At 41.9% G+C, this 117,275-nt stretch overlaps 3 protein-coding genes across 5 annotated transcripts in view; 2 read left to right on the top strand and 1 right to left on the bottom strand.

Annotated features, from left to right (window-relative positions):
* The first annotated feature begins 4,365 nt into the window (after positions 1-4,365).
* SEC24D (SEC24 homolog D, COPII coat complex component) lies at positions 4,366-65,527 on the top strand. The gene is made up of 23 exons (XM_081924873.1): positions 4,366-4,549; positions 10,828-11,005; positions 11,677-11,803; positions 14,003-14,130; positions 15,985-16,245; positions 18,320-18,441; positions 19,760-19,871; positions 21,351-21,478; positions 33,777-33,915; positions 36,969-37,084; positions 40,193-40,317; positions 42,715-42,906; positions 43,818-43,911; positions 48,606-48,722; positions 49,961-50,131; positions 50,965-51,061; positions 52,019-52,164; positions 53,689-53,827; positions 54,430-54,548; positions 56,367-56,546; positions 61,433-61,624; positions 63,502-63,591; positions 63,784-65,527. The coding sequence occupies exons 2-23, from the start codon at positions 10,858-10,860 to the stop codon at positions 63,922-63,924; spliced, it is 3,084 nt and encodes a 1,027-aa protein (XP_081780999.1). The 5' UTR covers positions 4,366-4,549; positions 10,828-10,857; the 3' UTR covers positions 63,925-65,527.
* A 1,286-nt stretch (positions 65,528-66,813) lies between these two features.
* On the bottom strand, positions 66,814-81,876 carry METTL14 (methyltransferase 14, N6-adenosine-methyltransferase non-catalytic subunit). Of its 2 annotated transcripts, none has more exons than XM_081925135.1 (11): positions 81,712-81,876; positions 80,620-80,708; positions 79,905-79,998; positions 79,197-79,277; positions 78,548-78,635; positions 77,324-77,414; positions 75,894-76,035; positions 75,680-75,772; positions 73,329-73,445; positions 69,070-69,280; positions 66,814-67,474 (listed from the first exon to the last, which is right to left on the bottom strand). In XM_081925135.1, the coding sequence occupies exons 1-11, from the start codon at positions 81,775-81,777 to the stop codon at positions 67,170-67,172; spliced, it is 1,377 nt and encodes a 458-aa protein (XP_081781261.1). In that variant the 5' UTR covers positions 81,778-81,876; the 3' UTR covers positions 66,814-67,169. The 2 variants fall into 2 exon arrangements, with proteins under 2 accessions (XP_081781261.1, XP_081781262.1); XM_081925136.1 differs by having other exon boundaries at positions 79,911-79,998; positions 81,712-81,875.
* A 23,035-nt stretch (positions 81,877-104,911) lies between these two features.
* PRSS12 (serine protease 12) overlaps positions 104,912-117,275 on the top strand; it is a 48,303-nt gene continuing 35,939 nt past the window's right edge. Inside the window, exon 1 of one of the 2 annotated variants that reach the window (XM_081924926.1) lies at positions 104,912-104,954. In XM_081924926.1, the coding sequence (XP_081781052.1) occupies positions 104,927-104,954 (28 nt within the window). In that variant the 5' untranslated portion in view covers positions 104,912-104,926. Of the gene's footprint in view, positions 104,955-105,249; positions 105,710-117,275 lie in introns of those variants that run through there. The other variant, XM_081924925.1, reaches the window with a different exon arrangement.

Here is a 117,275-nt window from a genome sequence, read left to right as displayed (position 1 = left end):
CCATTCCTACCTGGCATGCAAAGACCCCAGAGGCTACCACTCCTTGTCCTGGAGTCCCATTATAGTCTGGTGACACTTTCTGATTGTGCAAAAGCAGAGGTCAATGCACACACAAACACAGTGTGTGTGTGTGTGTGTGTGTGGCTGCCATGTGAAGGAGGATGCATCACCACTGTGAGCAAGCAAACAGGAGATAGAGAAGCAGGTAAAGGCCCCCCAAGCCAAATCTGCTGTCCCTTCCAGAGTGCTGCTTGGTAGCTTTGGCTCTGGGCTGAGAGAAGTCGGGGGGTTGGGGGTTGGGGGGGGGAGTCATAAGTGGCAGAAGGTCTTGTGTCTGCTTCTTGCCAGCTTTTTCTCTGCTTAGTGTCACATATTTGTCTCTCACATGCACTTTATGGGCATTTGGTGGCACACTGTAAAAAGGTGGTTCTGCCACTGTTCATTCCCCACCACCATGGAAGTGCATCTGACACCTTCATTGTATAGTTTTTTGTCATGAGTTGTGGAATTCCCTCCCCATCTAGCTTTTAAATTATACCGCTTTTAGCAAATGTTGAAGACTCACTTCTTTACCCTGGCCATTGATACCTGAGATGTGTGTTTTGAGGACTTCCCCTATTTTTGTGATTGTAATCTGTTTTAACTGTTTTTAATTCTTAATTTGAAATGGTTATAAGCCACCCTGGGACCAGCTGGTGGAAGGCAAGTAATAAATGTAAATAATAATAGGTTGAAGATATGCCTCTTTCCATTCTTAAGGAAATGAGCCCTGAATGCTCACTGGAAGGACAGATCCTAAAGCTGAGGCTCCAATACTTTGGCCACCTCATGAGAAGAGAAGACTCCCTGGAAAAGACCCTAATGTTGGGAAAGATGGAGGGCACAAGGAGAAGGGGATGACAGAGGACGAGATGGCTGGACAGTGTTCTTGAAGCTACCAGCATGAGTTTGACCAAACTGCGGGAGGCAGTGGAAGACAGGAGTGCCTGGCATGCTCTGGTCCATGGGGTCATGAAGAGTTGGACACAACTCAATGACTAAACAACAACAATGCCTCTTTACCCTGACCTGGGATAGCTCAGTTGGTGGAGCAGGAAGCTCTTAATCTCAGGGGCCTGGGTTTGAGTCCCATGTTGGGCAAAAGATTCCTGCATTACAGGGGGTTGGACTAGAATCACCCTCGTGGTCTCTTCCAACTCTACAGTTCTATGATTCTCTCTCTCTCTCTCTCTCTCTCTCTCTCTCTCTCTCTCTCTCTCTCTCTCTCTCTCTCTCTGTCAGTTTTAAACTGGTTCTTCTGAAATTTAGCTCAGTTGCAGCATTAAGGGGCAGTCTTGCCCACATACCTGCATTTCAAATCACATGTGACTTTACCTCCTAAATCTGTGGATATTGTGGAGTATAAAACATAACCACAAAAATGCTCTTAAAATGAACTGCTTATATCAAAGAACAGGCCTTGAAACCTCGGTACGCATCTTTCCTTCCCTCACTAAAATCTCTCCCCCTTCCCCCCACAACATGAAACAACTCCCCTAATTCAACTTCACATGTGGAACACCTGTGGAACACACCTTTAATCCTTAGAGCAATTACTTAAATAGCTTGCATTCCTCTTCTGTGTTGTCAATTGGGAATAAGTGTAGGATAAAACCTTAACAGATGTGGTATTATCAGCAGACCGTGTCACTTTTCTTTTATGTTATCTCCCGTAAACTAGCATATCGGCTTGACAGTTGTGCTTAGCTACAAAAGAAGAAAAGAGTAAAATATGTAATCCGGAATAGCCAGAAGAGAATTTAAAACATTCTGTCTGTACAGATAGAAAGCTTTCCAAAGCAGACTATTGAACCTGTTGGAAATTGGTGCCTATTACATCACTGTTTACACGGCATAATTTTGTAATGGTTTTGCAAAGCAAGCGTTCAGCTTAACCTTCAAGGATCTTCAACATTTTTGTTAAATAACTTAATTACTGTGATTATAAATTTATATCATCAAATATATAGCACAATGGGAAAATTGTTTCCAGCTGCCCACTCCTTGCGTTTGGAAACCTTATAATGGGTGTGGGAACCTTTGGCCTTCCAGATGTTGATGAACTACAACTCCCATCAGGCTTGGCCAGGCTTACTAGGGCAGATGGGAGCCGTAGTTCAACAACTTCTGGAAGGTGAAAGGTTCCCCATAAGAAGATTCAGTAGGAGAGGGACTGTGAGTTACAGCATGACTTCAGCAGCTGCCTGAATGGCAAAGTGAAAGGGATAGTGATACTTTGTGGAAGCTGAGGCCTAGATACAGTATTTGATCAGACTAACTTGATTCTTGGCTAATTTGTAGCAAGCAAAGCAGCAGTAACAGAAACATCAAGGACAAAATATTTAAACTCAATTGTTTTGCTACTGCCTGGAGGCGTAATGTTGCTATATTTATAGTACTGAAAAGTTGTGGGGTGGGGATTGTTCGCTGTTACATTTGTTATATACTGTATTGCTGTTGTTATGAAATTACTCCTGTAATTGTTGATTTTGTGTGTTCTAATTGTTTGCTGCTTTGACGATATGTTGTCTGTGGACAAGCAGCGTGCAAATAATGGGGTGGTGAGGATGGTGATAATATATACTGCTACGATTAGAGAGAGAAATCCAAACATGATATCAGACAGAATGAAGGGGATATAGGCAGATCTCCACCTGAGCTGAAGTTCCCCATTCTGGCTCAGCCAGAGAGACATCAGTGTAAATCCTCCATCTCAAAAATGGCTCAACGAAGGCTGAGGTAAGTGTTTGCTTTTTTAAAAACAGTTTATAGGTTCTATTTACAATCAAGTAGTATGCAAAGTTTGTTAAGTAAAATAACTATGGATTGTCTACTTTCCCTTTAGCTCTCTTTCTCGCCTATGAAAGAACCTGTATGTTTTACTTCAGGATGCAGACACACCTGGTTAACAGTATTTCCAGAGATGAGGAATCAGCAACTGCATATTTATTTATTTAGCCAGTGCAGGAAAGGGGATGCATGACAAGATAGCCCAGCCTTCATGTGCCTGCTGCCCTCCAGATGTTTTGAACTAAAACTCCCATCAGCCCCATGATGGGAGGCTAACAAGCAGGATTTGAGGGGAAAGTACTCTCCCTCCTGTGGTTCCCAGCAACTGGTATTCAGTAGCATTGCTTCCTCCAACTATGGCTGGCAGAGCATAGCCATCAAGGCAAGCAGCCACCCATAGCTCTCTCCTCCATGAATTTGTCCAACCCTCTTTTGAAGCCATCCACTTGGTGGACATCACTGCCTCCTGTGGGAACAAGTTCCATAGTTCAAGCTATGTAAAAAAAGTACTTCCTCTTTCTGTGTTCTGAATCCTCCAAGAATTCACCTTCATTGGAAGCCCACAGGTACTAGCATTAGAGAGTGATCCCTATTCACTTTCTCCATGCATAATTTTATGAACTTCTGTCGTGCCACCTCTTCTCTGAACTAAAGTGTCCTGAACGCTGCAAACTTTCTCTATAGGTGGAGTGACAAATGCATGCAAAACAAGCACTGTTAAAAGTCACAACAGCAGACATTGGTGACAACAGTAATCTTTGAGAAGCCATGAGCTTCTATTATTTTTGGCTGAGGCAACCCAGCCACATGGGTGGAGAATAATAATAATAATAATAGTTGCATGTGGGTAGCCGTGTTGGTCTGCCGTAGTTGAAACAAAATAAAAAAAATTCCTTCCAGCAGCACCAACTAAGTTTGTAATTGGTATGAGCTTTCGTGTGCATGCATGCTATCTGAAGAAGTGTGCATGCACATGAAAGCTCATACCCAGAACAAACTTAGTTGGTCTCTAAGGTGCTACTGGAAGGAATTTTTTTTATTTTGTTTCAATAATAGCTGCTGCTGTGATACCCTTCAGACATGTATTGTCCCTCAAGGAAAGCTTTCTAATAAAGCTTACTGTGACAATAATCTGCTCTGCCTCTCCTTTTTTTCTGGTAAATGTTTTGTGCCACGGGGGAAGCAGTAACTCTGTACTGTTATGTTATGGATGTTTGTATGTGATGCCAATAAAAGGTTTGATGATGATGAATGAAGCTTATGCGATTCTTCCATTCCGTCCCCGCTTCCTTAAGAACCCCGATCCTCCCCTTTAGCAGTTCTGCCTTCCCCCCGTTCCTCAATTCTTCCTTCCTCTTTGGGAGCAACGACTGGAAGAGCGCGCCAGGGCAAAAGGCTTCGCCAGAGGCACCGCGCATGCTCGACTCTTCTCCCACTTTCGCCAATGATGCGCTGCTTCTCTGACGCTTGTCGGCGGCGGCGCGCGCTCTCCTCCGGGCCAGCTGGGGCCTCGCCGCGCGCTCCCGCGAGCACTGTTAGACGTGGCAGTTCACTGAGCGCTCCCGGGCGGGGAGAGCGAGCGAGAGAGGCGGGAGCCTGGAGCCGGCTGCCACGCTCTCCCTCCCTCTGACAAGCGCCTGCTGGACCCGCTTGGAACGGCGCGACCCGCGGAGCCTCCGCGCGGCGAGAAGGGCGGACGGGAGCGCGGGAGACTGGCCAGGTGAGGGGGCCACCTGTGCCCAGGTGGGGAGGGGGGGGGAGAGGCGAGCGTCATGCGATTGGGGGGGCGCATCCTGGATGTTTTGCTCAGTGCGTGGAGCTGCTGTCCTCCAGGGAGCAGGAGGGAGGGGAGCATCCCAAAAGAAGGAGCAGCACAACGGCTGGAAGGATCCCAGGATGAGCCACGAATTTTGTAGATTTGGCATAGGGGGAGTTCTATGGGGAGGAGGAGAGGGGTGTCCCAGCACGAGAGGGGACCGGGAAGAGTTTATCCTTCTCCCACAGCAAGTTGAGTGCAGTTGCGAGGGGTGGTCGCCAGACGCAGGATCTGAGCAGCACCAAGGAGGCACCTCCAGTCTTCTAGGGACTGGCATAAGTCGATGTAAATTGCAGGAGTGTTCAGCTCTTCTTTGAGATTTGGGAAGGTTTTGGTTTAGGGATTTGCTGTATCGTTACGGACAGTTTTAAATGTGTTTAATTTTTTTTTTTTTAGAAAGTTGCCTCCATTAGAACAATGCTAAGGTGCTTTAAAAATACACACACCACCACCTGTCTAACTAGCACCTAATATTGCAAGGCTTCTGTGGTTTTTCTAGAGTTGATTGTATAGGCATTGAATTTTGTCAGAATGCATCTGGGCTGTTTAGGTGGGCGTAGGATTTTCTGTGTGTGATGAGTCAAAAGTGTGATGTTGGCACCTTGGCATATTGGGATACTGTTCTTGCCATGCCCATCAGGGTTGGGCAAATCAGCCTAATCTCCATAAAAGTTGCATGCTTCTTCCCTTCCTTTTTTAAATCTTGGGTTGCCCACTGACACTCTTTATGATGGCTTGTGTAGTCTTTTGCTAAGCATCTTAAATACTGGGGGCGCTGGAAAGAGATTGCACAACTGCTTCACCTTCACCATGCGCCAATCATTGTAGAAGACAACACAACCACAAAACATCTCACTTGTTGATCATGGGAAACTGATGTTAATTTCAGAAACTGCCACTGTCCCCAACAATCTCCTTCTGATTTACTTCTAGTATAGCCTTTGAATTAATTCTTCTGGCATAAGAAGAGGAGGAGAATCATAGAGTTGGAAGGGACCACAAGGGTCATCTAGTCGAACGCCAGGCAATGCAAGAATCTTCTGCTCAACATGGGACTTGAACCCACAACCATGAGATAAAGAGTCTCATGCTCTACCTACGGAGCTATCCCAAACAGTTTATTATTATTCCTTATTACGTTTATTTGCCACATTAAGTGTTCGCCTCCTTTCCATTTCATCCTCACAACAACCCTGTGAGGTAGGCTAGACTAAGAGATGGTGACTGCCCCACGGTCACCCAGTGAGCTTCATGGCCAAGTGGTTTGTTGATTTAACCTGATTTAAAAATTTTTGTTGATTTTTAGATCTTCCTTCCTTCTTGCTCACCATTCCAGCCTATACAACATGTGTGATATGCTTATGAGTGAAGGCTCTTCCTAGTGTTTTTGTGGAAAATCATGACATGGGTCAAACACCACTGCTAAACCAAAGATCTGTCACCTGGGCCATGCCTTGGACTCACAAAGCCCCACTCTATCCTTCACTTCCTGGTTGGCAGTACTGTACTTACAGTTTGCTGTGATGTCCAAATCAGCCAAAGTAGTTACTGCAAGCTATAGTTTACCACAATACCAGAATTGCCACAAAACCATGGCTTGAACTGGGTTTCTAAAACAGTTTTGTGATCATCTGTTTTTGGCAGTAACCATATTTTACTTGATTTGGATGTAGAAGAAAATGAGTAGGTGAGGGAACTGGGGTGCACAAGGAGAGGAAGATGGAAGTATCCAAGCTCTAGGTATGGGCCAGATCACAAGGTGATTTAGCTGTGATATCTAAACCTGGCCTAAGCATGACTAGTTCTTTCTATGGTTTGCAGTCAATCACCTCTTTCAGTATGACTTTGGGAAGTCTACCTGAGTCCAATCATACGACCGCACTGGTAGGACTAGAATCCCTAATAACTTTAGACATATCCTGGAGGTAGATGAAATGGCAAAGAGTACTTTCGGTTGGCCCAACAAATTATATAGGTGTAGAAAGAGTTTGTGACACATGTTTTTGGACACCTTGGAATAGGGAACGTCTGTCTCTTTGGGGAAGGGCAGTAACTCGATGGTGGAGCATTTTCTTTGCATGCAGAAGGTCCCAAGTTCAATCACTGCCACCTCCAGTTAGGGTAGGGAATGTCCCCCGTCTGAAACCCTTAGAGAGCCGCTGCCGGTCAGTGTAGACATTACTAAGCCAATGGCCTACTCCACATAAGGCAGGTTCCTAGAGCCAGTGTGGTGTAGTGGTTAAGAGCGGTAGACTTGTAATCTGGTGAACCGGGTTCGCTTCCCCGCTCTTCGACATGCAGCTGCTGGGTGACCTTGGGCCAGTCACACTTCTCTGAAGTCTCTCAGCCCCACTCACCTCACAGAGTGTTTGTTGTGGGTGAGGAAGGAAAAGGAGAATGTTAGCCGCTTTGAGACTCCTTCGGGTAGTGATAAAGTGGGATATCAAATCCAAACTCCTTTTCTTCCTAAGGTTCCTATCTCGAGTGGCCAAAACCCAATATTTGGTTTTAGTACTGTTTTGTGTGTCCTTTCTGGTTATGAGGAATGGGTTAATTGTACTGAAATCTGATGTACTTTGCAAAATAGGGTTTTACTTGTACTTTGTATCGTATTTGTTTTGGGGGAAAGGGTGTGGTTTATTAAACCACCTATGTTATCTGTAATTTGTTTGGAAGTGAATATAGGCCACTAAGTCAGCAGTACTATGTTTGTATTTCTAAGAGTTTGGAGTCTATTTAGTTGTGCATAGGAAGTCTGACGTGGCACACTATCTTTCCCTCCTACTGAACTGTGCAGGAAGTTGTTTCCTTTAGATACTATCAAAGCTAAGAACATTACCAAGTCTTACAACAATTGCCCTGGACTTCATTCTTTATATTGACAATGAAAATGTAGTGTAGGTGCTTTAATGCTGGCTGCTAACTAAACTTGCTGAAGTGACCAGGGCTTAGACTGCCACGTTTCAGTCTAACCAGAAGGAGGGAAAACACCTTGGCACTGGGAGAAACCTGATGTGCCTATGTGCTTTCTTTCCTATTTCGTTTTCTAAATCTTGTAGTTTAAAAAGATTCCAAGAAAGGATTTGCAATTTTATATGCATGGAACTTGAGAGGCTTGGGAGTTTTTTAAACTGTAATTTGTTCAGTTAATAGAAACATTCAGTATAGACAAAACAAAACAAATATTTCAACCAGGGGGAAAAGAAGTGTACATTGCAGACCAGACCTCCACATTAGCATTCATAATCCAGAATGATAACACTGATAAATTAACACTCTTGTTGTGCATCCTATATTAATATTCAGTGAGCTATCTCCATTGAATTTGGTAAAGATTTGTTGATAACTTTCCTTATGCACACCTGAAAGTTAGCAGCATAAGCATATATACACACAAACTATCCACAGAAGAGTTTGTTTTTTTAAAAGCAGAGCAGATATAAAGCATTTTTTAATGTGGTTTCACCCTAACACTTTGTACTAGTGGTGTTTCTGCATATATATAATATAAGTAATATTTCTTCCAAAAAAGTTGATATACTCTTTCAGCACATTGAATTATTACAAGCTTTGTGCACCCCGAATACACCCATGTTGATTTCACACACTCAATCCCCCCAAATGGCAATTGAATATGGTAGCTAGGCCTGCGTGATCTTTGCTACCTTAATTTTTATCTTGGCTAATGTACAGATTAGTTGGAAGTAGATAATGGCTGTAGTTATAGGGACTGAAAGTGATAATTGCAACCCTGGCACAGTTTTTTCTAATGCCACGTCATCATACTTACTTTTTTATATGGAATTTCCCCTCTGTACTTCTAGTTTTGCTCTGAAGAGCTAAAACATAAGTAGGAGATGTTATTAGGCAGGAGATTTCTTTGGCTGCAGTTCTTCTGTACATGCTTTTCCGGCAGCTAGCCTCATTGAAATCTGTGGGACTTGCTTCTGAGTAAACTTGCATAGGCTTGAACCATTAGGTCACATTTGTCATCATTGCTGCCTTCCGTCACTGTAACCACCATTGTAATGTACTCTGTCATGTTTACTGAGTCACCCAGCATGACCCCATCTGCATTTACTGAATATGCTGTATACACACCATACCTTTAAAGCACCTTCTTTCCCTCAAATAATTGTTTGTTAGCATTGTTTGTTAGGGGTTGCCAGGAACTGTAGCTCTGTGAGGGATGAACTTCAGTGCCCAGAATCTTTTGAAGGAACGAATGTGCTTTGAATGTGCTTTAAAGGCACCGTGTACGCAGTCAAAAGTAAGGCTTGTCATGCTCAGTGGAGCTTAACTGAAAGCCAGTGTGAGTAGTGGTTAGAGTGCTGGACTAGGACTTGGGAGACCAGGGTTCAAATCCTCACTCAGACATGAAACCCACTTGGTGAATTTGGGCCAGTCACACACTCTCAGCCTAGCCTACCTCACAGGGTTGTTGAGAAGATAAATGGAGATGGGAAGTGTCTGTACGCCGCCTTGGGCTTGTGGGAGAAAAGGTCAGAAATAAATGCAATAAATAAAGTAAAGGGGCAAACCATTGCAGCCCTGAAGAAGAAGAGTTTGGATTTGATATCCCGCTTTATCACTACCCGAAGGTAGTGGCTAACATTCTCCTTTCCCTTCCTCCCCCACAACAAACACTCTGTGAGGTGAGTGGGGCTGAGAGAGTTCAAAGAAGTGTGACTAACCCAAGGTCACCCAGCAGCTGCATGTGGAGGAGCGGAGACACAAATCTGGTTCCCCAGATTAGGAGTCTACCTCTCTTAACCACTACACCACACTGGCCTGAATTATACAACTGGAAAAACATGTCTGGATTACACTTGCAGGACTATATAACTCCTGATATGGTTGAGTTTTTTGTGTTTTGACTGGAAGTTGGAGACTAGATTGTGGTATACTCAGTATACATAATAAGTATTGGCTGCCACAGTGCCCAGTTATGGGCCAGATCTCATGACTGTTGGTGTGTGGCTCTTGAACTCTGTCTCTCTGTGTGTGTTGGTTACCTACCGATGACCACTTAGTTGTGTGAAGCAACTGCCATGGATGGGATCGTGCCTTTTGCATCTTGCGGTGGCAACTGTTTGAAAAGACAGCTTTTGCAGCAGTGTGCAAATGAAGGTTCCATAGGCAGGAAAAATGACCTGAGTGAGGAATATCAGGGGCTACTGTGTGCTCAGTGACTATGGAAACTGGCCTCATTTTAGAGCACATACTTAGAAAAATCAGTGAGCACTGCAGTGTGTGCCCATGCACATGTGGTGCAAATTCCAACAAAATGTAAGCAGGGCTGGACCCACTTTATAAAGTGCTCCTGGCAAGGTCAATCACTAGATTTTGAATTCTGTCATTCCCTGGTATAATACAGGGGACAAGGATAGCTTCTGGTTCAGAATGTGCAATGGAAAGACCCAAAAGTGCAAAATAGGGGAAGCTTGGTGTTCCTACTGCGAGTAGAGGGTGGCCCATTAGTGTGGATGGGGCAATGCCCAACCAACCTGTCTTCTAACATGCAACCAGTCATGGGGAGTCTCCATCTGTCATTGGTTTTGGCTCCACCATCGCTTAGGCTCTCTTGTCTTTTGCCCTTTCAGCCCCAATGGGCATCTTCCACCACTGCTTACTGGCATCTGCTTTCCTGTTTGCATTTTCCATGGAGCTGGAAAGGCAATGGCCCCTTCTACCCAATGGTTGGATCTGCCTGGAAAGTCATCTGTATAATATTTTCAGGTGCTAAAGATAATATTATCATTTCAAATCCATATGGGTTGTCAAAATATGTTTGGAATCATCCATAGTCATACCTATTTTTTCCTACAAATCAGGAAATTGGGCCGTCCTACCAGACGACCACTGGGGGCAAAATCTGGTTGTTTTTGCAACAAGTAACAGTGGTTCAGTCTGTGATTAATGTTATCCACCTATTCTAGCTGATTTTTTTAAAAAAGTGTTTATATCAGTGCCTTTGCTACAACAGAACGTCTGTGCGTTTTGTCCAGATCAAATAAATAATCTGGTAGCCATTATGCAAGAGAACTAATAAGAAGGATGCTATCCTCTTGCCTTGTAACATTGCTTTTGGGTCATAAAGCTCATTCTGTGCTTTACCTGCACTATGTATCAGTGAAGTATTGCTGATTTTATTACTTGACTTATTCTAATTTCTACGACAGGTTTTCCATCAGAAATAAATCACTGCTAAAATGAATCAGCAAGGATATGTTGCAACACCTCCATATTCTCAGCCCCAGCCAGGAATGGGGGGATTCTCTGCTGGTTTGGGGCAACCTGCTTCTTCACATATGTACGGACACTATGGTGATGTAAACTCATCTTCTGCATCTCAATCAGGTAAAGTAACATCAAGGCATTGGCCATATAGAGGTTGATGTCTCCACTAGACTAGTGCATGTTATGTCATTATCCATATTATTACATTACTGTTCAGTGGTACCTTGGTTGTCTAACTTAATCCATTCCAGGAGTCCGTTCGATTCCTGGAACCATTCAAAAACCAAGGCACAGCTTCTGATTGGCTGCAGGAGCTTCCTGCACTCAATCAGAAGCAGCGGAAGCCGCGTCAGATGTTCAGCTTCCAAAAAACGTTCACAAACTGGAACACTCACTTTAAGGTTTGCAACGTTTGGGAGCTGATTTGTTTGGGAGCCAAGCCATTCAACAACCAAGGTACCACTGTACTTGTTTATATTTATTTTGCACTATTAGTGAAAAGAAAAGCTCCTGGTTTAATCAGGTATTACAATGAGAAGACCATGAGCAATGAAAGATGCTTGGTCTTGGTATTATGTAGACTGTGCATATTCTGTGAGTGATCTGCTATCTAGAATTTACAGTAAATACTAGAGCATAATATAACTTCCTGAGGAGTTTAGACTTCCTTTTTTTGAGGTCCATAAATGAATTCCATACTTATTTTGCTTTAGCTGTTGGTAATGTGTACCTCATTTATGCAGTGACTTTCTTTTGTTATCCACTATGTTCATGCCTGTGTTTTACTTTAGCTATGTTGAAACCTAATGTGCCTTTTGGGTCTGCTGCTCCCATTGGTTCACCATCTCCTAGTGCTCACCAGTTTAACCAAACCAATATCCAGAATGGGCCCAGCGCTACAGCACAACAATCACAGAGGTGATTTTTATTTTTTTTAAAGCAAAGCAATAAATGTATTTATGCTTAGAATTTCTGTTTATCTGCTCAAATATTTACTGCACATACCATTGAAAGCAGTTTTAAACTTGTCCACAGCTTTTTTGTCATATCACTAATCCATACCAAAAATGAGTAAAATAATATTCTGGGTCCATTAGCAGAACTCAGGTAGTGGCTAGCACTTATCTCAATTATTTCTTCCCATCAAATACAGTATATGGTGTACAGAATAGTCTCTGTCTCTATTTGGGCATCTTACGCCTGTAAGATGTGTGGAGAGAGCAATTAGACAGCTCTAGCTCCAGCTTTCATCTTCATTCTGATTGCTGTCCATGAGTTGGAGGGATAACTTCTGCATTGGGGAGTATTTCCTATTCACATAGGTTCCCTGTAACATGTAGGTTTTGCCATTGCATGTGGGAATGTACATGAGTAGAAAAGGCTCCCATTGCAGAAGCTGTTCCTCCAACAGATGGATGATAATGGTTATGGGTGATGTGGCAGTGGAGCTATCATGTGCATCATTGCTCTCCCTCTTCACATGAAACACAGAAGTAGGATGCCTGCACAGGGCTAGACTATAACCATATCCTACATTCCCAGATATATGCTGAAGGGGCACATGGCAAGCCAAAGCCAGTTTGGTGCAGTGGTTAGTGTCAGACTAGGATTAGGATCTGGGGTACCAGGATTCAAATCCACCCTCAGCCATGAAGCTCACTGGGTGACCCTGGGCCAGTCACTGCCTTTCAGCCTAACCTATCTCACAGGTTCTAGTTACAGGTAGGTAGCCGTGTTGGTCTGCCGTAGTCGAAACAAAATAAAAAAATTCCTTCCAGTGGCACCTTAGAGACCAACTAAGTTGGTTATTGGTATGAGCTTTCATGTGCATGCATGGAAGTGTGCATGCACACGAAAGCTCATACCAATAACAAACTTAGTTGGTCTCTAAGGTGCTACTGGAAGGAATATTTTTATTTTGTTTCGACTACCTCACAGGGTTGTTGTGGGGATTAAATGAGATGGGGGTGGGAAAGAACTATGTATGTCTCCTTGAGCTCCTTGGAGAAAATAAATAATAAATAATAACTATTTTACATTTCTGCTTGGAAGTGCCACTGAGTTCCATTAGATTTACTCCTAGATATGTGTGTGTGTGTGTGTGTGTGTGTGTGTGTAGCAAAAGCATCCCATCCCTGGAGCACTAAGGTCTATTGCCAGTTTGGTTTGTGCTGTTGATGAGGCCACAGTCCTTTGCACTCAAATCCTAACTTCATTACTGTGCATCCTGTAGAGTCCTCTCATTCCTTAAACATTTGTGTAGGTGACATACTCTGTGGATAGAACTTAGTGCTTCATTTCAAACAAATAAAGCACTACTTTTAAGTGCTGTTCACTGGAATGCTTATTAAGAAACGTCTGTATAAATCAGATTAATCAAGGGGGAAAGCCTGACTCTTTCTTCCTGGATCAAGCAATTATTTAGATTAGAGTCCAGAGCCTAATTTGATCCATATGTTTAGTGCAGTTACAATATGGAGTGTATTCTATGGGCAGAGAATAGCCTTTGACCTCCATGCCTGATTTTAAAAGATCAAAGCAGAAGGTCCATGAGCCATAATATGAGGTTTAGTCCTATTTCAGTTCTCTTTGTTTCTTCTACCCTACCCTCTGAATGTGCCGGGCAAGAATTAGTAATGCTACATTTTATCAAAATCACAGGTTATTAATGCATGCCCTAGTGCTTAGGTTTCTCTGATGTTAATCATTTTTGAGTTGGCGTTGTTTTCTATCTCTGAACAAATTCAAACGTGTGTGTGTGTGTGTGTGTGTGTGTGTGTGTGTAAGGTGATTGTGTGTAAGGTGATTGAATAATAATAATAATTACAAATGAAAATAAGCCATAATTAATTATACATTTTGTCTGGTCTGGAAAACACAAAACTGGATAGTGAAGGAGTGAAGTAAACATTTCTGAACTCCTTGTGGCTGCTCTGGAGAAGTACAGTAGAGGGAAAGGAGGAATATCCTGTGATCCTGAGGCTTGCCTGGGTTTACTTCCATAGGTTTACAAACCATGTTGTTTAGACTTTGAATTCTAGGAGTTGTTTGAGGAGTGGATATTACATTGTCAGCTGTTTGGTGTGTTTTTTGGTAACACTTCTTTTTTCTCTTCAGGTTTCCACCTTCTGCACCTTCCTTCCCCCCATACAGCCATCCATCTCCGTCCTCCTATCCAAACAGTCCACCCCCTTCTTCTGCACAGCTGGCCAATCAGCTTGGCAACATGCAAATAAATAATTATGGTAAGGACTACATAGTCTTCCATAAAAGCTTCTGAGAGATCACATGCATTTTTTTATTTTATTTTAGCTTGGGTTTGTTCCAGAGAAAACAAATGCTCACAAGTTCAATAGGTCTAAATCTACTGGAAGATTTTGATAAGAAAGATTGCATTCTAATGGGACTGTTCTAAATCTTGTTGGAGTTCTCCAGGTTTTAGTATGTTAATCATATTACTGGGATATAAAGGGATCATGGCCTTGAACATCATGTTTATGCTTTTAAACTGGCAGCTCTTTAAAAAATGGTTTTTTTAAAAAAAAAACTTTTGTAGATTGGCTGCTTTACTAAAATAAAAATAACTGGAGAGTTCAGCATTTGTAAACTTTCTGTATGTTTCAGCCGGAAAAGATGTTTCCTTTTTCAAGTATATTTTCCAACATAGTCTCTTGGAAGAGGGGTAGGGAACTTTTCCTGGCTAGTGGCCAGATCCTTATTTTCCCTGTCACCTGTCAGTCATTTGATGTCAGGTGATGCTGCACTTTGAAACCCTGACTGTTGGGTCTTCAAAATGCAGCACAAAGCAATAGGGACTTTCAAACAACCCTGCACTGCCCTTTGTCCCCAGCAATGGAGCATGGCCAAATTGAGCAGGAAGTGAACTGCCACACACAGGAAAACTTAGCAGGATATCAGCTGCTGAGTGGCAGTTAAATCCTGCATGGACTAGTTCCCAGCAGGGGAGCTGCCATACTCATATCCCGCCCCACCGATCAGCTGACATCGCCCCACATAGAAATGATGTGAGTTGATTTGCAGGTGGATGTGGTTTTAAAATAATGACCTCATGGGCCAAATTTGATGCCTTGGCAGGTCAAAGATTCATATAAATACACCTCAGACCAGAGGTTACCTAAAATATGGATTTCTTACAATATGTATTATAATGTTTATTGTGTGGCACCCATAACAGTGCCAGTTCCACAGACTGAAGTGTTCAGGTGGATATATATATATATATATATATATATATATATATATATATATATGCAGGTTTTGGTGTCCTCGGGTGTCTTCCCGTGTAAAAGTTGGGGTGTCTAGGCGACGTTTCGACGAGGTCTCACTCGTCATCTTCAGGCTGGTGCTTTCGGCTTCTTGTTACTGGAACAGAGCAGGATCTCAGTGTTTGAGTTCCTATAAATACTTGTTCCAGTAACAAGAAGCCGAAAGCACCAGCCTGAAGATGACGAGTGAGACCTCGTCGAAACGTCGCCTAGACACCCCAACTTTTACACGGGAAGACACCCGAGGACACCAAAACCTGCATTCCTGTACCCGTGAAAATCTACGAAAGCAAATATATATATATATATATATATATATGAATGACATATATAGGATCCAGCAAATAAATTGGTCCCAATAATAAACTGTTCCTGTTTTAAAGGGGGGGGGAAACTCCTCCTTAAACTGTTTTAACAAAATGCAAAACAGTTTACAATATACTTTGTACTGGCAGTAAAATAGATGCTTGATACGTTTGCAGCCTTCACAATCCATTGTTCTCGTAAGATTTAAGCACCCAAATGAAGACTTGTTTTTAGTGTAGAACAGATTCAGTTGTGAAAGTATTACAGTGAATATTTAAAGTTAATATTCCTAATATTCAAAGTTATTTCTATAATTATGTTTCAATTTTAAGATTTTAGAGAAGAGCAATTGGTTTGATATGAATATCATTTATATTATTTAATTCCTTTTAAAATGAATGTAAAGATCTACAACAGCAGGTGTCTTAAGACATACCTGCATTCCACTGTGATTATTATTCTAAAGGGTTTTTCAAATGAATTCATAATGGTGATACTCTTGTTCAGGTCCTGGTAACGCCCCAAACACACCTCCTTGCATGCCTTCTGGCCTCCCACCACCTTTGCAAGCTCCGCCACCTCGACCACATCAAATGGCCTTGTCGTCTGGTCCTCAGATTTCTTCACCAGCAAATAATTTGACCAGTCACTGCGCTCCACCTTCAATGGCCAGACAGGAGGGGATCCCTGGCTCAAACCCACCGAACACCAATTTGCCACCACAACTCACAAGCCAACCCACAGGCCCTGGGTTTCCTCCCCAGTATGGTAAGTGCAGCTACCTAGTTTACATAAGACTGCCAGGTTGCAACATCTGCTTTGAATCCAGAGGGGTGGGAGTGGAGAGAGAAGGAACTAGAAGCATGATTTGCCACTATTTTCAGGTGGGATTCAATTGCATACTGGCAAATTCAGGTTGCACGGTTGCAGTTCTTGTGCAAAAAACCCAATTCTTCAGAAGATCAGACTTTTGCAAGAAAGAAAGAGATGGGGGCAAAACAGTGGAAAGTGTGAGACTGTGCTTGCTTTGATGTAGTGTCGTCTAACCTCCCTGCAAGCAAATCAGAATGAATGCTCAGCAATCAGGGTATCTGGAAGTGCCCAAAGTGTTGCTTCAGTTGGATTAGGAACTGAAGAAAGGATGAGCGGTGAGCACCTGGAAGTGCCCTAAGTACAGTTTTCCTGCACTTCAACATGAAGTTCCAAACTTCACCTTCTGACGGCAGCTTTTTTGACCACACATGTCTGTGGAGCAAATTGGAGAGGGACATTTTTGAGAGGAAATTTGCAAGCAGGAACGCACTTTAAGTAGTCCCTCCCTCTCTGTTCTTCCTCCACTCCTAATTCTATTCTCCAGTGATGGCTTTTTCCCCCTTTCCTTTTAAGATAGAAAAGTTAGGGTCAGATTTCATGGAACTGTGTGTAACATGTAGGTTGCCCCTGTGGCTTGTGAGGTTGCTATGGCCATGTCCTACCTTGAACCACTTTGGAACATTGCAGGAATTCTAGACCAAAATCGCTTGCCAAGTTTTCAAAGCTCTCTGTGTATTGCTAGTTCTATTTCTTGATCTTTGTGCAAGAACAAGGCATCCCTGTATAGGGAGATTTTTCTCTGCCTCGTAAACGTGTCCTTGATTGTTTGTTCTTTTGTGTCTTGGGGTTTATTCCAATAGTTAACCAAGGAAGGTTTGAAGACGAAGCTAAAAGCTGATAGCACACAACTGCTTGGGCAGAAATAGCAAATGAATCCAATACGAACATATGAACCTTTTTCTTTCTTCCTTTAGAACATAATGCCTAGAAAGAAACAGGAAGTAGTGTGAAGAGAATGCTAGGCTCTGACCAGCCAAAATGCTCCTGCTTGGGACATAATATTGCTCAAGACTAATAGGCTGCATATGTTATGCTAAATAGTACACACAAAGAATCCAGCATCCACAATATCAAAATAGGAATGAGAGCCAATGTAGTAGCTGAGTGTCAGACTGAGACCAAGGTGACCTCAGGTTCAAATCCTTCCTCAGCTCTAATTTTGCAGCCAAACCCTACCTCAGAGGGTTATTGGGAAGAGTCTTGGGTGGTGGTGAACCATTTGGGCCACCTTGAGTTCCTTGTAGGAATGATAATGTGAAAATGTAATACAGCACAATAGAGTTGTGTATTTATAGGTTGGAATTAAGTTTGTCCTTTAAAAAAATCCAGAGCAGCGTGTCCAGTTTGACATCCAACTGTACAGTGGTACCTCGGGTTACAGACGCTTCAGGTTACAGACTCTGCTAACCCAGAAATAGTACCTCGGGTTAAGAACTTTGTTTCAGGATGAGAACAGAAATCGTGCTCTGGCGGCGCTGCGGCAGCGGGAGGCCCCATTAGCTAAAGTGGTGCTTCAGGTTAAGAACAGTTTCAGGTTAAGAACAGACCCCTGGAACGAATTAAGAACTTAACCCAAGGTACCACTGTAATCTCACTGCTGCAACAACAATTGCCTGTGAGCTTAAACAAAGTCTGTTAGCTAGTATTCTCAACACAGCAATGGTGGAAAGTGTTAGATCTGAAAGTCAAAGCAGCGTCTCCTCTCTCTTTTACATCTAGCCCACTGAAACTCTCCTGCTGGACCCCTGTTCATATGTGTACTCCATTTAGATAAAGAAGACAATGCACAGGCCTTGGTTGGAGTAGAAATTTCAAACTGGCAGTGTGGAACTGGCCAGTAAAAGACTCCTTCAATAAAAAGAACTTGGACAGGTATCGCTTAGGAAGCAAGACGTCTGACAGGATATATTAAACAACACCCTCCCCCAAAAACTTTAATTTGGTTTATTTTATTTTATTACTTTCCCAGGAAATTGTGGTCCTCCAATGGGAGGTGCACAGTTGTCTTATCCAGGGGGGCTCCCATCAGGTCCTGCACAACTGGCTGGACCACAGCAGAAGAAACTAGATCCTGATTCCATTCCAAGCCCGGTGAGTAAGAGCTTCTTGTAGGAAATGTGGCTAAAACAACAGCATGAGAGGGGAAATGGGGAGCTTTCAAGCAATTCCACATTATAGTAAGGCATAACAGAATATTGGGTGGTATCCAATGAAGTGCTTCTGCTAGCTCTAGGACTTTGGGCTGTGAAATGAAGTTTCCCTCCCTCTCCTCTGCCCATGCGCCCTTGAAATTGGTTCTGGGATTCCTACAACCTTCTGGAGTTTGAGGGGAGTGGGAATGGGCAGAGGGAGAGGAGAGGGAAGAGAAGTTCCATTGCACAAGCATCCTTCCAACAAAATGGAAGCATTTTGTTGGATACTTTCCACTGTGGTTAATCTAGCACTTAAAGATGTAACTCTGAAATGTGAAACTTTTCGTGGCTCGGCCAGTTCCTCAGGCTAAGGTTCAAGTTCAAGCTGTATGTTTTTCAAGGGATTTTAGCAGTATAAAGCAACCAAATGTCCATAAATAATTTATATTTTACCTTTGTAAATGAAAAGGGCTCAGTAAAAACCCAAAAATGTAGGTTCCTCCAAAGTATTTAGACACTTTAACAAATAACAAAATTGTTGCAGATCAAAGTCTGTTTCAGAAAGGATCTAAATGAGACAGTTTATAATCTACAATCTGGTGCATATCCCCCATCCCATTTTTTTAATTTGCAAACGGTGTGATGAAATGATGAAATAGTGTAACCGAGACCATAGCACATTTTCTCAAATAGGAGTAAAACAAAACAATAGTTATTTTAGTTTACCCATTCAGTTTCCTCCTGGAAAAATTCTGAGGCACTCCTCTGGAATACAGCTGAATCCTTTCGCTCCAAGTTTTGATCCAGAAATATTTCCAGAAGAACCAAACTGCAAAATCTGAGGGAGAATCCAGTTAAGGCACATTCTGTTACCATTCCGAACAAGTTTAATTGTGTATAGTTTTTCAGTTTTGGTCCACGCACAGAGTTCCGGTTCATCCTCAAATCTCCTCAAAGTGTGGAGTTCTGAGCAAACCACCCCCAATATATTCAAGTAGACAAGGGTTTGGCTCCTGGGATTCCTATCTCTTATATCAGAAGCAGGGAACTGCTTACCCTCCAGATGTTTCTGAACTACATCTCCTATCAATCTTAGCAAGCATGACCAATAGCCAGAGATTATGGGAGTTAGTTCAGCAACAGCTGGAGGGCCAAAGGTTCCTCATCTATGTCCATAAATGCTGGACATAGAAATTGTCCTGTATGCATAAAAGCCCTTATTCTTGAACCACTATAAAGCTCACATTTCTTACAATTTTAAACATTTTATCCATAAGATCCAGGTTATCGAAAATGACAAAGTGTCCCGGGGAGGTCAAATCTATGCTACCAACATCAGGGGTCAAGTTCCTCCTCTAGTTACTACAGATTGTGTGATCCAAGATCAAGGTAAATAAGAAACCTTCTTTGGCTTCATTTCCTATGTGAAGCTGAAATTCCTCTCTCTCTCTCTCTTTCTCTTTTGACAGGAATGTTCATGTTTAATTTCTATGATGCCTTTTTAAATTGGCCAGGAATATATTTTGGCGGGTTGCCTCTGTTTGTCAAGTGGACAGGGCAACAATATATAGAAATGGGTTCTTGGTGAATGGTCACAATTGTGGAATTCATTTTCCTTGGCAAGGCTGACTTTAAGCATCGTCTGACTACAGGCAGCCCCCCACTTATGTGAAGGTTACGTTCCAGGCCCCTCTATGCATAAGTGACATATTGTAAAGTGGGGAGCACCCCACTTTAATACAGAGGGTGTGTGGAAGGAATGGGGGAGGGGCTTACCCTGGAAATCACTCAGGGCCACTGCCTGGCCTATTTTGAGCCTGCCTGCCTGCAGCAAATACATGGCTGAAGTGGCTGGCCACAGAGGGCAAGGGGTGAGAAGGGTGCCCAGCAATACTAGCATCAGGATGGGGGTGAAAAGATGTGGTGGAGGGGGGGGAGAAGGTGCCTCCTGCCCCATGCCACTGGTTGATTGAAGGCTGCACTCCCTTGTTTGGGCAGCAGCCCCGAGCAAGGGGAGGCCAATCTATTTATGTATTTAATATGTGGAAAGGCGGTCATGCATGAGTGGGGTGCATTTAAGGGAGGGTGCTGTATAAACCTTTTTGCTTGAAATTACTTTTAGTGACTAGGTTTGTGTTGGTTCTTTGTTTAGGATTGACTGGGATTTTAAAGTATTACTGGATTTTGATGATACTGTTGTGTTTACTGTTTGATCATTAAACTGACAATGCTTTGAGCTGTTAAATCATAAGCAATCCTGATTTTCTTTTTCATAGAACGTAATAAAAATCAAAAGGTGTATAAGAAATTACTAAGGAGTTCAGTGGAAGAAGCAAGATGTTGTATTTAAGGAGTGCTAAGCCTCAATCTCTATACTTATTGTGAGATGTGAAGTTCTGAAGGTTATTGATGGAAAACTGTGGCACAAACTTGCCAGCATCCGTGACTGCACACCTTTTTTGATCCACAAGTTTTCCAGAGAGAGCAGCATGCATTGCCCCCTCTCTGATTTGGCTTCCTGACAACACAAAGTGATGATGTGGCTTTGGCTTGAAGCCAAGGCCAAGTGACCATAATGCTTCCTGCTCTCACTCTGGAAACTTGTGGATTTAAAACATCAGCCAGAGAGCATGAAGTGCAGTTATTACAGCACAGACCACAAAACAAGTGGCGTTGGTGGAAAAAGTTGAGGAAGCAGTTTTGAGAAACTTTCCCACCCTGCAACTTCTCCTTTTCCTGCTCAAAAATGTTATGTGATGAACTTCTGTCTCATTATAAGAATTATAAGTTGCTTTTAATTAGCCCTAAGCATGCTTATTTTTATTTTTTTTACTTCATCAAATCTTGCCATTGTTTTGAATGTCCTAGGTAATGCCAGCCCTCGCTTCATTCGGTGTACCACATACTGCTTTCCCTCATCTTCAGATCTGGCGAAACAGGCTCAAATTCCGTTAGCTGCTATCATCAAACCGTTTGCCAATGTTCCATCAAATGAGGTAAAAGAATAAAACTGAAGCTCTGAGAGGAAATGTTTTTGTTCACAAGTTAAGGTTTTCAGTGGCTTTGAATTCAGCTGGGATTGACCCTTGGTCTGGGGGAATGATCATCCTTTGACAGGAAAGACCAATCTGTGTGGAAAAAGTATCTATGAAACTGGGCCTCTTGTTTTACAAATTGTAAGTTCATGGTATCATCAAGGAGGATCTGTTGAATTCTCGTAACCTATTATCACAATAAATGTCTTGAGATGCAATTGTCAAGGAGAGCCATCTTTGAACTTTAACATGCAAGCACAGAGTGTTCAGAATCTTATTTATTTATACTTATTCAGAGATATAAAAAAATGCATACCCATTACAATGTATCTTTTTATAATATACTAAGATGAAACAACTACTTAGTCTATAAGAGAACAAAGTCAGAATGATGAAAAGATGAGGAAAGTAGAAAACTAAAGATTGATTCTATGGCCTTAAAGTTTAGATATAATAGGGAGAATACTTTCTAATTGCATGAACGAAGCTACATGGACAGTTTTATCCTGACTTGTTCTTGCTAAACCATAGTTTTTATCTCTAACCACTGGTCATGTTGACTGTAGCTTATGATGGTTGAAGTCCAACAACATCTGGAGGGCACCATGTTGGGGAAACCTGATTTGAATAAACCTCAGTTTCCTAAGTTTGGACTTCTTGATGAAATTATGGTTTCCTGCTACGTGAATGAGCCTTGGGTTCCCTTCTCTTCTCATTTACAAACCACAAGAGAAGATTAAAAGCATCTACTTCTGATCTTTAACCTGAGGGGTTTGGCAAGTGTGAAGAGCTGTTTCAGATGCTATCAGTCTTCTATATAGCCCATGTACATGAAGTTTCCACATGTGAACCATTAAGAGACTTTGATCTGTAATTCCTTGGCTCTTCACACACAAATTCTAAAAGTATTTTTTTTAATTGAATGATGTATTGATGAATATTTAGATAAAGATGTCCACACAGAACACTTGTGGATCCAGGCTGTTCTGTTCATTTCAAATAAAGCGATTTGGTGTTCAACTGAAATAAACATTACAGCTCTCCATGTTTATGAGAACTCCATACAAAAAACAACAGCATTGGATTGTGGCAACCATCTTATGGATCCAATTTTGGGTGTACAAGGATGTGCTGGGTGTGAAGAATTCTTTGAAGAAATAATTTCTACTCAAACACTTATAACTATATTGCTGTCTGTAGTTCTGTATTTCAGAACCTTGTCTATACAGATTCCTTCTATATTCATCAACAGAATTTCTTTTTGTTTTCCTCGATCCAATAGGGATGACCTATCAGGGGTATTTATAGGGTATTTCTTTGAGAATACGATATCATTGTTTGACAGAATATATTTTTAGCCAACCACTGCTTTAGCAACAGACTATAAAAATAAAAGCCAACAGCTATCATGCTAGGCCAGGCGTTCTGCAAGTTTGTTTTGGAGATGTATGACTATTTGCCAAGCCTGGATAAACCAGATGATCTTTGTTTAACATTTTATGTTACTTGCCACTAATATTATCTTGGCTAGAGGTAACATTCTACAAATTCAAAAATCTTATTCCAATTCCAGATAATATATGTATGTTTGTTTAAAATGTCTAAAAAGAGCTTGGATTGCTAGCAAATGATCCCCCTCCCTTGTGATCTTATTACAAATGGTAAAATGCACTTTGGCAGGAGATACGGTAAGTTGAAAGTTAAGCGGGTATTGTTATTGGTTTTCATGTTTATTATGTGTACCACCTGGGACATTTAGGGTGTGGATTACATATAAGTAACATAAATATATTCCTATAGATTAGATTTCATTATTTGTGTAAAATGTCTCTAATAGAGGATGAAATTTCAAAAGAGGGAAGTAAATAGAACAAGAGAAGGTCTTGGAACTTAAGTGGTTCATAGTGTAAATTGTCATAAGCCCCATTACCTCTTACATACTGCAGGTTTCACTAGCATAATACCAGAGTTTGAAGAGACATAGCATTCTGTAGCTGAGGCTGGTCTGAACAGTGCAGTGATCTTTGAAGCACCCCATTTCGTAGGATTTTCCATTCCTATTCTGACCTTTACTCCCATACCTATTAGCATTTAGTAGTCCAGACCTTTCAGATTACTGATGGCTGCTATTATTATTATTATTATTATTATTATTATTTATTATGATGACGCAGGTGACACTGTAGTCTAAACCACCGAGCCTAGGGCTTGCCGATTGCAAGGTCGGAGGTTCGAATCCCTGCGATGGGGTGAGCTCCCGTTGCTTGGTCCCAGCTCCTGCCAACCTAACAGTTCAAAAGCACGTCAAAGTGCAAGTAGATAAATAGGTACCGCTCCGGCGGGAGGGTAAACTGTGTTTCTGAGCGCTGCTCTGGTTTTGCCAGAAGTGGCTTAGTCATGCTGGCCACATGACCCAGAAAAACTGTCTGTGGACAAACATCGGCTCCCTTGTGTGTACAGACCTTCACTCGATGGTCTTTGCTCACATACAGAGCTGCTAAACTTGCAACAGGAAAGAAATTTTGTGGTGGAAAGTTGATCATATTAGTGACAAACCTCAGTGTTTATTTTGTGGTTGTTGTTCTTTTTCATTTTTGTGGGCCAGGACTTTCTACAGTGCACCTGCTCTCTGTTTCTAGTGCACTGTGGCTCATCTGAATTGCCTAGGTCGATGGATGGTTGGAACGCTTTGCATCAGAGTGCTGAACTAAATAGCACTTTGGAGACCCTGGTTCTCTTTGAGCTGGTCAAGATCTTGGTTCATGTCTGAATCTAAAGAAAGTAAAAGTGTGCAGGCTGGGTTTTAGCCCTCTTTGGGTAAAATGAGTAGGTAAGGGCTGTGGTCTTAGTCACAAGGACAGGCTTTACCATTGGGCAGAATGAGCTAGTCATATTAGGCAGTGGATGCTGGGGGCACAGAGTGGCAGTGAGGTGTTGGACAACAGAACTGTCCACTGTGCAACCTGCTCTACATTCCCTAACCTAGCCACTAAAGTGGGGGGGGGGGGAACACCTCACCGCTGCTTCACCCTATCCTGGTAAATTGCAAACATCACCAGTGACAGGAAGACAGCTCTGCCCAACCAGTGGCTGCATCAAATGTGTATGCAGTATTTCAATTCAGCTGTACAGTTCTATTTTAGCACTCATTGAATGGCCAAGTGTCAATGTGCCACCCTTCAAAACTAACCTAAAGGTAGCAATTGCAATTCTGCACCAGGGGAAAGCTAGTTGACAAAAGGTCTTGCTTCCCACTCAACAAATACAGAACAGCTCCTGTGCTTTTCATTTGTTTGTTTTTTTGCTCTGGCAATTATATGACAATGTGTTTTTTTGTTCTTTATTTTAGTGGGCTCGTCTGCACCTCCATTTGCCCTACCGCTTTTCCCCAGGAAAACCCACAGTTTGCATCTGGCTTGGAACATATGGCAGTCAGGTTTTCTGAGGATTGCTGTTGGTTCCAATTCAGTGGTAAACAGCATATTTTCCAGGGGAAAGCTGTGTGGCTAACGCAAAACCTCTTGGACCTGTGCCTAGGAAGCAAGAGATAAGCAGAAAAGCACTTAGATCCGTGCTTTCTAGGCACAGGACAAGGAGAAGTATGGGCAAGTCCATATTCTGAAATGGAAACTGTGTTCCGCTCTCTTGCTGCCAAAATGGATCATAAGAGCATTCATAAATTAAAGAGTGTAAACCCTGCTCCAAGCCTTGAGGGACCTTGCACATTTTATAAAGCTGAATCGCAGGAAGATTTAAGGCCCTGGTTTTCAAGGAATCATACAAAGTTTTATGGGGTTTACATGTGCAAAGGAAATATCTCCTTAACTGACTTTACATAAGCACATTTCTATTTCAAACGCCCTACTTCTCAGCATTTTGAGGGTGATGTTTCATTTAAAGATTAATTTCCATGGAACTGAAGGCGCCTTCCTGGGAAATAACTAGATAGTTGTCTGGGTTGCTGTTGTTGTTTTTATTCAGACCCAAATGATTCTCTCCTTCCCACTGGTGAATGTTGAACATAATTCACCAGTCCTGACTGCTCTGCATAGGCTTCTGCTACCTAATTTTGATTTATTTATGATAAAATATGAAGTTGACACTTTAGATCTGCAAAGTGATCAGCACTTCCTGTTCTCAGACACTTTCCTGTATATCTAGTCACTAATCCTGTTTTCCTAATGGGAGAAGAGAGAATGAGTTTGATATATGATAGAACAGAATTTTGAATCTATGAACCCCACTTTCAGTATGAAAATACTATTTTGGGGACCATATATGCAGAGCTGGTGCTATCATTAGGCCAACTAGGCAGCTGTCTATGGCCCAGACCTCAAAGGGTGCACTACTGCCCTTTGAGAGGCACGGATTTATACAGATAAGTTTTTGTTATATCTTATAAATTTCTGATAATATTTTACTTATTTTTTTTCTACAAGACATCTGTTTTTGAAAACTGAAGTTAGCAATGGGGGGGGGGGCTGGGGTGTAATTAGTTAGCCTTACTGCACGTATGTCCCATTAGAGGCACAGGAATTATTTCCTGAATGTGTTTAAAGCATCAAGAAAACCAAATTAATATTGGGCTCTTTTGCTTGGCAGGCTTGAATGGATGCAAAGAATGAAGGGTACAGAATAAGCTTTTAGTTAACAGAAAATATCCTTTATGCCAGTGGGAAACAAACAGTGATGGTGCTTGGAGCAGAAATTAGAAACCTCCTTGCAAATTTTCTCAGAACCCTTGTGTAATGGTTTGTACAAAATCACAGATACATGGTATTCTGTTAGTTCTACATGGATTGCTGCAAATGTCAGTAATCCAACCACATCATTTCAGCCCTGAGTGAAAGCCATGGAATGGCTTGGTATGGAAGCAGAGACTTTGCTGTAAATTGTTGTCATGACCTTCTGATACAATTTAAAACTATAACTCACTTATTAAAGTAGCAATTACCCATCAGTTCTGCATACAAGCTTTGTTAAATTTCTTTCCTTTCAGTTCCTGCATTCTGATTGCTTCTGTTCACTGACATTTTGGAGACATGTTGTCTAAGTACAGTTTCTTGATTATCATCGTGCATTCCATTTCTTGTTTCTGCTTCCATCATTGGTTAATCCTGACTACTGACCTTCCCTTGATAAACAGTGTGGCCTATCATCCAAATAACAGTTCAGCACTTCAAAGCTGAGAAGTAGTTGCATGTACTTTGTCTTGTTAATTCAGGCACTCTCCCCTTGGACTCCACAATCACTAGAATTTGTGGTATTCTACTCTGCTGTCAATACCAAGCACATCATACATTTGTAAGAATGTGTGTGTGTGTGTGTGTGTGTGTGAGAGAGAGAGAGAGAGAGAGAGAGAGAGAGAGAGAACACAGAATTACAAAAATAAAAACGTCGCCTTGTGAAGATGTACACATATAAGATATTGTAGAAAGCAGAGGACTTGGCCTGTTTTAATTCTTTTTTTCAGAATGGACTTTGCATTTGTTAATCATGCATTGTACAATGCATTTGCAATATATACTTAAAGAAAAGTTGTAATACTAGAATATTGTTAATGACTTTATTACATGTATTCCCTGCTGTGTCATAGTACAACCAATTGTTGGTTCAATGCATTGTCTCATCCCATTATCTAAAAACAGCCAGATCCAGATGATTTTGAAGGTTTTAGTTGCATGGATCTTCAAAAATGACAAATTTTGCATAATTACATAGCCGTGCAATTTCTAAAAAAAAAATACTGAAGGTCACTCACATCTGGCTTATGGCGCCAATTCTATAGATGCCACAATCCTAATTAAAATGGTGTCTTTGACAACGGAATGTGATAATAAATCTTCAGTTTCATGCATTGGCCAATGTTGTCTTGGTTCCCTTGGCTTTGTTCTGTGGATTTAACGTAAAAGGGTTTTATTTGCCTTTTTTATTTCATGCTATGTGGGTGACATAGAAAGTGACATTATCACTTGACATCTGTGAACATGTTGACCGCCCAGGCATGCCTCTGTTACTTCTTACCTCAAATGATGGATGTGAGGAAAATTTGTGTTGGCTGTTCTTAAGATGGGATCATCTTTGTCTTAACAGCATTCACACATTATTAAGTTGCAACATACAATAAGAAAATCTTTGACCACTAAGGCAGTTTTCACCAGAATCACTTCATCTAATTTATAAATGTCACATGATGTCACATATATGATGATGTCACTCTGACCAATGCTACCATATTCTAAGAACATAAGAGCCTGCTGGATCAGTCCAATGGCCTATCTAGTTCAGGATCCTATTTTCCCAGTGGCCACACACATGCCTATGGGAAGCCCATAAGCAGAAGTCGAACACAAGAGTATTCTCCCTTCCTGCAGTTTCTAGCAGCTGGTATTCAAACCACAAAGTCTCCAATGAGAAGCCAGAGCAATAGCCATCATGGCTAGTAGCCATTGATAGCCTTTATCTCTATGAATATATCTAAACTTCTTTTAGTCATCCAAGTTGGTGGCTTCAGTTCCTTTTCTTAATGGAATTTGCCTTTCTCACAGCTTTGAGCACTGGGTTGACATCTTCATCAAGCTAGCTACTTTGATCCCAATGTATTATTCCTTGTCAGCCACTGCCAGTTCAGACCACACTGTGTGTATATGTGAAATTAAGGGGAGTTTGCCACAATATGCTATTGCTGCTGCTACTGTTTTAATAGGTAAAGGTAAAGGTACCCCTGCCCGTACAGGCCACTCGTGTCCGACTCTAGGGTTGCCTGCTCATCTCGCTCTAGCGTGGGTTGTCAGCACCCGGGGCAAGGCAAGTAATTTGTGCCCCCTAACCCGTGGATTTGCACCCCCTAACCCTAACCCCCAGATGTTGCGCCTGGTGCGGCCGGCCCCCCCCTGCACCCCCCACGCTACGCCACTGCGCTCTAGAGGCCGTGAGCCGGCACCGTCCGAAGACACTTCCGAGTCACGTGGCCAGTGTGACTGTTTTAATAGCCCTGAACAATCTAGTATCACCACCAAGCCTCAACACCTTACTGCTTACTCCTAACCCTGGATCATTTATGAATACGTTAAAAAACATGGGTCTCAATATCAACCCTTGGGGACTCCGCTTTCTATATTCCTTCATTGAGAGAACTGCCCATTTATTCCTTTGTTTTGCATCCTGTTAAGTAACCAGTTTCTGATCCATTAAAGGACCTTTCCCTTTATCCTACGACTGCTAAGCCTACTCAAGAATCTTTGATGAGGTACCGTTACTTTTTTCAAAGCTCTTTGAAAGTCCAAGTACACTGTGCCAACAAGTTCACCTCTATCTATATGGTTGTTAACACTTTCAAAGAACTAAAATACCTTAGTCAGATTGGACTTACCCTTGAAGAAGCAATGCTGGTTTTGCTTCAGCAAGGCTTGTTCTTCTATATGCTTCATTATTTTATCTTTAACAACACTTTCCACCAGTTTTCCTAGAACAGACATTAACTTAACTAGGCTGTGATTTCTATAATTCCTCCTAGATTTCTTTTTAAAAATTGGTTTATAGTCTTCCTATATGAAGGCTGCTCTTAGGGACAAGTTACATACTTTTGTTAGAGGAGCCTCAATTTCACATTTGAATTTGTTGAGAAATTTCAGGTGAATATGATCCAAACCTGGCGATTTGCCAGTTTTTATTTTGCCTATTAGGCCTAGAATTTCCTCTCGTCACCACCACTTGCCTCAGATTTCTAAGGCAGAAGAGGCTGCGAATCCAAGTTTGATGGCCTTCATCTTATATGATACATATAGGAACAATGCCACACAAATTGTTAACCAGAGTCGTATATGCCTCATTCCTCCAGAGAATCCTGGGAACTGTAATTTGTGAAGGCTTCTGCAAATTGTAGCATTGCGAGGGATTATATGGTGGAAACAATGTACTTTAAAAATATGGTGTGTCTGGAACCATAACTTGTTTTTAATGTTAATTAGATACAAAATTGTGTAAATAGCATCAGTTGTAAATGCACTTTAACTGTTCTAGGATGGGCATTTGTATACAATATAAATATGAGAGAAATTGGCAATACATGTCTAGCATTTACCAATCTGATTAGGAAAAAAGTATCCTACTTTACTCTGGGGGCACTACGAATTTTACTGGTTGCTTAAGATTTAACAATAAGCTCAAGCCCTCAATATCTCCTAGTACACAGTGCCACCTACAGAGAGTATGGTGGATTAAAAAGTTTGTGTTCCAAAATCCACACATCACTTTTATTCTCATAGGAGAATTAAATTATTTCCTCACCCCACCCAAGTATGAGTACACTGCGTGTACCACATTTTAGTCAATTCAATAAGATGTGTGTGCATTGTTATCAATTTACTAGGATGAGTGAAATGACAATCATGCATACAAAATGGTTGCCTTATTACTGTAGGCTTAAAATTAATTTTAAATCTCATATGTAATCATCAAAAAAGAAGCTGCTGGCCATAGATCTGAATTTGTAGAAAACGTTTTTATACAGGTTGTTGATTTTGTATTACTTGTGTTGTCATTGAAAATATTGAAGCAAAAAGCCTTAGTTTAAAATCCAGAAGGGGATGACTTCAAGGAACCATAAAACTCAACCAAAATAATTGCTTCTAACAACCATGATGGCAATCTAACGTTGAGGAGTGTAGATTTAAAATGAATAGGACATTACTAGAGTAAGTGATTTCCTAAAAACATGAAAGTTGAATGGTACTATTTTGAGGGTAACTAGATAATTGCTGCAATGAGTGGCATTATAATCTTATTGCAGAGCAGCTTGCATGTATTTGCACATTTAACTTAGTTTAAATGGGTGATGCTGTGGCAGCTCTGGTTATATGATAACACTCCCACTCACACAAAAAACTCCCTATTGCTTCTAGTTGTACTCTGGTTGCGCTATAGAAAGACAGTGTGGGTGTTTCCTTTGAATGCCTGTATTCTAATTTAGTACTGCTGACATCTAAAAAAGGAAGAAACTGAATACAAAACTATTTAAAAACACACAGTGCTAATTTTGCCTCCTTAGGGATGTAGAAAGAAAGGAAAGTGGGGCAACCCACTCCAAATATGATGATAAAAAACCCAGCTGATTTGTTTTCCTTTTACTAAACCTGTCTGTAGCAATAAATTGGATACAGGCAAGGAAAAAAATATGTCTGCAAGTTCCTAACCTTAACCAACAACTTTTATGAGCATTCTTATTTGCCTTCTGGTTTCTGGAGACACTTTGAAGATGATGTGTTTATTACAGTTTCCCTTTTCACCTTTACAAGTTCACTGAGGTTCATTGTCCATTGCAAAGCAGTATCCCAACAAGAAAATATGTATGGGAAAAATACATATTTGCATGCATAAGGGAATTAATGAAACAACCCTCATCACCTCTAACCAAACTATTTGTGTGTTGGGCACAATCCAGCACAAAATAAATACTTAACCCTGTCCAAATCTGTCATACCAATTATCAGTAAGGCTTGCTAAGTTTAGTGGAGTTTGTTCATTAGTATTGTATGTAGGATAGACATAGGGTAAAATCTGTGTTCATATGCCGGTGGAACAGACATAGTTGGTGGATTGGATGCCCCTCCCCTGCTTGCAGTCCCCTGGGCACCCATAAAATCTTCTCTGGAAGATTGGGGGTGGGGACTACTAAATCTTGCTGTTGCAAACCTCTGCTCCATTCATTTCAAATTATTTATCTCCTTATTAACTTCTGTTTCCATTCTGCCACTGAATTATATGAAGGCTATCCATCATGAATGCTTAATTCTTTGGGCAATGGTTCAGAGACATAATATTTGTGACTCCCAATGCTGAAAAGGCAAACTTTCGTCAGTTTAAAAGAGGCTTGTTTTTTCAGCTTCAAAGAGAGATCCATATATACTGTCTAATCTGGATTGTAGCATTGGTCTGGAAAAATTGCCCTTTGACATTTTATATCAAAGCGCAGAAATTTGTCTTTCGCCGGCAGAAGTTTTACTGCTAAATTCCTATTGCGTGTCGAGGTCCCCAGGTCCACCCCAATAACTCACACATCACACAGAATTTTTGTTTAAGGTTTTTGGCATAATTTTGGCCACAACTTTATTAAAATACAAATTTGTGAGTGGTTGCTTAGGCATTGGTTGCGACTATCTGCCCCCACCATGGGGGACAGACTGACATTCCGCACGATGCGAAAGTCAGAATAGGGGAATACACTTGGGAGTTACGTGGAGCAGGGAACCTGCCCTCACCCCAAATGCAACCAGGAGCTCATTGCTATGGCCCGAGCCCCCTTGACAGAGTGGACAAGCAATAGTTAGCCCCCAATTCCTTTAACGGAATCCCTTGCAGCAGCAGCATTAGAGGGGCAGGCACAGCCAATCCATGCCCCTCAACCAACCAAATCATAAACCAATGCCTAACCGCAACCTTACAAGTTGTGACAATTTGCTACGCAGTAGGCAAAAACCAAATGGCCCCAGCCAATCAGCCAGATGGACAAAATTCCTACCAGGCCCCCGCTCCAAAGCAGACGACCCCATGACAGGCATAGCAAGGTCAAAGCGAACAACCCTATTCTAGGGAAGGAGGGATGGGCAATCCGCTGCACGGGCGAAAAGAGGAAGTCCTAGCCTCGTGCAAGGAGTTTTAGCATTTCTGGCTGTCAATCAATAAATGGCAACATTAATTTCTTCCCAACAACAAGGGAAGCCCCAATCACATCAGTGGCCAACGATCAGTTAGCCCGCCCCCAACTTTGGAGTGTCCTGGCGGCCCCCACCGCAACACGTGCTCTCCATGAAGGAGAACACGCTTTACACGATCAAAACATTTCAAGAGCTATTCTTCTTCTCCCACCCCAGAATGTATCTTGTTAAATAGCAAAATGTTAAGCATACTTTTTGTTGGATTGTTCAGTTTGGTTTACTGGTAACAGGTTATGTTTTCAAAAATGAAGAAATGTTCATTGTAGTGTGACATTCTTGGTGAATTGTCATATCAAAGTAGCATTTTAAAACAGGGGTAGCCAACATGTTCTTTGGATGTTGGAGTATAATTCCCATCATTATTGATCTTGGCTATGCTCTCTGGAGCTGATGAGAGTTGGAGCCCAACAACATACAAAAGGAAGCTCTTCTGTTTTAAAACTTTGGTAGAGGAGATAGTATTTAGCACACATGCAATCATATTTTGCAAAAAGGTTTTTGGGAAGACTGAAAACTAATACTGGGAGAAATATTTATTCAAATGAATAACAAACTTGTACACAGTGTGAACTAGCAAAAAATAAATTAGACAAAGCATTCTCAACAGTAAAAGAGAGCAAACTAATTAAAAAAAAAACATTTTGTGTGGGCCATACACATTTCTTAGAAGAGACCCTATAATCAATGGAACTTACTTCCAACTATATATTATCACGCTTATCCTACACAATTATGTGGGGTTAGTGGCTTAAATGTTTGTTTACAGTAGGTATGATCCAGCCAAAGTTAAGCATTTTTAAATCCCACTTGTTTCAGTGGGAGAGATTTGTGCTTAACGCTGCCATTAAAATAAGGTAACTTTGAGTCGCACGTGCTTAGCTAACTGTATTGTTCCCTAGTAATTATAAATAATGCTTCAGTAAACTTGATTGGTAATCTAGAACTTCTCCATTGTAAAGAGTTAGCATGCGGTGATCTTAGATTTCCTTTCACTTGCTTCAGTTAAGTAACAGGAAAAAGATAAGCATGGTTTGTGAATTAGTGAGAACACCATTTTCTTCACACAGACAGGATGTGAAGAAGATGTATTTATGAATCAACGCTCTGGCTTGGCTCTAACATAAAAATCCTTGTTGAGAATGATCCAGGTGCTCCTTTACCATTTCCCTTTCATACTCTCATTGCGCAGCAGGTTTTGGCAAAGAAATCCTGGTTTCTCAAACCACAGTTTCCCAGGCGATCCAGACCGAGGACTCAGCTACACAGCTGCAATGATAATGTTACAAATGTGTTATAAAAATGTGACACCAGATGACCCTGTGGAGCTCAATGGCAAATTGCATATATATTCTATAGTGGGGCTTTTTGTAGCATTTTCATAGCGTTTTTTTATATCTGTGTAGATCCAGCCTGAGAAAATGTGGTTTAAGGGCTACCTCCAAATAAGAATACGAAACCAGCAACAATTCGAAATTGATTGGTGCTTTGGTAGTTTAGTGATCTTGTTTAATCTGCAGCTAAGTGGTTTTCTTAATTCTCCGTAGACACCCCTTTATGTGGTAAATCATGGTGAAACAGGACCTATTCGATGCAACAGGTGCAAGGCTTATATGTGCCCCTTCATGCAGTTCATTGAGGGTGGAAGACGATATCAGTGTGGATTTTGTAACTGTGTGAACGATGGTAAGTAGTACTTATTTATTTTGAAATAATGGAAGCCATTTTGTAAGCAAATGTGAAACTACTTAGGTCTTTATTTTTATTTTTTAAAGTAAGTTTTTGAAGACTTTGTTTCATTTTCAGGCCAATCTGCATTGACTTGAAAGTCACATTAATTTAGATACCTAAGAAAGTAAGTGAGCCCAAGGTTGCATTCCAAAGTAAGGATCTGAATCTTGCTAAAACTACATGATGGATTTTTAAAAAATATATACTAAATGCTTCACTTCGTGTGAACCTGAATTGCTGAATGACTCGTACATCAGAATTTTTATATGTGGTCTTCATGCTCTTTTAAACCTAATTTTGCTATGGACTTTCCTTGTGTCATCCTGGATATCAGAATGGAATTACTTAACCATTTGATCCAGGAAAATAGTTGCGTGTTGAGTCCCACAATGCCACCCCCCAAAAATTCACACTTCACACATCAATTTTTGTTTAAGGTTTTTGGCATAATTTTGGCCACAACTTTATTCAAAATACAAAAAATGTGAGTGGTTGCTTAGGCATTGGTTATGACTATCTGTCCTTGCCCTCAAGGACAGAGCTGGACTTCTGGACACCACCGGAAGCCAGCGTGGGAAACAAGTATTGGGTGAGAAAATGAAGCTGGGCAACAGTCCCTCACTTCTCACCTTCATGTTCCTGTGGGGCTTGCACGGCCCAAGTCCGACTCCGGGGACAAGGACGAAAAGAATGGCAAGCCCCTGGATTCCTTTAATGGAATTCCCTTTCTGCATCATTTGGAGGGATAGGCACTTACCCCTCCAAGCACCAATTTAACCAATGCCTAACCGCCAACCTTACAAGTTGTGACGATTTGCTACGTAGTAGGCAAAAACCAAATGGCACCAGCCAATTAGCCAGATGGAAAAATTCCTACCAGGCCCCCGCTCCAAGGCGGACGACCCCATGACAGGCATAGCAAGGTCAAGCGATCAAGAAAAACCACCCTATAAAAGGGAGGGAGGGCGGGTGATCCGGTGCAAAATGGCCAAGAGGACGTCCAACGTCTGGCCCCTGTATTTAAAGACTCTGATCCCTCCTCCAAATTGGCAACAATCAAAACTCCCCAGCAACCCAATTTTAACCATTTAAAGGCTTGGGTTCCTTACCAAATTTGCCCAGTAACGGCAGGGTGGCTTGTTCCCCCAACCGCAACACATGCTCTCTGTTAGGGAGAACACGCTATGTCGCTGGGAAGAGCACAAAACAAAGCTCTTGTTTTCTCTAGCCTGAAAGCTGTGAAGAGTTAGAAATTCTTGCATTAAGAAAATGCTCCTTCCAGGATGCAATCATCTGGAATGGGAAAGGCATAGGCATTTTGGCATGCAGAATAGGCATTTTAAGAGCAAAACCTGTGTTGAGCTTTTCACTGGCTTTCCCTAGGGAATGCATATGTATGCACTCAACAAGGATGATCAAACTATTATGAGAAAATGTACCTGAATCCTTTGTTCTGAAAAGTTCTGTAAAATAATATGGCTGCTGTAATGATTTACATCTTGTCTGCAATTTCATTAGATTGAATAGGCATGCAGAGGAGGTTATGCCATTATATGAGATTATTTTCTGAGCAGGCTGAAAATGTGTTTCAAAGGGGGGAACATATTTTAACTGCCCAGAAAAGAGCAAATGTTTAGGTTGTTGCCTCCCTTTATGACAGAGGATTTTAATGGTTAAATCATCCATTAATTTTCCCGTGATGGGAGTTGCTTTGAACACAAGATGCCATGCCATATTTGTCCAAGTGCAGTTGCATGTGACTCATAAGTACGAGTTCCTGAGCTTTTGGCTGGTTCCCAAGACTTTGCCAGAATGAGTCTTTCGAGACGTTTGTATCTAGTTGGATTTCCTCAGCTGGATCAAAGTGGCAGCAGAGAGCTTTCCCTAATACAGTAATCTTTTCAACTCTGAAACATGAACCTCGAAAGACTTATGCCAACTCTTGTTTGTCTCAGACCTTAATCTGCAGAATGAAATAGAGAGAGAGGGCCATCGGCATCATGGGCTGTTAACTCAGCATGAAGTTCTCACAAATGCCTACTATTTGCATAGCAATAAGCTACCAAATTATTATTTAAACGGATATTGCAGTAAAAATAGAATCATTTGCACTTTTGCAGGGCCTTTTCATCTGTATCCTTTCATGCACTGTAATTAAAGCTTCAAGTACTCATCATAAGCAGAGGGATTAAGAGAAAATTGTCCAGTCTTGCTGAATAGGTGACTGGCAACAGTGAGACACTAGTGAGTTGTTTTGCATCGGGGACTCTGAGCTAAACTTGTAATGCAAACTTTTGTTTCAACGTTGGAGAAGGAAGGGCACTGGGAGTCTTAAAAGAGCTACCATATAAGACTCATGTTTATCCTATTTATACCTGCCCTGAGATTGCAGAAGTATGAAAAAAGACACCGAGCTTTGTCCCTGGCTTGTGGAGCAAGGGCCCCAGGGTGTGTGTTTTATTGTTGCAATCTATTCTAAACTGCCTTGGAGAACATTCACTTGAAAGGGGGTGCATAAACATTTGAAGTAAATAAGCAACCGAGCACCCTAACAGCTGAGCAAGGGCTTATCCACAGTCACCCAAAATGTTTCCAGCTTATTTTTAAGAATTTTGTCATTTTCTTGTTCAGTAGTACTAAGTCTTCCCTGAACTATCATGATATTCATAATAGGCAGCGGAGTGGAGAAGGAGGTTGAACCTAGTGCTATTTGCCATTCCTTGCCACCCACTTTTATAAACTTAAACAAGATAAGTGCTTTGTTGAAAAGTATGAATTAGCAAATTTCTAGCTCATATTGCATTTGAAGCTGCCTTATATGGGGCCAGATTATGAATTCACATGGTAGTTTATTCTACTTTCATGATGTTACCCTACCTCTTAATTTCCACAATATATTTGAGCTTTCCCATGATGTAAAAGCCACTTCCAGAACTATAGTGAACCAGAGCCATCTGTGTGTTTAGCAAAAGGGGAGAAATCAGCTTCCTGATTTTGTTTTTCTTTAGTTCCTCCATTCTATTTTCAACATCTGGATCACATTGGCAGAAGAATAGACCACTACGAAAGGCCAGAGTTATCTCTAGGATCATATGAATACATTGCTACTTTGGATTATTGCAAGGTAAGTCTGTTCAGCCTGGAAAACAGTTTGTAAACTTTGTGCTAAATCAAGGAGAACCCATTACATTTGTAAAACACACACACACAAAATGAAAGAAAGAAATGAAAGAGGAAGCGAGAGACTCACTTGCATGGATTATAGAGGGAGGAAAGAGCTCTGCAGATACTTATTAACTATTTGTTGAGGAATTAGGTCCCTTTGATCAGTGAGGCTTACTACTAGGTAAGTGTCCTTAGGGCTGCAGCCTTAATGTATACCCTCCAACATTTCTCCGAGAAAATAGGGACGTCCTAAGGAAAATTGGGACATTCCACATTCAAATAAGAAACCAGGACTGCTTCTGTAAATCTGGGACTGTTCCTGGGAAATAGGAAAACTTTGAGGGTCTGTTACTGGTTTAAGCGTAGTCTCTAGTTTTAGTCTGCACCGAAGTCAAGGTGATTATGTTGTTGTTTAGTCGTTTAGTCGTGTCCGACTCTTCGTGACCCCATGGATCAGAGCACACCAGGCACTCCTATCTTCCACTGCCTCCCGCAGTGATTATACCCAGTTCTAAATGCATTAGGTGAAATCCAAATAAAGTTAAATGTCACATAAGTTCACATTGATTTTAATGTGGGTATTCATAGGCGTCTGCTTGGCTATTGGGAGAATAGAGTGCTGGACTAGATGAGCCTCTGACCTGATTTAAGTGGGACATAGAGTTGTTTACTGTTGCAAAAACTGTTATGTGTGCACAGTGCATACTCTGTAAGAGCATTTCCGTTAATTTCAGTAAAGGCACTCTGTCCGTACCCTTTCCTTTTGCGATTACAGAATGTGTCCCTTGGTTAAACTGACTGGACATCTTGTACATTTCAAGGCAACTATTTGTACACGCACAAAATTGCACAGACCTCTCAGTCAGGTTGCATGGGGTTAAGCTATTTTCATTTTACACAAGGTTTTAATTTAACTGTTGACAGTCCCTTTTTACTGTTGATGCTCCACATTGTAAAGTCTCTCACTAGAATGGTACATTCATGATTTGGGGAGAGTGTATCGAATACAACAAAAGCATAATGATGTATTTCCCTCCTACATTGAAGGAAAACCACAATTTTTCTTTGCCTTATTGAATAACAGTGAGGATGAACAGCTAGAAAAACGTTAACAAATAACAGCTGTTGAGTAGTGTTGCAATTCTTTGGAATGGATTTAGTAAATGCAAAATTTTTGCTTTTCCAATAAATGTCTCACAAGAGTGCCAACTTAGCCCTGCGACCAGGGGTGCCTAGAGCTGTGGGTGCCATGCAGTGTGAATAGCTCCGGCACCGAAATTTCTGGGTGCCTGGCCCCTTCATGGGGATTTTTGTGGGTGCTTGGGCACCCTGGGAGTTGGCACCTGTGATGTGTCATGAATCTCTCTAAGGTCTTTTCAAAAAGTGCTATAGAATTTACGTAAGTTATGAGAATGTTTCTCAGCCTGCTGCAAATGCAGAAACTGCAACAGCTTTTGAAAACTTCAGATCTCCACTTACATTGCTGTAGCTCACATATTTTACTGCCGTGTGTTGCTTTGGAGTCACTTGGAAATGAATGAAAGGAAAATAAGGGTTGTTATGGCTAGCCTTTAAGTATGCTGACAAAAATCCTGCACTCGTTATCACCTTTGTTGCTGATATGTACTTCCATCTTACCATATCCATGATTAACCTGTGAATGTTTCGATGAAATTTAACAAGTAAATTCTAGGCCAGGAAGTGACTTTCACAAAACACTTAACACGTGCAAGCGCTCAGGCTGATTGTTTGTTTGATAATGGAAATGTTAGGGGAGCCTCTTGTGTGTACATTCTGAAACCAGGAGTCTGCAGTGCTGGGGTTGGTGTGGAAAGTATGTTGTTTATCATCTTTACGTTCTTGGAGCAAAGGTGAGACTGCAACTGATTGCAACAGATACCTGATATCTCAGTTGATTCTCATAAATTGCCTTGGCTTTCTTTAAAAGAGCTCTGAGAAACATTTGTGTCTGTTTCTTTGAGTATTTGCTTATACTTTAAATTTCTAAAGTAATTATTCTTCCAAAAATTGCTGAGCATTGAGTATAAATAGTGGAGGTATCAATGTATTTGATTCAAATTTGGTGTGTGTGTGTGTGTGTGTGTGTGATATGACGCTTCACAAGAGAAGCAGTAGCATGCAGTAGGTTTCTGCAGTAGTTGTGCCTCTTGGTTACTAGTATGACACTTGTTAAAGGATAAAAACTACCTATTGAGAACCAGCCACATGTTGCATTAACTGGGTGCATGCATTTTAATGTGCCTCATTTTACCATTACAAATAACAGGCAGATCCAGAACCATAGTGCACGGGGACTTAGCCCTTTTTCTTTTTGCCATGGTCCCAGTGAGCATCTTCCCCACATTCACCAGCACTCTGAAGCTGCTTTTTCATCTGGGAAGCTGTCTCTTAGGGTGAAATTCTGTGTGTGTGTGTGTGTGTGTGTGTGTGTGAGAGAGAGAGAGAGAGAGAGAGAGAGAGAGAGAGAGAGAGAGAGAGATTTCAGTGTCACCACAGTGCATGGGGGCCACCTATGTGTGCCGATCCCAGTGTCTCTTTCTCTCTGCCAACTTTGGTTTTTGTTTTTTTTTTTAAAAAAAAACAAGATACATGTGATGCATGCTTTTAACCTATAGTCTATTTGGGATTGTTCATCAATAAATGCTGAAAATCTGAACTTTGTTTTCTGATTGCTACAGTCATCTGAAGGTATATATTTCTGAAGCTTTTAAACTGGATAAATAAAAGCTTCATACAGAATGAATGAATGAATGAATGAATGATTAGAACGATGAAAAATAAAAATGGGGAAGCTACTTGTTAAACACCTAGGTATAAATATTGTATGAGGGGGGAAATATTTGTCCAATTCTTAACAGTTTTACTGAAACACAACTTTCGTCAGTAAAAAACATTATCCTAAGGCAGTGACTGCAAATAAATAAGCAAAATGATTGCCCAACAATTATTAGGGTAGACTGTGGAAATATCTGGGTGGATTATGAATCTTTGTTAGGTATTTTATTTTTCCTGATTTTGTGGCTGATTTCTTTTTTCTTTTTTGTAGAACAACAAGCCTCCACAGCCGCCAGCCTATATCTTCATGATTGATGTTTCCTACAATAACATAAAGAGTGGCCTTGTTAAACTTATCTGTGAGGAACTGAAGACTGTATTGGATAGACTTCCAAGGTAAAGACAACAGTAAACTTCTAGTACATTTAGCATCCTTGGTGAAGATGTAGTAACTGCCAGGTAAAAATTATTTAGTGTTTGCATAGTGTTTCCATGCTCTTTTTTCCCTTTTGGATATCACTTTCTTGGGGTTCCCAGTTTTGTTGGTTTGAAAGATTCTGCTCCTCATCAAGCACTGCAGCCATGACATGAATGGCACAGAATGTCTTGGTTTGCTCCCTCCTCCTCCATGTTGTGACTGCAGAATCCATATGTACTCCGTCTGCTGGTTTTGCTGTGCTGTAGGAAGGTCAAACTCCTTCAGTTCTGTTCAGCTTGTTCAAATAATTAATGCCTTCCTGTGTCCCTCAAGAAGGCAAGCATTCCAATACTGTTTGAGATGCATGCTCTCTAGCATGTTTCGACAATGGCACGTGAGACAAGGGAGCCACAGTCAACCAGTGCATATTGATGTCTACACTTCTCCCTTGTTGCGAGCGGGAAAACAAGCCGACTTTAAACCATGGCTTCAAATGTCGGCTTGATTTGAAGCCACTAACCCTGGTTTCTGGGTTTTCTATGATTACATGTTGAATCTTTTGCCACTTGCGTGTATTATTGGCTTACAGAACTAAACCAGGGTTTTTGGCTCCGTGTTGGGTGCAAATGCTAGTGTTTAATTTGTATACATTGGGCTACAGTCATACCTCGGGTTACGAATGCTGTGGGTTGCACGTTTTCGGGTTGCGGACTGCACTGAACCCGGAAGTACCAGAATGGGTTACTTCCGGGTTTCGGCACTCGTGCATGCGCAGAAACACAAAATGATGTCACGTGCATGCGCAGAAGTGCCGAATCGTGTCACATGCATGCGCAGATGCAGCACTGTGTGTTGCAAACGTGCCTCCCACATGGCTCACGTTCGCAACCCGAGGTACTTACATACTGGACAGGAACTGGTACAGAGCTGTGGTGGTGGTTGGCAGAAGTGAGATTTGCTTTTCGCTCCCTTTAAAGGTAAAGGTAAAGGTACCCCTGCCCATACGGGCCAGTCTTGACAGACTCTGGGGTTGTGCGCCCATCTCACTTAAGAGGCCAGGGGCCAGCGCTGTCCGGAGACACTTCCGGGTCACGTGGCCAGCGTGACATCGCTGCTCTGGCGAGCCAGAGCTGCACACGGAAACACCGTTTATCTTCCCGCTGGTAAGCGGTCCCTATTTATCTACTTGCACCCAGAGGTGCTTTCGAACTGCTAGGTTGGCAGGCGCTGGGACCGAGCAGCGGGAGCGCACCCCGCTGCAGGGATTCGAACCGCCGACCTTTCGATCGGCAAGTCCTAGGCGCTGAGGCTTTAACCCACAGCGCCACCTGCGTCCCATAATTCGCTCCCTTTACTCATCTGATTATTCTGGACGTATTTCCTCTTTCTCTTCACTCCTGCCCCATAAGCTTCAAACAGGAATTTAGATTAAAATAAAATACTAACACTTCAGGCTCCTGGTAGTGTACATTCATCTGTTTAAATGTTTATCTGGCTTTCCCCAACCCCCCAATTTGAAATACAGTAGTACTTCAGAGGGCAGAGTGGGGGCAGGGGTGCCACCCCACTCTCCTGCTCTGCTGTGCCATCTTTGCCTCAGCTCTGCCCACCTATACCAGCAGCAGCACCACGCCACCTCAGCTGCTGACAGAGAAGTCGAGCCGCCATCAGCGCTGATTTCTGGTGAGACCTTGCCAAAATCTCGCAGCATCTCTCTCGCACTGTGAAATCTTGTGAGATCTTGCATCACAGGAAATTGGCACCAGTTCCAGTGGTGGAGGTGATGGAGCATCCATTGTGGCACAGCCTTGGGGGCTTCCACTGCCTGAGGTAGCTGCTTCATCCTGCCTCATGGAGAAAGGAAGCAGAAAGGACTGACTTTATGACTGTCACAAGGACAGCTCAGCAACACTCTTCACATCTGGGTTTTGCTGAAGGCATGGGGGGGGGATGACAGCTGCCCTTGTGCTGTTTTCTGAAAGAAATGTGGACAAGAAAAGTGTGAGTACAAATTCATAGTGGCCTCACTAGTAACACTAAGGCATGCACACCATACATTTAAGGCACAGCTCTTTCCCCAAATAATCCTAGGAACTGTTGTTTACCCCTCACAGAGCTACAGTTCCCTGCACCCTTAAACTACAGTTCCCAAGATATGTGTGTACATATCCTATTGATGCTCAGATATGGCCTTTCATTCACTTTGTCTCAGGCTAAAATCTAGGTTTTTCATAAAGATTGTTTCTTGTTGTACAGTTTAGACACTAATTAATAAAGCTCTCTTTTCCCCCTCCTCCATGCAAAACAATGCTTTTGAAATTTAACCTGCTTTTTTTGGAAATTTAACCTGTTTTCTAAAACCATTTCTCTTCCAGGGAGGAGCAAGAGGAGGCTTCAACTATTCGGGTTGGATTTGTCACCTACAACAAAGTCCTCCATTTCTTCAATGTAAAACGCAATCTTGGCCAGCCTCAGATGATGGTGGTCACTGATGTCAGTGAAGTGTTTGTCCCTTTACTGGATGGTTTCCTCGTCAACTTTCAGGAGTCAAAAGCTGTCATAAACAAGTAAACATACAAATTATGCTTTTTATGCTCAGGTGTGAATATCTTCAATAGCAATTACCTTGGGTGATTTCATCAATTTTCAACCTACAAAAATTTGACAATCACATATTTAAAGACCATGGTTATGACCTAGAGAGATATGCATCTAAAACTTGATTGTATGTGTGCTTCCATAGGTGCATAATGTCCGTAGACCAACCTTCCCTAATCATGAGTCCCTCAATGTTGTTGGACTACAACTCCCATCACCCCTGACCTGATGTCTGGAGCTGATGGGGGTTATTACAACAATACGAAAGCCAATACAAGTAAAGACAAGAACTTTACACAGTAGGCCCACAACTTATGTGGGGGTTACCTTCCAGGCACTGTGCCTAAAGCCAAAATGGCATTTATTCACAACACACTGGATGCAATAGCGGGTGGGGTTGCCAAACTTAAATGCACTTAAGTAGCCAGCTCTCTGTATGCAAATAAAAAATATGACTAAGATTGCACTGCTAAAAATACACTATTTATAGAGTGCATACACAAGAGTCGTAATTTATTTTTGTATATCGGTGCAGTCAAATGAAATTTGCCTTACAGCATTACAAATTTGTCTTGATTGAGGAATTAATGTTTTTGTGCAGTATGGCTTGTAATTTACTTGAAAAGTATTTTGTAGCTTTTAAAATCTTTTCACTGCATACAAAACTTCTAAATAAATTAGAAAGCAGTTTCTTCTGCAAAACAGGGAACTGTGCATAGTCTTGTAGAGGCTAATGCACCAGCAACATTTCTTTTCTTTTTTTAATGCAGAGTTTAAATCTTTCAGCAAAGGGGCCTGGTGTCTATATGATTTATTTTCTTTGAAGGATTATCCTGTCCATTCCAACCTGTTGAAACACTGATCTTTCCCCCCGTCATAGCTTGCTGGACCAGATTCCAGAGATGTTTACAGACACTAATGAGAGTGAGACTGTCTTTGCTCCTGTTATCCAGGCTGGCATGGAAGCGCTAAAGGTTAGAATGTTCTTTTCTGTGCAACAAAGTCTTTATTAGGACTGACTTTATAAGCCACGAAAGCTCTTCTGGAGGAAGGCTAGCCTTTCCCACAGGTCACAGTAGGAAGCAAAAGGAAGCACCAACCATAGTACTTTGTAATATAACTCAGAATTCAGGCATACTGCACACAGGTGCGAAACAATAAATCCTTCAAATTATACAGATTATAAATTGAAGTCATCTACTTCATAGCACACACACAACACTGGGAACCAGCTGTCTATCTTAATTTTCCAGTGTATGCAAAACAGATATGGACAATACTCTGTTGTTGTTTTAAGTCATATTTGTTAAATATATAAAACAGTACATGATTCCCCTGCCCATTTACACAGGCCCTGTATACCTGAAGGAGTGTCTCCACTCCCATCGTTCAGCCCAGACACTGAGATCCAGTTCTGAGGGCCTTCTGGTGGTTCCCTCACTGTGAGAAGTGAGGGTACAGGGAACTGGACAGAGGGCCTTCTCGGTAGTTGCGCCTGCCCTGTGGAACGCCCTCCCATCAGATGTCAAGGAGATTAAAAACTACACAATTTTTGACGTCATCTGAAGGCAGCCCTGTAAAAGGAATTTTTAAATGTTTCACTGTGGTTTTATGATTTGTTGGAAGGTTCCCCAAGTGGCTGAGGTTATATTGTGTTCACTGCGGTGCTAGTCTAGCATCCAAAACATAGAAAGAATCGGTCTTCAAATTACAGCGGTAGGAGAGGAAAGGAAGTGAGGTGGCACATATCACAGAATTTAGCTTTTCTTCACACAGGAGTCAATCTGGAAGGGCTGTAGCTCAGTGGTCGAAAGTCTTTGGGAACGGCTCCAGGTTCAGTCCTTGATATCACCCACTAAGACTGGGAATGACTCTTGTCTCAAACCCTCAAATAGCCACTGCCACGCAGTGTGTATTACAAACTTGGTGGCACATTTGGACATCTAAGAAACCACATGCCAAACACCAGGCAAAGTTCCTACTATAACCCCACCTCCAAAAACAAGCAGTCCCCACACCAAACCACCCTATTAAAAAAGTGAGAAATATTCAGACTTTAAAAAGACGCCTTGGTAGGTGTTGTGAGCTATTGTGGTACCCATGAGAAGCACATTGGGGAGCCCAGTAAAGTTTGTTGGATCAGTGGTCTGACTCAGTATTGGTTATAGGTTTGGTTCTTAACACAGTTTTAAACATAATTACAGGTAGGTAGCCATGTTGGTCTGCCGTAGTTGAAACAAACAAATTCCTTCCAGTAGCACCTTAGAGACCAACTAAGTTGGTTATTGGTATGAGCTTTCGTGTGCATGGAGCTTTCGTGGAATTTTTTAATTTTTATTTTTTTAAAATTGTGTGGCTTATTTGCTGAGTTGTCATGATGTAATCCTGTTTTGATGCCAGGCATTAACAATTTTGGTGTCATTCTCAGAGAAAAGCAATATAGCTGGTGCCTTGGCTCTTTTTGTATTAAATATCGGCAAATTTCTGGAGAGGGTAAGAAGGCTGAAGCACATTTCAGTTTTCAGGAAAATGTATTTATTTTTTATAAATTTATATAAATGCCAAATGGCATCTGTCATGAATGAAAGAAATAAACAAATGTGCTGGAAGCAGACACACAGGGAAATTAAAACCAAAACCCATAAAATGAATACATGACAACTTCAAAGGGGGCAATCTGAGTCCATCTGGAATATTTTTTGTGTATATTTACCATGAAAGTGATCTCGGTGGCCATGCAGACTTCTCGTCTCTGCATTTATTTTCCTTTGTTTCTTTTCCGCATGATGCCAACTGTGAGCAAATACAGTCAAACATCTTATGCTACAGCATAAATCAAATCTTCTCAGTATTTTTCCTTTCTTTCACCATCTTCCTGGGAAAAGGAAATTGGTGATCGGGTAAAATGGGTGCTATTTGAAAACTTTAAATACACATTTATATTGGGGAGTTTGGTGGGGGGAAATGTACTAAACCTTGGGTAGGTCACTAGGGGCACATAAGCAAACTGCTAAGGCTCCAGTGTGTGGGCTGCACGTTAAGCTCACTCCTTGTGTGAATTGATGGTCAAGACCAGTATGAGAGCCAGTGTGGTGCAGTGGTTACTGTCGGACTAGGACCTGGACAACCAGGGTTCTAATCCCTACTTGGCCATGAAGCTCACTGGGTGACATTGGACCAGTCTCTGCCTCTCAGTCTAGCATAAGAACATAAGAATAGCCTGCTGGATTAGGCCAATGGCCCATCTAGTCCAGCTTTCTGTTTTCACAGTGGCCAGTCAGATGCCTCTGGGAAATCAGTGAGCAAGGTTGTTGTGGAGATGAAATGAGGCGGAGGAGAACCATGTACACTCTCTTGATCTCCTTGGAGAAATAGGTGGGATATAAAGGCTACAAATAACACATATTCCATTTCTGAATCCTAAACTGCCCTCATGCATACTCCCCACCCTCACCCCCTGTAATGACTATGTTCTGTTTCTGGTAGCTACCAGAGGTATGTTTATTCTGGGACTGATGATGCTGGTGCATGATGCCATCAAAATACCAGCCCGCCCATCCCCGATTTAAACCAGATTTACCCTTTCCGGATTAAATGGGGAGGGGGGGGATGTAAATGGTATTTTGATGCCAACAGTTCTGTGTGGGTGCTGCAAAAAATAGTAACAATAAATATATGAGGAGCATGATTGCAATATCTCAGTGACCAGCTTGGAAATTCAGTCCCCATCTATAAGCCCCCTCAAGTGGTAGCTATGAGCCTTATGATCTCTGACATATAAAAGTACACTTTCCACTGTTTCTTTTCCTCCTTTCCTTGATTTATACTGGGAATACATGTGGATAACTGTTCTGAGAATTATTTGAGCAGCTAGGTCATTTTAGGCATCTCTGAAGCAAATTTTACAAAAAAATATGGAATTTGTCTCCTCAGTCTTTTGAAGATACTCAGAGTTCTTGCTAACTGTCTCAAAGCAGTGAACAGAATATTGGCTTCAGCTGGTTTCCCATCTCTGCTCAGCTGCAAAACTTGCCAGATGAATATTATGCCTTTTATTTGATCTACATGGGGCTGTTCTTGAAGATGATTCAGAAACCTTCAATTGGTCCAAAATGCACCCACCAGATTTCTGGTTGGAGTTTCATTTGGAGTTCAAACATCCCTTTTTTAAAAACAGCTGCAGTGGCTATTCTGTTAGACTGGGATAGTAAACATACACATACCAGAGTCTTGTTGTGGCTTAAATACTAGCAGATTTATTGTAGCATAAATAGATAGTGATTCTGGAAGTAAAGTGTCCAGAAGTCTAACTCAATTCTGCCAATTCCCCATCAGCTGAGGGATTTGATGCAAAGCCATCAATCTTTGTGTTTCATCCCAGATAAGAGGGGTCCACAGCAGATATTTTCCTATTGGAAAAGCTTCAGGTTGCCTAAAAGCAAACACTCCCCCGTGCCCAAGCTCTTTTTATTATGGGTAAAATTGGAGGACAAAGTTAAATTTGATTGTCTGTCATTGATAGGGGAGTGTTTTTGATGTACCTGTGCCTTTTGGCCAAAGTAAAAGTTGGGAAAACCTCTTCTGCTGCTATGTTTCATCTATGTTTGGTGGTAAAAAGCACAAACACTGGCAGCTCAGCATTTGCCATATTATAAGTGTTTTTGTACTGCATCTAACAGACTTCGCTGGTAACCCTTATCTAGAATGCAAACCTTCTGGTATTTGCTTTCATCCTTAAGTCATCTAAACCCTAGTTTATTGAGTTTGGGGAGTGTTCCCATCACAGGTGTCTTTTGAAGCTGATTTGCTGTTTTTTTAGACTGGATCAACAGACAGCTTGAGTAGCACAGTACAGCAGTCCAAGAGCATCGTACAAACACATGCCCACCCTGGTCTAGTCCTGAAGTCACTCACGTAGGAATAGCAAAGCAAAAAGCTGCATAGGCTACAGTATTGTGTACTCTGCCAAGGTAGGCATGCACCAGAGTGCAGCATCAGAGGATCCATGACCATTCCAGCCCAAGCTGTATCCTGTACTGAACCCACATCACCCTTCCCTAATTGCATTGCTAATTTGTTGGTCATGGTCTTAATATAGCAAGAATAGCATCATTCTTCCTCTTGCATTTGAGCCTGATGAGCAGGTTAGTGCCGGCACACACCTGCACTTAGAATCTAGCATATTGTTTCCATCCCCCTAAGTATAATGTGCTTGTTTTGGTTGATCCCTAAAGGTCAGTCCATGAACTACATCTTCTGGAGTAGGGCCCAGTTTGATTACGCATTGCAAGTGGACAATTTATTGATTTTTCTAGTGCACTGAAATGTGTTTTTAATTTGTTTTGTGTCATTTAATAATTCCTGGCATACTGTTAGCACGAACTGCCCATAGCACTAGTTTTCTCATTTATATGTGTATATTAGCACTGATATATTGAGGTGTTTGTGTTAGATTATTTGTGGTTATTTAAAATTCTGAACTTCCCAATTATTTTTTTCAAGGTGTCACCAAAAGTTCAAACTCTAAACAAACGCACGATGTAGTTTCCAAAGTTTCCAAAGTAGTTTATGCTGGCATTTGAGACTCGGCTAAAATTGTATGGAGATCTGGCTCAAATATTTATAATGCCAGCTTGAAAAAAGGTCATTTCTTGTGTCTTTGCAACAGGCAGCAGAGTGTGCTGGAAAGCTGTTTATCTTCCATTCTTCCCTGCCGACTGCAGAAGCACCAGGGAAGCTGAAAAGCAGAGATGATAGAAAATTGGTCAATACAGAAAAAGAAAAGGTATTTCAGTGTTGGTTTGTTTGTTTTTGTATGCAACTTAGTACAGAAATATATGTTACTCTCAATGGGTAACGTGAAGCTATAGATCTGTTTTTTACTTCAATTAATTTCGGATTCAGGGGGATTGTTATTGGGAATGCAGTGTTCCGGGAAAGGGAGATTTTCCCTTCGTTCCTCAGGACTAAAATAGCATCACCCTGAATCACTACAAGGATCATTAAAAAAGTTCCAGTTGGTGCCCATGGGAACCTTTTTTAAAAACTTCTCTACCTGTGCTGGGGACTACACTGATTTTAGCTCTTTTTTCAGCTGGAGGCATGGAGATAACACTTTACTCATTCTTCATTTTACCATAAGAGCCCAAACTACATGCTATGCTTAATGTACAGTGTGAAGGTATGCGATCAAGATTGGAGGTTTATTAAGCATAGCATGTAGTTTGGCTCCTATGGTAAAATGATTAATAAGTAAAGTGTTATGCTTAGTAGATATTTAATACAGCAACAATCATATCTCTAAACTGAATATCGGTTTTTGTTAATCGTCTTTCCCACCCAGTAATTCTTTTGGTGATTCTTGTCATTGTTTAAGGGTGCCTTTATACTAAACATTTATTGCATAAGTTACTGCTGCCATTTTCCTTGAGTTTTGCTGTTAACTAATGCATTTAATATATTGGGTTTATTTAAACTGATTCTTTCTATTGTTAACCAGAGTGTATGTTTAAATGATTGCTACTAATGAAATAGTATATTTGTAATTAATGTAAACAACCTTGGGAAGATAATAGTCTTTGAAAATGGGTTAAAAATATGTGAGATAAAGTAAAACAAAATATGCATTTGCCCTTGAAGTTGACATGCTATGTTAACATTAGCAGCCTCATACGCAGTGCTGCTTGCGTATTCTAAGAAACAAAACAAAAAGTGCCATTTTGAAAGCTTCTTTATACATCTTGATTCAAAACTGCATCCAAACATAGACTAAAATGGGCTCCTTTGATCTCTGTAACCACCATGCAAAATTTAGTTACAATATCTTAAGAGGTATCCAAATGCATCGTGAAGAAACAACTGTATGTGAAATATATCGTATATGGGTACAGTAGACCTTTTAAATGTTTTTGATGTGTTTGCTTTCCTATTTTTCCTGCTAATTCATATTGAATTATGTCAGGTTGTTCTTATGAATGGTGTTTTGTTTGTGCATTGCTCAGTACTTGCCTTTAAACTCTCCAGACACTGTTTCAACCCCAGACAAATATTTATGAGACCCTGGCCAGAGACTGTGTCGCTAGTGGCTGCTGCGTGGATCTGTTCCTTTTCCCAAACCAGTATGTTGATGTAGCCTCCATGGGCCTTGTAACAATGCACACTGGAGGAACCCTGTACAAATACAACAATTTTCAGGTAAATGTCAGAAGGTTCTCTTTCTGTCCACTTGGATGCATGGAATTTGACGTGCATAATATGCTGCTGTTTCACCTGAAATGAAATAGTAAGGATCTAATGATGTCCTCGAATGGACCAAATGTAGATTTTGAGATAAGTCACAGCATGTCTAGAGACTAACTGTTGTATCCGGAGTTTGTGAAAAAGCATTGCTTATTTATACAATATGAACTAGAGCAGAGCTGATACTACGACTCTAATCTTAAAAGGTAGGTGCTGAGGGGAAAGTGCAAATGCATGCTAATCTTCTACTGAACTAAGTTCTCACAAACCCCTGAATCTTTTTAATGAAATATCTGCTACTCTACATCAGTGTTAAAAATAAAGCCATTGGCACAACACTGAAGCAGTGGATGTGGTTAAAAGCAAGCTCTGTCTTGATCAAGGAAAACAGTTTCTGAGAAAAGAATTTCAGATCACTAGCTTTCAAATGTATGCTTGCTCCAGTTATTAATTTAGAAAACAGGCGTTTCATTTGTTAAACATCCATTATTGATTCTTGGATTCATTTGAAAGATGTGGGCTTTCGTTACTAGTATTACGTCTGAGAAGTTAACAAGCAGATTGAGCTTTTTTTAAAATAAAAAGTCTGCTGGAACATTGGTGAGTCTGAGAGCCCCATGAAAGTTTTTTCACTGTACTCCTTATTAAAAGGAAAGTTGAATACCACTGAATTTCTTAAGAGCCTGCAATTCTGTTCAAGTCCTGGAACAACTTTCAGCATGTTGCTGCCATCCAGTGGCAGGTCTACAATTTGCTTAAGAGATCTCTCCTTTTATGTTTTCATTTAGGTCCATTCTGACAGCCCCCAATTTCTGAACGATCTCAGGAAGAGTATAGAAAAAAGGATGGGATTTGATGCTATCATGAGGGTTCGTACTAGCACAGGTAACCACTAGAAATTACAAGTGGCGCCTGCGGTAGAAATTGCAATGTGCTCTACTCAGTTCAGTTCTCCAATCCCTTCAACAGTTAGTCAGCATTTTGTAGTCATTAAGCATACTCATTCCTCAGTCAGCTGTTTTTTTGGGGGTTCCCTCTACATACCTCGGGGTTCCCTTAAGGTTTCTGATAGGTCCCTGGTGCTGGTGCTGTTGTAACTGCATAATCGACTGCCTGAACCAGAGATAGAGAGAGGAGGTTTTTTTCTGGCCCAACTACTATTCGGCTTTCTTAGTTGTAATTCTCCACACTTTTAGTGGAACAGTCTTGGTGTGGCATTGGGAATCCAGCAAAAGCAGAGGAACAGGGTTAGGTCATATGTAAACATGTGAACATGCCATGCATGCTTTCCAAAAGAGAAACTGCCAGTGTCCTAGGATTTAATAAGTCTTTGAATCCCATAGTTCAGAATACATTAGCAACTGCTGGCAGCTTCCCAAATCTAGTAGTCATGGATAATCTGGACTGATGTTATGGTTGGCCCCATTCATCTCTAGCAAGAGTGTGTTTCTGAAGGTCAATTAACACATTGCTTCTCGAGTTGAAAATACCATCACACAGTGATTTAATCTTTTTGTCAGATTCATTTTAACATTTCGTATGAATGTTCTGCAGCATAGTGTCATGGCATTCATCGCACAAGGGCAAAGGTTTGAGAACTAACATAATAAATACCAACTGTTGCCACACAGAGCAATTTTCGAGTGAAATGTTAGCCATGTGAAACTGACAAGATAACAGAAATCTGTGGTTGCCCTTCCACATCAAGTAACTTGCACATCAGTCCTGAGGATGGAAGGAGGGCAGAGGAGGAATGCCACCTCTGACAGTCTTTCAGCTCTGGTGCTGATGCTGCTGATAGCCAGCAGTCCATACATGAGATTATTTTGCAATCTGCTCTAGGTTTCAGGGCTACAGACTTTTTGGGAGCTGTTTACATGAACAACACCACGGATGTTGAAATGGCAGCAGTAGATTGCGACAAAGCAGTGACAGTGGAGTTCAAGCATGATGACAAGTTGAATGAAGACAATGGAGCTTTAATCCAGGTAACAAGTTATATAGGTTCATGTGCTTGGTCTGTTCAGGGTCTCTCTCTGTGATTGATAAATGTGTACAGCATTCCAGACATTTCCCCCTAAAGTAAGTCTTGTGTTATAAGAGTTTTCCAGCATTCCACACACTGATATTTTCCCACTAGGGAAATAAGATCCTTTTGCCATGGTTACTGCAAATGTGGAATGGGAAGGCACCATCTTGTCCTTTCCCTCAGGCAGCAAAATGGGCCCTTTCCTTTCTCCATCATGTGAGCTAGCAACCATCCTGAGGGCACTAAATAAAAGGAAATATCCACAAAGTTGAAGCAGCAACCTAAGGAAACCTTGCTCTTCTAATGAGAAATAGGTTTGAATCTGGATGGAAGCTCCTCCCAGCATAAGTATAACATTACACAGATTTATCTTTCTGTTCATGAGAGGGTCAATTTATTACAAAGATGGTTTCTACACCATAAGAAAGACAATGCTGGAAGGAGGAATATCACTAGCAATATCAAGTATCCAGTGGTTATCCATGACACCTGCAAAGCCACATTCTACTTTCCATCTTGGACTTCCACATTGGCAATGGGATAGTGACCTCCCATACACTTGAGGGCAGCTGGCTAGCTTTAGGTTGTACAGGAGGAACAGAGGACTGCTGAAGAGTCCCCCAGCATCTGCCACCTGAAGTAGCTGCCTCACTATGCCTAATAGTAGAGCCAGCCCTGAAGGCACTCTCCCTTACTGATCATATTGGCGAGCACGATCCAGTGCTCCTCTCATAGCAGGACGAGAGAAAAGAATTGCAAGGAGACATGTGGATTGTTATTAGAACAGAATGGATGCAAATCTACTGCAATGAAACTACAGCAGTTTTGCTTCCCAGTATCCTATTAGAGAGAATTGAAAAGCTGAGTATTTCGCCCCGCCCCCGGCTTTTCTGCCTCAAAAGAGTTGATGCAGCAATTCTTTAAAACCTAGACGTGCTATAAACTTCCACATGAGGTGAATACTTTTTATTTTGTCATGACTGCTTCCTCTCTCTCTCTTTTCTGTGCAGGTTGCAAATCTAGTTCTCAAAATGACCTAAACCCTTCACTTTTAGTACAGTTAGTCATCCGTCTTGAAATATAGTCCATGAGTCAGCCACAAATCCTTGTTGTAAATGTGGTACAATAAAATATAATGAGCCTTGGCAAGGATGAAGGCGTTCCTTAGGAAAACACATCTCTGCCCTAAGCCCTTGTATATCAAAGGGAAATAGAGGGTGTCTGTCTTGGTACCACATGAAGAGCTGAATCAGAACCATATGGTTCTGGTTTTAGCACCTGAGGCTCCCTTTAAGATGGGATAGGTTGGGGGGGTGTCACAAGACCCAGTGTAGTTGTGATTGAAATTTTTATACTGTTTTTAATGTGGTATTTCACATAGTTGTGACTGGCCCTGGGACCTTTAATAAATATATTAATACTGATAGTAAGAGATGAAATTACGGTTTCTGAAAAGTGAATTTCACTTTTATGTTAATTGCAGTGTGCAGTTCTTTACACATCGATGAGTGGTCAAAGACGACTTCGGGTACATAATATTGGCCTTAACTGTAGCTCCCAGTTAGCTGAGGTCTACAAGAGCTGTGAGACCGATGCACTTATAAATTTCTTTGTTAAAACAGGTAAGATTTGGATGTATTCTTTGGGGAGGGGAATTTGAGGGTGGCTGTGGAGCCTAACTTCTTGAGTAATTCCAAGTATTATAAATCAGAGATGGCACGTCAGAGACACATTAACTTATTGGATGCATGAATAAAATGTCCTAGGTGTTGCATGTAGCTGGTAATCCTCTTAAGTCAACTTCTTATGTATTTGCTAGGTTCTTACGCAAATCACAATCTCATAGTTTAATTCCACAAATTGTAAGTAAGAATATTGGCATATTTACGTCACATCCCAGGAGCATACTGATTATAAGCCACGTTGTGTCTTGGATGCATGATAGAAACCCATTCTGAGTACTGTTTTCACTTTCATATGATTCACATTTTAAACCAAGAAGATATCTCTCTGGGCAGGTGCAATTTATTGGACTTGGATCTGCTTTAAAAAGGTCTGAATGTGTATTTAAGAAGTTGATCAAATAAAACTCTGGTTAGTAGTTGACTTCTTAATTCAGTAAATAAAATAAAAGGATGTTGCTTTACTCAGCCGTCTGTGAAAAGGTGGAATGGAGGAGTGAAAGAAACAACTTAAGTTTCATCTCACTTTCATTCCATTATAGCTTACAAAGCCATTATCAGCCAGCCATTGAAGACTGTCCGTGAGATCCTGGTGAACCAGACAGCTCGCATGTTGGCATGCTACAGAAAGAACTGTGCTAGCCCATCTGCAGTGAGCCAGGTATATTATATTTTCAGCTCCAAAATGTCTGAGTTTTGTGCAATGTTGGCTGTTGGGGTTTAGCTCTGAAATCCCAGTTTTGAACATGGGAGTTTGACAGAAAGCTGTACCTTCTAAGGAAATACTGGCCCTCCATGTCTTTTAATACAGTTTTGATTTCCATCACGTCATCTAACGAGTTTTCCCATTGCAGCCTAGATTGTAAGGCCAACAGATGGCAACTCTTCCCCCCCCCCAAAAAAAAATCCCATGCCAGTGTAAATGCCAGCACTGGTCCTTCATATGTAAGTGTGGAACCCTTTCTCACTTGGTTACTTTTTTAGCACTGGGGGTTAAGCATGACGTAATGAAGAATGCAAAAATATCACTTTGCTCATTGCCTAATTAATCAGTAAGAGAAACATTGTACATTTTTCACCAGTTACATCATCACCTTAAAACCATGGGAGGTAAGCACCACCTGCTGTCTTGGCATAAAAAACACCAAAGCAAAACTTCGACAAAGTTAATTCCCTCTCTTGGACCTTTTCAGCTAAAGATATTTTCAGCTTTCATGACCAGTGTTACCGCCAGGTTGTTCTAGGCAAATCTTTATTTTTGTGCTATGTGCATCCACTGTATATAAAAGAAAGGGGGAAGGTATGTGGTGAATTTTTGGTGCAGTTTCCACTGGATAGTGTGTCACATCACAAACCGCTTTCCTGCTGAATCATCATATTGGCATGTACTTACTTTATATGTTTACCACAAAATCAGCATTTATGTCACCTAGAATGTGGACAGTCAAAGGCAATTTTCAGCTACAGGCACCCCTGATTTGTCCAGGGGTTGCATTCTGGGCCATCATGGGTGGCAGCAGAGTGCGCACAAGGCTGCTCTGCACCATTATACCCCGGGTTGCCACGATTCACACATGTGCGGTTGTGCACATATCAAATGCATGTAAACAGCAGTGTAGCTAGCTGCTCAGGTGCCCAGGGTGGCGCACCCTGAACCCAGGAGCAGGGCAAGCTGCCCATGGGGTGGAGCAAGCTACCCATGGGGCGGGGTGAGCCAGGGTAGGACTCGCTTCCAAGGAATCTGCCCACTGCTTCCCCATCAGCTGTAGGGCAAAAGAACAAAGAGTAAAGGTGCTCCCAATTAAGGTTTACACCTACTCCCCCCAAGTCACCCTCGTCACTTTGTTGTCTTGCAACCCAATCTCGCAACCACTTTGCTTTCTGTGCTGCCAGATTATCTGCTCATTGTGACTTTGGGCTGGGCGGATGTAGGCTTCCCAGTGAGAGAGAGTCTATTAACTCTCTCTCTTCCACTTATCTGCTCCTAGCTGTTCACACCCAGTTCTTCCCAACTTTTGTCTTCTGAAATATGCCCCTCTGCAAACCACTGTTCCAAATCTATACTGTCCCACTGCTCCTGGGAAGATTCAGGATCCTGATCAGGAGCAGAGAGAGGGGGAGGCTTCCACCATTCCTCATCTGTGCAGCCCTCCTCAGTATGGTCCCTGATACGGTGCCATTTCAAGCAGCGCAGAGTCTGCAGGTGCCCGAGCCACCGTGTCACTCCCAGGAGAGACGTGTAGCTGCAGGCCCCATGGTAAGTGCTGCCCCCCCCCCGTGTGGCACCCAGTGTGCCCCGCCCCCCCATGTAAATCAGTCGTTGCTTGTATGTGAAAATAGTGACTGAACAAACAATAAACGTCAGCCTTTGGTTTGTTTCCTTTGGCACATGTCTGGTGAAATGCTAATTTAAAAACCAAACATTCAATGCTGAATAAACAAATAGTAGTTTGACTTTACATACTTTCTTGTCTTCCAGCTTATCCTTCCGGATGCAATGAAGGTGCTCCCAGTCTACATGAACTGTCTCTTGAAAAGCTGCGTGCTGATAGGCAAACCCGAGATTCCCACGGATGAAAGAACTTTTCACCGACAACTGGTCATGTCAATGGACGTTGCTGGCACCCAACTTCTATTCTATCCACAGCTTCTGCCAATTGTAAGTTGTTGAGAGAGGAGCGGTACAACAGCAGGTATCAGGGCTAGTGCCATCACAGACATCCTCTGTGAAGTGCTAGGGTGCTGGGAAAGCCTTGCTCCATCACCTGACTGCTGATTTTGCTACCAGACAGTGACCACCACCTTGAAGCCACCCAGAGGAACAGAGTTCCATGGTCACACACCAAAACGGACAGCATAATTTTACATACACCAGCATAATTTTACATACTGTAGGAATGAAAATCACGGGAGACGAGTAGTAGGTGTCATGTGAGAGGCGTCTGCCGGGGAAGTCCCGGGAACTCTCTTTTATTGAATATCACAAAGCATTGCCACAGGTGTACTTGTGGTTGATTGGTTGATACAAACACAAAGAAACTCATTGCCTATTGGTTAATGCAAATGCAAGGTGGGAATTACATGTGAGGGGTGGGAATTACATGTGAACATTAATCACTGGTAGATTAAAGGCTGGGAAACGAGGTTGGGACTAGACAGGCATGAAGCCTCCTAATTAATTTGTAACTAAAGATTAATATAGCATAAAACAATTACTAATGATTGATCATAACATATAACAATCGAGTTCCGTAGATGTGGTCAGCTATGCACTGAGAGCAGGTCATCATGAACTTAAGATGAACTGAGCAAGGAGGGAATGTCTTGGTGTTTGGAACAGGTTCGTACAGTGTGTGCAGAAACAGAGAGAAGATTATAAGCGAGACTTCCCAGAATGCAAGAGGAGAGAAGCAAGACTTCCCATAGCAAGACTTCCTATAAGGCCACAGTTATGTATCCCTATAATGCAACAGTTATGTGCAGAGGGAAAACATATGTGCAGAAGGAAAACTTCCCTTTATCTCCCCCTTTCTTTTCTTTTTTGCGAGGCGTACTGGGTAAATAAGGCAAAAATATTTCGGGATTAGTGGTGTGCCAGCAAATGCCCAAAATAAGTTCGCCAGGGAGGATGGGACAGAAGATACTACGAGATACGTGGTTTGCCAACGCATGCTCGAAATAAATCTGCCCATATCTCCCCTTTGGTTTACTGTTGGTGTTGCCATTTCGCAAAATAAGCAGCAAAGATTTTATTGGGTGGCTGAGGGGGAGAGAGAAGCCGAGAGAAAAGACTTATGAGGCCAGGAATGCATTGGAGGAAGCAGCATAGTAAGATCAACATGCAAATTATGACAATAGCATATTGAAAGAGATTACGAAGCCAAGTAAGGTTCGGCAGCCAAGCGGTAAGCCACTGGGTGAAAGAATCCCAGAAAGCAGGAAAACCAACATCCTGTTTGATATGATGTGTGAGATTTTGCAAATGAGAGATTTGTTTTTGAATAGCCTTAGAATTGTCAGTGATATTAAAGCAGCACATGTTTTCCACTTGTTCGCATCCGTAATGATGGAGCATCAATAGATAATCGATAGCAGCGCGGTTCTGCAGGACGCCATGCTGGAGTTCACTCTGCTCTTTATTCAAAAGATGAAGGGCTTGTGATGTAAAGTTCAGAGCCTTTGCTGTGGAGCAAGCTAAAGAGTTAATATTTCTGCTATTCCGGACAGCCAATCCAGGAACTCCTAAAAGAGAGACAGCTAGAGAAATATATTCAGATCTGCTAGGGAGAGAGACAGCATCATCACAATCATTATTTAATTCTACAGCACGTCAATATCGAGAGCGGGATAAATGATGCTTCTTGGGTAAAATAATAGACATACGGCTTAAGCAGCAGGGCGTGCCATGGCTGATGTTTGCAGGAATGTAATTAAACGTGAAGCCTGGACACGACCAAAACCAGCCGTCAGGCATATATATATGAAATATTTACATAATCAGAACAATTGAAGTTATCCTTGCCCATTTTTACACTGTTGGTTTTTGTGCAGCTCACCATACGGGCACAAGTAACATTAAAGGAAGCCACGTATGGGGTCATGGAATTGGCTGCGTGGAGAAATGATGCAAAACTTTAACAGCAGCTGCCAGCTCAGAATGCTGGGCAAACTTCTGTAGAAGAATGTAGAGGCTGTGCCATTTATCATTTTGTAGCCATGCAACGACCCCCCTGGAGGGGGCTCCATTAGTAAACACAGTAAGGGCATCCAACAGGACAGGGCTACTGCGCTATGCTTAAATTCACTTTCAAAAACTACATATTGAGCAGCATTTAAAAGCATTTGGTTGGCTGCCAAATTTGGATTGGCTCTGGCAAGCAAGGACATGGCATGGCTCTGGCTGCCAAATTCCGCACAGGATTGAATCCTCTGAGCCGGATCGTATTTAGGACGGTTAATGATTGACTGCAAAGCCTTCTTACAGTAGGTGTTTGCATTTTCAAAAGGCAATTTTTCCATCAGTTCATTCTGGGCTGTAGTATTATCAACCTGCCTGGTGACTGCTTCTTTCAATCTATCTATAAATTGATGGTAGGGCTCTGAATGTTGTTGTTTAATATTAACAAAAGAGCTAATAGGGAAAGCAGAAGGCAATTCCCCAGCCCACACAGATTCCTCCTCTAAGAACAGAATTCCTTTCTGCCTAGCCAGGGAAAGTGAGGTGCGCACAGCTCCTGTAGGAGAGCACGCAGGGGTTGTGGCAGACAAAGCAGGCAAAGGAGGAAGGGGAGGGGTGGATGGGTTTGTGGGCTGAGGTGTAGGGAGGGGTTGGCAAGGCTGCAATGGAGGCAAAAGCTTAGGATAAGGAGGGGGGGGATTGTCTGCAACAGCCAGAAGGGCAGGGGCCGAAGGAGACGCCTGGGGTCCTAATTTAGCAACGGCAGCTGCACATTTCTGCCAGGTGAGCAGACAATGAATTGAAGCCCTCGGTTCTGCAAAGAGGGTCTTCCCGATCTTTTGCCAAGTCCCCACCTCAAGGGACCCCCTTTCGGGGTAGGAGGGACATTGGCAAGCAATCTCACCAAGGAGCTGTTCAATTTCTTTTAAGGAAACATTAACACCCACAACTCGCTGTCTAACTAGTGAAAACAATTCCCTGGCATGTTCTTTCTGCAATTTTGTCAAATCGCCCCCCATACTCACGAAGTAGCGCGCTGAGACTTTTCCAGTCGAGTGAAGTACAGGGGCTAGGCTGCGTAAGGGATCTGGCACGTCGGGGGTCACCAGATGTAGGAATGAAAATCACGGGAGACGAGTAGTAGGTGTCATGTGAGAGGCGTCTGCCGGGGAAGTCCCGGGAACTCTCTTTTATTGAATATCACAAAGCATTGCCACAGGTGTACTTGTGGTTGATTGGTTAATACAAACACAAAGAAACTCATTGCCTATTGGTTAATGCAAATGCAAGGTGGGAATTACATGTGAGGGGTGGGAATTACATGTGAACATTAATCACTGGTAGATTAAAGGCTGGGAAACAAGGTTGGGACTAGACAAGCATGAAACCTCCTAATTAATTATAACTAAAGATTAATATAACACAGACGATTACTAATGATTGATCATAACATGAAAGAATATAATAATCAAGTTCTATAGATGTGGTCAGCTATGCATGGAGTACAAGTCACCATGAACTTGAGGTGAACTGAGCGATGAGGGAATGTCTTGGTGTTTGGAGCAGGTTCGTACAGTGTGTGCAGAAACAGAGAGAAGATTATAAGCGAGACTTCCCAGAATGCAAGAGGAAAGAAGCAAGACTTCCCATAGCAAGACTTCCCATAAGGCCACAGTTATGTGCAGAAGGAAAACTTCCCTTTAACATACACCAGCCCAAATAAGGCTGGTAACTCAGAGCCGGCATACAGGCCCAGCTGGGTGGACAGACTGCCTGTCTGTTTGCCCACAGTAGCAGCCCAGTAGCAGAGCTGAGCCAACAGCTAGGCATATCCCACTGGACTTGAGTTGCCATCACCGCCATTTTTAGCTACACCACTGGTAGGGCCCGTGTAAGTAAGACATTGGTTCTGGTGAGTGCATGTGCACAGACTTGGACACTGTACCCAAAAGCACTTTCTTGCAACCCCCCCCCCCAACACACACAACCCCTCAGCCACCTCTGAGGGCAGATGAGTGGCCCACAGCAGTTGCAGGAGGCAGCCTGGAAACATCAGACTCTGGAGATGGGCACTGAGGGCAGTTTACTCAGAGCCATGCAAAGGAGGCATTGTTGTTGGTAGGTACATTTTCATACATGAGTCAAATAGGAATTTTTTGTGTGCCCCTTAATGTCCATCTTTGAGCCCCTTATTCCACCTCCCTATTTCTGTACTTGCAATAACTTTGTACCATTCTGGTGATGCCAGTATAGTAATACCACAATCCACTGTTGTGGCAATGTGACAAACCCTGGTCATTCCTCAACCCGGGAACATGGGAAACAGCCTTGCACCAAGTGGACTATGGATCTATCTAGCTCATTATTGTCTGCAATGACTGGCAGTGACTTCCACAGTTTTAAGATGGGTCTTCTCCAACCCTATCCAGAGATGCTGGAGATTGAATCCAGGAAGATTTTCCTGTCCTTCCCAACTGGTTACAGAACCACTTGCAAGGCTGCAATACTGCAACATTGGGATGTTCTGCAGCCACTTCTTTTGCAATCTGTCCTGAACTCACATGTGCTGGAATATTTGCTTTATATAGTCAGAAAATGACCCCATAATAAAAGGATTGAATTTAGTCTATCCAGTGTTACTGGGGGCAGTGGAAGGAGATGTCAGTTCAACAGCCTGCAGTTGAGGTGGCAGATGGAAAATAAAATAGTTTAGGTTCAAAAAATATTTGGAAAGGTGCATGATAAGCAACTAGAACAGCTTTCTACCATTTTATTCACCCAGCAACAATATTTGCACTACTTACTTGCAGTGAACATACTATAAAGAAAAGGACTATGTGCTAAACAATGTAACATTATCATTACAGCACTCTATGGATGTAAAAAGCGACGTGTTCCCCTCTGCTGTTCGCTGCTCCGAAGAACGTCTGTCTGAAGGAGGACTATTCTTGCTGGCAAATGGGGTACACATGTTCTTGTGGCTGGGAGTCAGTGCCCCACCAGAGCTTATCCAGGGGATATTTAATGTGCCCTCCTTTGCACATGTCAGCACAGAGGCTGTGAGTACACAGGGTGGTGTAAGATTGGGGGTGGGGAGAGGTGTTGCGTGCTTGCCTTGAAATGCAGTCTCCAGCTTTAACTTCTGTTTAATGATACAATGCCCACTGGCAAGTACAACTTTAAGATCATCACACACACCCCTTACTAGTCAAGGGGGCTGAAAGTACAAACACTCTGCCAGTTCACAAGCAGGCAGTGGCAAAGAACCAGGGGTGGGTTTCTGCAGCTGAGGGCTATTGTAGATGAAAGGAAAATACTAAGTTTCTCACTACGAATATTAATGCCCCTCCTCATCTGCTCAGGTTAATAGCTACCCAGCTGTTGTTCTCCGGCTGCATTAGAACCGCACCCCAGCAGAGAGTAACATGTGGGTCAGCGTTCTTTAATTCAAGAGAAGCCCAACCCTTTACAGCTAAAGAGCTGTAGTATAAATTGGATGTGCAAACAGATTTTCTTTCTGTCCTACCCCAGCCCATTCATAGGGCTTGAAATGTCCCAAATAATAATAATAAAAAAAACACCACACACACAGCAATTCTGCACACCTCCAGAGACTTCAGTATACAGTGGTACCTTGGGTTACAGATGCTTCAGGTTACAGACTCTGCTAACCCAGAAATAGTACTTCGGGTTAAGAACTTTGCTTCAGGATGAGAACAGAAATTGTGTGGCGACAGCGTAGCAGAAGCGGGAGGCCCCATTAGCTAAAGTGGTACCTCAGGTTAAAAACAGACCTCCAGAATGAAGTTCTTAACCTGAGGTTCCACTGTACCTGAAGGAGCATCTCCACTCCCGCCGTTCAGCCCTGACACTGAGGTCCAGCTCTGAGGGCCTTCTTGTGGTTCCCTCACTGCGAGAAGTGAGGTTACAGGGAACCATGCAGAGGGCCTTCTCAGTCGTGGTGCCCGCCCTGTGGAACGCCCTCCCATCAAATGTTGAGGAAATAAACAACTATCTGACTTTTAGAAGACATCTGATGGCAGCCCTGTTTAGGGAAGTTTTTTATGTCTGATGTTTTATTGCTTTATCATCATCATCATAATCATCATCATTAATTCTGTTGGGAGCTGCCCAGAGTGGCTAGGGAAACCAAACCAGATGGGTAGGAATGAATGAATGAAATAAATATTATTGAAATCCTCTTTAAAACTCTAGTACTTTCTGCGACTTGGGAAAGGAAGTAAGTTAACATAACATGGGAAGCAGAAAGGAAACACGCAAGATGCTATATGCAATTGAAAATCAGAATTCACATGGTATTAAGTTGCAGCGGTAGCCCCCATTTATGGGAATTGTTGTGGTGCATGTATTTAACTGGGTTTTCATGTTACAGAGAGCTAAGTTGCAGCTGTTGGCATAGTAGCCTATATAAAATTTCTTTGCTTTTTGTAATATCTAAGTTGCAACTTAATATGAGTGATTAAGACCCATATTAAGAGAATGGATTTAACGCTTTATTCCTTCTATGGTCCCAGTCTGGACCACACACACACACACACACCACTGCTATTTGCTCCAGAAGAAAGTTACAATTGACACCAAATACTAGCAACATACTGTAGAAGATCTGGATTGGGAATATGGGTAGGGGCAAAGGTTTTAATCCCCTATTACCCCAGAATCTGGAAAAGAAAATGAGGCTGGCCAAAGTAAGTAATCAGGGCTGCTTACTGCAACAAATACAATGTCCAAACCCATGAACAATTATAATCAAAATAAATCCACAGTTGCAAATAATAATAGTAATCCAGATTAAAATCCAATGTAATTTGGTCACACCATAGAAACCCATCTCCCACAATATGTAAATAAGGCCGTCTTTTGACCCAAATCAATTCTGTTATACATTAATTTTCTGTGTGTTTTTATCATGCAGACACTTCTTCCTGAAGTGGACAATCCCTACTCTAAGAAACTGAGATCAATGATTGATCATCTGCAGAGCAAAACACCTTATTCCATGAAGGTAACAGATTAAATTTCCGTTGTAATGCTATTTTTAAAATGCTTGCTGAACTGTGCAGTTTTGACATGGGGGATAGCAAACAGAACTTCTTTCAAACCTTTTCTGTTGTGTGTTCAGTTTGTTGAAAGGTAAAACAGACTCAAGGCAGTATTTTTGAATTATTAACACCTGGATCACAACTTTTCTTTTCAGATCCTGATTGTGAAGCAAAGGGAGCAAGCAGAAATGGCTTTCAAACAATTCCTGGTTGAAGACAAGAGTATTTATGGAGGAGCTTCTTACGTGGATTTCTTGTGCTGTGTTCATAAAGAGATCTGTCAGCTGCTCAACTAATGGATGCTTGAATATTAATTCTCTTTGCATTTTGTCAAAAGGGACTATTCTTAAGTGACCAACCACCAGAAGGTGCTTTTTAACGCTACTTTTTTGTACAGTTTCTAATTTCATACACTAGTGCCCCTTTTCATAATAATGTAGCATAGGCAAGTCTGCGCTCAGGTATAACTCCTATGGGAGAGCATTTATTGTTCTTTAAAAGGAAAAATATTTCTTATGGCAAGATCTGGAATCCTGGAATCTTTCAATGCTTAAAGCGTGTGGTTTTCATTTCATAAACTTTCAATAAATTGCAAAGCATTATAAAGTTGTTACCTTTGATTTTTAGTGCTCATGAACTGATCGTTTTGTTGTCAGCCCTGTTATGTTTTGGTCTATTTACAGTTTCAAGTTGATATACATTTAAGTAACTGTTCATTTCATTTTGTGTGCTGTGATGCACCATGGTAACCAAAATATCAAGGAGTTGGAGCACTTTCCTTAGGATGAAAGGCTTAAAAACAGGGGTAACAGACACAGTGTCTTCCAGACATTATAATTCCCATCCCTGACCATTGGCCATGTTGGCTGAGACTGATGAGAGGTGTAGGCCAACATCTGGAGACCATACTGCCTGTTCCTGTTGCTTAAAGCATTTGTGGTGGATAAAACAGAGAAAGTGGGCAAAAGCTTTTCTCCCTCTTGTAACATTAGAACTTTTAGTAACTCAATGAATGGCTGCTGTAACTAGGTAGGTCTTTGTTTCAGCCAGCAGGGTGCTACTTATGCACTAAACCAGTGGTTCCCAATTAGCTAAGTATTGCAGTCCTCTTGTTTTTCTGAAGCCAAGCTCTGGACCTCCTACTTTTGAAAAATGTTGATATATCTGGAGTAGTTTTTGTTTTGTGAATGGTGCCATGATACCCTCCAACATGTCCCAGTGCAAAACTGGGATGCCGTCTTCTGTGCTGCACTCCCACATGAATCACATTACCCACACGAAAGCACAGCGCCCCCAAAATGTGTGGTTTTGTGTGCCGCAATCTCATGTGTTTGGGGGCGAAAGCACAGCCCCCAAAAGCAGGCTGTGCCGGACAATTGACAGGTATGTGCCATGGACTCACTGGGTGGGTTATGTGGACCCCCAATTGGGAACCACTAAATTAAATTATTAGTTTGTTAAACAAGCTAGGACACTTTTTCTTAACAGCTTGATACGTTTTCCATCTTCATCTCGGTCTATCCTGTCTTCTGTTGCATCGTAACGGAAACAGTCTTTCATAGTCTTTTATTACAAGAAGCCACTATCGCTATACCACACTGTTCTTGCAAAAGGACCCTACCTGACCAGACTTAAGTGTCCATGATGTAGTCCAACTTCATGTTTCCATAAGTGCCTCTAGGAAGTGCGTAAAGGACATTAAGCCATCTCCTGGTGTTCATCCCAAGCTTCTGGTGTTTGAAAGTATATTGTCTCTGATTATGAGTTTTCTTTCAGCTGTTGATGGATGTATATGAATGTCTGATTCTTTTAAAAAGCCATCTATATTTGTAGAACATAATATTCTTCAGAAGCTGGAAATTACTACCTTGAGAAATAAACTATTACTTTAGTCCTACAGTAGCTTTTAACTGAGACCATTTTTAAAACATATTTTACATCCCCAATTTTCTTGGAGTCGGTATTATACAGGATACAATCAATCTCATCCAGTGGTGCCTTCTCTCACGTAGGATGTGGAAATACAGTGGTCTTCTCATAGGTTGCACAATAAAATGACTTTAGAATTTCGTTCCCGTTCCACTAGGTGGCAACTCTACCTAATCAAACTAAAAAGGTTAACCCAAGTCACACATTTGTCTTGGATACTGCATAAACAGTTTCACAGCTGAGTTCTCATTTACAGACTTGCATAAAATCACAGTTCTATGGAAAAAATGTATTACTACAGTAAATTAGGGTTTAAACCTGCAAAGCTGAACGTGAAAACTGACAAGAACCCGCCAATGAAAATAAATATATAAAATAAAGGCAAGCATCCAATAAAATAATTATACATTTATCAAAAATAGTAAAAATATATTCCATCACTTAAAAAGACATTTAAAAGCTGGCTTTCAGGAACCAAAGTACAAGAAATTTTGAGTCCTTACAAGATGAGCTGAAATTTCATCAGATTTTATCATACACAACTAACATCCATAACATCAGGTTTTTTTTAAAAAAAGCACACAAAATTCAAATGATCATGGGGGGGGGGGAGAGAAAGGGAGTACAGCCTGTAGCCCCCACTCTGTTGTTTATGTGGATCAAAGCACAATAAAAGAGCAAATGAATTCATATTTACAAGCAGTATTTTAGAAGTAATTTCCTATCATTTTGGTATTATACACATTTACAGCACAATCCAGCCTGGCACCTTCTGAAGTCCCAACAGCTTCAACAGGAAATTCAGAATACCTGAATTTCTTCCACTAAATTGCTTCAGTTTAGTTGGACCATATTCTTAAGTGTTTTGAGCCTTCTGCAAGTAAATCTAAACTTTAATTTTTCAGCCAATGAATATGGTAAATTGTTATAGGTATTAGCAAGATTTAAACTTTTTTTCTTTTTTAAAAAAGGCAGCCATCACCACTACTTTGCATCATTCCCTGATTACACACATATATGGACTGTATCAACAGAATACTGATAATAGGTTCTCTGTGCTTCCTATCAATCATTAGTCTCAAAGTCAATCACCTCTTAAACAAAAAATTAACATACTTGACACAAGTTGTTAAATAAAATGCCAAATATAATAGTTTCTGTTTACATCAGCACCAATTTTCTAGTATTGCAATGGGAACTAGAGTTGCATGTCATTAGCCTGAGAATAAAGAGTGTTTAGAGGAGGCAAGCAAGGATTTTTGTTCGGTTTATGAGTCAAGATTAACAGTAAATAAAATGATTTGCAAATCGGGAAGACCGAGAGTTGATGAAAGTTCTTGAAATCACAACTGAAACCACTGGGAGGTGTTTCTGCTTTGATTTCAACTTTTGTGAATGAGATCTGTCACAAGCACTGGATGTTACTCATCAAGGAAGCTGATGTGCTCTAAATGGGCTGGCTCAAGCAGCATGTATATAAAAAAGAAAGAATACAGTCGGTACTAAAATTCTAGAGTCAGTCGCTAGTAAGGACAACCTCAGCAGAACGAAGACTTCAAACAAAGGAAAAGCAGTGGTATTAAGGCAGGGAAAGATTGAGACTTTGATACGTTCAACGAGGAGGAAAGCCACCCCGGTGGGTACCACCCCGTCCTCCCCGGAACCCTCCCCTTTCCCCCCGAAAATTTGTTCTGTTTCTCTCTCTGCCCCTTTCTCCTCGGCCAGCTGAAGTCCCGCCTCTTCCTCCACCCCTCGGTGCGCCACCGCCTCGGTCTTTTGGCGGCGGCGATTTAGGCCTGAGTCTCTCAATCTCTTCTGTACAGCCAGTTAGGTTGGAATTTGGAGCTGTGAAATAGGACGTATATGTTTCTGCGTTGAAGTTGCTGTTTGTGAGTGTGGGTCCCACGGTTAGCCAGCCTAAGAGGAGAAAGAAAAGCAGCAATCAGTGAGATGCGAGCAGAGTTCAGTGCCTTGGTTACCACCAGACTGGATTACTGTAACACTACACAAAGTTATAGATATTGTAGGAATGGAAACAAACCACTGTTTTACACACACACACACACCCTACTAGGCTTGATAATCAGATGCTAAAAGCAGAATCTGAACTGCCATTGCTGAAGTGCTGCTAGGGAGGTTCATAGACGAAGGTTAGATTACCTGCTCAGTGGAAAGCGAAGAGAGGCAGGCAAATACACCACCACATTTGCAGAAGAAACTTTGGGGATTGATTAATTTCTAAGGTGGTCAAGAAAGAAGCAATAATTGGCCAGTATTCTTACACTGCCTTTCCTTTGTTTTTAGAATCCTTTCATCAGTTCTGCTTAGAAAGTGAGCTCTCAAGAAGTATGCATTTATCATTGTTAGAAAATGCATGATCCATGACTTAAGAGAGGAGAGCCTATAAATCCAACATTCTAGTGCCAGAACGAAACTCTCTACAATGCGGTAACCAAACAAGATATACTACGCACAAATCTTTATTCGTACATGCCTCTCTTCAGAAAACTTTATTCACCGTTGTGATACTCAGCATTGGGGAAATCCTCCACTTACTCCAGTACTTAAGTGGAGAAATTTTGCACATAAAAGTTGCATGGTCTCTTTGTAAAAGGAATTCAATTTTTGCTCAGTTCCAGATGACATCAGTAGCTCTGGTTATTGCCCTCCCTCTCTTGTTTCATCCCCATTTATTTAACTGGGGAATAGCTCAACAAAGAGTAGAAATGGGGAGCCCTAACCTATGCGTCAGCACAACATGGCAAACCATGGCAGTCTGCTGATATCAAAGGAGATGCATTTATTCTGATGCAAATGTTTAGGATCAGGGTAGGAGTATAAGGGCTAATAAATTCCTCTTGTGGTAGAACATGCTTTCTCAAACTCAATCAACCAAACAGCTGGAATGAACCAGAATACCATCTAGTCACTGCCCTCTGCACCAAGACAGAATACACCACATCTTAACTCTTCTAAGATCAACCCAGCTATACATGAAAACAGTGGACCATTTCGCTGATATTGTTTTCTCTCTGACCTTAGGCTTTGAAAAAAAAATGTTCAAAAAGGAGTTACAGTAAGAATCTGCATAACAATTATCTTTCCTTCATTAATAACAGGAATTACTTAGCATTTGTGCATTGAAGATCCCAGCACAAATAATTCTTCAATTCACATCTTACACTGCAGATAGCAGAACTTAGGTTCTTGCATTCTCATTCTCATTTCCTCCCCACCCCCAAGTGCCTTAACTCTGAAATATTTATGTTCCCATCATGTTCTCAGTCCACTTTATTAAAAAAAACCAGTCTCTTGCCTATGAAAGCTCATGCCCTAATGAATCAGTTAGGCTAGGAGTATAAGTAGATTTTGTATTTGGCTGCAACAGATTAATGTAACTACTCTCTAAAGAGTTTATTTCTCCCACTCATGCACACCATTAATCTTTATAAAAGGTCCACCTCTTCTGGAAAAACTATTAAATTAAGTATCAGAATCAGACCAACACTAACCTGGTCGGATTGTGCTATCCCGGCCAAAGAGGTGAAGCCGTCGTCTTCCAAGGCAAAAATGTTCAATGATGTGAAATATTTCCACTGGTTTCTCTATATTGCCAATTTCGGGCTCTTCTGTGATAATTAAATCTATGTCGACATTAGCATGGATAAAGTCTCCATCCGTACTACGACGGACTGTTCCTTTAATGCCCATAAGGCAGTGTTCCTAGGTAGAACAAAACCAAAGAGAAAGTTTTTAGAAGTATATCAGACGCACACAAGAAAATGCCAACCCAGCAAATCTGCATGTCACATAAATACAACTGCTTATGGGAGACAGAACACAGCATGCCACTTCTTTTGAAGATCCATCTAACTAGCCAGAGACCAAGACAATGAATGGAGAAATTCTACTTTCTCAGCCGCAGATATCTTTTTAAAATTGAGCATCAAAAGCACGAAAATCATTATTCTAAAGAGCGTGACCAAGTCCTCAGAAAGTGTTTGTAAAGTGGAAGTGATTGTTATAAAAGTGTGCAAAGTGCACAACAGAGATATGTTATGAATAGCAAGGTTAAATCTGCCCCACATTATGGAAGATAAAAGATTGAGCAACTGAAGAAGCGTATTTTATAAGCCCTCCTGAAGTGGTTACCAAAGCTGCCATTTTTCCCAGCACATCTTATCACTAGTCATGGCTTTGCCCTCCACCTGAACTGACCTGCCTCTTCCAGTCCAAACCAAATGAAGTAGACAGGCACTATACAAAGAGCAGAGATGGCTTGTGTTCTGGGCACTGACTAGTGGCGCAAAGAAGAGCTGCAGGTGACCTGTATGCTCAGCACATATTTGCCTTACGCTGAGTTTTAATGCTGCTCTCAACTGCGATTTAACAGCTGTGTTTCTATTGACCATATAGATTGGTTGTGTTAGTATTATATAAGTCCTGTTGGCTGAAGAGCACAGAAAAAATATCTAAAATAAGAAAGTACTAGCACTGGAAAGGTACAGGACAGGGATATCAACTTGGATAAAGTATCGGGGTCCAGGTAAGCCCTGTCCAGTGCAATCGACCACAAGATGTGGTGCACACACCCCATTTCAATGGCAATGACCATCAACTTTGGGGGTCCTAGCCCCCTCAAACATTTTATGGGGGGGGCCAAGGGACCTTGGGCCCTAGGAGTTGGCTCCTACGGTACAGGATGAGAAAGGAGGAGGTAGCTATGGTGATGAGAGCCGCAGAGATGGGCAGACGGAGGAAGCAGCATCAGCAATGCTCCCTCAGCAGCTCTCAGCTCAGGCAGAGTGTAGAGCATGCATAGGAAAACTCGGCCCTCCAGATGTTTTGGGACTACAACTCCCATCATCCCTGACCACTGGTCCTGTTAGCTAGGGATGATGGGAGTTGTAGTCCTAAAACATCAGGAGGGCTGAGTTTGCCTATGCCTGGTGTAGAGGTTGGGGATATTCTATATGAATCTGCATCTCTCCCAAGCACGTGTCCCAACAGAGATATTCTCTGGAGTTCGCAGAAGGGATGGAGGATTTTCCCATTTGTCCACAGTTAAGTATAACATCCCTCTGAAACAAACTGAACTTTTGGCTGACTGCCTAATAAGGTGAACTATGTGGGTCCTCAGATTTGCTCCTCTTTGATTAACCCCTGTCCTAGTGTTAAGGCTGTGGATTTAATCAACAAGATGCACATTAATTCTGTGCTCTACACAGTTACTTATTATTTTTATGCAGTGATATTTGCAATTATAGACAGAAATAAATAATTACCAAAAAAAACAAAACTAAACAGTGTCAGTTTTATGCAGCTTCTTTCCACAAATGTGAATGCTCAATAGACGTTCATTGCAGTATGCTATGGAATCAGTACTAATTGACTTAGATAACCCCAAGAACTGCCCTGTGTTAATTAAACGGACAATGACGCTCAGTGTCTACTCTATTCTAATGTTAAAGATGAATGCAAGTGGCTGTTCACACAGAGATAGTCTACATAACTGATATAAGATTACTTGCAGGTTCTGCAGATTAATCTGGTTTTGAAGACCACCACCCAAATGGGCAATTTCCCCCAGATCATAAAATGCTGATTTACTGAAGTCGCCAGATGGTTTTCACAAAATTACAGACATGAATGAATAATCATTTCTAGATCTCTGGGGCAAGCTGTAGAGGTTCACATTTTGAAAAAGCAGAGAAAGAAAAATGACCACTTGGACATGTACTGCAATTCTCAAAATTTTAGTCTCTGGTAAAACAGCACTGAGGTTTAAACAGATGAGGAACTTTTCTAAACTAGTGCTAGTGCTTCTACCTCAGTACTGAAAGCAACAAAGCAATACTAAAGGCACCCAAGGACACTAAAGCTGCTATCAGGGAGAAAGAGCCCGTCAACATTGCATAAAAGCAGCATATAAGTAAATCTTCATTGTAGACATCAATCAACTTCTCATACTTTCAACATGTGTATTTCTCACGAGTATTTCAGGACTTGAAAGTGACCATATAATTTAAGAAACACAAATGGATAACAAAAACTGTTTTAAGCTAAATATACAATTAAATATGACAAATTCAAGAAGCTTACTTTGCAAGAAGCCATATAAGGTCTATAATAACAACCAGTCACCAGGTATCCTTTAGCAAGTCACCCCACCCTACTCTCCAGCTTGGCTTAACATCTAACCTGATGAAGAGTTCTGGATAGCTTAAAAGCTTGTTCAAAGTTTTGTGCATTTTGTTTAGCCACAAGAAACATATTCCTGGCTGAACTTCATAGTTTTTCTTAAGGACCAACATGTTTGTGGTCCTCCCCCCTCCCTTGCCACAGCATATAATGTATAACATGAAAAGTTAGGCTCCGTTCTCCTCTCACCCACTATTTCAGATCGAACTAGACAAGTGAGGAAATGCTGCTAGGCTCGTTTTTGGAGAATCCTGTGTTATACAATTAAACAAATCTCTTCGCTGCTGCTGTAAATAACCTTAGTCATTCATCACAAAGAAATACAGTTGTTTGAGAAAGTACTACGAATACTTTCAAGCCCTTAATAGATTGCACCCATATGCAAATGAATGCATTCAATCACTTCTTTTCCTTCAGTCCTTCTCTAAGCTGCTGTATCATCTTTACAGACCGCAAACTCACCACAGTAGTGAGCCCATCTCAATTTACATAAAGTATTGTGTGTATCAATAATGCTCTGCAAATATTGAGTTAGACACAGACCTTAAAATGTGTTTGGTGACAGTTTCCTTGATGCTGCTACCGTTAGGGAAACTAACAGAACAAATGTCATAGAGTAAACTACATACATATGCAACCAATTCCTGATACTGCTTGCTTCAGGACAAGCAGCAATCTCAAGAAAGGGCAATTTGAGAGGAGAGGATATTGAACCACTCTCCAATTGCTACCACCCAACATTGCTTTTATCTAGGGAAAGCAGCTATCAGGCTTTTGCTAAGCACATCTTAAATTTCTCCAGGTAACCCTACTGACATTTTTCCAAAGGTGGAAAGTCTTAAATAATTTAACTCTACACTAACTTATTTTTTTCGCTCTATCACTTCTCAACGACAACCTATCAAACACAAAGTAATATTCCAGAACTCTGCTCTAGTAAGAAACACAGTTGTCTTAAGGAACTGGTGTGGCTCCAGTTCTACAATGCATTTAGCATTGTAGGGTAGTGATAGCAATCCCAAACTGCTCTTGAGAAAACCAAAAGAGAACCCCTTGCTACCAATATATTTTATTTACATTTCAATGTAGGAGTCTTAATAGTTGACAAAATGAAAGTCAATCACACTGCATTCCCATCTATAGCAACAGACTAGCACAAAGAAAACTATACAAGGCATTCTACCCCCTCTTCCATCATCTCCTGAAGGGTGACAGAAGGGTAAAGTATTTCTAAGACGCCTTATCCTATCTGATCTGCATTTCAATAAGAATGACTGAATAAGAGCATTCAAAAGTTTCCCAAAAAGAACTTCATGAAGCTGTTAGATGAAGACAAGAGAGGATTTCAATATTTACTCAGATGAAGCTAAGAGTCCACAAATGTTAAAAATTGGTCACCCATTTTCTAAAATCATTATCAGATAAACTTACATTTGAAAGCAAAAGAAGTAAGCTGCTCTGTAACTCCATTCCTAAAATTACAACAGCTACCAACAACAACAGAACATCTGGTGGTTTTTGTGGAACTACTAAATTAAGAGGAGATGAAGAAATTCAGACAAAGACGTACCTTTGTTCTTTGAAAGACAGCCTTAGGGTCCAGAGTCTTGGTCTTCCCAGGATTGTTTTTGTTGGTTTTAATCCAACAGATGTCTTCACATCTTCTATAGCCCCATTTACGCAAACACTGAAACATTTCAACAAAAGGGGAAGAAAATTAGACAATCACTTTGTACAATGCACAGAAGTAGAATAAGATATTTCACTTCTGGCATGCCTAAAAGCTTCTTCCTCTCCTGTACATTTTTCAGAATCAGATCAAATTCCAAATTTTAAAGCAAAAGCCACCTTGAAATTTCCACCGTGGTTATTCTAGCAACTCTACTAAATATTTATTTATGCAGCACATTATTTCATGTGAAAGAGTGTATGCTTAAACATTTGCTACCATGGTGGAGATGCATTGGCATGACACTAAGCATACATACGGTGCAATCCTATGCATGGTTGCTTGGAAGCAAGTCCCATTGTGCTTAAAAGGGCATACACCCTTGGAAGCCTGTTTATGATTGCAGGCAGATACCTATATTGACAGAGGGAAGTATGGCCAGACAAGGTCTCAGATGTAGTGCTGGAAAGCCTCCAGTCAATTGTACTAGGGAATTTCAACATGTACACCAATCTAGGTCAGCTCAGGACTTCAATGGCTGCCATGACAACTATGAAGCTGTCAATACTTGCATTTGCTTGGCAATTGATGCCATAGCTGGGATAGAACCTCTAATAGCGGTTTGAAAGACTATCTGGCCAGATGTTGTGGCCCAGGGATGAAAACAAGGCACTTTAAGGGGTGTGGCCAACCACATCTCTTGACCCTTGAGATTCTTGGCTGACAACAGCTCGCTAAAACGGGCTGACTAAATGGAACCAGTGGGTGATGATATCCAACTCTTCTCTCTATATACTATCTGAATCAGGAAAGGCTGTGCAGGTGCTGAACCACTGTTAGACACAGTAATGGTCTGGGTGTAAGGGCCCAATACATCCATAATAGACCATCTTCCTAATTCCTGGATGTGTGAACCACCCACCAAACTGAAGCTGTTGGTGGGTGGTTCACACGCCCAGGAATTAGGAAGAAGGTCTATTATGGATGTATTTGCTGAAGAAGCAGTTATGTAGCTGGGCGGATACTGCTTGATCCAGTTCTGTCACTTGAGGTCCAGATGACTGCAATGGCTAGTAGTGTCCATTTCCAGTTATAAATGATTTGCCACCTGTGGCCTTTCCTTGACTGAGACAGCCTGTCACAGTTCTCCGTGCCCTGGTAAGTTCCCGGTTAGTCTACTGTAATGCACTCTTCCCTCAAGGATGATTCAGAAGCTGCAGCTGATGCAGAATGTCCCTGCAAGAGTCATTATACAATACTGACACTTTGAGAGCCATTATGCAATACTGATTCTTCTGGTGTACCAACCTGATGGCATACCAACCATCAATTTGCTATAAAAACCCCTATTCAGGGCATTACTTTAATGTGCAAAGCCTTAAATAACCTGGGACCCAAACTTGGAGAAGCGCATCTCCCTACATCTGCTGGCCTAGGTTTTGACCTCTTCAGGATGGTCCCTTCTCATAGTGAAGCTTGTTGTGCAGTGACACAAAACACAGCATTGTCTGTGGTGGCACCCTGCCAGCGCAGCTCATTTCCACTGGAGATATGCTTCTCTCCTACAGTAAATGACATTCCAGGTTCAGAGTGAGATGCATTTTTTTTGCCTTGGCTTTTGGGGTAGGAGTGTAAAGTTCAGTGATCTGTATTTTTATGTTTGGTGCCGCTGATCTGCTAACCTGATTGTATATTTGAATGCTGTTGGTTTTAATGTTGTTTTAGAAATGTTATTGAGTATGGAATAGTTTTGTTTTTTGCATACTGCCCTGTGATTCTAAGAAATGAATGGCTGCCTGAAACTGCAATAATGAAAACATTAGCAAGAGACTGTTTTAAAGACCATGCATAAAATTGAACATGCTAGCTCCCTGTTAGCAAAGGTAGGCAGTGGAGTGGAGAGAAATTATTGGTTTAATGAGAAGAATATTTAGGATACCAGTGCTTCCATGGCTCTTTCAATCAAAAGCACAGCAAACTGCCAGAAGAAGGCAACCTAGTGCTGAAAAACCTAAGAGATACCAAAACTACAAAGAGAAAAATGATCTCTTGAAACAGTGCATGGTATTTTTCACGGGTGCCCATCTGGAAAATAAGGATTAACATTTGATTGATTTCATATCTGCCTCACCCCATTATCTAGGGAAATAGCAAGAGAATTATTCTGCATTTAAAGTGACAAGAAACAGAAACAAAGTGATACTATAAGGTCTGAGAAAGTATGTGGCCAGTGTACTGGAGCAGGATCTTACCATTCTGCCAAGATCAAGGCCCTCCCCAGAACCACACCAAAGAAAGACAAAAGAACGCGGGGAAGCTAGCTCCTCTATATCTAGCTTCATGATCTAAAAGAGACAGAACAAAAAACATTTTAAACAAATAGAGCAATACACACAACAGGCTCATGGATAGCTAAAAATATAACAAGCATTCATCCTGTAAAGGTTTTTCAAAAAGCAAACTCACTTCATCCCAATTCCAGCACTTCTCATTAGCTGTAATGCCAGTCTCCCTATAGTATTCTTCCAATGGCGGCTCCAAAAGAATCACATCAAACTTGAACTTGAGTTCACGCATATCAAAAGCCTCCAAGTCAGCTTGTAAATACCTATATTCACAGACAAAATACAAGGTTGCTTGGATGAATTAGTGCAGGATTTTCCAGTTAAGCTGAAAATCTTTTAGCAGCTACTGACAATGATACATATCTCACACAATGTTCATGGAATGAACAAAATATGTACAGATGAATGGCATTTCAGAGTAAATATCTATTATTTACATACATGAAAAGTAGCACGCACTCTCTGAGAACCCAATTCCTACGGTGAAGCTGCACAAATTATAACATTCTTGGTTTGAGTGAATCACTTCAAATTTGGAAAACTACAAACAATTGTTGACCACCAGACACCTCATTACATAGAAACTGATGGCTGAAATCAGATCTGGCCACCATTATTCTATTAAATTTTACAAATGTTGCTATAAAATTGCACTCCTAGGTAGATGAAAAATTAGTCTCAGAGCACTGTGATTGTATTTAAATAAGCACAACTTTAATTCTATTTAACAGACTGATGTCCAACTTTACTCTAAAATTCTCTTCAAAGAATTTTCTAGGGTCTCTTCTTGGACAGTTATTGACCTACAAGCAAGGTAGCTTTTGAAAAAAGCCCTGTCAGCAATCATAAAAATGATTATTACTACAGCTGGTTTATACAGTGTAACAGTCTCCTCTTTGACACAATTTTACTAACCAGTTTGAAACCATGATTGGTTCATAGAGACTGGTTAGTAAAATTGTATCAAAGAGGAGACTGCTACACCGTATAAATCCCCTTTCGACGCAGGAAGCCCACTACTACAGCATCCCTGATAGGTGACCTTCCAGCTTGCTTAAAAACCTGTAATGAATAAGTACTTGCTTCAAGAGGCAGTGTATTCCACTGCATAAATTTCTTCCTAGCAGGTTAGTCTTTTTCATTTAATTTGAACCTGTTGGTTCAAGTCTTACTCCCTGGAGTAACAGATAACAAATGCTTACAGGAAGCCCAAAAGCAGAATCCAAGTGCAACACAACTTTCCTAGCAACTGGTATTCAGAGGCATACTGCTATCATGACTAGCAACCTCTGAGAGCTTTATCCACCATACATTTGTCTAACCCTCTTTTCATGTCATTCTAGATCAGGGTGGGGGGACCTTTGGCTCTGCAGATGCTGCTGAACTACAACTCCCATCAGCCCTAGTAATCTTTGAAGTTCACCTTGCTTATTTCATAAATAGAACATGCAAATCTTAAACAGGTGCTGAAAGGGGTTTAGTTAGCAGTCTAACAATAACCAATGTTAAGCCAGTCTGAAGAACAGAATCCAGCTCATTTAATGTACTTACATAGGGGGAGTGTTCGATTTAGATATTAGCTCATCCTTCAGTCTGATAAGCTCTCGAAGCTTTGGATATTCTTCAAACCTGTCTGCTAAGCCTAAGAGAAAAACATGCCATTTTTATGCTACAGAATTACGTTTTCATAAACAGGTGGTCACAAGTGAAGAAGTTTAATTTGACACAGACTCTCTGGCACAAACCCTTTCATTGAACTTGAGCTAGATGCTACAACTTAGTCAAGCATAGAATCGCTTTATGTTACAACCAAAATTTCTACCTGACCTTGCCAAATGCCAGTAGTTTCAGTGCACCATTACATGTAATATTCGAATAGATTACAAATGCCATATTTTGGGGCAGAATACCCTGCACTAATCCAGCCTAGAACAGGGGGGAAACACACACTGCTCTGTAAATGCAACATCAGCTACTTTCCCCAACAACCATGTCAACCCTGCCAGTAGCTGTGGAGATGACACTGAGATTTCCCCATGTCAGCTGGGCACAGGAGAATCCAACCCATTTACACTAACAAGGATATACTCTGATTTTATGTCCTCCTACTCCGATCCCCCAGGCAACCTGCCTGAAATGTCATTTATTTATATATGAAGTGATAATCCACACTTTCATAATACAGCAGAATACAACATACAAGAATAGACTCAACTAAAATAAAAAGCATAATTAAAAACATCATTAAATTCTGGAAAGTCAAATGACGTGACATGTGAACCAGGCTAAGAAGTGTCTAAAGTCTTTTTACAGATGTCTGGTTGAAGCCTGCTATTTTTACTTTTAGGCATGGCTACCTGAAATCTAATTTTTGATTTCTGTGTATTACATACTTAGAGGAATTCAAACTTTTAAAACATTAAAAAAAATAATTTCTGCAAAAGAAATGCCATTGCATTTGGAAGATAGATCACAAATATTTGAGATAGGATTCTTCAGCCAAGACAGGAAAAAGCAGTGATTCCCACCCTCTTCTCCACCCCTGCCCTCTGTACCATAAGTAAACTGGTATACAGCTAAACACCATTCAATAAAGCCTTCCACATAGACCACTAATTTTGCTGACACTACTCTCAAAGGCAGATCTGGAAACATCTGATATCCTGTTTTCTCAGGATAATAGTGAATAATAACTCCTACAACTCTTGCATGCAGAAACCATATGGCAAACATGAAAAACCACTTGATAAATTCATTCATGTTATTCTGACATACCCACATCTCTGATGAAGTTCTGAGGCCTATGTCCAGTATCCACAAAGTGTTGGCAATAATCGTTATGAGGATTTAAGCTCTGGGTCCCCTGTAGGAAGAAAAACACCCAAGAACATAGATTAGCAAAATGATGCACATCAGAGATACACTGGTTTTATCATGCCGTTTCCACACAAAGGAACCCAACACTATGCACAGGGTTTGGCTCAGTTATCTTGATATCGCTTGCAGACAAGTGATCCATTATCTCCCTGCTCGCTATTATCCTAACATGCTTCAATTCTAATGCACAGCGTATCCTGCTCATCCCTTTTTAATGACATGAGGCATATAGCAAATAGAACAGTATAATCACCATTTTAGGCAACCAACTTTGCCACCTTTCAACCTTGTCATCATTGTGCATAACAGAAGCTTCAATGTTGTGGAATGCTGCAGCTTTAGTGTTTAACGCTGGTCAAAAGTATATCTAGGAGTATGCTTTTGTTAATTCAGTATTATTTATTTATTGAATTTATATACCGCCCTATACCCGCAAGTATAACAATCCTAAATTAAAGTCCTAAATTTGTATTTCCAGTTATTTCAGGTGCAATAATGATGTAAGATAGAACAACAATGGCAACACTGCGGTATATGAATTGGTTACCTTAAGAAAAGTACTGGAATCTTTGTAAATTTCCTCTTCATAGGGCAGGTTCTCTTCATCTTGTTGCAATTCTACTTCATCCTTTGGAAGAAAGCACATTTTATATGAATGTAGAGACAGGATGTTTGTCTTCTCATTATCCTTCCACTTTTGGATGAAAGAAGACCGTCTATGAACATTAGCTTCCTGCAACAGCAGATCATGAGTGGTTCCAATGACAGATGTTTGGGGGGGGGCAGGGAGGAGAATAAAATCTAATGGTGCCAGAAAGGCCCCTCTCTGTCATTACCGAACCATTTACACCTTACGAATTACATTACAAACTAAACAATCTCCTATATTACACTATTATTTCACTAAAGAGGAAAGATAAGCTTTTTGATGTTGACTGGCTATATGTATATCATCATAGTAGTAGGCTGTTTAAGGCACCAACATGGTTTCTCCATTGAGATAGCTATCAATCTATTTGTGCACCAGTATTAAAACAGGAACAGATCCAAAGACAATTCTTCAAGTCTTAAAAACCACTAAATGATAAATTGTGGCCTTAATTATTAAAATATGTAACGTCAAGGTGCTTTGAAAAAGCAAACCTTATTATATTAATGTCTTGCAAAGTAATGTTTCAGAGCTCTGCATTTCATATAACTCCATTAGAAAGAATGACAGACATATGCTGCTATTATAAGAAGAACTGCAACACACTTTAACCTTATATTCTTCTATTTCTTCTTCATCAGCTTCTCCCTCATCTGGATATCTGCGTTTGGCATTTGGTGCAGATGTATCATAAGCAGCCCTGCAAATGTGGAAGAAAACAGTCTAGAACACATCTAATTAACATGATTTGAACAGCAGTTTCACTTATTTCTGGTTCTTATCTCATTGGATATGGCACCATCTTTACTTCTATGGCAAATCAGGACTCTCCCAATTTAAAGCTTACTGGAGTGGCATGGATTCGAAGATTAATTCACTTAAGGAAGTCCATGAAATAAACATTCCCCAACCTCCACTCTGCAGGCCAGGAAAAGCCTCTCTACAAGTGGGGAAGGCTCCTGAATAAGCTTATTTTCATATTATGTTGGACATCAGAAGTGCAAAGAAACTCCTGCTTCACATAAAGTCATACCCCAGATAAACTGTAAATTCAGGCACTATTAGAGAGCTTACTAGAGACAATATATGCATTTACAAATAAGACCACAGTGATTAATATACTACAATTTGCCAAACTCTTTTGTCCTTTACAATGAAATGCGTTTCCAGCTTTTTGCTGACAAACTGAGCAGTCTGCATTAGTCAAGATCAAAACGAACTCAAGCTCCTTAGTGACACAGCAGTTGACACGATCTATCTCCCTTCTCCCTCTGAACTGCTTACGGTATGAGAAATGCAACCAACCTCTTTTAGTACAAACCTGCATGCTTCCCTTGTTTCAGCAATTTCCCTCTGCTCATCCTTGCTATTCAATACTGCACCAATGCTATCAGCACTTTCAGCCCCAAGCTGGAAGAAAAGCAAAAACCGAAGAACACCATAAGCAGCACACTTGGTACCCAACGAAAAAGCCAGAGATGAAAGGTTTGATATAAACATAACATACTTTTACCATTTGTAGTGGCTTTTTTTGAATAATTAAACCCCTCTTAATTCACCTCTGAATAAGTTGTGCTGAGTATGTAATGGGGCCAAGGGCACCTGAGTAAGCTTTATACCTGAGTAGGGTTTTTAACCAGTGTCTCCCATAAAGTCCTACCTTCCCCAGCCTGGCTGCAGCCCAAAACACCTGGAGAGCTCCAGGCTGGGGGGGCCTCTCTTCCAACACAGGCTTTCTCAATGTACAGTGGTACCTCAGGTTAAGTATTTAATTCATTCTTAACCTGAAACTGTTCTTACCCTGAAGCACCACTTTAGCTAATGGGGCCTCCCACTGCCGCCGCGCCGCTGGAGCACAATTTCTGTTCTCATCCTGAAGCAAAGTTCTTAACCCAAGGTACTATTTCTGGGTTAGTGGAGTCTGTAACCTGAAGTGTATGTAACCTGAACTGTATGTAACCCGAGGTACCACTCTTGGAAAAGAGCCCTGGAGAGCACACTGTTAACAGAAACTCTGGATTACTTGCTCCTTTAAAGGCAATAAAAACACCGCCGTCATTTATCATCATTATTTATAAATAACACCACCAAACAGATGTACCAGGAAACACACCACCCCTCCCAAAGGTCCCAGAGACAGGAGACTGAACTATTCCTATACAGCCCCCTCGACCTCCCACCCTCGTCTCCATGGCGACGGCAACCCCCCTCCCTCCCCACTAGTGGAGACTCGGGCTTTACGTCACAGCAGTGCGCTAATTATGAGACTCATTAGGTTAGGAGACGGGAGGCAAGCCACTCTGCCCCCACCCCACGCCCCACCACCCCGGGGAACGCGCACGCGCCGTCGTCGCTTCTCGAAGGACAGCTGCCGCCTAGAGATAATCGACTCGGGTGTCCAAGCCGCCTCTACCTGCTGAGCCAGGAGCTGCCGGCGCAGTTTTTGCCGCTCTCTGATCTCCTGCAGGCGGCTGTTCATCCTCGTCCGACGGATTCGCGGGCGAAAGAACTGTCGTCGCCTACTTGGCGCCTACCTAAAACGACACTTCCGCCTCCCTCTATAGCCGGTACCATCGACGGTAAGGAGTTTTGCCAGTACTTTCGTAGGAATGAATGGAACATAATGTGCAGAAGTGAATGGAAGCTGTGCGACCGCTCTCGTTCCGGTAGCTGTGGGCGGCCATTTTTGTTGAGGCCAAGCGGAAACGCTCTGGCGTGGCTGCTTTAGTGTGGGGTTTGCTTTGGTTTGCCTTTTAATTAACCGTTTCAGTGAAAGTTGCTAAAAAGCGCATTAGAAATATGCCACATAAACCAATCGATGCAAATTGTTGTTTCATTATTGAAAAAAATCAGGCAAACAGTTTATTTTTCCAGACAAAAGCAGGTTCATTGTCATTCTTATTTTATTTTTTAAAACAAATATCTGTGTGTAATTGGCATATGGACGTTGTTGGTGTCTACCGCTTTCACCTTATTTTTGTATTTTTTGTGTGGTGTGCCTTTCACTACCTTGAATACAGCATCCATATGATGCTGCAGCTGTGACACATCTTCCCCTGGCTTAATTGGAGTGTACTGTACAGGAGTCTTCCGCCTTTTCAGACCTGGGACCCGCCTTTAACCCAAACATGGATTTGAGGATTCATTTCTTAAATTTTCATCATGGTGATAGTACTGCTATTGTGACCTTGGACCAGGTTGTGGCTTAGTGGTGGGTCCAGGCCCACCAGTTGAAGATCCCTACATACTACTGGGTGTATGTAGGCTTGCTTTATCGGGCTGTAGATGCACCATACATTTAAAGCGTATTGCTTTCTACCTTCCCAGCAGAGAATCCTGGAAACTAATTTAGCCATCACAGAGCTACGATTCCCAGGACTCTTAACAGACTGTAGTTCACAGGGTTCTTTTGGGGAAGTCATGTGGTTTAGATGTGTTATGTTGTGAGCGAACATAGCAGACGACACAGCGATTTCTCCAGAGTAGCTCTTTATTGTAAGCTGGACAGAACTGAACAGCAAACAGCTCAGCCGACCTGCTTTTATAGGCAGCCGGCTGTCAACATTGTAGCAACAACAACCCAGGGTTTCCTGCCTAAAATAACTGACGTGGACCTGAGTGAAAACTACCGTATCTACAGTATCCCCCTGCTAGCCAAGGGTGAGAACTTCAGTACATAACACGATGTATGGTGTGTGCACAGCCAAGTATACCATTATGAGGCAGGGTTGTTTCAAAAACCTTTGCTGCGCAGGTATAAGCAGGTTGACAGTATTTGGAAATAAGCTCCACTATGTTCATTGTCATTCCCAGTGCTGTTTTTCTAGGAAAAGAGGTGCCAGAATAATGGCAATGGTGCCCACCTGAGAGGTGAGTTCCGGCTGGAAAGAAGCCCTGGTTATTCCTATGTAAATTTGAAAGGTATTGTGTTGTTAAATTCTTCATGGTTTTCCCCAAGGGGAACCCTGGACATGATACAGCTTATAACCCCACACCACTAATTTATTAAGATTTTTCATTATTTATAAGAATACCTATAAATAATAATGGAAGCGAAACAAAATAATTAAAATTAGGACTTTTAAAAACAGGTATCTGGCATTATTTATTTAATGTATTTTTTATTGACAATGATATAATAATTGAATAGTACCTGTGCCCTATACAGCTTCGTGTGTGATCGAGTCAATTCAATAATGCATCTTGAATAAATAACAGCAATTGAATTAGTCCGCTGTTAACTGTCACAGTAACTTTGAAGCACATCAGATCATATGACCAGACCACTGTAAGAATGTGGTTAGGGTTGATGGAAAAAGTTCATTTATACACAATATGCTCTCAAGCAGGTTCTCCGTCTCTCACATTGGAAATAATATAGAAATTAGGAACCAGCATTTCACTAGCTGTGAACCTCAAGAACGTATAAATTAAATTATTCTGGGTCGTGTGATGGAGCTCTCTGGTAGAGCTGCTGAGAACCTCATTCAAAAACACACTTGTGGGCTAAGTGGCACAAGTGGGGTACATTCATCCCTCGCAGTAACAAAATATTAATAGGGAAATGGAATTTGAACAGCTGTGCATCCCCTAATACATTTTGACCCACCTCAAATCATAGAACCAGACCACCAGGAGACTGCTCCCTGTGAGCAGCTGCATACTACTGCACATTCCAAAAGTGGTCTGGGTGGGTATCCTCATACCTCACCTTGGAAACATAAATTCAAAAAAGGAATTAGTTTCACCACTTCTGCATCCAAAAATAGACTTTGTATCCCCCCAAAGTATTATCCGGACCACTCGGAAATTGCCCTCTATGAGCTTTTATATCCCAGTGCTTAATATTTGATGTGGTTTTATAGATTTCTGTTATATCAAATAACTGCCTGGAGAACAAATGCATTCTACTTCATTTTGTCAGTCTCCCCCAACTCAAGCACATGGAGCTACATAAATACAATTTGGCAGTATCCATTTCAGTGGAATGGATGATCATGTTCATTATTAATATTATTATATAGGACAGCTTATTGCAAAGGCTTAACACAAACAAGGATATTTGTTGATTGTTGCTAAGCTGTATGAATATGTGATTTTCTTTTATTAAACTGGATCTCCCACCCTTAACATTGAAAAAATAATGCTTTAGTGAACTGCCAAACTGTCCCAGTCATATAGCTACTACAGTATCGGTTCCCAAAACTGCACAATTATGTTTTGAAGTGAATGGTGCTTAACTATTAATATCATTTTACATGGAAAGATTAGGAACAGTTTTTCTAAGGAAAAATGCATTTTTAAGTTCTGGAAAACATGAGCTGGCTAAAAAGTAAAATAAAGTATCAAATAGCAAACCTAATTTTGAAATAGATATGCACAGTCATATCAGGAGCAGCTAGACATATTAGCACAGGGTGTTTGGTTACTTTTCTAGTAGGAAATGCTATTTTGTCACTTGATCCACATTATAAGGAAGTAGTCAGGACATTCCTGCTGTGTGTGAGGCTAAGCTTCCTCCTTGGTTTTATTCCCCCCCCCCCTGCCTGCCTGCTCCCCCCCCCCCCAAGAGTTATGCTCATCAGAATGCATTTGACTACTGGAAGACAGATAGGGAAAATTAATTTCAAGGGTCACTACAGAAAGTTGAGATGCTACATCGCCTTGAATGGACAGAATAATGGCACTTCCAAACCACTTTCTTATAGATTGCATGATTAGCACAAGTAGCTCAAGTAGCAAAATGATATCTTTGATTGAACCGAAACGCAAACCAAACAGCTTTAGTTATCTCTTCAATAAGATTGTGGCTGATGATACCCCATCATAGCAATTATCCCTGTGTTGTGTGAAGCACAGATCAATATCTTTCTTCAAGCTTGTGACATTTTTTTTTTTATATTTCAGAAGTTCAGCATTCCTTCCTTGTGCAATTTCTGCACTGGAAAACTTAGCCTGTCCGGTAGCGAACTTAATCAAAAATACCCATTCTGCTGCACCATTGCTAACAATGTTGTTAATGTTTGCTTTGAAATTGCTTTTTATTTCATTCTTAGAAGACTGTGCACTCCTACTGATACTTCTTTTTTTGAAAAAGGTGGGAGACTGAAATACGGCTATCTTCCAGTAGCAAGTTTATTCTTTCTCCATCACATTTGAACCAGATATTGTGCTATTGGCATTGAGTAACACACCATGGGACAAAGGCTAAGCAGATTTGGCCTGCTTAGAACCTGGATTAGAGCCCAACAGGGAATAACAACAACAACAACAACATACATGAGATCCAATGTAGATTTGTATATAAAATCAAGTGCTCCTGGCAACTAATTTGGAGAGCATGTGTTCACTCACTAAATAAAAAGGTATGCATTACTTATTTGCCGTATAATGTTAACAACATAATGGATATCTTCTGTTGTTGTTCTTTTTTTTAATGCCATTTTGTGATTTAGTACTTCCTGAGTTACCAGCTTACTACTTTTACCACCCTGTAGATGGAAACTTCATAGAGAAACTTCATCTCAAACTACATCTCTCTTGTACCGTTAGCTGTAATGAATATGGTGGAAGTCCCTACGCAGTAACTGAATCACTTCCTCTTGGATATTCAGACTTCCCAAATATATATATCCACTGAAATGATGAACAGAGATTTGTGTGCAGGAGTATTCTATTTTTAGGACTGTCTCGTAAGACAAGGTAATTTTATAACACTCTCAATGCTGGCTGTAGCACAGGGGAGGATCACACTGCATCTGAGTGAAAAATATTAAGTTATTGGAGTTTTCAAAAGTATATAAAGGTAAAGGTACCCCTGCCCGTACGGGCCAGTCTTGACAGACTCTAGGGTTGTGCGCCCATCTCACTTAAGAGGCCGGGGGCCAGCGCTGTCCGGAGACACTTCCGGGTCACATGGCCAGTGTGACATCGCTGCTCTGGCGAGCCAGAGCTGCACACGGAAACGCCGTTTACCTTCCCGCTGGTAAGCGGTCCCTATTTATCTACTTGCACCCGGAGGTGCTTTCGAACTGCTAGGTTGGCAGGCGCTGGGACCGAGCAGCGGGAGCGCACCCCGCCACAGGGATTCGAACCGCCAACCTTTCGATCAGCAAGTAGTCCTAGGCGCTGAGGCTTTAACCCACAGCACCACCTGTGTCCCCTCAAAAGTATATACCTTATAGGAAATCTGCACTGCATTATTTTTTGTTTTAAATAAATGCTGAGCTGAACTTTGTCCATGTCCAGTCAGCTAGGGTGGCCCTCATTCACATTTTAATTGGAGAGGGGGAGGGTAGAGCCCAGGCACAGCTGAATACTTTGAGGCTCAGATTATTTAAGCGGGAAACTTGAGCTCCTGCTTAACCCTCTCTCCTTTTGAAATTCATGGGATGTAATTTCTTGTCCAACAGTAGGGCATACTTAGAGCACAATAGCCAGTTAAATAACCATAAGTAGGGGGCGAAACTAGGCTTTCTTTCACCTGCGTCAAAGACCCAGCTTGGCACTCCCTTCCTCCCCTAGCTAGGGCACTGCTTTAAGAGACTTAAGTTGCAAGCCAAACTCCTCACCCACCCCTCTCCTACCCCATCCAGTCTCCCACCCTAGCATGGTGAAGTCTCCTTCTCCAAGCCCAAAGCAGCTCAGCTGACATCACAGATCTTCCCAGCACAAATCAGCTGAGCATTATGATCACACCACTCATCTAAAGGTGTATAATAGGCTCAGTTCACAGCTTTGAGTGAAGGTGCCACCCCACTCCTCTCCTTCCATGTGTTCATTTGTACTCAAATTAAAACACAAACTGTCCTATTATCACCTGCTAATGTCTACACATCAAGCTGCTGCTAAAGACACAACTGCACTGGCCTATTGACAGACCTGTTAATTGTTCACGGGTGATTTGTGCTTGGATTTTCTTCTTCCTGCCTTGTGGAACAATGCTTCGGAAACCCCCCTGGCTTTCAAGAGCAACCTGTGATATGGTGGTAGGAAGGTTCAGGCCCAGGTGCTGTTGGGTTCAGGACCCCAATACTTGGCACCTTGCCAGGACCTCCTCAAAGCTGGAGCCAGCCCTAAGGAAAGGTTGCCGTATGTACTTCGCATAACTCTTCTATGCTGTACTTTTTGTGAGGTTTTAATTATAAGCTGGCCCACATGAGCTGAAAAATGAGTGAAATATAAACATAAGAAAAAAATGAATAAAATAACTAACATAATTTGAAGCTGCACTGTGAATGTGCTGCATATTTGAGACTTCTGTCGTACTCCACAATTTCACATGTAGATGAACAAAAATTTAGGCAAACGCATGGTTTGATTTACTTTCTCCATGTGACTCAATGAGGAAAGCATTGCAGCCAGGCAAATTCCATGGGTATGTTTGAGGTGGGAGGAATCTGAGTGGCAGAGGACACGCTTTGCATGGAAAAGAGTAGAGCTGGCAGAGACTTGTGTCTGAAACCCTGGAGAGCAGCTGTCAGCACTGTAGGCCATACAGTGGTACCTCGGGTTAAGTACTTAATTCGTTCCGGAGGTCCGTTCTTAACCTGAAACTGTTCTTAACCTGAAGCACCACTTTAGCTAATGGGGCCTCCTGCTGCCGCCACGTCACTGGAGCATGATTTCTGTTCTCATCCTGAAGCAAAGTTCTTAACCCAAGGTACTATTTCTGGGTTAGCGGAGTCTGTAACCTGAAGCATATGTAACCTGAAGAGTATGTAACCAGAGGTACCACTGTACTGGGGTAGATGTTTTTTCTTCTTCTACTTAGTCCACACACTTATCATTATTATTATTATTATTATTCTGAAAAATGCTTCTCGGTGAACTGGTTTCATTCTGAAAGTAAAAGCCCACTGCAGATTGTTTCTGCATTACCTGAGAGTGTGTCGATCTGAAAACAGATATAGGTGTTTGCAGCAATGAGGGATCTCCATGCCTGCCCAATGACGTTGTGATATACCAAGATTGCAAGAGGAGGGTTTTCAAAAGTGTAATCCGATCAAAGGGTGAGTTTTCAAGCACATACCAAGTAACCACACCCAGGAATCTGAATGGTGGAGCTACAATCAGTCTAGATTGAAAGCAGCATGTTGAGGATGAGCATGAATCCAGGTTGAGAAAAACTACATTTTGAGACCACAAACAGGCAAGTGTATACAGCGCCTAAGGCAGCTTCTTGTGTGCCTGCAAAGCCAGGTGGTTGAGCAAAGTGTCTAGGCAACCTAGGAGCTTTAGTTTCCCTCGAATTTCACAGCAGTATTTTATACCTACCGGGCACTCTGCATATTAAAAATAATTGCAAAAACATGTACGCCAGACCTAAATGAAACCAAATGTGTTGGCTTTACAGTACATGGTAAAAGATCTGTCAGGACCGCCAGCCCTTCTTTTTGCAAGTATAATTTTCCACTGAAACCACCAGTGTAGAGAAAATCGCATATTTTCGTCCAAATCGCACAGCAATCTTCTGGTTAGGTTCAACTGCAGGACAAGCAGTCAGGACAATCTCCAGTACCTTTCAGGCTTCACAATGATCTTGCATTAGAACATTTGCTAGGTAATCTTGTGGCATGCTTTGCTGGCAATTTTACCTTTTAATCATGTGACAGTTGCTATAATATATATGCACTAATACTAATGCTAATACTGTGGGAACACTTCAATGAAAGAAACAAAAGTAGAAAGGACATATGATTGAAAACCTAAGATGTTTATGCCACTAATGGTAATCACTTGTTGTTGGAATCTGTCTGTCTTGGGAAGCAATGGAGGAATGCGCCTTTGGGTTTGAAGTCAAACCACTGGAGAGTTACAGCGCCTGCTGTGGCTGTAGAGCCCAAAATGGGAGATACGTGTTTTGTTCCAGCTGGGGCAAGTGAAGGCGTCTGTTTCTGCTGCTGCAAATGCACCATGGTGTTGCTTCTCTCTACGCTCCTCCTGGTGGTCATTCCTCCTCTGGTCACTGCACAACCTGACTGTCTCCAGGCACTGCAGTCTTCTGCAAGGGATTCTCACATGGCAGGGTTGTTGCTACCAGCCTTCATGTCTTGTCTGCAGACATCTTTGTAATGCAGAGTTAGTCTGCCAATGGGCCTGAAGCTTCCCGCTTCCCACAGAACATATCCTTGGGGATCCTGCCATCTTCCATTCTGTGGACATGACCAAGCCAGTGTAGATGTTGCTGAGACAAGAGAGCAAACATGCTGGGAACGCGGGCTTGGGAAAGCACATTGTTTGAGACACTGTCCTGCCAAAATCTTTCTGACACAACGCATGTGGAAGGCGTTGAGATGTTGCTCCTGGCAATTGTAAGTTGCCTACGACTCACTTCCATAGAGCAGTGTGCTCAACACACAAGCCTGGTAGGCCTTCATCTTGGTACTGGTCATTAGCATCACATTCTCCCATACCCTTTTGGAGAGACGAGCCATGCCCGTAGCTGCCTTGCCAATATGCTTGTCCAGCTCAGCGTCAATGAAGAGGTTGCTTGTAATGGTGGAATTCAGATAGACAACATTGTCTATCACTTCAAACAGGTGGTCACGAATGCTGATGCGTGGAGTGCTGGTGACATCCTGACCCAGAATGTTGGTCTTCTTCAGGCTGATGGCAAGGCTGAACTTCCTGCAGGCTTGGGCAAGATGGATGATGAATCCCTGTAGAGCTTCCTCAGAGTGCGTTGTCAAGGCTGCATCATCTGGAAACAACATCTCTCGGGTGAGGACCCACCACACTTTTGTCTTAGGATGGAGATGTGCCAAGTTGAACAGTTGAGCTGAAGGCATATGAAAGGACCAGGGAGAAAAATATGCCAAAGATAATTGGGGTGAGAACATTGTCCTGTTTCATACCACTCTTTATTGGAAAGGTGCCTGAGGGTGACCTGTCATCCTCATTGGTGCTGTGCATGTTCTCGTGGAAGGGACACTAACATATTGTGAAGCTTAGGAAGACATATTATCTTGTTGAGTAATCAATTTCCCATAATATAATGCATTTTTGTACACATTGTTTGGTTGGAGAATTGCATTGCAAAATTAGAACATGTTTCAGACATATTTTGTTGACTTTGTGTTCTTTGGCCAAATTTCCTTTCTGATTATAAAGCTGCACATCTCAAAAAACAAACCTACATAGATTTTGCAAGAGTTACTCGATATGTACACAACTGATACTGAGACCATACTTTTATCTTCTCTCAAGGGTAATTCAAACATAATAACATCACATCTGCTGCCTATATTATTTTGATTTGAAGCAAGCTTATTATAATTGCATAGACTGCATGCTATAATTCAGAGTTATCTCCTTGCACAAGGCAACAGGAAAGTCATTTTATTGTTTTATTTTTGTGTGCCTATCTTTGTCATATGCAACCTTGTTTAGTTTACAGCAGTCATGCAACTTAATGCCATGTTTTCCCTCTACACTTTCAGCATGAGCCAAAGCATTTTACTCACAAGTAAATCATACCGAGTTCAGTGGCATTTATTCCTAAAGCAAGTGTGCCTAGGATGACAATCCTGCACTACAATCTTATACGTTGATTCAGAAAGACGTCTATCTCTATCACATTTTGACTGTTAGTCTTCCAGGGCTCAGCAAACTTTTTCAGCAGGGGCCCGGTCCACCGTCCCTCAGACCTTGTAGGGGGCCAGACTATATTTGGGGGGAGGGGAATGAACAAATTCCGATGCCGCACAAATAACCCAGAGATGCATTTTAAAGAAAAGGACACATTCTACTCATGTAAAAACACGCTGATTACCGGACCGTCCATGCGCCGGATTTAGAAGGCGATTGGGCTGGATCCTGCCTCCAGGCCTTAGTTTGCCTACCCATGGTCTTGCCCATGCAATTAGAGAAGGGACAAGCTTGCTAACTCAACTATCTCTGTGGAGTCACAGTGCTGGAGAGCAGGAGCCAGCCTTGCTCTTGCATGATCATTTGAGGTTCTAAATCAATGGTGAGGAACCTTTGGCCCACCAGATGCAGTTGGATCAGAACTCCAAACATTCCTGACCATTGGCTTTGTTGCTGGGGATGATGGGAATGGTAGCAACATCTGAAGGGCCACAAGTTCCCCATCCCTATTCTAAACCATGCTGGGGAGGTCTACATGAGTACAGCAGGCTCCCTGCTGTAGACATTTGTCCTCCAACCAGCACATGGAGAGTGGTGGAGACAGAGATGCTGATGCTGCAGAGGAAGCTAAGCCAGAGTGCTCACCCCACTGTCCTTTTGAGGAGCATAACCCCTGAAGAGGGCCTGTGTTCAATGTGGATTTCTCCTAAGTAAGCAAACACTTGCTATCACTCTACAGGTCTATACACCATTATTCCAAGATAAGTCTCGTTGAGGTTCACCTTTAAATGCTAACTGGATCAAATTTCTCCTCCATCCCCAGGTCTGAGTACACATCTATTGGACTGCACTGCTAGGCTGCAGTTGACACAAGAGACTACATATTAAGAATCCAGCAATCCAGGCATGAAGGCAGATAAACTAATGCACAGCCTGATTGCAAAGTGATAGTGTTTCCCAGTCACTTTTATTATTACTATTATTTTATTTATTGAATGTATACCCCACCCTTCCTCCCAAAGTGGCCCATATATAGCCCCATTAGGCACAGCCACAATCTTCAGACTTCATCAATCACAGTTTTTCCTGTCGGGTTTGAAGATACAGTGGTGCCTCGCAAGACGAAAATAATCCGTTCTGCGAGTCTCCTCTTCTAGCGGTTTTTTCGTCTTGCGAAGCAACCCTATTAGTGGATTAGCGGATTAGCGCTATTAGCATCTTAGCGGCTATCAAAGGCTTAGCGACTTAGCGGCTAAAAGGCTATTAGCGGCTTAGGAAAAGGGGGGGAAGCGAAAAAAATCGCAAGACTTGCAAGAGGTTTTCGTCTTGCGAAGCAAGTCCATAGGGAAATTCATCTTGCGAAGTGCATCGAAAAACGGAAAACCCTTTCGTCTTGCGGGTTTTTCGTCTTGCGAGGCATTCGTCTTGCGGGGCACCACTGTACCAAAAAGCTAAAGTAAGGATGACACACCCAAACCCCACCTTTCAGTAACAGGGTGCCTCTGAACACATGAGATTTTTCTTCAATAGTCTACTCCTGATTAGCAGAAGTTCTGTTTCCGAAACTTTGATTAAGAAGAAAAGAGGGCTTTGTTGTTGCTGCTGCCAAGAGCTAAGGAACTGAGAGTTAGAAACCCTTACAGATCTATGGCAAATCGTCCAGAGATTTAGCAGTAGATCTGGACCTTCCTCCTGTCCCTGTCCTACTTCTGCAGCATGCCCAAGTAAGCCCTGCACCTGCACCTGTATCTTTGCACTCTACTTGCAGAGTTTACAGCTAGCAGAGATTTTAACTCAGCCAGGCATCCAATCCAGTCTATAGGACACTGTGATGGAGATCTCCTTTTATCTCTTGTCTGCTGTTGAAGGTCTGGAAGGATGAGCTCACACAACCTATTGGCATTGCTGCTATCATTTGACAAGCTTTAGAGCAAGTAAACTTCCCTCAGCGGCTTGTAGATGAATAGAAAATGATCTATTCATAACGGCAGACACTTGTTGGGGCTTTGAAATGACCATGGAATAGCTGAAATCATATGAAAAACTTAATTGTGTGAAATGAATTTACTCCATAGATTACAGGCTTGGACAGAAGCGGGATGCCCATAAGATGTGCATTGTGTTCACTGACATTGGTAGGATCCAGAATTGTATTGAAGCAACAGTCATCAAGTTAGCCAGCGAAAAGAGAGGTTATTCAGAAAACCAGAAAGATTTAAGAACTGCTATGTCTCACACTTAGGGCAATGGTAGTAAATCTTCCTCTGTTTTTGTTTTTTACCCGCTGACTCCCGGCTTTTCAAAGAACCCCAATGAGCATTTAAAGTTTTCTGTGGTAATGCATCTGGCAAAATGCCAGTATTGTTTCAGCTCCAAAAGGCTGCTTCAACAGTGAACTTTCTTCCCTTCCAACCCAGATAACAACCTCAGCACATTAATTTCAACACTGCTGTTTCATTTAGGAATTTCAATGCACACACTGAACAGAACACCAAGCGCAGGAAAGTGCCTTGAGTGGACCCTTAAGCAGAACATTTTATAGCAGAGCTCCCAAAGGAAATTGTTTACCTGTTCATTCATGCGCCCTTGGAAACAAACTTGGAAAAGCCTATCTGTGTTGCAGAATCAGAAGAACAGCTTTGTGTGCATTCTTGACTTTTGTAACGTCTATAGTACTTTTATGCTCAGAGCAGCTTTATCAGCTCTTGAGAATGCTGTAGAAGTGAAGATTAGTACACAGACATATGAAACATTATATTAACATGCAAGTGTAAAGCCAGGACATTCTCATGCTGGCAGACATGGGTTTCTGAGGGAGGGGTGGGAAATGTCTTTGTTTAAATGAATACAGGAGTGGGGGGTAATTTCAGAATGGAGATTGATGTGTTTGAGGGGGAATTAAACACATACAATACTTCCCACACACCCAGTTGTTCCCAGAAAACATATCCCCAATTGGTTTGACCCCCACATGCGTGTTTTTCTTGTCTCCGAAATTAGCTATATTTACACTACATTTTGCCAAAAAAAAAATCTCAACAAATTATAATCTATAATAATGCTTCCAATTTTTAAAATTATAATTGGCCCAATTTTAAAATGGCTTTTGCAGTAGTATCTTTTATGGGCCTGTTAAAGACATTCCTCTTTCACCAAGCTTTCGAAATGGAGATCTTCATCCCTGTTGGTATATGAATTCAGTTTGAATTGATTTAATGTATGTGCTGTTTAAATTGTTTTACTATATGCAATCGTTTTAACTGTTTTGATATATGTAACACTTTTATTTATGTTTTTATTATAATAAAACCCACTTTGGGATGCCTCATAGGAAGTGGTTCATAAATGAAATAAATAATAATGCAATCTGATAAATATTTTTATTTTTATTACTACTACTATTTAGTATTGATTGCCTTTAGGAATCACCCTTCCTCATACAGGACCGGGTGGCTGTACAACAAAATTAGAACAAATACAATATGAATATATTCACAAAGTAACCATAATTAAAAACACAATCCACACATTGCTATTCAATACAAACATTGTCATATCAGACTGAAAAAGCCTAGGCAAACAAAAGTGTCTTTGCTGACGTCTAAATCCCAACAAAGAGACAGATGCAACTCCAGGGGGAGATCATTCCAGAGTTGCAGCAGCCTCACTTGGGAGAAGGCCCTTCTATGAGTCCCCTCACCACGAATTGTCTTGGAAGCTGTGAAAAGAGGCCCAACCCTGCCATTCTTAAGAACTGCAGTTGGCTGCTGTCATCCACCTAGAGTTCCAAGCCCTTCCATTGGATGGGGAGCCAACCTGGAGGCTTCAGGTCATTTCTGGCAACACTAATAAAAGGAGAAACTGGGGCAGCTTCCTCAAGCTTAGGCTTTGAATCCTGAAGAGGGGGCAGGAAGGGGCAGAGGGGACCTTGGCAGAACATTGTGGGCACTATGACACCTGCATGCCTCTATCTATCTATCTATCTATCTATCTATCTATCTATCTATCTATCATCTATCTATCTCTATCATCTCTCTATCTCTCTATCTCTCTATCTATATCTCTATCTCTATCTCTATCTATCATCTATCATCTATCTATCTATCTATCTATCTATCTATCTATCTATCTATCAATCTATCATCTATCTATCTAGTTTGTGGCCACACGAAAATGGGGTATGCGTAAGTGCCGGTGGGTTGTATGTGTACTTGTATTGAAAACAGCAGCATACAGACACTAAGAAAACTGAACAGAGGAGAAGGCTAGGATCCTAGTTTTACATTTAAAAAACTAAAAAGCTTTAGGGTACTTGAATCAGGGTCGGTAGGCAGTGGAGTGCTTTAAGAGGCAATGTTGCATTCTCCTTACTTGCTGCCTCCGTTCAGAACATGGCAGATTAATTCTTCACTAGCTCCAGCTCCAAGGTAGCCCCACGTAGAGCGCATACCAATAATCCAAATGCGAAGTCACCAGAGCATGAGCTACTGATATCAAAGTATCTCAGGCTAGGAAATGCTACAGCAAGCGAGCATATAAAAAGAATTGCCAGCTCCAGGTGTAGCAACTGATGTGTCAGACCAGATAAGTTGGACCCCACATGGATGATAAAGTTAGAGCACCATTCTCGACACCATCTCCACCAGCTCAGTCAGGGAGATTGTTGGGCAGTATGCAAAAATCCCTGCTCTTCCTCTCTGACCCAGCTGCAATCCCTCCCATTCTATAATAAACACCAGGGTGTCTTCCTCATTCGTGAGGTGTTCCTTAAAAGCAGTATCACGGATGAGAGAGGTTTTACTGTACACAGACCTGGTGTTTAGCAACAGCATCACAAAGTGGGAGGGCAAGTTGGTTATCACAACCCAAGATCTCTTGGTTGAGGGAAAGTCTAGAAGGAGTCATAGCTTGTAGGCATCTGCTACCCCTTCTCCGAAGTTTCCTTAGAAAATGCCACAAATGGCCATGCAAGAAATAAAAAGGCAAGTCTATATAGTTACTTCTAAATACTAAAAGTTGTTAATATATTTTGTCTGCTGTTTGAGATGAATTTTAATTGCTATAATTTTTGGTAACAGCTTTGAAATCTATAAACGAAAGATATATAAGGAGGGGGGAATAACCCCCAAGAGAAAGCGATTCAAATAGGTTCTCCTCAAATAGAAAACTGCAAATATCCACTCCATACATTCAAAGCACGTGGTTTCCTGCAAAGAATCCTGGGAACTGTAGTTTATACCTCTCAGGGTTACAGTTCCCAGGATTCCTTGGGGAACGCAATGTCCTTTCAATGTGCTTTTAAGACAATGGGATCTGTCAACGCCATTGCTAACGCTTATAGAATGCAGCTGCCATAACCCTTTCCTTAAAAATCTATAGATATGCTTTTCATTAAGCCTCATTTTGCTTTGCATTCCCATTTGTACCCAGATGGATCCCCCCGCCACATCACAGTTTTTAATGTATCTGTAATTTCAGGATACCTTCAAGGATGGTCTATGTAAGGAGATTATTCTTCTTGATGAACAGTCCTTAAACAGCAGAAGCATGGAACAGCAGATCCACCAGCCTGCAGCTGATGCCCTGACAGTTTGAACAAGCCAGGTTGGAAAGTGAGAGGCTGTTTTATTTTTTATTTTTTATTTTTATTGCCTCACTAGACAAGAAGTCTAAATAATTTTTAAAAACCCTCACATTTAACATGGGATGACACCTTTATGTTTTCCCTTGAGTTCAGGCCCACTACTCATTTGAAGTAGAAGCAACCTGCCTGAAAGAATTGCCCTGTTCTCAGATGTTTTGAGTTCAGGCCCTGCCCTTACCACCTCCTCAGGTATGGACATAATATGTGATGGAGGTTCCACATATATCCAACACAGGTGCTGGTGAAACAATGCAGAGGTTCCCAGCTCCATTAGCACTTTCAAAGTCCTCTTCTGCCTCCGAAGGACTTGAAGTTCGTTCCTACATATCAGGCAATAACAAGGCATTTAATTCAGCAGAATGTATTAGCCATAGTGAATCAGATACTGTACAGTCTTTAACAAAGTTCGTTCTTTTCATAGTTCATTTTGGACACACGTTTATGTCTCTTGTCTGCACTTGGATAGAAATATTTTCCACATTGCTCTTTGTTATCACTTATTAATATATACGATCTTGTTTGCTCACTACTGATTTGTATTGACTAACTTATGTTACGGCTCACAGGAAAGAGACTATGTTTCAAATAGTTGCGCCTGAATACTCAAATACATATTTTGGAACCAATGTATAGTCTTTCTTGACCTCGGTAATATAGTAACTTGACAAAACCATGATTAATAGAATATCCGAGAAGCCATTTCATATCCAGGCACAGATTACTACTAAATTAATTCTTATATTCCTCTGGGCCGTTGCAGTGCCCTGGGAGATATTTAATCCCCCTTTTACATTTTGTATCTGAATTGCTATCAGGTTTCCTAAAAGATGCCTTTAAAATTCCTGCAGGAAATATCAGAAATGCCTTAGTATCACTATTGCTAACAAGGAGTTGGCATTTCATTAAAAAAAAATATACCAGAGGTGAAAAAGGTTCCAGTTATTCATTCATTTAAGTATTTCTACACTGCTTTGCATTTACAGAAATACCAAAATGCTTCATACAGTAATAAAACATAATGAATCTAACAACAGCAACAATAATAAATTCACTAAAACTATCACAGTGAACAGTAATAATAATAATAAAAGTCAGGGCAAGCCTGGGGGAACAAGTATGTCTTCATTTGGTAGCATAAACACCCTTGAGTTTGTGCTTGCCGAATCTCAACATAGGGATGCAGGTGGAGCTGTGGTCTAAAACACCGAACCTAGGGTATGCCGATCGGAAGGTCGGCGGTTCGAATCCCTGTGACAGGGTGAGCTCCCGTTGCTCGGTCCCTGCTCCTGCCAACCTAGCAGTTTGAAAGCACGTCAAAGTGCAAGTAGACAAACAGGTACCGCTCCGGCAGGAAGGTAAACGGCGTTTCCATGCGCTGCTCTGGTTTAGCGGCTTAGTCATGCTGCCCACATGACCCAGAAAAACTGTCTGTGGACAAACATCGGCTCCCTCATCCAGTAAAGCGAGATGAGAGCTACAACCCCAGAGTCGTTCGCGACTGAACTTAACTGTCAGGGGTCCTTTACCTTTAAAGTACACTTAAAGCATAAGGCTTCCCCCAACACTCCTGGGAACTGTAGTTTACTCCTCACAGAGTTATATTTCCAAGCACCCTTAACAAACTACAGTTCCCAGGATCCTTTGTGGGAAGCCTTGTGCTTTAAATGCATGGTGCGGGTGTGACTGAACGAATGAGTCAGTGTGAACCCTTTGAATCCAAGGGCTGCTTCCAGACTGTTCTGGGTGGGATTCAGTTGCACACTGGCAAATATACATTGCTCAATAAAAGTGGATTTGGTGCTCTGGAGCAACAAACCTTTTTCTTCAAAAACATAGGACTATCTACAGTTAGGAAAGTGACAGGGAAATGCACTGGAAAGTGTGAGATAACAATTGCATGAGGCAATGACATCCTTCCCTGCAGATAAATCAGAATGAACACTCAGTAAACAGATAATCTGGGAATGAGCTGTTGCCATCGTGCCATTTTCAACGTGCTTTCTTTTTACATAACTGCATCTGTGTCAGAGCTGAACCACAGGCAGGCATCAGGCAGGAGTGGGAACCACGTCTGAAGGTCAGAGCCAGAGAATAGGACAAGACAGATTATTATTGCCCAGGCAAAATCCCAACGTGAAAATAGTATAGCTTCTCAGTCAGAAGATCTGAAGTATAGGCTTGCACTATTTGCTGAATATGTGGATTTCACTGGTATCTGTGGGAGACAGAGCTCCTTGAATACTACTCAAATCTATTATTCTTAGTAGAGTTTCTTTGTCTTGGTTCTTAAAAAGCAAATCTTTTGTCTTCACGCATTGTTACAATCCTTATTGAACACCAAATTATATTCTTGGTGAGCGACAAATTACATTCTTGACGTTCTGGAATGTTGCCCAGAATATATAATTAGCAGATCTTTTCAGCAATTATTTTCTAATGTGTCTATTACTTACTCTAAATTTCTCGTTTATAAAAGAATTGTCAATGTGTTTCAATGCATGGTAAAGTCTTCAACTATCCTTTTAGCTTAGACTCAGTAATGTAATGAAGCAAACAGTGGTTTTCTTTATTCTACGTAAAAGAACATTTCAATTATAAAAGAATTGAACTTTACATTAGAGGAAACTGCTATTTGCAGTGCCCCAAGAGACCCCACCATGCTTAGCTCTAATATAAAGTTCTTTTGTGAGGGTATCATGCCAATCTGTGTATAATAAAATATTTTTTAAAAGTTTCCCAAATAAATAATTTACTGAAAAGCTTTTAATACTTGCTCTTGCTAATGTTATGATCATGTTACTTTCTATCATTCACTTGGACTGCAATTCTATGAATGTTTACTTGGAACTAAGTCCCACTGTATTCCATGAGATTTGCTCACTAGTGTGGGCAACCTGTCCAAATGAGTGGCTGTTGTCCAACTCCATTTATCTAGATCAGGGGAAGCTAACATGGTGCCCTCTAGATATTTTGGACTTGAACTTGCAACGCCACAACCAGCATGGCCATTGGTCCAGAATTATGGGAGTTGTCCATGACGTCTGGGAGACACCTTGTTGGATACCCCTAATTCAGATGCAAGATCCATTTCAATCTGATGCAGCCTTGATTGTTCTGAGGGATGACCTCTGTTGAAAGAGAGGTAGGTGGAATGTAACCCTTTTGATCCTGCATGGTTCAATCCTTTCTGCCCCACTCATGTTTTTGACATATTTATCAAGGTTGAAGAACCCATGGCCCATGCAGGCTGCATCTAGTTTGCTGGTGGCCCACTAGTCTGTGACAAAATCAGGCACCTCTTCTCCACTTTACAAGGGGCACCTTAGAAAAGTAGGACCCATTGCAGCACTAGGAAATTGCTCAGCTCAGCACTGAGATAGAGAAATCCATTGCCTCTATGTGAGTGTGGTGTATGTTTATGTGTATTTATGTGTGTACGACACATTAGCTTTATTATAAATATACAAATATTTCCCAGAAAAGAGAAGAGTGCTGCCTGACCTAAGTTTAATTTTAGCCTGTTTATACAAAGGATTTAAAAAACAACAACTCCTAAAATGAACACACTAAATTCATATGATCCTGTGATGGAAATGATGGGACAAGAACTGCAGGGATACTTTCTGCATAGTCACACACAACTCTGTTTATTTTCAAGCTAGATGCATCAAGCAAGAAGCTAGAGGCCTGCAAGTTGTAGGTTTTTCTGCAGTAGCGGTGCAAGTTGTAGGTTTTTCTGCAGTAGCGGTGCTTCTGCAGAATATTTTAGCTTTTTCTTTTCAGATGAAACCTTGGTCAATGGTGCTATCAGGGCAGAGGTCCAGGGGTCCATTCAGATGAATGAACAGGAAAGCCACAAAACTCAGCACATTTTGAATTATTATACATGACCATCTAAGAAGGAGAACACCTGTAGGACCATTGAGTTCAGAGAAACTAAGGTTACTGAGCTGCACCATTAACCTTGGAAGGAAAGCAGTAACTGTTGGCTGCTTGCAGTTTATCTCCATTATAAACAGTGATGGCATACAACCAGGTCAAATGAAACTAAAAATTGCTGGCCTGTGAATCTGGGTTCTCCACAAATCTGGATATGTTTATGGGAAACAAATTTGCACAAAGCTGACTATTGTTGTACACCCTATAATTTTGGGGGGCTGAAGCAATTTAGTTAGTTGCAGTGGGATACTTTAGAAAGTTCATTTGCAAGGCATGTTGGTGCTAAAAAAATTCAAATCAGCTCTAGAGGCAAGGAAAACAATTGATACATTCATACTCAAAATTTGAAAAAGTTCGTCATGACTCTAAATTCAATGTACAATTACCAGGGAGTATGCCCCATTGAACAAAGTGGTGCTTACTTTTAAGTAAACATGTACAGGCTTCTGCTGTAAGGCTACAATCCTGTGCATGCACTACTTTGGAGTATGTGCAATTTAACATAAATGATTGTGCTGTAAATCCCACTGAAACAACTAACATTCAGTTGATTTCAATGGGATTTAGTCATAGATAGTAATTGGGTTGAAGCCACTTCCTACGAAGGAACAGAAGCCAGCTGTGAAAGCTTAATGTGAATGCCTAACTTTATAAAGCAGTTAAAAATGGCACATTTAAGTTATGATACATTGGGCCAGAGATTTTGGATATAATATACAATTGGAAGATTGGGAAAAAGTATGGAAAGAAAATATAAAATTTACTGCATGTATTACGTTAAAGGAAACTGTTATGAAACTGTTATATAGATGGTATATTACACTGGTTAAATTAGCAAAAATGTTCAAAATAAGTAATAAGTGTTGGAAATGTAAAGAAAAAGAAGGATCTTTTTAGCATATGTGGTGGGAGTGTAAGAAAGTGAAGGGTTTCTGGGAGATGATTTATAATGAATTGAAGAAGATGTTGAGATATACATTTGTAAAAAAACCAGAAGCCTTTCTTTTAGGAATAACAGGAAGAGAGATAAATAGAAGGGACTGTAAACTTTTCCAATATGCTGTAACAGCGGCAAGAATATTAATGGTCCAAAAGTGGAAGAGGAGGATCTACCAACTCTGGAAGAATGGAGAATGAAACTTATGGACTATGCAGAATTGGACAAATTAACTGGGAAGATTAGATATCAACGAGATCACAAGTTCACTGAGGACTGGGGGAAATTTACTGAATAACTGGAAAGTATATGTGATGAACAAACAACGCTAGTGGGATTTAAAGAAGCTCTGTGAAAGTTAGAGGAGTATTGTAAAAAAGGAAAATAGGAGAGGATGGGTATATTAAAAGGCAATATTAAGTTTAGGGAATGTGTAACAAAAATTTAAATATGGATGATTGACAGAGAAGGTGGTGGAAGTCAAAAAGTTGAAATTTGTGAAAATGAATTGTTATGGTAAATTTGTATAATGGAAAATTGAATAAAATTATGGGGAGGGGGGAAATGGCACATTTAAAGGTTCTTTAATATAGTAAATGGAGATGAGCACATGGTAGAGTTGTCCTGGATCCAGGCATCGTCAGGCCTTGTGGAATCTGAAGTAAGAATCTTGGAATGTGGGGAACACACCCATAGATGAAACAGAATGGCATAAAAACAACAGGGCAATTGAAAGCTAGGCAAGCATCTGGAATTGCCTCTGAAAAAAAGGGAGAGAGAAACTGAATGACATAGGTATGAATGGGAATGAATTACATTACAGAGACAAACCATGAAACTGCTTTGTATGGTGTAATCGTATTAACTCCAGTGGGTCTTTGTTTATTTACTGTGGAGCAAGTGGCTTGGGGGACTAAAACTTTTTATGCTGTGATCCTAAATACATTACAGTTTCTGCTGACACCAATGGATTTCCCATCTAATGTGTCTAATGGTGTGACCAGGGGTGGAATTATAACCCAAGTGGAAGACAGACACCCCATCACACCCCTTATTTGAGCTGCTGAACAATATACATAAAATTGTGGCTCTGCATAAACCACCATTCAGCTTTCAGTACTCAGGACATGAGGTGAACCAAACGAACAGGTGCATGTACTATATATGTATGTTTGCATATGTACATATGTGGTAGGTGTTTTGGAACCTGCTGTAGTCTGTGAATCTGTCCATCTATAATCATTTGATAGAAAATAAATTTTCTAACTATTTCAGTTGGTTTTCTGGTGAATTTAACGAAAGTTAGTCTACGAAATTAAAAGACGCCTGCTTCTTGGGAGAAAAGCAATGACAAACCTAGACAGCATCTTAAAAAGCAGAGACATCACCTTGCCAACAAAGGTCCGTATAGTAAAAGCTATGGTTTTCCCAGTAGTGATGTATGGAAGTGAGAGCTGGACCATAAAGAAGGCTTATCTCCGAAGAATGGATGCTTTTGAATTATGGTGCTGGAGGAGACTCTTGAGAGTCCCATGGACTGCAAGAAGATCAAACCTATCCATTCTTAAGGAAATCAGCCCTGAGTGCTCACTGGAAGGACAGATCCTGAAGCTGAGACTCCAATACTTTGGCCACCTCATGAGAAGAGAAGACTCCCTGGAAAAGACCCTGATGTTGGGAAAGATTGAGGGCACAAGGAGAAGGGGACGACAGAGGACAAGATGGTTGGATAGTGTTCTCAAAGCTACCAGCATGAGTTTGACCAAACTGCGGGAGGCAGTGGAAGACAGAAGTGCCTGGCGTGCTCTGGCACATGGGGTCAGGAAGGGTCTGACACGACTAAACAACAAGAAGTCTAAATAATAACTAGGGAGGCTGGCCCACTCTTACTAGACAGCCCCTCCGATTCCCTTGTGGTCCTAAGAGTGGTCAGCAGTTTTCAGTGGTGTGGTCCCATAGACTTGGTCAGGACACCCTCCTGGCGTGGCCCTCCTGTTCTTCAACAAGGAGAGCATCACTGGGAAACTGGCACATCTCAGGGAACTGGCACGAGGCACAGAAAGGGAAAGGCCGAGCAGACACTCCCCCTCCCCTGCCTAAACCAACTTGGCTCCCGGGATGTTTTGCTCATGACGCGCAGGCGCGCGCCAGGATTCCCGCATTCCAAAGCAGGACAGGAGGTAACGGAGCGCGCGTCACGTGCGCCGGTTTAGCGGATTTGGGCGCAGGGCAAGTTGGTTTTGCGCAAAAGGATAGAAAGGAAACCGGCGGCCCTACCTGCCGCCTCCACTAATAATTTTTCCCAGTTTCTCTCAAATCTGGTCCACGGAGGGAGGGAGGGGGGCTCCCGTTTGCCTTATCCTGCCTAACTTTTCCCCGCATAAGAATGACGCTACTGCCAACAGATGCCTCTCGCTCTTCTTTCTGGTTGGTATCGATGCTTTTGCGTCGGATCGCAGCGGGCCATGGTGCGCCCCGATTCCTTAGCAGGCTCGCGGAAATCTCTGCGGGTGGCCGAGATCTTCCCTCCACCTCCCACCCGAACTTTGGGTACCTTGTCCCAGATGGAGACTGTGAGCTTCTCCGCTGTTCTCCAGCTCTGCCCGCAGCCTGAGTTTGCCCTTCTCACCTCTTTGCGCTTCCGGGTCTCTGCGCCCTGGTGATTTTTCAGGGTTCAGCTGGAACCAGAAGAGCCTCGAGGGCTTAGTTTCCCTCGCCCGTACTCCGTCTCTTGTGCACGTGCAAAGCGCTTGCCCTCCTTCAGTAATCATCACAGCCCCCTTCTCCATATGTGCCTGACTTTTTTGGGAAGACGATCCATCTCCGAAGATGGGCTTGTCAGCTCGCCCAGCCTCCTGAAAGGATTCTGAATAGTTCCCGGACAGGCAGAGATGCAAATGGTGCGGCTTTCCTGCCAGCATAGGAGAGGGAAACGCTTGACCAGTGGCATTTCTGCAGATGCTGGTATAGGTGTGAAAGGCATATGTGAATCTCCCAAACTGGGACTGGGAAGGGACGTCGTCGTGGGCGGCAAAAAACATTCCCATGGGGGAAAGAGTTGCAACTCCTAAGCGCATTTTACCAGGGAGCGCATTCCCTTGGACTCGGTGGCGCTGACGTTTGAGTAAACACGCCGAGAGTCGCGCGGGGACGAGCCAGGGCTGCAGCTCGCACGTTACACAGATGGCGATGCGAAGATCGAGCCTTCGTCATTCTTAGAGGAGACCCCCCTGGAAATCAATGGGTTTGTTATGACGTACTTAAGCCCCATTGATTTCCGCGGATTTACCCCGAGTATGACGGAAGTCTGGATTCAAAATATGAACAAGGAGGGCGAGACGATGGTTGGATCCAGACTTGAAGGAGACCCCCTTGAAGCCAACTGGGATAATTGAATCCTGACCAGCAAGGCTTATTGATTCCCGTGGGTTCCCTCTATGACTACGTCTGGATGCCAAATGGGAAGATACAGATGATGATGATGATGATGATGATGATGGGTTGGATCCAGACTTAGTCATGCACAGAGGAGAACCCCTGAAATCAAGTTAGTCAAGACTAACTTAAGTCTCACTGCTTTCCGTGGGTTTACTCCGACTATGTCTAAATCCAATACCTTAAAAAGCAACTAATTATTATTATTATTATTATTATTAAGCACGTCGTCGTCGATGTCCATGGGTGGACGACGGCAGCAGCTTGCTCTGAGGCGGCTCCGTGGGCGCGAGCGGGGCCGGGGCGCCGGGGAGCGTGTGGGGCGGGGGGAAGGAGTCGCGCGCTCCCCGCCGGGGGTGGGGGAGGATTAGTGGGACGCCGCGCGGCCCCGCCCTCTCCTTCCCCTCAGCCAGGGCGCGAGAGCCGAGGGGCGATGGACCAAAGCGAGCGCGACTGGCACCATGACATTCGCGCGCCTCTTCCTGGCGGCGGCGGCTCTGGGGACGCTCGCTGAGCCGGGCGCTTCGGAGCCGGCTCGCTCGCCTCTCCCTTTCGCCCCGCGGGGCTCTGCCCGCCAGCCGCCTCAGGCGCGCTCCCCGCCGCCGCCGCCGCCTCTGCCGCTCCAGCACCACCAGCCCGCCGGCGGCTGCCCGCGAGGCGGCGGGCGCTTCGTCAACGTCACCGAGTCCGGCGCCGAGTGCCTGCCCTGGGCGGACGTGCCCACCTTCCTGGAGAAGACGCCTCAGGGCAGAGGGCTGCGAGGGCAGCGCAACTTCTGCAGGAACCCCGACGGCAGGAGCAGGCCCTGGTGCTTCTTCAGGAACAGCCGCGGCAGGGTCGACTGGGGCTACTGTGACTGCAGGCAAGGTGAGGAAGAGGAAGGCGGGGGGGGGGCAGGTGACAGGAGGGAGAGCGAGAAGGGACCCTCCAACAAGGGACCTGTTTGCTTTTGTATTCTTCCCCCCCCCCCGCGTCTATTTCTCTCCCCCCGCCCGTTTTTGGAGTGTAATTGTGCATTGATGATGATTAAATACAGGTATGTACTTCAAGGAGCTCCAGGTAGTATACATGATTCTCCCCCTCCTCCTCCACAACATTCCTGGGAGATAAGTTAGGCTGAGAAACTGTTACTGTCCCAAGCTATCCCAAGGACAATGGGGATGCAAACCCAGATTTCTGGGGTCTTTATCTGGCACTAACCCCTATGCCACATGCCTCTGTCGTGTGACGGGCCAATGGCCGTAATAAAGATCAATCCAATCCAATCCAATCCTCTGATTTCCCTATAACCAGACAGTCAAGTGGCTCCTTCTGTTTGATACAATCACTGCAACTGTCTCTTCCTCGTTTCCAGGGCCAAACTAGATACTAAATGATGGAGGGGAAGGATGGAGGTGTAGAAGGGCACTCAACAGCAGGCAAGGAAGTAGCCAGAGTGAGGAGGGGGAAGAGAAACCCACCTTCCTTCAAAGCTAATATTTGAATTGGGGTGGGGTGAGGATTCCCATTGGCACCAATGTGGGATTCCCCCTCCCAAGCCAGGGTGGGGATCCTGCAGGCCTCCAGATGTTGCTGGACTCCAGTTGTCATCATCCCTGACCAATGGCAATCTTGACTGGCGCAAATGGATGTTGAGCTCCAGAAACAGCTGGAGAGGTCCCTCATCCCTGGCCCAAAGCAAATTGCAGACTCAGAGCAGTGGTTTTTCTCCCAAGGACACCAGTGTCTCTCTATACATCTGCCCCAATCTCAATAGTTAGGAGAACAACAACACACAACCATCACAGCTGCTGCTATTTAAATTGTTCAAAACCTGCATAGTGAAGCCATAAAGTGTGGGGTAGTAAACTTTTGTGTGATAATCTTTGGTGTGAGAATAGGGTTGTTACAAGTCTACAAGACTACCCCTTTTTTCATCCCTGTGGAACTTTGGAAGTTTGTGAGTCTGTTGTGGTGGATGCTCTCTGGCTACCAAGCATAGCCCTGCATCCTTGAGGCTATGAGAACAATTGCTCAGGTGGGCACTGCTGAGCTGGTATTCATTAGCTTGCTCTAATGGGACAAGGTTAATTCTGGAAGAAGGGCTGAGTTGGTTAGGCAAGTTGGTTGCTTGGATGCTGAGGTCTCTGTGTGCTTGTTGCCCTTGTTAGTTGTTGGGAAGTACGTGTTGGTTGATTTTTGAAACTGTTTATATTCCAGCATGTACTGTGTAGTGTTTTGTGTATGTGTGTCAGCTGTTGCGATTTATGTATGAGAGAGAGATGCTAAAGACGAATGCTGAAAGTCTATTAGAATGCATTGTTTCTTTCTGAATAATATGTGGATTTCTAAATGGCTGGTAAAATGCATTCAGATGAATACATTCGAATGTATATTGTTTTTTTAAAATTATGTCTGGAGACTGAAAGTTCCTGTGTTTGGGGGGGGGCATGGATTTGTGTTGTGAGGTTTGTGTGTAAGGCCTGCAGTATGCATTTATTTAAACATTTATATCCCACCTTTGAATTAAAAAATGAACCTTTAAGGCAGCTTGCAGATAATTCAAATTGTGTCTGTTGGATTTAGGCATATTGGTTGCCCCAGGGTTGGGAGGATACCCGCTGTGGTGTTTTGTGCATTGGCTACTGGAATTTATGTGTCCTCTGATGACATGCTTTAAGTTTGGCTCATGTACATGTTGCCTGTACTAATTGATGTGTATTGACTGTTGGGTTGTGTGCCTTCATTTACGACTTTTCATTACAATATTAAACTTATTAATCACCTAATATTAATAGTCTCTATGTGATTTACAATACTGCTTTGAAGATGCCATTTGTTATACAATACCCTAGTGGTATGTTTACTGTTGACTACTTCACTTTTAGGGACGTGGGTGGCGCTGTGGGTAAAACCTCAGTGCCTAGGACTTGCCGATCGTCAGGTCGGCGGTTCGAATCCCCACGGCGGGGTGCGCTCCCGTTGCTCGGTCCCAGCGCCTGCCAACCTAGCAGTTCGAAAGCACCCCCGGGTGCAAGTAGATAAATAGGTACCGCTTACTAGCGGGAAGGTAAACGGCGTTTCTGTGTGCTGCGCTGGCTCACCAGATGCAGCTTGTCACACTGGCCATGTGATCCGGAAGTGTCTGCGGACAGCGCTGGCCCCCGGCCTCTTAAGTGAGATGGGCGCACAACCCTAGAGTCGGACACGACTGGCCCGTACGGGCAGGGGTACCTTTACCTTTACCTTTTACTTCACTTTTACTTCTTGTATTTGTTTCAATATCTTGCTTAAGCTCTCAGCCATGATGTATGTGTTAGCTAGTGAGTTTTTGCCAAAAAAAGCACCAAAACCTACAACTAGATTGCATGGCTAATGAATTATTTACTGTAATTTATATTGACTGATTGCAGCATACAGTAGTTAGTTGTGATCTTCGCGGGGGGGGGGGGGCAGCATATTGTGTACAGGTAATGTGTGAAATATGTGAGTTGGTTGGTATTCTTTTTTACAGTACAATTCCACACATGTTTATGTGGAAGTAAGTCCAATGGGACTTAAGCCAATGTAAGTGTGAATAGGGTTTCAGTCTTAGTTACTTGTGTTTATGCAAATGGACTGCTACCAGCTATCCCCTTCACTTTTACATGGGTTATTATTTCATTTATAACTTACCTTTCCATTGTAGAACCCAAGCTAATGCAAATAGGGTTCTCAGGTGATTTCTCACTGAGACACTGACCAGAGCCAGATTTGGTTAGGCTGCTGCATCATGTCCCTTCAGACAATGCCATGTAGTGATGCCCTGTAAGTACCGTAAAGCTGGGAGAGGGGGAGGGCTGGACAGCAGTCTTGCATACTGAGGAGAATTTGCCAAAAGGTTTGGAGAAAGTAAGCCTCCCAAGGTGGACACAGTGAAGGCTGCTTATGCACATTAAACTTAGGTTGTTAGGGAACAAGGGGTCGGCCTGATTCCACAGGGCATACACTCTCTGACTCCAATGTCCCCCCAGGAATCAGATCATGTAAACTTCAAGTGTATGACAGAATGTCTCCTGTTGTTTAAAGTGCCCATGGAAAGGTGATCTGTGTGTTTTCCAAGCCAATTTCTTCCAGAATTATTTAAACTGGAAGGCTGACTCCAACCTTGCAGTTTGTATGCCTGAAAAGTGGGAAGGACTTTACACCCAACGGCCAGGTTTTCCTTCTCTGCATTGACAACCAGTTTGAGCTCCTCTGCTCAAGCAGGAATCTTTTTGTTCATCTGCACAACACTGCTTTCAAGGGGGTGTGCACTCTAGACGCACATCCAAATGCTGATCCTAGTTGTAAGCACTACTTACAGCTCTAACATGGATCCATCTTAACCCTGCAGATCTTGAACCAAAAAAGATTCAGCATAGGGTAATGTGCAGGCTGGAAAAAAATAAAAGGATAAACGAAAAGGTTCTTCTGTTAGCCCTGCCTTTCTTCTCTCTTTCTCCACTCCCTTTAATTGTTTTATGGGTCCACACTAAAGAGGGTGTAGCAATACGTAAGTACATAAGTAGGACCTGCTACAGCAGGCCAGTGGCCTATCTAGTCTGGCATCTTGTACCCATAGGCATCTAGCTGGCCCCGTGAGAAGTCTGCCAACAGAACCCAAGCACAAGAGAACTCTTTCCTCCTATGGTTTCTGACAGTTGGCATTGAGGACAGCATAATTACGGTACCTGGCAAGGGACAAATCATGATCACAAATGTGGTTTTCCCAAGGTGAGGCTCATCTACTGCACTCTAAGGGCTTATCCAAACTAACCTTTCCTCCACCCTTTCCGGGCAGGGTCCATGCTTTAAGGCTGCATGTCCAAGCAGTTCCCCCACCCCCTTTTCTTTTTTGCTGTGGAGCAGTCCCCATGAAAACTTGCTCTTTAAAGCTCAGTGGACCAAACTGCAACCCATGGAAAACCGGAATTGATGCTTGTTCCGATTGAGTGCTAAAGGGTAGGTTTTCATGGGGAAAGCTCCATGGCAATGAAATGAAATGTTTGGACACAGGCCTTTTAAGTGTGGACCTGTGCCTGGAAAGAGTGGGGCGGCGGCAAAGGTAAGTGTAGATAACCCCTTAAATTTGTTAATCCCAGTGATTTCTCCAAATGTGGGAAACTCAGCTGCATAGTTTGTGATCCAGCAGGGTTATTCATTTGATTCACATACAGGAGCTATGATGTCTTCCATATATACAGGTGTACCTTCATTTTTCAAAATTTATCCATTTTTAAAGAAAATGTAATTTTTGTAGTGAAGTCTATTAATATAGAAATCCTTTGGATGTATAATGTATTGACTGTAGTAAATGTCAAACTAAGTTGGATCTCATTTTCAATAAGTCTGCCAGGTAGTTTCATAAGCAGGCAATGGGGTGAAAAATTACTGTATATTAATAAAAAGAATCTATCAGAAATAGTGCAACAGATGTACTGATATATGTGGCTTCATCACCACTAAGGTTAAACTGTTATTATTAATATTAAACTGTTATTATTAATATACTGTTCATATATCTGACAGATGCCACGTCATTTGAAGTTCTCCTTGCCTTTCTTCAGCATAATCATTTACAAAGTTTTTGAGATACTAAAGATGAGAGAGGTTTATTGATATGGCTGGGCAATTTAGCTTGCAGTCACCAGCAACTACATTTCCATGCTACAGTTTACTTTAGAGCAGAGGTGGCCAATCTCTTGCACTCTACAAGTAAAATCCAAGGTAAGATTCACAGCCCTGCCCTCATACCTTGGTTTGACTTTGTTGTTGACAGTGCAGTACAGAAAGGTGGGGAAGGTGTGTTGGCCAGGATCATATTTTGCAGCCAAATCTCCTGAACCTGTCTAGGAATGTTTCCCCACAGTCAGAGGCAGTATCATTCTAAATACCAGTTCCTGGAAACTGCTCGAGAGGAGAGTGTTGTTGTGCTCAGGAATGGCTTGTGGGCATCTGGTTTGTCACTGTGAGAACAAGATGCTGTACTAGATAGTCTACTGGCCTGATCCAGTAGTGCTGTTCTTATATATCAATTGCAGCACCCACTGCATACTCTTGTTTTGCTAGATCATGCCCCATTGCACACAGAAACCCATGAATGAAGCTTCATTTAGTTAGTAAGAAGCTTCTGAGTGACTGTTGTAGCTAGTAGTTCTGATAGCTAGGCTCACTCATCTTTCCTCTCGCAGCACCCGGTTTCTTTTTGGACTTAGAGCATCAGAGAAGAACAAGGACATATCTGCTTGCTGAGACTTGCTTGTTGCTTCTTATCCAAAAAGATGCCGGTTGATGTCAGAGGGAGGATCTCAGTGGGAGGCACTAAGAGAGGGTTGGAAATGAGTTCTTTTACATTACAGTGTTCGTTGGTAGCTACTGAAACAAATAACTGCTACAGTCATCTTGAGGCTTATTTCCATATGGAGCCTTTTTCATCGGCTTCTTTGTGAGCCAGTTCTTCAAGACTATTCAGAGTCCATCAGGAGCAAACCAGCTGTATGTTTCGTCAGTCTGGCTGTGTTCCATGGCATTACATTTATTTGTGGTAAGCACTGTCACGCTAGGTGTAAACATTTCCTTCCACAACAGACTTGTAGCATGAAGCACTTCTCCATATGCATCTTGATATAAACATGTGGATAGATCCATGCTTGAACATATTCTTGAAGGGTAACATGCTATTTCCCAGGGTACTTTAGGAAGCAAGAATGTGGTTTTGAACTGGAACATATTCTATATTATTTAGTTAGTTATTATTTAATTTCATTTATGAACCTCTTCCTGTGAGTCATCTTAAAGTGAGGTACAATACAACAAAAACAAACACAAAACAATTATACAGTGGTAGTTGGTTTACAAACTTAATTCGTTCAGGAAGTCTGATCTTAAACCAAAGCGTTCTTAAACCAAGGCGTGCTTTCCCATAGCAGCGGGGGACTCAGTTTACGAATGGAACACACTCAACAGGAAGCAAAATACGTTCTTATTCCAAGGCAAAGTTCACAAACCAAAACACCTGCTTCCGGGTTTGCAGCGTTCTTAATCCAAGTTGTTCATAAACTACCATAAGTGGTTCTTAAACCAAGGTACCACTGTATAAATAAAATGGTTAAAGCAATTACATATAAAACAATTAAGCAACAACTATCGCATAAATAAGATCAATTTCAAATCCAATACAGATACTGACTAGGACAACAATCTCTACTTAGAAGGCTTGTTGAAAGAGGAAAATCTTCAATAAGCACCTAAAGTGGCATATAGATGATACTTGTCTGATATATAATGGGAGGGAGTTCCAATGGGTAGGTGCTGCTACACTAAACATCTGATTTTGACATTGTGGGAAATGGATCCATTCAAAAGATGGCATTGGATGAATATATTGGAGATGAGTTGACCTTTTAGGTATTCTGGTCTCAAGCAGTTTAGGGCTTTAAGCCCCATTTCCAGCACCTTCAACTTAGCCCAGTAGCTAGTTGGCAGCTGTGATGGGTATATCTTTGCTACAGATATGCATATACTACAGATTAATGATCTATAGTAAACTAGTAAAGATTTGTCAGAAGCAAGGCCAAAGGTCATACCTCTTACCTCCAATCTTCGAGAAATGGATTGCAACACGATTACTATTAAGGGAGAACACTGTTCCTTAGAATGCTTGGGAGATAATAGCCTGGTCCACACATCACATGAAAAATAAACTATGGTTTCAAGCATGGGTGGCTAGCCCTCAGTTGAGGGGCCTGATTCAGTCCCACAAGCAAATTTTTCTGAATGCTCTGCCTCCCCCTAGGTACCACCAATTTTGGTGGGAGCAAAAAGGAAAGAAAATAATGTGAACAATACTGGGGGCCAGTGCCCTGATGGAGATATCAGTTTCTCCCTACCTCATTGTCAATTTGATTATTTGATGAGTGGAGAGAGAGCAGTAATCCTTCCTCCTCAGCTGATCAGCACAGGACAGCTCATGGGTCGTGTGTGACTGTGTCTGCTTGTGTTTATCCTGTATAAATGTGAGAGCTACGAGCGTGAGGCGGGCACGGCCACTGGGACATTATGGTGAAGGGTGGGTGACAGATGATGATGTTGATGGTGCAGCCCCTGGAGGTTGACCAAAGGCCAAAAAAGTTAGCCACTCCTGGCTTAATGAGCTGCATGCTAGTTCATGTGGCTCAAAGGTCACCTCTTATGTTCTGCTTCGCTCTAGAATGCTTTGGCACTGCAGGGTGGAAGCAACCCAGAGGATGACTTCACATTATGTGGTAACATTATCGTTGTGGTTTGTTCACCACTCATGGTCTGTGTGAAGGAAACAAACTATGATTGCTGATTTACATGTAATATGAAACCATCTTCTTGTTTGTTTCCTCTGTCTTGCACCAAAGCAAGGAGCAAAGCAGGGATTTTTCAGCAGCATGCACCAGCATGCTGCTTGTTTGCATTTAACCATAGTTTATTTTTAATTATGGTCTAATGTGTCATGCAAACTGGCCAGGGCAGAATAAGAAAGAATAACCCCTGCAGCCTGGAATTTCCACCTTCATGTATTTACCCTGCAGCACATAACAATAGAATGTAAGTGTTTTCCACTTGAGATCATCTAGGAATGTCAATGCATGTAATTTTAGATCTGTTACAAAATGGATTCTGGAATATAGTGTCATTCAAGCTAGAAGTTGCTGGATGAATGATAGATATTTCTGGAGGAATAATTCTATTTATTTATCTGCAATTATGTAACTAGGATTTTTTTTATACTTTGTGGAAATACTTTCTGATCTCATATTGAAGTTTTGGTAATGAAAGTGGCTAACATTAGCCTGTTAAAAATAACAATGAAATGTACAGATTCTTTATAACAAAATAATAGAACAACAGGAATATGCTCATCGTGAAAGCAACAGCAGTATCTAAAACTATTTCTCAGCTCTCAGTGGTCTGGTCTCAAAGGCCTGTCAAACAAACCTTTGCTGATCTTCTAAAAACCTAACAAAGTAGAATTTTTTCCCTATTCTTTCTCTAATCCAGAAATCGTTGAACAAATTTAAAAGAGTACAGGGTGAAGGCCAACTTAATATGGAAGTCTTTGTATTGTACTTTTTTTTCCTGAAAGTGAGATGGCTCCTTGGGAGCCATTCTCATTATACCCCTAACCCCCTCCCCTACTTTAATTATTTCCAGCTCAATAGCACATGAGACAATTAGGTCACAGGCCATTACATGTCTTTTATTTCCATGGAATCTTAGATCATTGATCAATGAGCTGTAGCGCTGTGAAGGAACTATTGCAGACAAGTATACAGCCAATACATTCATTGCTTTGGGACTTTCAGATTTCAGGAGCGATAAATGTATAGGAATTCAGAAACCCTCGTTTGTGTGTGTGTGTGTGCGCACACGCGCTGGGAGGTTGATGGAGCTATATTGTATGCATAAAGGACATTGATTTTCAGCAGCAGTAAAACAGGTTGGAATCAGCTGAGAGTTTCTTCTTGTCTGCCCTCTTTCATCTACGTTCCATGCTTGGTCTTGCCTCATGCAGAGCCCGTGACAAGTGTTAACCAAGTAAATCTCATCCATGCTAGTCTGAATTCCCCTTTCCAGCTTGCACTGGAAAATGTAACACAATCTTCTCTAAAGGGTAACAGGAGGTATCAAATACTTCTGCTTGGGGCCATTCCAAAGGAGCTCTAATTGCCAGGCTGAATATAAACAGCGTGAACTGACTCTTGGTGACTTCAAGTTTAAAGGTTTGGGTGGAGTCCAGAGCAAGGCACATCAGAATCCCCACTGAAATCACTGCAACTTAACTGATTGGAATCCAAAGCATGGCTGCTTAAAGCAAGGTCTTTCATTCTTTGAAGCATTTGGAGCAACTCCTTGTCCCAACACCCTATTGTAACTAAGCTGAAATGGTGTAACTGAAATACAGTGGTACCTCTGGTTACAAACACTTTGGGTTACAATCTCCGCTAACCTGGAAGTAGCTGCTCCTGGCTGCAAACTTTGCCCCAGGATGTGAACGGAAGTTGCACACCGGAGGCCCTATTAGCGAAAGCACGTCTTAGGATAAGAACGGTTTCAGCTTAAGAATGGACCTCTGGAACGAATTAAGTTCATAACCAGCGGTACCACTGTATAACATGTATTATTCTTTACCTGTTAACTCCTGCCTCCGTTTCCCCCTTATTGTTTTCCTCTTGTATCTATTTGTTTAGTAAGCCTCTTGGGTTAGAGGTTTGTTAAGCCTATTCTATGTAAGGTGCCATGTTCTTCTATTATGTTATATAAAGTAAATAATAGGAATCAATTGCAAGGAACAATATATAGAATCAGGTTGTTAACTGAGTGCATCTGCTGGTCCCACTGAAATCCTTTTGATTTTAGTGGGCTTAAACATGACTAAATTTCCTTACATTGCAGCTAGAATGACTATTCCCTTTATTATAAGAGTGTGAAATTAGTGAGGCAGGGAAAATGTTACCTTGTTCATTCTCCTTGACCTATCAGCAGCTTTCAATACCATCAGCCATGGTATCTTTCTGGAGTGGCTGCCTGAGTTGGGGGGGGAGGGGGAGTAGCAGTGCTTTGTGGTGGTTCCAGTCCTAGATGGATGGACATTTCCAAGGGAATGATGCTTGGAGAATGTTTGGCCCTGTGGAGCCTTCAATGTGGGGTTTCGCTGGGCTTGATTTTATCCCTTATGCCAGAGCTTTCCAAACTTTTCATGTTGGTGACACACTTTTTTAGAGATACATCATTTAGTTCCAGCAGTAACAGGACCAGAAGACACCCAAAGCAGTTATCATGTCCTCTCAGGGAATCCTCATGCGCACCGTAGCCAGGGTTAATTTAGTGTTTCATGTGAAACAACCCATATAATGTTCTGCATAGAACTGAATAGTTTGCATGGGTGTGTAGCTAGAATGTTTTGAAACTGCTTGTGGATTTAAGGGCTAGCTATCTCAGTATAACCTGAAATAATCTATGGATCTTGATTGTGTAAACAAGTCCTCAGGGCTAGGATAATGCAGTCAGGAATTTTTAGTGTCGCAATTACATGGGATCCATATCTCTCCTTCTCTGACCTCAACTATGTGTGTGGCATCTTCCTTTCCTTTTGATGAGGAACCTGTAATCCTTCAGATGTTGTTGGATTCGAGCTCTCATCAGCCTCATCTGGCATGGCCAATGATCAGAGAAGGTGAGAGTTGTAGTCCAACAATATATGGAGGGGTTCAGTTCCCTGTTCTGTACATAGTGAACAAGGCAGTGGCTTGCCTTCCTGATGTGCTGTTTGTAGAGAAGAATGCTCAATGGTCCCTCTAGAAAAAAAGAGATCAGCCCACAGATCAATACTAAGCCTAGCTGAAGGTTATACTGAGGACTGTGGCTCTAATTAGGACAAATATGTTGGTGGCTAAAGAGCAGAGCAAATGAATAAATTCATTGTATGTAATATTGGCTATTCAGGCTGGTATAAAATGTAATCTATTTGGCCGAGAGTGGTCAAATAATAGAGTGAAAGAGTAAGGGACCTTTAATGAAATCCATAAACTCCAGCCTTTTACATCCTTTAAATTTAGCCAAAGTTCACATGGAATACACTTCTGTCCAGGATATAACGTGCAACCTGTATTTATAGTGGCTTTTATAACAGTTACATAAATGCCCAATGGTGATATATAAAATGCTTCAGCTTCGTTGAACAAGATAACAAGTTTCTCATTTGTATAAACTATTTTCTCAGTTTTCCATATCTGCCATGCGTGTGTTGTTTTGCTACCCAACCATGGGGGTGTTTTAATGGTGGGGGTGTTTTCTTATTTCATTGCTAGACTTGAGGAAGTACAGACCATAAATTCACATGAGCTTTGTGAAGTGGTGTTTGGTTGTGGTCAAGTATGAACAAATGCATTCTTTGGCCTGAAATAAACTCCTGGCATCTGTGTCATGTATAATATTATACGGGTCACTGAAAAAGCTATGTAATCTATGTGATTGTTTTCTAATGCCTTTTAACATGATGGAATCAAATGAGAGGTATTCATCCCTGGCTATATTTTGTGGTATGTGTGTGTATGTTTTAATGCCTTTTTAAAAAGGAACTGCAAATTCTGTAAAGCTGATATTTCTGTGCCTATATAGACACTGAGCTTCCAAGGAAGAAATGGTATTGTCACTGTTCATTTCATTTGTAGAGAAATAGTATATCAGGTTGGCTGTGATGCAACTTGGAAGTACCGGTAACCTCTGTTACTCTCCTCCCTCATCGCTACCCTCTGGCATGCCTAGCAGCAAGTTTAGAAGTGGGGTTAGCCAAACACAAATTTGTTCACCATATTAATACATTCCATGTAGATTTCCATTGAAAGACTATTTCAAGGTTGGTAAACAACAGCAAACACTTTTACAAATTTGCCTTAAACTT

This window comes from Podarcis melisellensis (genome assembly GCF_964234715.1).
Source record: "Podarcis melisellensis genome assembly, chromosome: 9".
Classification (NCBI taxonomy): domain Eukaryota; kingdom Metazoa; phylum Chordata; class Lepidosauria; order Squamata; family Lacertidae; genus Podarcis; species Podarcis melisellensis.
Note: the sequence above shows the minus strand (reverse complement) of the source record. Positions and strands in the feature narration are given on the sequence as shown.

Coding starts and splice junctions, on each gene's coding strand:
- SEC24D (XM_081924873.1), top strand. CDS start 10,858: ATGAATCAGCAAGGATATGTTGCAACACCTCCATATTCTCAGCCCCAG. Junction 14,131..15,984: donor CATGCAAATAAATAATTATG/GTAAGGACTACA, acceptor ACTCTTGTTCAG/GTCCTGGTAACGCCCCAAAC. Junction 18,442..19,759: donor CTGATTCCATTCCAAGCCCG/GTGAGTAAGAGC, acceptor TTTATCCATAAG/ATCCAGGTTATCGAAAATGA.
- METTL14 (XM_081925135.1), bottom strand. CDS start 81,777: ATGAACAGCCGCCTGCAGGAGATCAGAGAGCGGCAAAAACTGCGCCGG. Junction 79,999..80,619: donor GAAACAAGGGAAGCATGCAG/GTTTGTACTAAA, acceptor CCACATTTGCAG/GGCTGCTTATGATACATCTG. Junction 67,475..69,069: donor GGATAGCACAATCCGACCAG/GTTAGTGTTGGT, acceptor TTCTCCTCTTAG/GCTGGCTAACCGTGGGACCC.